The sequence below is a fragment of the Crinia signifera genome, chromosome 4 (genome assembly GCF_055691185.1).
Source record: "Crinia signifera chromosome 4, ASM5569118v1, whole genome shotgun sequence".
NCBI classification, from domain to species: Eukaryota; Metazoa; Chordata; class Amphibia; order Anura; family Myobatrachidae; genus Crinia; species Crinia signifera.
Window position 1 is genome coordinate 108137385 of NC_139220.1, and position 144179 is coordinate 108281563.

The 144179-nt window shown below is 45.0% G+C and overlaps 1 protein-coding gene across 1 annotated transcript; it reads right to left on the reverse strand.

Moving 5' to 3' along the window:
• Nucleotides 1-46097: 46097 nt before the first annotated feature.
• GFRA3 (GDNF family receptor alpha 3) lies at nucleotides 46098-87689 on the reverse strand. Its single transcript, XM_083182168.1, has 8 exons — nucleotides 86932-87689; nucleotides 71535-71807; nucleotides 67990-68082; nucleotides 58743-59085; nucleotides 57058-57164; nucleotides 51071-51205; nucleotides 47743-47828; nucleotides 46098-47298 (listed from the first exon to the last, which is right to left on the reverse strand). The coding sequence occupies exons 1-8, from the start codon at nucleotides 86984-86986 to the stop codon at nucleotides 47173-47175; spliced, it is 1218 nt and encodes a 405-aa protein (XP_083038294.1). The 5' UTR covers nucleotides 86987-87689; the 3' UTR covers nucleotides 46098-47172.
• Between the last annotated feature and the right edge of the window lie 56490 nt (nucleotides 87690-144179).

Below are 144179 nucleotides of genomic sequence, written 5' to 3' on the forward strand. Positions count from 1 at the left end.
TATTTATTTTAAAATTAAATATATATTCATGTGCTTATAGCACATGAATAAAAATAGCATGCCCCTCCTCAGAATAAAATTCCTGATTTTTTGACACCAAATGTAAAAAACAAAACACTTTATTTTAAAAGTTCACATTCCACTTCACCATAAAAAGATAGCGATTGCTACTCGGTGAATCATGGCGAAAAAAACCTTCAAATGTATTCGCCATGTGGTCATTGAATAGGGTGATTCACCGTTTTTGTCAAAAATTTGCCAAACAGTACAAATTCGCCATAAAAACATGGCGAATCAGGCTAATTGAATACCGCCCTATATCTGACCTATTATCTTTCGAACCTCCAATTCAAACACAGCACTGAACCTGGAACTAGAGCTGGATCCTCACCATTCTCCTAGCATGACATTTTTATAATTACATTAACATTAGGCTACTGAATGCACAACTCACAGAACTTTTGATACTGCATGTGTCCGTTACATTCCCATGACATGGCTATGACACTTCCACACGTCGAAATGGTTACTTACCATCGCTTTGCCACCATCCAGACTTTAAATCCTAGATTTCACAGACAATTACAGTGTTGTCTAATATGGACATACACAAAAGTTCATAAATTCACTGTTTAATCTCTTCTAAGAGCCCTACAACTCGATGGGGCATGGAGCTCTCTGAGATCCTGAGTATACTGTGTGCCCCATCAATAATGATTTCATTTCTAATAATTACCAGTGTCAGACACTTATTCTGATGGGCTCCAATAAAGTGAACATAAGACCAACTCATATTTCCAATTCCAGGGTAAATCTCCTCCATCCAAAATCATGAGGTTCCACACCTGTGCGTTGCAACATGATGAAAGAGCCCGTTCCTATCTGACTATTTTAATGAATGACATGAATAGGTGCAAATGATTCAATCACAAGTTAGTGTCCACTGATCAGGTATATCTGCAGCTGTATCAAGTTTTGATTTTGGGGAGGGTGTGACCCATATTTCTGGCACATACTGTCAGGTTCATAAATATTGGGACATCGACACAATTCTCAAATTTTGGGCTCTATACATTACCAATGGATTTGAAATGAACCAAACAAGATGTACTTTAACTGCAGACTTTCAGCTTTAATTTGGGGGTATGTCTATCTAAATCAGGTGAACGGTGTAGGAATTACAAAGGTTTCTATATGTGCCTCACACTTTTTAAGGACCAAAAGTAATGGGACAATCGACTCAAAAGCTATTTCATGGACAGGTTGGGCTATTCCCTCTTTATTTCAAAATCAATTAAGCAGGTAAAAGGTCTGGAGTTGATTTCAGGTGTGACGTTTGCATTTGAAATCTGTTGCTGTTGACTCTCAATATGAAATCGAAAGAGCTGTCAATATCAGTGAAGGGTAAAAAAAAGGGGCAGACTAGATGGGCCAAATGGTTCTTATCTGCCGTCAAATTCTATGCTTCTATGTTTCTATTAGGCTGAAACATCAAAACAAACCCATCAGAGAGATAGCAAAAACATTAGGTGTGGCCAAATCAACTGTTTGGAACCTGGAAGACTCGGAAGACAACTGTGGTGGATGACAAAATAATTACTTCCCTGGTGAAGAAAAACCCCTTCACAACAGTTGGCCAGATAAAGAACACTCTCCAGGAGGTAGGTGTATATGTGTCAAAGTCAACAATCAAGAGAATGCTTCACAAGAGTGAATATAGAGGGTCCACCACAAGATGTAGACCATTGGTGAGCCTCTATAACAGGAAAACCAGATTAGAGTTGAGACAAAGATCAACTTGTACCAGAGTGATGGGAAGCGAAGAGCATGGAGAAGCAAAGGAACTGCTCATGATCAAAAACATACCACCTCATCAGTGAAGTATGATGATGGTAGTGTCATGGTGTGGGCATGTATGGCTGCCAATAGAACTGGCTCCCTTGTATTTATTGATAATGTGACCGCTGACAAAAACAGCAGGATAAATTCTGAAGTGTTTCGGGCAATATTATCTGTTCATATTCAGTCAAATGCTTCAGAACTCATTGAATGTCAGTTTACAGTGCAGATGGATAATGACCCAAAGCATACTGTAAAAGCAACAAAAGAGTTTTTTAAGGCAAATAAGTGGAATATTATGCAATAGTCAAGTCAATCACTTGAATCCGATTGAGCATACATTTCAGTTGATGAAGAAAAAACTGAAGGGAAAATGCCCCAGAACAAGCAGAAACTGAAGATATATGAAGTAGAGGCCTGGCAGAGCATCACCAGGGATGAAACCCAGTGTCTGGTGATGTCTATGTGTAAATATTCGTGCCTATGTGTTCCAGAATTCAAGCTGTCATGGACTGCAAAGGATTTTCAACAAAGTTAAAAGTGAAAGTTTGATTTTGGGTTGTTTAGTTTGTCCTGTTACTTTGTGTCCCTTAAAAAGTGGGAGGCACATATAGAAACCAATGTAACTCCTACACCGTTCACCTGATTTGGATATAAATATCCTCAAATTACTGTAAATCTGAAAGTCTGCAGTTAAAGCACCTCTTGTTTGGATCATTTCAAATGCATTGTGGGGGTAAATAGAACCCAAAATATGAGAATTGTGTCGATGTCCCAATATTTACTGCCCTGGCTGCAGATACCAGGTTTGATTAATTGAAAATGAACATATTAATTTTATTAGTATATGATTTTGGAAAATAAATACTGTTACTTACAAAATGTACTATGGGTGTTTTTCCACTGCAATAGAATTTGGTTATTCATGATTTCCCTCTTAAAATACCTTAAACAACCAGCAAAATTAACCATGAGCCTGATTCAGACCTAATTGACAAAAGTCTGAAGACGGCCTGAACCCCTACAAATTCCAGTTTTTTTACCCTATCCTAGACCACTCCCCCCTCCCCCCCCCTCCCCCCACGGGCTAACCCTAACCTCCCCTATGCCCACAGTCTAATCCTAACCTCCTCCTCGCCAGCAGCCTAAGCCAAACAGGATCCTGATTGTCTGTATTTTGAAGCTTCAGTGAGTAGCAGGTGCATGGTGTCAGGTCTTAGGGGCGCTGTGTTCCCATCTGTGACCGAAGTGGGTCTGTAGACGCTGATGGATAACAGAACTGGGGAGACTTGATATACAGGCACACGGAGGGTACAGGCGAACAGGGAGTTGGCGAATACTCAGGCAGAGATGCGAGTCTACACCCGCCGGTGGTTTTCACAAGGGAGTCTCGCAAGGGACTATGGGCTTTGCTACACCCAATGGGCAGGTTGCGCCCCACTAGCGGAGTCCCCCTAATTCAGGCTCTGGATATTCTGGAAACTGGATATTTATCATACTGGTTACCGATTGTGCTGAGTGGTATTGGACTTGGTACTGATGGTACTAGAGTATCGGACTGGTTATCGATGCTCAATCTGGAAACTGATAGTGCAGGTAAGTATCAAACTGGTTAGGATGGTCAGTCTGGTACCAATGGTACAAGATAGTATCAAACTGGTTACCGATAGTCGGTCTGGAACTGATGGTACAGGAAAATATCAGATTGGTTACCGATGGTCGGTCTGGAACCGATGGTACAGGCTGGTCTCTGCTGAGGTATCCAGGAGTGTGCACAGAGACTTACAGATTGAAGCAGGAGTCAATCTGGCAACAGGAGAATTACCAGGAACAAGCAGCAGCAGAATCCGGTTAACTGGTAACACTGGAAAAGCCTGGTGCCTTGGTGATCAACCTCAAGAAGTAGACAATTGTTCAAAGCCCTGGAGGACTCTGGGAGGCCTGCTTATATCCCCCTGAGTGATTGATGATTGGCAGCTGGCTGCAGCAGCAATTAGAGCAGAACCAGGAAGAGAGATTACCTGGGTCTATCTGTATTATGTGATCACACCTGAGCTCACTGGGGTTGCTGGATAGGTGAGCATCACACAAGGACACTGTGTGATGGTCATGTTCTGCAACAACCATTGTTACTTTCCTTTTCACTAGTCAGTGGACTTGGGTGAAAAGCAGTCGTGTCCTTGTGTGCTACTTTTTGTTTCACCAGAACACGATCTCCTTGTAAGTCTGAAACAATAGCTCTCCTTTTCCGGTCTGCATATTGTTTAGCCTTTTGTTTATTGGCAGAGTCCTTCTTTGTTACCTGAAGATCTCTAGATGAAGGAGTCAAATTGATTTCTGGAAAAGTGGATCTGATTACTTTTCTTTGAAACATTAATGTCTGAGGAGGGACATTTGTTGTAGAATGAGGCACAGAGCGATATTGTCTAAGAAATTGATTTAGAGATTGTTGAATTGGAATTATGGATACTTTGCAAATTCTTATTTGCTTTCCCAGATTACGCATGAAATGTTAAACAAGACCATTAGCCTGTGGCCACAGAGGTGTAATCTTTTGATGTCGAATTCCAAAATGTTTCATGAATTTGCTGAAATCCTCACCTTGAAATGGCGGACCATTATCAGTCTTTATTGTTCCTGGAATTCCATAAGTAGTCAATATTCTATCCAACATTGGTAAAACAGATGTGGCAGACGTTGAAGATATTATTTCAAGAACATGATATCGCGAATATTCATTCGCAGCGACTAGTATGTATTTGCCATTGTACAATGGCCCATAAAAATCAACATCAACATTTTCCCAGACATTGGCCCTTATTCTGATTCGGTCGGTACGGCCCGCGTGCGGCCGTACCGCCGATGTTTGGACTCTGCACATGCGCAGAGGTCAATCTGCGCATGTGCAGCCCCCTTCGCCGCAGACGTATTTCGTCCGCCGCAAAGGGGGCGTATAGGGGCGTGAGAGGCTTCATGCCCTCATTTCCCTATGTGTACGCCCCGCGTTTCATGGGCGTTCCCATGCAAACGCGGGGCGTATGCATGGTAATGAGGGCATGACGCCCTCATTACCATGACATGGGGGCGGAAAGCTGACGTCGCCGGATGTCAGCTTTCAGCCCCCATACAAGCTACCACACGGACGATTGTCCGTGTGGTCTTAGCTTGCGGGAGCTGCCGCGGCGTGCGGGCCTGCCTTCGATGGTCGACGACCATCGAATGCAGGGGGCAGCTCCCACCATGGTGGAGGCGTAGCCTCCACCATTTTAATGCGGATCGCCAGCCGTCCGTGTACGGACGGCCGTGGCGATCCGTCTGGTGGGCGGCCCTTGGTTTGTGCGGTCGGAGCCCCGTGTGCGGCTCTGACCGCACCAACCAGAATAAGGGCCATTGTCAGGTAGATCAGTCATCCGCAATGGTTTACTGTTAGTGTATGTAGAAAGAAGGTTACATGTCATACAGTTACAAATTTCCAATTCAACATGTTGCTCCATGGAGGGAAACCATACCTTTTCACGTAGAAGTTGTTTGGTCTTTACAAGTCCTAAATTACTGGCATGAGCAATATCAATTACCCTCTTTTTCAAAACAGCTGCAATGATAATTTTGTCACCTCTGAGAATGATTGAATCATCATGTACAGTAAGTTCTTGACAATGTTTATGAAGTGTTCGGAAGTCTGGTTCCTCATCAGTTGAAAATAAAAACTGTCCCAGTCGCCAATCATTGGAAGTAATGCAATGTTTTACTGCTGACAAAACTTTATCTGAGGAAGAAGCCTCTTTGATGTCGGCACTAGTAAGTGAATCAGGAATTGAATTGTTACCCTAATTACTGTGATTCCTGACATGCATGTGCACAGCGTCTATTCCTGCAGCCTGAGGGGCTGGAGACACATACAGATAGTGGTAGATGCTCAATTAGTTCAGTAATATTACTCAGGTGCATGAGGGAGGGGTTAATACTGAGTAAGTAAAACAAGATATTCCCCCCCCCCCCCAGCTCACTGAATAGTATTAGTAACCAATTTTGAACACTACATGATAATAGAATTCAGAGCCGCTAACCATGCCCCCACAGCCTTGAAAATGGGGGGGTGGCCTCACAGGAATAGACCATACCCCTTTGCTGATAGGCCACATCCCTAAAAGTTCTGCGCACCTCCAGCATGCAGATCGCACAGGGTCTATTCATGGGTGACAGGGGGGGACGATCTCCCAACTGCCCTGTGTCCCACCCCCCCCCCCCCCAAGCTGTGGGACGGGACTCGAGAAACGTCCCAAAAAAACGGAACATTCTTGTGATAACTGGGACTTTCCCGTGATATGTGGGACAGTTGGGAGGTATGATAATGCATAGCAAATTAGTCATAGTATCTAGAAGGGAACTAGGAGCCTGGTTCAGGTCTGTTCACTAAGCAGCATATATTCGCTGCCTAGAAAACAGGTAAAAGCAGCACCATGTATGCTTACACATCCACTCGCATGTGGCCACACGAAGGCAAAATCATTTGGTGGTCGATCCGTGTCCACCATATTCACGACGGGCATCACCTACTGTTTTGTTGGGTGCAGGTGCAGCCATAAAACGCTGGGAGTTCTCCTAACTGCAGTGATACCAGGAAGCATGTGCATGTGCGGTGTAGCTGATATAAATGGTTGACTTGCATCTGATGTTAAACAAAGAGGTAAATGTCAGAGTGTAGATGGAACCAGCAGATGTAACACGTTAGTAGATCATTGTTCCAAATACTTCCATAATGTTTTCTGCTTTCACTTTTTTATTTTTTATTATTTCCCAAAAGAATTAGCCGGCAGATGTTTTTAGTCAGGGTGTGAATGGGAAAATCAGTCCAGTATAAACTGGGTGCAGTAATTACTTTGTTGTATTTAATCAGCTGCTGTGTACACATGGAGAAGTCTTGTTTATTCAGAAGCCAATGTTTAACCCTCTTCTTGTGCAATCAATATGCTTCTGGCTCAGTATCAATAATGGAGCTGAGACTTAGCTGTTTAACTCATGCTTAAATGTGTATGTACAGTACACAGGATGGTGCGCCCCAGCCAGGCCTCCACCCTGCCTACCTGCCTATGAGGGGTGAGTGATGCACCGGGGGGGGTTGTGGGGTGGGGGGGCTTGAAGCGGCTGCCGCCGAGTCCCAGTGGAGAAGGGGGGTGACCGCCAACGCCGAGTGTGGTTGGTGCTGAGGCCTCCGCCACCGCGGAACCCGTGGGGGGTTTGGGGAATGTGCCCGCCACTGCCGAGTCCCGAGAGGGTGATGCGGCCGCCGCCGAGTCCGGGGGGAGGAGAGAATGCGGCCGCCACTGACGAATACGGGGGTGGGAGACGACGCTTACCTGGATCAAAGGGAGCTGCTCCAGAATACTGCCCTCCAGTGGCACATGCCTAGTGCTGCCTAGTGGTGGCGCCGGCCCTGACAGTACAGTACACGTCCAGCAGTCTGTGAAACATCTACGTTGAAGAGAATACATGTAAGCATCCATCTTTTTCAAATCTAGCTTTTTTATTATTATTATTATTAAAAATAAACAGTTTGTTATATAGCACACACATATTCCGCAGCACTTTACAGATAATATTTACATCAGTCCCTGCCCCACTAGAGCTTACTTACAATCTATATTCCCTACCGCATGTACACACACACACACATTCATTCTAGGGTTATTTTTGTTGGGAGCCAATTATCCTACTAGTATATTTTTGGATTGTGGGAGGAAACTGGAGTACCCGGAGGAAACCCACGCAAATACGGGGAGAATATACAAACTCTGCAAAGTTAGGGCCATGGTGGGAATCGAACCCATGACCTCAGTGTTGAGAGGCAGTAATGCTAACCATTACACCATCCGTACTGCCCCAGACAATGTTTTAGACAAAGTTGCAAACAATATATGTTTTATGTCTTATGGGGCCTAAACACGGAGCGATTTAGAGGCATTTTCTAAGCGATCTCAGTAAATAACAATCACTTCACAAACTGAGTCCTCTATGATTTCAGATGCTTGTGTTTGAGTCAGATGCACATGAATGGGTGGAACTAGCCACTGCGCACCTGTCCTTTCCTTTTTTTGTTCCTTTTTTGTTCTTTTTTTTTAAGCAATCAGATCCTTTGTCAAGAAATGAGCAATAATCTCAGACAACAATGGGATCATAAGCATGCTCACAATTACAATATGTTTTTTTGTTTTATATATATAATTATACTATGCATATTATATCATTCTTTTGTAGGGTTGGAATCATTTCTTTAGCAGTGGAATTGTAACGCACAGACTGAAGACTCCAAGACATATCTTTATTGTGCGCTGAGGAGCTCATGTAAATGGAATTGGTTCTTCCCTGTCACATTGCATTATTTTTTTTACAGTGTATGTGCATGAAAAAGTTCTTAAGCTGGTACACACTAGTAGATATATTTGCAGATCAACCCATGCTGACCATAAAGTTATACATATGCCCCTCTTAGGAGGTCATTAACTGTTGCAAAATCCAAACTTACAGTATGATGGCAATCAGTGGATGCTTTTTATTGGCCCTACTTGATCTATTATTATTTAATGTGGCTGAAGTCCTGGTGGTATCTAAAAGCAGGGTCGGCATCACCACTAGCAGCTTCAGGCATTGGAGGGCGGCACTTTGTAGCAAGGCACCCTCCCCCCCCTCCCTATGGAGTCAGGTGAGCTTCACCACACATATTCCCCACCTCCACCTTTGGACCTTGTCAGAGGCAGCCGCATCCACGCCCCCTTCCCCCCGTGGAGTCAAGTGAGCGGCACCCACAGCGCATCCACCTTGCCATGGAGTGGGTGAGTGGTGGGGTGGCTGCACATCCCCCCCCCCCATGGAGCCAAGTGAGGGTGCCCGGGCGCTTCCAACTTGCCCCCCCCCCCCCCCCCGTGGAGTGCGTGAGCAGTGTGATGACGGCACATCTCTCTGCACAGAACAGGTCGGCGGCTGCATGATGTGGCGGCTGCATGAACGAATGATGTGGGTGTTCACCCACAGACTGCAAATGAATGTTTATGTTAAACATTCATTTGCAGGCCATGTATGCTGCGAGGGGGGCCGGCGTACTACCATTCGCAGGGCAGGTTCTGGTTCTCTCAGGGTGCATCTGAGAGAATCAACCAGAATAACCCCCTATGGGCGATTTCGCCATAGGAGGTTATTCTGCAGAATTGTCAAAATGACCTTGCCTAAACAGTCTACTTTGCAGGCCGATACATCGCTGTCGGCCGCAGATGAAACATGGTGCTATTTTGGCTAACAAGCTAGACAATCTTGACTATAAAGTTAAAATTGGATGCCAAATCGCAGCGTGTACGTGGCTTCAGGTACATAATTAGGTTTACTTGTAAAATGAACATTATGCTGCTGACATTCTGAATGTCAACAAAATATACAACTATGGCCAGGTACAATAATATGATCCATTGCTGGATTTGTCTCTACATCACCCCTAATATGTAATGCTTCCCAAAAAATTTTTACAATATAGGTTATTTTAGTTGAATTTAGATTTTTTTTTTTTTTTTTAATGTGTTTGTTATCGTTGCAGGAAACAGTATTTGCTTACCCTCTAAAGACCCTGGCTCCCCACTCTTCAGCATAATCCATTATCCCAACCACAAAAAAAACTACAATGTACAAGAACATGCCTTCCGCAGATTGGTCACAGAGAGGTCATATGGCTGAGAGCAAGATTTCTGTGTCTAGACTGGCCTGGTGGATCACTTATGTAGTCTTAAAAAATTGTGTCCTTCAGTTGTATTACATTAAAAAAATGAAATATAACTAAATGTAAATGAACCAGACGTCTCATTTAAAGTTAACGGACAAAAATACATTTTTGGAAATTATATCACAGTGCAAACTTTTAGATTTAATAAAACAATATATTCTGCATATTTCAGCCAACATGACCCCTTTTCATAGCTAACAATAAAATATTTGACGTTTACTGCTCCCCTTTGCCCTCCTAAATAAAAGTGGAATTATAAGCAGGTGAAATGATGGCAGCGCATATTGGTGCCATCACCTTAATTTCAACTGGTTACCATGACACCTTGTTAAGTGTACCTAATGTAGCAAATCAGAAGTTAAATACAATTTGGCGATTCTTCAATAAATGTAAATATGTTTCAGATAACAATTCTATTTGTAGGAAACATTATTAGTAGCAGTATATTATATTGTAAACAGAACTAAGATGAGCCACATCTATACATATATAAATTAGGTACTTATGTAGTATCTGGGCTGCCGATTTCTAAATCGGGTCGGATCGGGAGATCGCATCGCATCGCATGCGACCATGCGATTCGATGCGATGCGATGCGATGCGATGACCCGATTTTTCCATAGGAATCAATGTTAAAATGGACTGAGTCCATTTTAACATGGAATTCAATGGGAAAAATGGGTCCTTTTCATACCCCTACTATCCAAGTGGGCATGGAGTTGGATATAAACCTGTGGCGAGCGTAGCGAGCCACCGAGCCCGAAGCGTGGCGAGCGAAGCGAGCCCCGCGAGGGGACGAATACCGTCCCCTCGCGGGGCTCGCTTCGCTCGCCACGCTTCGGGCTCGGTGGCTCGCTACGCTCGCCACAGGTTTATATCCAACTCCATGCCCACTTGGATAGTAGGGGTATGAAAAGGACCCATTTTTCCATAGGAATCATTTTAACATTGATTCCTATTGAAAAATCGGGTCATCGCATCCGATATCGGATGCGATATCGGATGCGATGCGATGCGATATCGCATCGCATCGCATCTGATTGTATGCCTTAACTTAAGGCATACAATCAAAAAATCGGCAGCCCAGATACTACATAAGTACCATAAATTAGAGATGAGCGGGTTCGGATCCTAGAGATCCGAACCCCCACGAACTTACCTGATCCGAGGCCGGATCCATTGAGTTCGATGGTCGCCGCCATTTTTCTGAGTTCAAATCGAGGCCGGACGTCATCTTCCCGCTGTCGGATTCTCGCGAGACCTGGGGATATATAGTTCCCGGCGGTCGGCGCCATTTTCAAACAGGCTGGTGTTTTCAGACAGCACGTGCTGTCTGCTGAGCGTAGTGGGGGGGATGACATGCTGGGGGGGATGACATGCTGGGGGGGGGGATGATTTATGCATAGGGGGCTGCTGCTAGTGCTACAGAGGGGGCTACATTATTTTAATTCAGCAAAAAAAATAAAAAATTTTAAATGTCTGCTGCCAATGCACAGTATAAGTCCAGGGTGCCCGCATGTGTGCTGCATCAGTCCAGGGTACCCGCATGTGTGCTGCATCAGTCCAGGGTGCCCACATTTGTACTGTATCCATCCAGGGGTGCCCACATGTGTGCTGTATTTGTCCAGGGGTGCCCACATTTGTGCTGTATCAGTCCAGGGGTGCCCGCATGTGTATTGTATCCCTCCAGGGGTGCCCACATGTGTGCTGTATTTGTCCAGGGGTGCCCACATGTGTGCTGTATCAGTCCAGGGGTGCCCGCATGTGTGCCGTATAATTCTAAGGGTGCTCCCTTGTGTCCTGTATCAGTCCAGGGGTGCCCGCATGTGTGCCATATAATTCCATGGGTGCCCCCATGTGTCCTGTATCAGTCCTGGGGTGCCCGCATGTGTGCCGTATAATTCCAGGGGTGCCCCATGTAGTCCATATCAGACCAGGGGAGCTGCCCTTTTTTTTAATGAAAATAAAAATAAGGTGTTTTTTTTTTTTACTGCAAGGGCTGTTAAATGCGCTGTAGTCCAGGGGTGAGCCAAGAGTGCTGTATAATTCATGGGTTGTTGCTAAGTAAGGTGTGCTGCTCTTTTTTATAATTAAAAGAATACAAATTTTTATTTTTACTGCAGGAATTTGTCTGCCGTATAATTCCATTCCTGCCGCCATGTGTGCCGTATCAGTCCAGGGGTGCCGCCATCTGTGCCGTATAATTCCATGTGTGCTGTATCAGGTCAGGGGTGCCACCATCTGTGCCGTATAATTCCTGGGGTAAGCCAAGTCTGCCAATTCATGGGGTGCTGTCAAGTGTGCTGTATTAGTCCTGGTGATGCTAAGTGTGCCGTATCAGTCCAGGGGTGAGCCAAGTCTGCCAAATAATTCCTGGGGTGAGCCAAGTCTGCTGTATAATTCATGGGGTGCTGCCAAGTGTGCTGTATTAGTCCAGGGGTGATGCTAAGTGTGCCATATCAGTCCAGGGGTGATGCTAGGTGTGCCGTATCAGACTAGGGGGGATGCTAAGTGTGCCATATCAGTCCAGGGGTGATGCTAAATGTGCCGTATCAGTCCAGGGGTGATGCTACCTGTGCCATATCAGTCCAGGGGTAATTCTAGGTGTGCAGTATCAGCCTAGATGGGATGCTAAGTGTGCCATATAAGTCTAGTGTTTGTGCCGCACACTTGTGTGGCTTATCATAGTTATCCAGCTACCTCGGTGCAACCTTTTGCCCTAAAAACAATATTGTAAGGTGTGAGCTGTTCAGAATAGACTGGAAATGAGTGGAAATGAATGTTATTGAGGTTAATCTAGCGTAGGAGCAAAAAATAAAAACCAAAATTCTGCGATTTTAGCAGTTTTTATGCTTTTTTAACAAAAAATCAGAACCCAAAACCCCAAAAATCCAAACACAAAACACTTAGGAGGTGTTTTGCCAAAACCCATTAGAACCCAAAACCTCAAGGTACTCAGAACCCAAAACCCGAAAAGAGGCCGGTGCACATCCCTAATATAAATACTGAGGAATAGTGATTTTCTCCAGAATCTATTGTGCTAGCAGTGGCGTAACTATGGAGGGTGCAGGGGATGCAGCTGCTATAGGGCCCGGGCTCTTGGGGGGCAGCCCATAGGTAAAAACTGCCACTGCACAGAGACATCCACAATGAAAATAACACATGGGCTCCCATAGGAAAATAATAAAATGTATATAATAATAAAAATAAAATACAAGAGGCCCCACAGAAAAATAATAATACACATACAGTATGGGGGTATCCAGATACAAGCCATTGTGTATGAAAAATGTAATTTTTTTTTGATGTTTTATTCCTGACGTTTCCTGTATTTTTTTTTTTTACAAGCTACCCAATAAAAAAAAAAACTTTTTCTCACGAAAAACATGGGTTCAGTGAAACCTATTTGCTAAGGCAGACCCGTTTTTGAGCAAATATTGGGCAATTTTCAGAGATTTTGTTTTGCATGCCTGAGGCAACTGAAATAAAATGGCTGATAAGCCAAAGCCATCACTGGCTTATCAGGGCTAATTGGATATCCCTGCGCAAGACAATCACCTGCGGTAATTTACCATGGGTAATTGGATACCTCCCATAGGCTTTGATGAAAAAATAACAAAATATATCATCCCCCACTAGAATGCATGAAAAAAATCGAACACAGGAAAATAATACAACTCATAAGCTTTGCATTACAAATAAACACACTTGCATTACAAATAAACATGTTATTTGTTTATTGGAAGAGGGCCATCTTAATGTATGGACTTAATGAGCAGCTGCCCAAGGGCCCCCCAATTCTAGGGGTCTTAAAGCAGAGGAAGATTGGGCTGTGAGCATTTGCCTTCTATGCTTCTTGGGAGGTAGTAAAGAATATCAGAGCAGCCAGTCAGCATTCTCTCAGCATCCCCATGAAAACACTGGGCGGTCCCATGTAAATGCACATTGACGTGGGTGCGGGCGGCAGGCAACTGGCGTCAGAGGATGTCAGCTGACAGCAGAGGATGTCAGCTGCCCGCTCGCTTCCTGTACAGGGAGCCCGCAGATCTAAGACACCATGTAGGTCGGCGACCATCGAATGATTTTGTCCCCGGATGCAAGGCTGCAAATGAATATTTATGCTAAACATCCATTCACATGCGTGCGGGGATATTCGGTGTTCAAGCAGGGGCGCGTGTTCATGCTGCAGGCGGCACATATATGACGCACTGAATTTCGCAGCTTTGCATGTCAACCAGAATTAGGTCCTAAATGTGTATACTGCTTCTGCTGCCTGTGGAGGAAATTTACTTACAAGAATACGGAATAAAATAGGCGTATTCGTATAAAAAAATATTACTATGCTGAAAATACCACTATTTGTATTTATGGCACATTCATATTCTTATTTATGAATAGGAATGTATACAAATTCGAATAGGAATCACCATTCAAAAGAATGGTGATTCCTAATTTACTAAGCAGCCGTATATACAGCCCCTAATTAGTGGTATACGGCCGCTAATTGCCAGTAAAATATGCCTGGAAAATGCACTTAGTTTTCCAGGCGTATTTGGCAGAAGCCTGCACAAATCAGTCAGATCCGTGCAGGCTGCAGTGTAAAAAAAATTAAAATATATATAATTTGTTAAAATGGCATGTGGTTCCACCCATGGGCATAACCACCCCCAGGCTCAAAGAACCGGTCCTGGTTTTAAAAAATCAGGAAACTATTTTAATAGGGGTTCCCAGCACCAGGCCCAAGGGCCACCCCTGGTTTCCAAAACACGGGGGACAAAACATCTAGGGGTCCCCTGTATTTTGTGAACCAGCACCAGTTAGAACCAGCCAGCAGGGTAATGCTACAGCTGGGGTACACTTATTATATACGGTCCCGCGGCCAAAGCATTACCCCCTGACCGGTCAGTGTGGGCGGGGGTCCTGAAGAAGTGGGGACCCCCCATGAAGAGGTCCCCCCTCCAGATTTTACCTTCCCAGGCTGAAGCCTGGGGCTGTCCCAGGTGGCCCTGGGCGGTGGCCATCGGGCTGAATCACCCAGCACCAGAACAAACGTAAGGAGGAGCCGCAGGATATCTGTTTACATCCTGCGGCTCCTCCTCCTGAATAGTGCTACTGGATGCCTATCGGCCAATCAGGAATCGCTAGGCGGCCAATAGCGGTATCTGGAAAGAGGAGCAGCAGGATGTAGACTGGCCCTTGGGTCTGGTGCTGCTTTTAAAAAATACGGGGATCCCCAATTTGTTTTATTCCCTGATTTTTTAAAACCATGATCGGTTCTTTGAACCTGTGGCTGATTATGCTCATGCGGAGGGACCCCACGCCGTTTTTTTTTTAATTATTGATTTCTTTTTTTTACACTGATCCGTGCAGGCTGCCGATCCGTATTTGTATTTAGCAGCCGATAAATACTAATTCGTATCAGCAGAATATGACTGGCTACGCCATTGGCCGAATACAACTTAATAAATAGAGCAGCTTAGTAAATCTGTTAAAAATACAGCCATAGCCAGTAGTATTCATTTGTATTAAGTATACGAATACGACTGAGTTGTATTCGTATTCTCAGTAAATCCCCCCCCCTGTGTGTTTAGTATGCAGGACACAAAGTAGAGAACTACTAAATACAAATTGCATTATGCTTGCATAGCTCATATCTGGTAATTTCATAGTTCACTGTTTCCTCAGTTATATGATTCACCTATATTATATTCAAAGTTTAATATATAGTAATGATAAAATGTTCCTTTACTTTAATGAATCTGGATATTTGTTGTTTTGTGGTTCATCTTGTTCCATCAATAATGGTTTAAGAAGTTTGTTCCCTCCACCGTAAATACATTTTTGTGATCTTAATTGACTGTGTAAATGATTAACAGTAATGTCCTTGATAAAATGTATATGTCCTTAATGCAGCTGAACTGGACATTGAAGAAAATGTTTTACCCTTTTTGTGAACTTTGATTTATTTAGTTATTAATGGTATGTCAGAAAGACTTATGGCCTCCATTGTAGTGTTTTCTGGTTCTTTCATTTTTCCCCTGCATTGTTAATTAGGTTTATATGGATAGGGTATGGATCGTTAGTTGACAAATTTTAGGTCAACAGTCATTAGGTTGACCACTATTGCTTGACAGGCATAAGGTTGACACGTGAAAAGGGTCGACGTTTATTAGGTCCACCGGGTCAAAGGTCAACACAAGCAAAAGGTTAACATGCATAATGTCGACATGAAAAAGGCTGACGTTAGGTTTTTAAGTTCTTTTTTGCCTGTGCTGACGTAATGACCGCATAGCATTTGGGTATACATTTTTAGATAACGCACTAAAAGGAGATTTACTAAACAATGATATTGCGTATGGTTTGTTGCCGCTCCCTACAACCTCGGCCTAATTCAGCATGGATCACTAATGAGAGAATTTATAATCCGTTTGATTGCTTATGTGTAGCCGCTGTTAGCGGAAAAAAACTTGTAAACATAGCAGTCGCTTAGAAGTCGCACTTTACTTGAGAGGAATACAAGCGTTTAGGGATGGAGACATGGCATTTTCCGGGTGTGTTTGTCACACATTTTTGGGGTGGGTCTCTGACATCAGCGATGACGACTTCTAGCCTGATTCTTTAGCAGATATGTCGAAGTCCTAGACTGGCCCACATGGAAGTTTTTATTGATGGTTTGAGTTTTGCAAAGGGATCTGTGAATGAATGCAGCGCTATTTATTATCACAGGCAACTGATTTTTCTCTAGTGATCCATGCTGAATTAGGCCTCATATGCGATTATCAGTGCCAGAGTTTGCTGAAAACTGCTGTGTAAGGTGGAATTGCAGTCTCTTTTACACTCACTTACATACACCTAGGATTCCTTCTGCTGCGGGCACCTAGGACCTCTCCCAGTATGTCACAGCCCACAATTCACTGAGCCCCACAACCCCCTCCCGCTAATCGCAGATCCCCACACCCCCCCCCCCCCCTTCCGCAATTTGCAGACCCCTCTGACCCCTTTCCGGCAATTCCCCCCCCCAGCAGACCCCCAGCAGACCCCCGCGACCCCGCTCCTGCATTTCATATACCCCCCTGAGAATGGGGGATCCTGTACCGCCATAAGCAGGTGCCGCCCTTAGGTAGGAAATTCGGCCCTGGCTGCTGCGCTGCAGGTTCCCCCATTCCCCAACTTTTATCAATGTCTTGCCCACATACCAGTATTATACAGCCTCCTGCTCTCATACACCCCCTTACTGCCTGCCAGTGCGAGGAGACGCTCACCCACTGCCGGGAGCTGCATACTGTCCCCCACCCTCCTCCAGTTCTAGGGATGCCCATCGACCATCAATGATTTCAAATCATCGATAGTTTATGGCCGATGTTGAATACTTTTGCGTCTGCACCAATTCCCATCCCTACTCTGCAACAGCCAAAAACCTTTACTACCCCTCATGCCCACACACCTCTATCACTGCCCTGCCTCCTGTTCTCCTGCCCCAAAACTTCCGCCAGTGGGGAGCCGCTCACCCTGTGTTGCCCACATACCCCTATCATGCTTTACCACCCAACCTCCTGCTCTCATGCACCCTAACTCCCACCCAGTAGGAGGAGACACTGACTCAGGGGCACCGTCCTGTACTCCTGTGCTGCTACGCTGGACCCTCACTCACTGGCAGAAGCTGCACAGTGTCCCCCACCCTCCTCTTTAGTCCCCCTTATGCCCACACACCCCTATCACTACCCAGTCTCCTGTTTTCCTGTGTCGTGACCTCCGCCAGTACGGAGCCGCTGACTCAAAAACACCCTACTATACTATTGCACACACACACACACTTCAACAACACGCACCCCCCCACACACACCCACAAATGTCACTGTACCCTCCACACTATCAATGTACATCTTACTCTGTAACCGCTTTTTAATTAAACAAAACAAACCCCCTTCCAAATCATATGCTCTCTATTTAACACATTTCAACTACAGTATAACTCAAGTTGCAATACAGGCCATCTTTCATACAATTCTAACCATATTTCTCACAATACAAAAGTTCACAAATTAAGTGGGCGCAGCCCCTTACACCGGTGTGAAGAGCGCCCGTAGGGCGTGATGAATCACCTAGTATATGTATATATTATATACAAAGTATATGCCTGTGTAAAAAAAATATATATATTTTTTTAAATTAAATATATATTCATGTGCTTACAGCACATGAATAAAAATAGCATGCCCCTCCTCAGAATAAAATTCCTGATTTTTTGACACCAAATGTAAAAAACAAAACACTTTATTTTAAAAGTTCACTTTCCACTTCTCCATAAAAAGATAGCGATTGCAACTCGGTGAATCATGGCGAAAAAAATCTTCAACTGTATTCGCCATGTGGTCATTGAATAGGGTGATTCACCGTTTTAGTCAAAAATTCGCCAAACAGCACAAATTCGCCATAAAAACATGGCGAATCAGGCTCATTGCCCTATGTGTAATGGGCATTGTGGTGGGATCCACACCTCCTTTCCATTAGGCCAAACCCCCTTTTCAGCGCGTGGTTTCGCCGCGTAAGGGTCCCGTCTGCTACAGGTGGGCCTATGGGCTCAAAATGCCAGGGCCAATTTCTGGTCTCAGTCCGGCCCTGCAGCCCAGTGTTTCTGATACACTGTGAGTTGCTTTCCACTGAGTCTACGATGTAATATACTGTATGTAATACGTGTGTGAGTGTCTATATGTATGTATATTGTAAGTATATTGTCCTGAAGACGGGCCCCCGGCCCAAAACGCCGTTGACACACAGTAAAATTACTGTTCTTTACAAGTACCTGGAGTGACGTCTTTATTCTGCAGTTGTACCCATACCAGAGTGTTCCTCTGGACGGGCGGGCACCCAGGCCAAGCCATACAGAAGAGCTGGAGGTGGCAGGTAGTGCCACCTCCAGCTTCTGGTTGATAGATCTACCGTGTCTAGTTAGATAGTGAATACCCGCTGCTATTTCCGACGGGGGAAATAGCGGTGGGCGCCTATTCAATGCTGTCTTTTCCAACAGCACTGAAGAGGCAGATCAACAGAAAGGGCCCGATTTTAAAAGCTGTCAGGCCCATTTCCTGAAAATGTCAGTGAATTGTCGCCATCACAGCCTCGACAATCAATGGCCGTTTACGTGGACACACCCCCTTTTCGCCAATCGCCAGACAGGACATTGAATCACGCCTGCTGATTTGCGGTTGAGAAAAACAAAAACGGGCCAGGGTCATGACAGGCGTGACCCAGGATTGAATACTCTCCAATAGGTCTACCCCAAAATTTTGAAATGCAATAGATGAAAGGGTCAAAAGACACTGTCTATCTAATAATCCACACCCATTGGACCCAGTAAAAAAAAACAAAAAGCAAAAGACAAAACAGGAATACAGCGCACCAACAACAGATGCAAAAAGAATGAACACATTTACTCAAGCATTATAGGAAGCAGCATCAGTCAGAAGATATTCATCAGATTGGTGACAGACAGATAAACCCAATGGCCATTTCGATGCTGCAAGGACAGCCTTGTCAAAGGTGCATCGCATCACTGAAAATAAATGGCTGAGGGGTTTATCTATATAACTCCATGGCAGTGACGTGCGGTGAGGTTAATGGTTGGTGAGGCACTAGCTTGGAGGAGCCAGCACCGACAAGCTCTGTGGGGAGCCCTGGGTCCACAATACTTCTGCACTGACAGGCAAGTGCAAGAGATATCGCCTACATAAGCTGCAGAGACCAGCAGAGCAGCTCCTACATTGACCCAGCGCTCCCTGCAGACCCTGTCGGTGCTGGCTCTACCAAGCCGCCATGGGGTCTGCCCACTGTTCTACCACCCCTGCTGTAGTTTTTGTGAGGGATGTTTAGATGGGTGGCTCTGGGCTGGGGACAGGGATGGCTGGTTAGATAGGGGGGCACTGGGCTAGGGGATGGCTGATTAGATAGGGTGGTACTGGGCTGGGGATAGGGATAGCTGGTTAGATAGGGGGCACTGGTATAGGGGATGGCTAGTTAGATATGGGGGCACTGTGCTGGGGACAGGGATGGCTGGATAGATAGGGGCCACTGTGCTGGGGACAGTGATGGCTGGATAGATAGAGGGCACTGTGCTGGGGACAGTGATGGCTGGATAGATAGGGGGGCACTAGGTTGGGGACAAGGATGGTTGGATAGATGTGGGGGCACTAGGCTGGGGACAGAGATGGATTGGTGGATAGTTAGGGTTGGCTGGTTAGATAGGGTTGGCTGGTTAGGTAAGGGGCACTGGGCTAGGGAAGGGCTGGTTAGATAGGGCAGGCACTATTCTGGGGATGGCTGATTTGATAGTGTGGACACTGGGCTAGGGAAGGGGAATGGCTGCTTAGATAGGGGAGGACTCTGGGCTAGGGAATGATGTGGCTGGTTAGATACAGGGGATCTGTGCTGGGGGTTGGGGGATTGCAGCACTGACCTGAAGGATTGCAGTTCCTCAGATCTGGCATCAGGCGTGGGGGCAGCTGTCAAGTCCCTCTGATGAAACTTCCCTGCTGGTCTCACCTGGAGCCACTGGAGCTGGGGCCATCGCCAGGGGAGAGGGGGAGCCGCTGGTGTCTCCTGGAGCTGCGAGATGCGGCCAGCGCTGGGGGAGCTGGTCGCTGGGCCGCTGGTGTTACATTCTAAAATGGAGCATCTGGAGCTGAGGTCAGCGCTGGGGGAGAGGGGGAGCTGCTGTCACTCGGGCTGGCGCTGGGCGGTAGTTAACAATTTATTCCCCCAGCTGTTATTACGTTCAGCGCTGGAGCTGGGTCCAGCGCTGAGGTAGAGAGGGGGGCCACAAAGTCATTCCCCCGCTGGTGTCACATACTGGAGCGTCCGGAGCTGTGGTCACTGCTGGGGGAGAGGGGGAGCTGCTCTCACATTAGACGCTCGGGCTGGCGCCTAATGTGACTAACAATTTATTCCCCCTGCTGTTATTACGTTCAGCGCTGGAGCTGGGTCCAGCGCTGAGGTAGAGGGGGATCAACCAAATCATTCCCCCGCTGGTGTCTTGATTAGCGCCGGGGCTGGTCCGGCTTACGGCACCTATAGAAGCTTTCAGTGACTTGGTTCAGGGACGTGCTTTCTGTTTCTGGCTATATGAAAGCAAGCCCCTGTCACTGAGGCAGCGCAACTGTGCCCAATCACATCTGCCTCAGTGACAGGGGCGTGCTTTCATATAGCCAGAAACAGAAAGCATGTCCCTGACTGTCACTGAGGCACTGCTATAAGTGCCGCCTGTAATGTTTTTTGTAATGGGCATTCACAGCCTGCTACTTGGGCCCGCCCCCTACCCACCCCCTATTTCAGAAACGCTAACATTGACACACGGAGGCACCGCTCTTGGTGCCTCCGTAACCAATTATAAAACAATAAATGGGGTAAAAGTGATTATTATAATATAAAGCATATACTTATGACACATATGTGTCATAAGTATTTCTTTGTATTATTTCATTAATCATTAATGACAGGGGAGGCTCTGCCTCCCCTGCCTCCCCTGACTGCACGTCCCTGCTCCATGGGTATCTTTTGGATAATGCAACTTTCTTGAAAACATTTAGTTCAAGCTTTTTTAAGCATCTCTGGTTGGAATACACACACACACACACACACGTCCGCACGCGTTTGTGTAGGATATTTTATTTGTAAACCCTTCAGAAATTATATATATATAAGAGATAAAAGTAAATCATATCTTTGTGCATGCTACAGAGGCACAGACACACAAATTGTATTTAAGTAGTTGACTTTCTTGTTATGGAAAGTAAGGAGCTGAGCAGTGGTTTTCATTTTCTTGCAATGCATTAATAAGGACTAGTCACACTTCATCATTCCAGTAAAGTACTTTCTCATCTTCTGCGGCCTACAGCTAAGCCACATAAACCACTCATGCCAGTAAGTGGCAGTCACTCTGAGCCCACACACAAGCATTCAAAAGCTTGGAACCTGTTTAAGAGCATGCTGCGCTGTTGTTTTTGCCACTGTGCATGCAAAAAAAAGTCTTGGATACCCAGACTGTGCATACGCAAACCAATGTGTGCCATAACACACGGTTTTATGTACGCCATCTCTTTGACTTCAGATGTAGACTGTGAACCATGGCAGGGCACGGGCTGCTCGAGCACTAGATGTTGCGAATGATGGTTCTTTTATGATCAAGTGATCGCATCCATCAACACAGTTGAGCATGTCTCATGCTATGCAAAGTGCACATTGCAGGGTTTGCTCCATCTATTGCACAGAAGTTCACCAGAGGAATGCTTTAGCTGATATCTGCAAATGTTCATACTATTTTGTAAATCCATGAGTAATCACTAGAGACCGGATAATATGCATTTGCATATTTGCATATGCATTTGCATATTTGTGCGATTTTAAGTAGTAATTGCATATTTCACCTAAATGTCCTGATTGTGCATATTTTTACTGTATGCCGGAGGAACGCTGAGCGTCGGCGGCTGAGCGTGGCCAGTACAACAGTATCCATTCCCCTTTTTCTGCTATCTGTAAGCCAACTCCTCTGATAGGCTGACAGAAGCGCCCATCAGAGGAAAGGATTGAGCGAGCGGCATGTCAGCGCGGCAGGGGGTGGGCAGTGTGTAGCGTAAGCTCTTCCAGCTACATCCCACACCCGCCGCGCTGACAGGCTGCCCGCCTCTGCTGACACGCGGGAAATCATTGCACGCCGTGCGGGTGCTGGAAGCCGGAGTCAGTGGTGCTTCTGAGCTACAGTAAACAGTGTTCTCAACCACACAAGAGTGAGACTGGGCCAACTGTGAGTGTTACTGGCACTTACAGTGCAGTAGAGTATTTGTGTCACTGCTGGGGGCATTACTGTATATCAATTTATCTGCTGGGGGCATTATATCAATTTATCTGCTGGGGGTATTATATTAATTTATCTGCTGGGGGCATTATATCAATTTATCTGCTGGTGGCATTATATCAATTTATCTGCTGGGGCATTATATCAATTTATCTGCTGGGGGCATTATATCCATTTTACTGCTGGGGGCATTATATCCATTTTTATGCTGGGGGCATTATATCCATTTTTCTGCTGGGGGCATTATATCCATTTTACTGCTGGGGGCATTATATCCATTTTACTGCTGGGGGCATTATATCCATTTTACTGCTGGGGGTATTATATCCATTTTACTGCTGGGGGCATTATAAATATATATTTTACTGCTGGTCATATACTGCTTACTAATTGTATGCTGATTTAAATAAAAAAACTATAAATTACTATATATTTTGTATTTTGCATATTTTGAAGATTTTCATGCATATTTTAAGTATTTTTCATGCATATTTGCATGCATATTTCATATAATCACCTTTGAATCAAGCCCTTTGTCTCATCAGTCTTATAATTTGTGCTCAGGCACACTCAGCTTGATTGAGAGTTGAGGGTAAAGCAAAATAAGAACAAGTATCTGTGCACCTTGGCAAACCCATGCTGCACTGCAGGAGGGCAGATTTTAAATGTTCAGAGAGATTTAGATTTGAGAGCGACATGTATAATCAAATCTAAATTTTTGTATAAAAATAAATCTGTCCAGCATTTTTGGGCTACATGCAAAAATAAATGATAAATGTATATGGTATGTCCACTTGCACGCTAATACATTCACAGTGGATGTGCGAATATATGAAAAAGACTGTAGAAGCCAGCTTGTCTGGCTGAAAACAGCATAAACTCACCTGGCTATTGGCAGGAATCCTTAGCTCACACACTTGATCTGGGCCCGAGGGTTCGGCTTATCTTGATTGACGGGTTGGCTGATTTGAATGACGGTTCAGGATAGGCTGGTTGAGGTCAGAGGTGGAGATTGATGGGGTGATGTTCTTGCTTCCAGAAGATTCTGCCTCTTGCTTCAGGGAACGTTGGGACTGTTAAGTACAAACAAATATAGCCTGTTAGAGATCTATATCCTTTATATCCTTCACTCCCTATAATTTTCCTTTTCACTCTATTCCTTCCTACTCCTACTGCTCTATAACTCTATTTCATTAACAAATCTCCCTGCTTTCCCTATTTCTTCTTTTAAGTCTATGGCTGGCAGGCCTAAACGCACGGCGGGGGCTCCCGCTAGGTACGCTGCCATAGTGGAAGTTGCGGGGTCTGTGCGGCCCAGAGCTAGGCCTCCATGCAGGGGGGATGAGCGGGGGCTATCCCCCTCCCCTCGGCGGAAGGCAGCCAGTGCGCGGACGGGACCGCCCGCTCCGGCAGCCAGCAGTCGTCTGCCCGTCAAGTCAGGGCGGCGTGGCAGGGCTGCCGGAGGTTCAGAAAATCCTCCGGCAAGCACTGCGCGTCAGTCGCGCACACGGGGGCGAGCGGAGGGGACGAGGGCGTCGGAGCCGGCGCCTGTCCCCGCCGCGACACGCTGCAGCAAGATCACTCGGCGGTGCTCAGGCAGTAGGCCTGGAGCAGCCGCCGGAGTAGTAGTAATGAGGGATGCGGGTGCCGGGAGTCACTCCGGACCCGCATCCACACAAAATGATAAGAGTACAGTGAGGGCACGGCGCGACGGTCGGAGGACCGGAGCGCGCCCTAAAAGTAAAAAGGGGGGTGCAGTGCCTATGAGCACTGAGGGGGTGATATCGTCCAGGAGAATAAGTGGACGCAGGAGTGCAACTACAGATAGTGCAGAGGGTGTCGCAGGCATTTCTCTGCCTGGAGCGCCCTCTGCTGCAATAAGGGGGAATAGCAGGAGGTCCCACACTAGAGGGAAGCAAGGGAATAAAGAGAAGACAGTGCCATCTGGTGGAATGGGCCCTAATAGCAACCCCAGGGGACAATTTATTGAAGATATGCGTCATAAGCTCACTGAGGCCGAATTTGACATGCTCAAATCGGCCGTAGCTATGTGGCGGGATGATAGTGAGGATTCCGCGGAATCCGGGTCCTCAAGCAGCGAGTCAGGCGAAATGCATTCAGTAAGTAGCGAATCCGGTCATCAGGGACAAGGGCGCATGGGTGAGTCAAATGATGAAAGTGGGGATAGTGATAGGGACCAACAAGGTGATTCACACTTGAATCCGGTAGAAGAGTCCAGAAATCCTAACGCTAGATCTAGGCGGGCAGCACGGAGAAGGCTGGCCGCGGAAAAATGTAATGAGGCCCATAGGGTTCCACGAAGGTCTAGCCTGCAGCCAGGGCTCTCCTATGCCGATGCAGTTAGGGGAAGTAATACAGCTACCACCACGGTATCATTGGACGCATCAGCGCTCACATCCATATGCGCTGCAGTGGTGTCGGCTGTGGCTCCCCTGTTAACCTCCGGTACAGGTGGACAGGGGACCACAGCTCCTACGGCAACTTTGGAGTCAGTATCTGACATCATAGCTAAAGCAATAGCTCCGACTATTACTGCGGCTCGAGGGGGAAGCGCCGTTTCCTCAACAAAAAGGGCATCGCCGAATGTTTCAAATGTTATGGGGGTTGTTACTGAACCTCTATTGACAGGTCAAGAATCATCGCAGCAAGCTATGGAGGGAACTTCATCAAGTCGTGGAAGGGGCGAAGGTGGAAGAAGGAGAGCAGCATCATCTGACACTGGTGAGTCTACGAATGATCCTGATTGGACAAATGATGATAATGCTGGGGCTAGCAGTGGTGGGTCTGAGGACTCATCGGTAGAAGAAAAAACTAGGCGAAAAAGATCTGCAAAGTCTCGTAAAAGACGGCGCAGAAATGAAACTTCAGATTCCTCATTGGCATCGACGTCTTCCGAAGATAAGTCATCTTCGGACGGCGTCGTGAGGAGACGAAGGTGGAAGAGGCGTAGGGAATATAGGTCCCATAGCTCCGGGTCCTCTAATGTATCAGTTGAGTCTGATGCAGTACAGTGCGCGAACACCGCTGTTAAGCGGGGTTTGCGCCCTAGGGCTAGAGATAGGATCAGAAAAGGGCGCTATGTAGATATCTTTGCTTTAACAAGCAAAGATAGGCGGGCCCTCCTAGCCGCAAGGAAGAAAGGACCCCCTAGCGAGGATGCCTTTCGTACTTATAATAATTGGGTGAGAGGCATACTTATTTTTGCGGCCTGTTATTTAGAGACACATCCAGATGAGTATGTGAACCTGGTGAGATACCAGTTCCTTATTCATAAACTCTACACCTCTTACGTCGGACCCGGATGGCGGGTCTATGACGAAGAGTTTAGGAGGAAGCAGCATGGCCGGGAGGTGTACGATTTTGGTAAAAAAAAAAAAGACGTAGAGTTATACGGAGAGGTTGCCGAATCGGCTACACCTATTAGGGCTCCAGAAAACAAGGGGTGGGTAAGACAGTATGGGAGTAGGCCTTACAATAATATTAATAAGGGAAATAGTACGAAGCATGGCCATGGTAGGTGCTACTCATTTAATAATGGGCAATTCAGCCTGGGAAATCGGTGTCGTTTTCGGCACCTTTGTATCAGATGCGGAGGTCCACACGCAATCAAGGATTGCACTAAACCACCAACCGGAGGGGGAGGTGGGGCTCAGCCCACGACAAAACAAAGCCGCGGTCCAGCGGCACCTGTCGTTGGATAGAGCCCCAACTCCAATAATGTTGGTCAGGATGTTACCATGGCTGGAACGGTATCCGGACAAAGATGGAGCAATATTTTTTGCAATCCGGATTTTCAGAAGGTTTTCAATTACCTGTTTCCGCTCCAATTAGTACGGGAAGTAAGGGAAACTTACGCTCCGCCATGGAACATCCTGACATAGTATCACAAAAAGTTGAAGCCGAAGTAAAACTAGGTCGCATGGCAGGCCCGTTTTCAACACCACCAGTTGAGGGACTAATTTTGTCCCCTATTGGGGTGGTTCCCCAAAAAGTTAAAGGGAAGTTCAGGCTGATTCAGCATCTTTCTTGTCCTAGAGGGTCGTCTGTCAATGACGCCATCAATGACGAGTTATGCACAGTTAATTATTGTTTATTTGAGGATGCTATAGACATCATTCGGAAAATTGGTCCTGGTGCCCTCATGTGCAAATTGGATGTTGAATCAGCTTTTAGACTTTTACCTTTGCATAAGAACGCATTTCAGTACATGGGATTTAAATTGAATGGGGGTTTTTACATAGATAAATGTTTGCCCATGGGTTGCTCCATTTCATGTGCTTATTTTGAGCGCTTTAGCACATTTTTGCAGTGGTGCCTGCAGGAAGTGTCGGGAGTTGACAGCATTACTCATTATTTGGATGACTTTCTTTTGGTGGGTCCTCCTAGTTCTGACCTGTGCCTTAGGTTACTAGAAGCAGCGCTTGATTTATTTAGAGATTTCGGGGTTCCCGTGGCAGGGGAAAAAACCGAGGGACCCACTACTGATTTGGTGTACCCCGGAATTGAAATTGATTCCGAACTAGGTCTGTGTAAGCTTCCTCTAGATAAAGTACGCCGGTTACATGACGAAATACGTTATGCCATCGCGGCTGCTAAGTTAATACTTAGACAGGCTCAATCTTTATTGGGCCTGTTTAATTTCGCATATAGAGTTATACCCATGGGCAAAATATTTTGTAGAAAACTTCAGCGAGCGACCGTCGGGATTCGCAAACCCCACCATTTTCTACGTCTATCTTCAGAAATGAAGAGGGATCTGAAAGTGTGGGAAATGTTTCTGGATAATTTCAACGGCATTTGCATATGGCAAGCTCCAGTCGTTGCAAATGCGGAGTTGGAATTATATACAGATGCTGCAGGATCTTCCGGAGTCGGCGCATTTTATGCGGGACGTTGGTGCGCAGAGGCCTGGCCCGAATCTTGGGAACGAGACGGCATGACCAAGAATATGCTATTATTGGAAATATTTCCAATAATGGTCGCCTTGGAGCTCTGGGGCGCAGAACTGGGAAACAGGGATGTTGTCTTTTGGTGCGATAACCTAGGGGTGGTCCAATCCATGACACAACTAAGGTCAACCTCTCTCCCAGTTTTGCGTATTTTAGCACGGATGGTGATGATGTGCTTGGCGAACAACATTACGTTGCGAGCCAAGCACGTCCCAGGCGTTCTCAATGAAGTAGTAGATGCATTGTCCCGTTTCGAATGGGTAAGATTCAGGCAACTTGTGCCTTTAGCCCAGAAGTATGGTGAACAATGTCCATCTTTTTTATGGCAGGTGCCTCTGGAGGGGTAGAGGAGCTGGCCCTGCGGTCGCTAGCGCCAGCTACATTTAGAGCGTATCTGGCCTCATGGGAGCGCTAGAGCGAGTTCATGCTCGAGCAGGGTGGCACAGGTAAGAGCGCTAAGCGTCTTATTAATGCCTATGTATGGAACCTGTACACAGAGGGTAAGTCCAGAAGTTTTGTTGGACGCCCTCTGGCAGGCATATCATTCTTTTTGCGTCTTGGGGGGAAGAGAGACATCACCAAGTCTTTCATGCTTTCCAGGATGCTAAAGGGATGGGCCAGAGCCAGGCCGGTTTTGCCCGACAGGCGACGGCCGATTGATGCCGGCCTGTTGCATCGAATCTCGAGGTCTCTAAGAGTAATTTGCTCAAACGATTACGAGGTTCGACTTTCCAGGCTGGCCTTTGCCATGGCTTTCCATGGGGCGTTCAGAGTAGGCGAACTGGTGTCCGCGACCAGGGCATCTCCCTCGCCTATGCTGTTCGCCCATGTCGACGTACACCACGACGGTTTATGGTGTAAGATACAGCGCTCAAAGACTGATGTAGTGGGCAGGGGGCAGTGGGTCCATTTGGGTCAGAGTGGCGACCGACGGTTCTGTCCGGTGGCGGCGGCTCTGGCTTACGTGGAGTTGCGGCCCCAATTGCCCGGGGCCTGGCTGATGCACATCGACGGGTCCCCCCTTACTAACTTCCAGTTTAGGTCGGTTTTCAGGCGCTGTATATTGCATCAGGGTCTTTCTCCAGCCGACTTTGGGACACACTCTTTTCGTATCGGCGCCGCGTCGGCAGCCGCTGCGGCGGGTTGGTCTCAGGTCGACATACGAGCACTCGGAAGATGGCGGTCTGGTGAATTTAAGCGATACATCAGGCCGACATAATCCAGTGAGCCCATTTGAGGAGTAGCCGCTCGCCCAAACACGCTTTAGTGTTTGAGGGGCCTTGAGGAATTTTTTGTGTTATCACCAGTCTTAAATTAGGCTCTAGCCAACTGGTGGAAGATTTGTGTTTTTTGCCTCAAGTCAAATCGGGTGACCCACCCCCCCCCCCCCCCCCCCCCACCGTAGAATAAGGAACAACAGGTAGGGATTATACATAATTCAAGTGGGTCAATAATCAAATTAGTCTTAAATAGATCACCTAAATCACATTCGTGTTAGTTATCAACAATTTAATATAGAACTGCAAAATCACCTTTAAGGGAATCTCCCGGGCCCCCCTTTAAAATGTTGCCAGATGTTTGCCATTATTTCAAATTTTCTAACGGTATATATAATTTCAACTTACAGGTCAACGCTTGGACACCAATATGATTTGGATGGTGGGACATTCATTTATTTATTGGTTGTCCTTGTCCCAGGTCACCACGGATACGGAACGTTTCCCTGAGACGCGATTTATCCGTTGGCTGGGGCGTAGAGGTATGAGGTGGTCCGCGTTGAGGGGTCTCTTGGATGAGTCAGTTAGGGCGTTTGGATACCCAATTTTTGTCATCATCCACTTGGGGGGCAACGACCTCACGCATAATTCCGGTCTCAATATTCGATTTGAGATTAGGAATTTATTGCTGGACCTGATCAGAGAATGGAGATTTTGCAGTTTCTTCTGGTCAGAGATTATAACTAGGAGGGTTTGGAGAGATGCACTCAATCCGGGCGCCATTGATTTGGTACGTAGGCGGATCAATTCCGTAGTCGGCAGGGCTATAGTAACGGAGGGCGGAGTGGTCGTCAGGCACGAGGCCATATCCTTTAGAAACGAGACCCTGTACAGGCCGGATGGGGTGCACCTCTCTTTAGTCGGGATGGATTTGTTTTTTCAGAATTTAATAGACGCATTGAGAAGTTTAGAGGTTTAGTTCAGGGAGTATTGGGAATTAGGTTGGTGGCGGGTCAGTTCAAGATGAACTGATATGGCGGAAAGAACGGTAGTTAAATTAGAGCTGTATTTACACTTAGCTGGTGGTTGATGTCGAGATGTGGGCATCACCGATCCAGGTGGGCCCGCATCTGGACCTTAACGATCATCTACTTCGGATAGCGAAAATTCTTGCGGACATTTGTAGTTGAGGGCAGGTGGCCCAATTTTTGATGACTCGGGCAGAGTGGTGAGCTCTGCCTTAGTGATATTTGCGAGGTCAGGGGCAGAAGCAGAAGGTCAACCCCCTGACCTTAAGGGCAATTGGCCCCTTTTGAAAAGTCCGCTTCGTAATTGAGCCGTTGTCTTGGACGCCTGGCAGGTGGCCGGTCCTTGGCAATTGAGGGCAGGTGGCCCTTAGATCCGGAGTTTGTTATTTTTATTACTTTGTTATTTTCCAGCAATGTTATTTATCTTGCATGCCGTTCTTTGCCCGCCACCTTAGTTAGAGCAGGGACATAAATTTGAGTTAGATTCAAATAGGCCGCCCCTGCTCAAAATAAATAAGCCGTCCCTTTTAAGCCCATTCAGTTGTACGCGTCTTTATTTCTTAGATAAGTGGTGTGAGTGTGGATGAATGCCTATGTCTGTGTGGAGTTTAAGACTGTAGAAGCCAGCTTGTCTGGCTGAAAACAGCATAAACTCACCTGGCTATTGGCAGGAATCCTTAGCTCACACACTTGATCTGGGCCCGAGGGTTCGGCTTATCTTGATTGACGGGTTGGCTGATTTGAATGACGGTTCAGGATAGGCTGGTTGAGGTCAGAGGTGGAGATTGATGGGGTGATGTTCTTGCTTCCAGAAGATTCTGCCTCTTGCTTCAGGGAACGTTGCCCTCCCGCCCGCCCCAATTATTAGTTAGAATTAGTTTTTGAGAAGTCGTTTGCACTTATTCGTTTAGTTGTTGTCGGCTTATTTTGTCTTGGCGGAAAGAACGGTAGTTAAATTAGAGCTGTATTTACACTTAGCTGGTGGTTGATGTCGAGATGTGGGCATCACCGATCCAGGTGGGCCCGCATCTGGACCTTAACGATCATCTACTTCGGATAGCGAAAATTCTTGCGGACATTTGTAGTTGAGGGCAGGTGGCCCAATTTTTGATGACTCGGGCAGAGTGGTGAGCTCTGCCTTAGTGATATTTGCGAGGTCAGGGGCAGAAGCAGAAGGTCAACCCCCTGACCTTAAGGGCAATTGGCCCCTTTTGAAAAGTCCGCTTCGTAATTGAGCCGTTGTCTTGGACGCCTGGCAGGTGGCCGGTCCTTGGCAATTGAGGGCAGGTGGCCCTTAGATCCGGAGTTTGTTATTTTTATTACTTTGTTATTTTCCAGCAATGTTATTTATCTTGCATGCCGTTCTTTGCCCGCCACCTTAGTTAGAGCAGGGACATAAATTTGAGTTAGATTCAAATAGGCCGCCCCTGCTCAAAATAAATAAGCCGTCCCTTTTAAGCCCATTCAGTTGTACGCGTCTTTATTTCTTAGATAAGTGGTGTGAGTGTGGATGAATGCCTATGTCTGTGTGGAGTTTATGACACAGGCACTTGGATTCCTATTAAGATGCCAACTTCACAGATCTGAGCAACTATGTACAAATAAAAAGCAGTGATCGCATATCTGGCCTAATTCTGACCTCATCACAGGACAATTTTTTTCCCAAAAACAGAAAAACCATGCGCACTGCAGGAGGGGCAGATGTAACATGTGCAAAGAGAGTTAGATAAGAGAGTTAGATTTGGGTGAGTTATTTTGTTTCTGTGCAGGGTAAATACTGGCTGCTTTATTCTTACACTGCAATTTAGATATCAGTTTGAGCACACTCCACTCAAATCTAACTCTCTGCAGATATAAAATGTGTCCTGACTGCAGTGTGTACATGTTTATTCCCATTTTGAGAACGGAAAAAGAAGTTGCTTCAGGTCCCCTCCGCGCTTAAGCTTCATTTGTTTCATAGTAGATCCAGCCCTGAAGGCACTGTGTATTGCAGTGGTTCCCAAACTTTGTGTCTAGGCACCCATGGGTTCCGCAATGCTCTTGCAGGGGTGCCTCGAGTTGGTGGTCCAGGACCAAATCATACTGTTTATTATGGTTAAAGTGATAGGCAAAACCAGTGTTGATGGCTGCCATTCATAAAATGTAGACAATCAGTAGAACAACTGTCTACCACCACCTCACTGACTCTAAGGCCCATACACACACTAGATGAAATGGTAAAAGATATCGGTCAGAATGGCCCTTCTGAGTCATATCATTTACTATCTCATCTTGTGTGTACATGCAATATACCTCCCTGCCAGCATGAACAAATGTGTGTATGCACTTGCCAATGCCGGCACCCCACCCGTCCCCGCCACCACAAATATAGGCATCAACCGGGAATGACTAGCTGTGTGGATCTTAAGGATGAAAGGTAGGTACACGTTTCTTAATATAATATTTGCTTCCATATTTATCAATAAAAAAACTTTTGGCCTAGGGGTGCCATGAAAAAAATGCTAATAAACTAGGAAGCTACGATTCTAAAAAGTTTGGGAACCACTGGTGAATGGTATGGCTCCCTGCAGCCTGCATATCTGCTGGAGAGCCTACCTGTACTTTCTTTGGAAAACAACTTCCTGGTTCTGATGGTGTATTGGTCCCCTCTTCATAAGTGATACCACATGTGCGGAGCCCACACATGGTGTATATCACCCTGCTGTGGCTTTGTCTAGCATTAGTATGCAATAAATGCAGAGAACTGCTGCTTCCCAGATGCTGAAAGTCTTCACCTTTTCAAAGGACATGAAGATAATATATATAAATTATAGCTTCAGAAGGTCAACAAGTATGACATAAATCTAATCTGAGGACTGCCAGCTTTCTAATCCACTGTTGTACAATGGGAATATAGTAATAAGAAAACAGCAATAAACTTGGCCCCTGACAGCTGTAACCTCTGTTAGCAGTACGAGGTCACTGGGAAGATTTGTGTTGCAAATGACATTTCACTTAGTTACCATTTTTACCAATCAAACACTTGTAGAATGACTGATACCAAATAAAAAATAAAGATTAAAATGTGTAATATAAATAAATATATTTTGGTAATTTTTTACAGAAACGATGAAACGACAGATGAGTCAAAATTCAAGGTTAGAGATTAACAGTGATATCGTATTAGGTCATAATTTCATGCATCATTTTCAGTCAGAATAATACATACAGTAATTAGAGGTAACTGACCCACTGAAAGTACATTACTGAGGGATACTTCTAATTGGTGACTGATTAATTTGATAATATAATGTTAATTGTCATAATAGCAAATGCATGCCAAGATGGGTATATCTTATCCCTGTCTGTGCGCTTGTCCCCTGGAAAAGGGTCCTGCTTTCCTGCTTACATTTGTAAAATAATTATCTTTTATAATTTGAGACTCCGATGCATTATTAGAGCTGACAGGCCTCCATTCTTGTACGTGTGTTTGGTCCATACTGTCTGACTGAGTCCTAGGAGTCACATTAAACTTATTTAGCTTTCTAAAGTTAGAAGCTTATTAGCACTGAAAAAGAAGACAGTATTCCTGAACTGTATGTGGGGGGTTTCTAGTACATGTTTTTCTGCTTTACAAAAGTTCTTAAGTTGGCAGTTGGCATGCCAGCGCTCAGGATGTCGGCAGGTAAAATACTGGTGCTGGAAACCATGATGCTGGTAAGAAGACTGGCACTTTAATCTTGTAACTGCTCACAATGTCATTGCTGGAATCCCGACTGACTGCATCCCGAACATAAGTATGCTGAAGAGGGTGAGGGTAAAAGCTGCGGTGGATGGAGGGTTAGGTTTATGGCGGCTCTACCAGGTGAGTTAGTGTTGGCCAGCGGGGGAGGGGGGGTTGGAGGGGGGTGAGTGTTAAGTTTAGGCACTAAGGGGGTACAGTTATTGTTAGGCACTAAGGGGAGGATGTTAGGTGTAGGCTTCAGAGGGGGAGAGAGGGCTAGGTTTAAACTGCAGGTAGAGACAGGGGCACCGACAGTTTTGCCTGGTGCTGGTAAATTAAGAGACGTTTAGCCGACGAAAGGGGCATGGCAATGTAAGGGGAGTGTCCAGACTTTTTTTTTTAACAAAGAGCCGGACACGCCTGCTTGCGGCAGGGTGCCGGTTTGATCGCACACCTGTGTAGGGAGAGAGAGTACAGGCTTCTTCTGCAGCTGCCTCTCTGCCCAGCTCAGCACCCATCACTGATCAGCGGCTAACAACACTTAGTTCTCTGACTCTCTGGAACAGGGGAGAGTGTAGCAGGACCCGGGCCCCTCCATCAGTGTGTTTATTTAACTATTTATTCTACTGTGGAACTACAAGTGCCAGCGGGCCCTTTAATGCCCTGCATGCTGGGACTTGTGGTTCTCCAAGTCCCAACATGCGGGGGAGGCTTGCTGGGACTCATAGTTCCACGGTATAAGATAATAGTTTATCATCTATTTTTTTACACAAAATCAGCTCGATGCCCACCGCCCAGGGGCATCGAGGACAGCCCCAGGCTTCAGCATGGGCATGTAAGTCCTGGAGGGGGGTCCCCTTCTTTGGGGGGTCCCCACTCCCCCAGGACCCCTGCCCATGCTGACCGCTCAGGGGGATGAATGCTTTGGCTGGGGGGACTTGTATAAAAAGTCTCCCCCCGGCTGTGGCATTACCCTGCTGGCTGGTTGGGCCCGGTGCTGGTTCTTGAAATACGGGGGACCCCTAGTCATTTTTTGCCCTGTATTTTGGGAACCAGGACCGACCCTTGAGCCTGGAGCTGGTTTTATAAAATCCAGAGGAACCCTATTTGGTTTCCCCCCGTGATTTTATGAAACCAGGACCGGCTTTTTGAGCCCGGGGCTGGTTATGCTCAGGAGGGGGGACCTCACGTCATTTTTTTTTACGTTTTTTGTTTTTTAGTCAAAAATAGCAAGTTTTGAAATGTGAACATTTTCATGACTGAAAATGCGCACATTTCCATGACTTAAAATTGCCACAAATCGCACCATATCGCAATTTTTCCCCGCTAATTCGCATTTCATTAAATATGCAGACTACAAGGGAAAACTGCTGGGAAAAAAGTGTGATGTGCGGCGATATGGTGCGATTTAAAAAATTGCGAAAAACTCGCATTCTATTAAATGTCACACTTCGTTTCTTCACAATAAACTTTGTGGTAGTCACTGTTTGATACATTTGTTATTCATACCTTGTGGAAAACTGATTTGTTGTTACATTTGTTACATTCCTCTAGGCTGAACCAGACACCTATGAGAAAAAACTTTCTCTCTCTAGATAATAACTTAATATTAGCATAGAGATTGGAGGTAGAACCACTTCGAACTCTATATTTGCGGCATACCAACGTAACAAGTGTTTTTGATTTATATTTAACTTTTGTGTGTTTAATATATATGTCTGTCTAGTACCTATTTTAGATATAATAATAAAAGTTAATTCTTAATACACTTTACTTTTATCCTAACACAGGCCTGGCCAACCTGTGGCACTCCAGATGTTTTCAAACTACAAATCCCATCATGCCTTGCCACAGTTTTGCTATAAGGGAGTGTTAAAACTGTGACAAGGCATGCTGGGATTTGTAGTTTCACAACATCTGGAGAGCCACAGGTTGGCCTGTCCTGTCCTAACACATCACCATTCCCTTATGTTGTGATACTAGCATTGACTGCTGAGTCAGGGGCATTGACAGAATGAGTATTTCGCGTTGCCCTACCTACCTCCATTTATTTCTCATAAATTAGAAATTACGTTACATAATTTCCATATAAGAGTGCCCCAACAAAAAATGAGTATTTTTCTTCTTTCTTTGCAAGTATAATGGGGTCTAGTATTTTGTTGCATAATGTGTAGAAGTTGTATATGGTGTGGTACACTACACTCAAGGGCACGCACCCTTTGTAGTGGCCACCCCCCTTTTTCCGGAGCACACCTTCGCCGCGCACATAACTACGTCCTTCACTTTTGTCGCCAAGGTGGGCCTGTGTACTTTAAATGCCAGGGCCTATTTTTAATCCCATTCCCGCCCTCTCTCTGCTCTCCTCTCTCTCGCCGCTCTCTTAGCATGTACACTGGAACCACTAATACCCCCCCTTCCCCTCCCAAACCCTCTCCTATCATGGAGCCCCCCCTGTCATTTTCTCCTGGATCCGCCCCGTCTATCACTGATACTATAATACCATTCAAAAGGTTGTTATTTATGGGCCTAGTTACCTTGGGAAGGCTTGCATTGATAGATTGAATGGACATGTGGGAGAGTTACATAACAACACTGTCAACTCCAATAAAATGATAAATCCACGAGTCTTTTAGTAATTCCATATGGTATATGACTAGAACCCTCTTATTCAATTATAAACATATGTCCTGTATGTTCATCAGAATATATCTCTATTTAAGTTTAAATAATTTTATCTTACATTAAATCTACTATATATTTTTTGTAAAACTTACCTGTACTATTGGTATATTGAACCATATTGGTTTTGGTTGGGGGAGACTAGCACAACAGTTATACAACTGTAATTCATATTGTAACTTGTTTTGATTCATTTTTATCTTGAGCAAATTCTAAACATATGTCCTGTAGGTTCATCAGAATATTTAAATTAATTCATTAATTAAGTTGATCTTATGGGGATAATTTACTAAAGGAAATTTGTAAAAAATAGGTGTATTTGTATCCAGAAATACACTTATTTTTTACATTTACTATCTCGAAAATACGGCAATTCATATTCGTATTGATAGCACATCAATACGACTACGAATTGCCGTATTTTCGGGATAGTAAATGTCAAAAATAAGTGTATTTCTGGATACGAATACACCTATTTTTTTTTACAAATTTCCTTTAGTAAATTTCCCCCTATATCTCATATATATTTTTCATGAAGAATTAACTATACTATTGGTACTGTATATTGAATTGGGGGAGATGAGCGCAACAGTTATACAACTGTAATTCATATTGTAACTTGTTCTGATTCATTTCTAACTTGACCAAATTTCTAAAATGTCCACTGAATATTCTTAGGATTCCTTCAATAAAAAAAAAAAAATATAATAATAAAAAAATATAGGTACTTGTTTCCTAGCACGGCCACAACGATCATAATCGCGGTCATTGGGGGTAAAATCGGGGCCATCGCGGGCATCGCATGCGCAAAAAAATCGGGTGCGATGGGCCAGACGCGATGCCCGCGATTTCCCTATAAAGAACAATGTTAAATGCCTCAATTTACCCGCGATGACCACGATTTCCCATAGGAAACAATGTTAAATGGCTGAATGTACCCAAATTATCATAGGAACAATGGTAAATGGGCCAAAAACACCCCTGAACATTGAAATGTCCCCCCAAAAGTATTTTACGCCACGACGTGATCAACGTGAACCCGAAGCGTGGCGAGCGCAGCGAGCCCACGAGGGGCGGCGGTACGCGTCCTCCGACCTTTCATACCCCCACTATCCACTAGGGCGTGGAGTGAGAATAGAATAGTGTGGCGAGCGCAGCGAGCCACCGAGCCCGAAGCGTGGCGAGCGCAGCGAGCCCCGCGAGGGGACGCGGATACCTGTGAAGCCCGCGAAGGGACGCGTTTACCTGTGAAGGTATCCGCGTCCCCTCGCGGGGCTCGCTGCGCTCGCCATGCTTCGGGCTCGGTGGCTCGCAGCGCTCGCCACACTATTCTATTCTCACTCCACGCCCTAGTGGATAGTGGGGGTATGAAAAGGTCGGAGGACGCATACTGCCGCCGCTCGCCACGCTTCGGGTTCACGTTCATCGCGGGGTGGCGTTAACTACTTTTGGGGGGACATTTCACTGGTCAGGGGGGTTTTTTGGGCTTTCTGGCCCATTTACCATTGTTCACTATGATGATTTGGGTAAATTGACCCATTTAACATTGTTTCCTATGGGAAATCGGGGTCATCGCGGGTAAATTGAGGCATTTAACATTGTTCCCTATGGGGAAATCGCGGCCATCGCGGGTGGACCATTTAAGCATTTTTAGGCGCACACGACGTGACCGACCCGATTTTTCACTGTTTTCAATGCATTTCAATGGAAAAATCGGGGGCATCGCGTCGGTCGCGTCGCAGGCCACTAAAATTACCCCCGATGGCCAAGATTTGTGGCCGTGCTAGGAAACAAGTACCAAAATATATATATATAAGTGTTTGGGTATCATCCACATATAGATGATACTGAAATCTGAAAGAGTTTCCTAGGCGAGATGGCATAGATCAGCGTTTCTCAAACTGTGGGTCCTGACCACAAAGTGGGTCCCAACCATCTGCGCATGGGATTACGACGCCATATTGCTGACCGTCAGTCTTATGACTCATCTGATCTCTCAGCCAGTGATCCAAAGAGTCTGAGAAATGAATTGAATTGTTTGTTACTTCAGACTCCTTCATCACTGATTTAGAGATCTGAGGAGTTCTCAGGCAGCTACTCCCCCACTCCATTTAGATTCAAAGGTGTTATCTCTCCAAATCTGTGACAAACCTTTTGTAAGTGCAGCATGGCGGTGGTAATACACGGGCACCTGTCGGAGCAGTTCCGGGAGGCAGCAGGGAGCATAAGCAGGAAGGAGGGGAGCTCTGAGCACAGGCGTTATGGTATGTGTCTGTGAAGGGGGGCAGGGGGGGATATACTCTTTAAATAAACGGTACTTGTGTATTATCACGGCACCCACTATGGCATTTGCGTAGTGGGCTATTCAGGGTAGTGAAATCGCATCGCATGTCATTATTGTATGGCATGTGATGCGATGTGCTTTTCCTATGTAATGTATTCACTGCTCTCTGTCAGTGAATACATTACAAAAATCGTGTCCGATAAAAAAATCGCATCGCATCACTTCTGATGTGACATATAATAATGGCATTTAATGTGCTATATAATTAAATTACATAAATAATCATTTATTTAGGCCCCCCCCCCCAGTATCCATGTCATTCCGAAGCGTGGCGACCGCAGCGAGCCCCGCGAGGGGCGGCGGAACGCGTCCGCCCGATCTTTTCATACCCCCACTATCCACGTCGGCATGGAGTTGATTTCATATAGTGTGGCGAGCGCAGTGAGCCCCGCGAGGGGATGCATAATACATGCAACATAATAGGCGTCCCCTCGCGGGGCTCGCTACGCTCGCCACACTATGGGGAAGATTTATTAAGCTTGGAGAAGAGATAAACTGGAGATAAAGCGGAGAAAAGGTAAAAGGAGATAAAGCACCAGCCAATCAGCTGTGTTTGAAAAAGACAGTTGGGAGTTGATTGGCTGGTGCTTTATTTCCTTTTAGCTTTTCTCCGCTTTATCTCCAGTTTATCTCTTCTCCAAGCTTAATAAATCTGCCCCTATATAAGATCAACTCCACGCCGACGTGGATAGTGGGGTATGAAAAGGTCAGGCTGACTTGTTCCACTGCCCCTCGCGGGGCTTGCTGCGCTCGCCACACTTCGGGATCACGTGGATCACTATATCATGTCATTTATTGATATAGTACATTAAATGCCATTATAACAGGTACAATCGCATCTCATCGCATCGCATCGCATGCCATACAATAATGGCATGCGATGCGATTTCACTACGTTTGCGTACGTAGTAAAATCGGGCGCCGTGATAATACAAAGTACCAAATAAACACCCAATGCCTCCCTCTTCCATCCCCTGTCACCCTTTTTCTTCCCCCACTTTCCCCTGCCACGCTCTCGCACGGTCACTTCACTTGCTTTGTGCCACTGCATTGCTACAGTGCATGCGCCGTCTTCTGGCCACAAATTTGGTGGCCATTCTATGGAAACTTGCTGGGGTCCTGTAATAATTGTTATTGTCAAATGCGCAAGACCTGCTCTGAACATATGTAGAATAGGTCATGTGTGATTGTTCACTGTTTATCCTTAGCTGCAGCATGACTGACATGCTGCAGTGTTCGGGGGGCAGAGCAGGGGTGGTGACCAGTACCATTCAAAAAAAAATTGTGATAATTTTGTAGGCGTGCGGAGCCCAGGGTCTGGCCAACAGCCAATGAGTAAGCTATGGCTTATGGATTCTTTGGATGCAGCATGCATCACAGATGTTGGCAGGGAGCCTCTATTTACTACAGACACCTCCTGGGCATTAGACTATTTATATAGTATTTAATACAGAATTGCACAGCTGTTTCCATGAGGCTGCATAAAACCAACCACGTCAGAATCAGTCCTGATGTCCAGAAGACCTAGGAATTGTAGAGTTTGTATGTAAACTTCATGATGCGGGTCACACAAAATAAACAAGCCTGTGTTCAGATATATGCTACCAGCAGGGTGTACCACAGTCCAAGTTTGCCAAAGGTGCGGGACGCCAGCTGAACTTGGACTTTTTTTAAAAGCAGCAATCATTTTGAAGACATAACCATGCCTTGTAAATGATTGCCACTGTATTACAGCACAATGTACAGGTTAGACCAGGGGTGTCCAACTCAAATTCATCGGGGCCGCATCAGCAGTTTGGTCACCATCAAAGCGCCGGTTGTATCTGTAGGTCCCCCTGTATAATTATAATGCATGACACCACAGGCTGCTCCCCCTGTATAATATAAAATGAATGCCATGACACCACAGGCTGCTCCCCCTGTATAATAATAATGCCATGACACCACAGACTGCTGCCCCTGTATAATATAATAAAAGTAATGCCATGACACATAAATGATTATACAGGAGGAGCAGCCTGTGGTGTCATGGCATTATTATTATTATACACGGGGACACCTCAGGAAACAGCAGATATATATATTTTTTTTTATTGTGAGTGTGATCACTTACTGTTTCCCCGTCTGTCCTGCAGCGGCTTCCAGCTTTTCTTCACTGCTTGCTGTGGCCACACTGTCCCCGACTCCCGGTCCAGCTTCCCTGCCTGCTCCTACTTCTCTACAGACGCATGGGCGGGCGGCGACATCGTCATGACGTCCCCACCCAGTGTCTGTCACTGCCGGGCATCAGAGGGAACATGGCCGCTGACAGTGGAGGAACAGGTAAGGCGGCGGCGGACGTGGACGCGGCCCGCAGCACTCCTGTTTTAGACACACTGCCCCTGCGTGCTATCTCCTCGCGCGGGCCACATGACGAGGTCTCGCGGGCCGGATTTGGCCCGCGGGCCTTGTGTTTGACACCCGTGGGTTAGACGAAGCACTTCACGGGACCAACGAAGGGTTAAATAGAAACAAAAGGAACAACAAAGAATAAAGTGCAAATTAAATATTTATACTTGGGTTTAGCTGCCATGTAAACAACTAACCTAGTATTTTCCATTTCTTCGGGAATTATTTTTGGATTATTGGTTTGTTTTTCTCTTTCCATTCATCTATGTAATGGATTGAAAAGCTGATGCGGTTTGCAGAGATTCAGTTGCTAAATGTGTTGAAGTCATTTGTGGGAATACATTTTTGAAAATGAGCAAGTCTCCAATACATGGCCTCTTCCTGGCTGTATTAACAATGTGTGTGTGTGCGGGAAAAGTAACGGCCTGTCATAAGACATATATAGAAAGGGGAGAACTACTTAAGATATTAAGCACATAAAGAAACTAAGAGATGATTGCATTAAACCAGGTCATTGTGGTGAGTGCAGTAATCATTGTTCTTTCTTAAAGAACAATCATGTCATCCACTCAGACCTAGCTAACAATGGGACACAGACAGTCACAGGGAAGTCAAGATTTGTGCAAAAACTGTCCAGTATGTAACTTCATTGGATAGTATACAAACATTCCACATGGAGTCTTTAAACATCCTAGCATCTGATGTGTGACCTTATGCATGTATATATTTTCACATTTCACAACTTATATAAACCTGAAATAACGACTCGGAAACTTGGGTTTGGCAGAAATTGTTAGCTGAATTTATTTAAAGCACTTTAAGCTAATTGATTGTATTATAGTTCCTTAATTAATGGTGGCCCAGAAAGAACGGCTAGTGATCTAAGCTCCACCCCACGACTGACGTGGTAACGACATTTTCCCTCCTTCCCTGTCCCTATTATCCCAGCTAACTCTGCCCTCCCCTGCTTCCTTATTGGATCCGAGTCACATGCTTCCTTAGGTACACACAGCCTTGGATGTTTAATTCACTACATTCCTATGGCAGTCATTACGTTGTTCTTATAGAAAAAAAGGGAGGTTTTATACAGTAGTACATTTAGAAAACCAAATTAATCTAGCATGGACATGGTCATATATAGAATGTTTCCAAATTCTGTATGGTCTTTTAGGGTTGTAAGAGGAGCATTTCACAAGTAATACTTGATAGAGGTGCACACCCCATCATAATAATAGGTTCAATTAAAAATGGCCTGGGGAGAACTCTACAGAGCAGAGTGTTATAGTCAGGGTGCACTGCATTAACCTACTATTGCTAGGTCAATAAGGGGTATTCAGAGATGGACATTAATTGCATGGCTAACACATCGTTGGACGCAGTAGTGATTGTACAGCATACTATCATTTATAGCTCAACCCATGTCAGTCATTATTAACCACCATGCATTGCCATTAGCCTTGTGGTAGAGCATGCTGGCATATATAATTCGACAGCTGGTGGTGGCATGCCACACATTACTGTCCTTGATATATATGCTTATTAATCAATTAGAAATCCTGTAATATGTTACACTATGTAGACAAAAGTGATTGGTCACAGACAGCAAATAGAGCAACACAATTTGATTGATGTATATCCACCACGTGCAAAGATTACTGCAGACACATTTCGTGACAAACTGTCCATAAGTTCCTGGACAACAGCAAGCAGTACTGTATGTTTGCCATTCTACCTTAAGTACAGCGACCATGACAATGATGAAGGCTGAGTCGGCCTAGAATGCACCCATCGCTCCAATTAATGCCAGAGGTTCTCAGAGGGTTTAAAACCTGGACTCGGGGCTGGTCAGTCCATCCAGGTTACAGAATTTTCTGTAAAACCATCTAAAACAGGAGCAAACCATAATGCCACCACCTCCATACTTTGCTGTAGCTACTGTGCACTCTGGCATCGGACGTTCTCCTGGTAATCGCAGCTTTAGGTTATGTGTGGGCATGGCAAGCTGTGTTTTAATCTTACATAGCGCATGCCAAAGGGTATCATGTATGAGAATATAATAGACCCTGATGAAGAGTAAGCTGGCAGACTCACAAGTAGTTAAATAATTGTCCATTCTTGTCTTTTCTCCTTTAATTATCAAATATGCCATTAATTTAAAAGGCGCTCTCATCCTCTCATTATTTAGTGCACACTTTAATGTCATTAAAATCTTTCAAAGGACACAATTTCTCTAAGAGCCTTATCTCTGCATCACTAATGGCTAGCTTTTGGCTTGTCTCCCTGTAAGAGGAAAGCAAGCACTTGTTTACCGGGAATATAGGAGTACATTACAAAGGGAATTAGCTCGGAGCTGTTAGTCTGATTAATGCACTTAACTATTCCTGACCACCCCTCCTCCTGGTGGTAGATAATGCATGGGCACCAGCTGGAAATGGATAGGATGTGGGGTCAGATTGGGGAGGCAATGAATGGGAGGAGTGCTTAGGAGGACCGACCTGTGTGAATCTTGGTGTTTTGCAAGAAAATAAATGAGACACAGAAATGATTTCCTGGACCAGAGCTAACACTGACAATTAGGGCACATTCCATTAGCAGACTTGCTGGATTTCAGACATCTTCGTTTAACCAGAAAAAATGAAACCCTTAGGGACTGAAGATGTATCCAAGTATGGCGAATCAGAAATAACAGACATTTCCTGCAGTCACACGTCCTTGTCTTTAAGTGGCACTGAAACATATATATATATATATATAATTTTTTTTTTAAAGAGGACCCAATTTAATAGTGATATGATTGATATGAAGATCTTAAGCCTCAAATACACTAAGAGAAATTACAAAAAATATCGCTAATTTCTGCTCTTCTGAGTGATATCGTTTCTAATATCGTCCCGTGTGTATGCACTATATCGTTGACAATGCACCCTCCCATGGTTCGTTAACGATGTCCTTCGTTATCTGTACATGCAGATCAATTTTGCCAATATCATCAAAGAATGTATGTATGTATGGAGAAGGGACAATGTCATTCTCTTTAAATGTGTAAATATATGGAATGTCATTACACAGTTTATCAGTTAACTGATATCTTTTCTTAGGTAATGTCATTCTTAAGTAATTATAAATAAGCACTATGGAGGAGATTTACTAAGCCTTGTAAAAAGAGAAAGTGGAGTGAAGAAGTGTACAAGCCAATCAGCTCCTAATTGTCATGTTACAAACGTGTGTTTAAAAAATGACAGAAGTGGATTGGTTGATAGTTTATTGTATCTCCATCCACTTTATCATTTTACATTGTTTAGTGCATCTCTCCCTAAGGGGGTTATTCTAGTTTTCTAGTTCACTCTTTCTGACAAAATCCTTCTTAGATGGACAAAACCATGTGCACAAGGGGCAAACGCAGGATTTTCAGAAGGGGGTTTCCAGAGGGGCGGAGCAAAGCACGAAGATGGACACTTAGGTGACCCAGTATATGCCGTGTCAGTTAAAGTATTATAGATAGACCAAATGTATAAATAATAATAATATTATTTATACATTTGGTATACATTTTGCTGTTCATGATTTAAATACAAATTATTTTGCACCAAATCCGGAGAGTGCCGCCTCGTGATTCCACTGCTGTGGATCCAAAGCCAGCTCTATATATATACATATATATATATAGTTGTAGGAGACGATCGGCACTCGATGGGAACGGTACTCAGTGGAATAGTATGTTGCCCGGGTGCCTGCCGGGGGCATACGTATGCCAAATGTAGGAGAGGGGGAATGGAGGCACTCCAGGGTCTTGCAAAGAAATAGACAGACACGGCGGTCTGTGCGGGCAACGTTTCGATCTTTAATGATCTTTTTTATATATATATATACACACATACATACAGGGGCATCAACAGCAGTGTAGACTCCTGGGCATAGCAATGCATTGGGACCCCTACCGATCCTCCAGCAGTATGGGTGGGGGAAGCATTGATGTCCCGCGGGTGGGAGGGGGTATTATATCAAACGCTCTGCATGTAGGGCCTGGATCAGTAATTTCCACTAATTACCCCTTTACTGCACAGAAGGTGGGAGAAGGGGGCATTGGGCTGAATGAAGGGGCCCTGATACATAACTTCCAGGGTGGTAGAGGATGTTTAATATGCAGAGTAGGGTTGTATAGTGGAGTGGGCTTATTATTCATAATTTTCTGGTGGGAGGACAGCTTGCTTGACTGCAGATATCTCCAGTTTCCGGAAATAGATTTCTTAGATTTTAATGGAATTAAAAATGAGAGAATCCCATCTACCAAACGGTATTGGGGACAAGGGGATCAGAGTTCAGTAGGCAGAGCAATCTGCCAATGAGTATATAAAACTACATGCCAGGTGTGAGGAGCTGGAGCAGTAACCAGCTGCTGGAAGGCTGATATCTCTGGTTCTGGGAAAAGTAGAGACAAGCAACTAGTGTCCATCAAAGAGGGAGAGTCCCAGCTTTTGGAATATATCCTCAGAAAAACTCTAAGTCAGAAAGAACCTGAAATATCTGCCTGGGAATAGCAATTAACAGGCTTGGATGGTGACCACTGTTATGAAGTCAGATATCTCCGGTTCCCAAGGGACGATATTTAAAATTCTTGTACCCATGGAAAGAGGGGACTCTCAGCTTTCAGACTCCTGGGGGGGGGGGGGGGGGGTGGTGTTCTGGGTACTCTGCGTGCGCTACAGATGTTACTTGTGCAGAGAGAATTAGATTTGGTAGATTTGGGTGGGGTTTTACTTCAAAGTGAGATCTATATTGCAGTGTAAAAATAAAGCAGCCAGTATTTACCCTGCACAGAAACAAAATAACTCACCCAAATCTAATTCTTTCTGCACATTTTACATCTGTCCCCTGCAGTGCACATGATTTTATCCATCTAAGAAGGATTTTGTCAGAAAGCGTGAACTATAATAAGCCCTCAGTCCCTATCTGCTCCTACATCCAATCTCTGTCTTCACAGCTCCCTCTCTCCATATCAAACAAGTGCAATTGTTGCAGTGTCCCTGCAAAAATTGCTTTCACTTTCTGTTATGACCTCTTTTAGCACACAAAGGAGTAAAGTGGTCCGTCGAGTGGCCTCTAGTAGTCAGTGGAGGTACTTTCCCCTTATATGGGTGAGGAGTAATTAACCTTATGTATATAAATGGGATACAGTTTTTTGAGTCAAAACACCCTAGACAAGTTAAAATAAAATCAACATTTTCTACATTATTGCACTTTATCTAAATACATGGGCACTTATATATAACCTTACTTTCATGAACAAATTGCACAATACAGTTGTTTTCCTGTGGAATACTGACATATTTTTATTTTACACATATATAATATATTACATTTATGGTAGGTCAATGCACAGCTTATTCCCGATAGTGATGAGCTATTTTTTTCATATGTATCACGTCACAATCTACTGAATTTGGGGGATTTTATTGTCTGTGGTTAATGTGTTGGATTACCAGACAACACAACATATGGCATCTGTTATACATTTATACGTTTGAGATTGATGTCAGATGTCATTGGAAAAATCCTGATATTTGTGTGGTCTTCATCTGACTGTAATAGTGCCAAGTAGCACCCGCGTGTTTGTTCACCTGCTGAATGGCTGGATACAGATATGCTCACATACAGTCCATGTAGTTAGGTATTGTTAGGACAGCTGGAAAGAATTAGTGACTAGTAATAAATAGACTTTTGGTTTGCGTAATAACATCCACTTACTTTCCTCATCAGCACAGTTTTGTTTAGTTTTTTGTTTTGGGGGAGGGGCATCCAAACACCACCAGGAACTTACAGTTATACCATATGTGCTGAGAGAATCTGCAAGCATAGCTGATCAGTTAACATTCTCCTTATTTGTAAGAATGATTATAATGTACAAATATAACTTTATTAGCAACAGCACTTCACAATGAGGTTATTAATGACATTATTACTGGTACTGTAAAGCCTATAGTTAAGTTAACAAGAACACAGAACTCGGCTCATTGAACATATGAAGGAAATATGAGAAGTCCAAACCTTTATATTCCTTTTCTTTGTAATACTATACACGTAAGCGTAGATTTGGGGGTGAATGCCTTCTGGGAAGCTACTGTCCAACATCTACAGCTTCTATGTGAACACCAATAGGTGCTGCCCATAATGCTATACATGCACCCCCTTCCATCAATGTCTGCTGCATTCCAATAGTCTATGTGAGGGGGTGGGCCTGGTCTGGCAAGAAATCTTGAGTCTTTCAGTAAAAGGTAGATATACACATCTAACATACTGATGCATTTTCCAGGTGTCATTCCAATTCCAGATGAAGGGTCATGATGATCGTGCTGTTCGAAACCAAGCCCCCCCATTGTCTTCTTCCACATAAATTACAAGACTTTCAAGAACCACAAAAATAATGTTGGATGTATTAATGTCCAAACCAAAGATGGAGAGGAAACACCTGATGCTGTATTACCGCTCTCTTTAAGTACAGACGCATGTCTTTGTGATTCCTGAAAAAAACATTATAGAAATAAAAATATATATAAAGTAAACATTAATCTCTGAGAAATGTTATGTAATGAAGACCAGCATGTATTCTGCTATTTTACAGGACATCTGTGGGAATATATACTTTAGTACATAGCAGCTCTATGATGTATGGTGGAAAACACAGACTGTCCCCATAACAGAAGGAAAAGTATAATAAATGTCACATATTGCACCTGCAGATCATAGACGCACATTGGGGTAAATTTACTAAAGGTTCTAAAAATGAAGAGGTGATGTTGCCCATAGCAACCATACAGATTATGTTGATAATTTCTCTATAGAATCCAACAAAATGATGGACAGAATCTTATTGGTTGCTATGGGAAACATCACCATTTCTCTTTTTTAACCCCATTGTATGTTGCGGTCACTAAAATACACGCATAAGGTAAAGTATACCTCACCTGATTACTGTCAGGGAAAACAGATACACCAGTGCCTTCATTGTCATCGGTAGAGACTGTCAGTTCAGCACTGCCTATTGCATTGTCTAGAAAAAAAAATGATGATGCTGTTAAGTATTAATGTGTTCTTGAAGGTACCCGATATCTGTAAATATTCCCATATGCTTGTTTGACAAAAGAAATTTGTATGTTCTGTATATCATTAGACCTTTCCTCACTGCCATAAAAACATATATTTTCTCCAAAGCCTACCGCAACTCCTCCCAGGTCTCTAAATGTTACTTCCCACTACTGTGGGTGTACTGTGCACATGCAAACATTCTTTTGCATGTAGCGTAAACACTGACTGCTTTTGCATGTAGTCCACACATGCTGGACACCTGTATGTTTACATTGCAATTAAGATTTGAGTTTGGACACACCCCTGTCACATCTAAATATCTATGCACATTACATCTGCCCCACCTGCAATGCAACATGGTTTGCCGAGGTACAAAGTTACTTGTTCATTCTTACTTTATTCTCAAATCAGAATAAGGCTCTCAATGCCTGCGACCAACTTCTACCTCACTGTAGGTATTTAATGTTATTTAATGTTCAACCGTTTGATTGTGCACAAGTAATGCCTAACAACCTAAAAAAAAAAAATATATATATATATATATATATATATATATACTTGCTTCTGGCGGCCCGGCACTCTCCCCAAAGATTCAGCAGGCCCGGTGCCCTCCCGAATGGGTATGTGTAGATAGGCAGGAATGGGCGGCACTCGGAGGTAACTTTCAGTGATTTATTTAAGGTGCGGCAAAGACCAACGTTTCGGGGTGCGGTAACCCCTTTGTCAAGGTGCTCAAAGATAAACCCTTTGAGCACCTTGACAAAGGGGTTACCGCACCCCGAAATGTTGGTCTTTGCCGCACCTTAAATAAATCACTGAAAGTTACCTCCGAGTGCCGCCCATTCCTGCCTATCTCTCTCTCTCTCTCTATATATATATATATATATACCAAACAAAATCTCTGGAATTGCACTATAAATAGATTTTCGGTCGCCTGTAACACTAGGGCCCTTATTCTGGTTGGTGCGGTAATATCCGCGTGCGTTCGTGCCGCCGATGTTTTGTGTCTGCGCATGTGCAGAGGCGTCTCTGCGCATGTGCGAGCGGGGCGTACGGCAAAATACCGCATGAAATGTGAACACTCCGAACAGGGGGTAGAGAGGGGCGTGAAGGGCTATTTGGGCTCATTACCATATGCATACGCCCCACGTTTCATGGGCGTTCCCATGCAAACGCTGGGCGTACGTATGGTAATGCGGCCGTGACGCACGTGTAGGGGGCGGACATATGACATCGCCGGATGTCAGCTGCCCGCCCAGATCCCTGCTTTTGCATGTGTCCATGTGGTCTGAGGTTGCGGGAGCTGGTGGACCACTAGGTCCTGCATTCGATGGTCTGCGACCATCGAATGATGAGGGAGGTTCCCTAAGATGGAGGAGGCGTATTCCATGAAAAATACACGTGCGGCCGTTTGGCCAGCTTCTTACCGCGTACGGACGGAGTTGGCGATCCATATGGAAGGCAGGGTTTCGCACGCACGGTGCTGGCCGCATATTCGGATCCGGCCGCACCGATCAGAATAAGGCCCTAGGTCTTCTACTAGTAAGACCTCCACAATCCAAATAACCCCACAATAGTGTTATATGGCGCCCTTAACTACTTTAAACAATAGGGTTTATTCCTGTCTTTCCCTTGACCAATAGAAATTTTCCATTATACATAAAACATTTATTTTTACAAGCATAAAAAAACAATAAAACAAACTTTTCGCAGTTATTCTTGTCTTTGGTAATGTTATTCTTTAATTATAGATGTTATCTAGTACCCGACATGTTTCGTCTCATTAAGAGACTTCATCATGTGTATGCCGATAGTTTTGTTACAATCTTAGATTAACTTTATGGTGGCATAGATTGAATAAGCCTTCACACCAGAAGATTTTTTGATGGATTGATTAATTAGTGCCTGTGTGCTCCTCAAGGACCCAACTGTCTTGCAGTTGGGTCCTTGAGGAGCACACAGGCACAGGTCTAGCAAGGAGTGGTCTCCAACATATCTTGCTTTAGACACTATCCTGAAAAAGTGGGATTGTATACCAACTATCTAAGGAACCATTGAGGGTGGTATCCTTTATTCAAAGATATTGATTTCTCGGGAATATGATTGTTTAGAGGAGTGAATAACAACTACATATTGTGAATATAACCCTATATAATAGGTACATTCCTGATAGTAATCCATGAAAAATGGACACATAAGGATTTACGTCTAAAGACAGTGAGTCAAAGAGCTCCTAATAACAGACAAAACGAATTAATCAATCCATCAAAAAATCTTCTGGTGTGAAGGCTTATTCAATCTATACCACCATAAAGTTAATCTAAGATTGTAACAAAACTACCGGCATACCCCTGATGAAATCTCTTGATGAGACAAAACGCGTAGGGTACTAGATAACATCTATAATCAAAGAATAACATTACCAAAGACAAGAATAACTGCGAAAAGATTGTTTTATTGTTTTTTTATGCTTGTAAATGTTTTATGTATAATGGAAAATTTCTATTGTGTATAAATTGGTCAAGGGAAAGACAGGAATAAACCCTATTGTTTAAAGTAGTTAAGGGCGCCATATAACACTATTGTGGGGATATATATATATATATATATATATATATTCGGTCTGCGGTGGAGTGAGCATCTTCATTCCCCCATTGTGGACTTCATGCGTTTTCCTTTCTGCTAAGTGTGAGAGAGGAGGTTTCCCACGATTGTGGGTTAATATCCAGGCTATCTAAATTTTACCATTCCGGAAACATATCCTTATTATATTACATTAGCGTTATCTTCCATATTTACCCCTACTGGTTTTAACTGATTGTTCGACTCAAGGAATATTGTCTATTACCGCTATTGTCATTATCTGGATATTAGGCCTAGTTTGACCATGGCATGCACCTGATGAAGTCGTGTAGACGAAACGCGTCGGGATTCTAATAAAGAATTGTTTTTGCGATCGAGGTCTTCGTTGTCATTTCCAAGTCTATGATATCTCTTTGGAGTGAATACAAATGGTTGTTGGATCACATCTATTCGATACAACGAGCTTGCGGCTAGGTGGTACTACAAGAGCGCACTCTGGACACCCCCCCCCTTTCTATATATATATATATATATATATATATATATATGTATATATATATATATATATATATATTGCTACCAATGAGGCTTTTGTGATTGAGCACTGGAAGTATTTGTACTTACGGAGGCATTTGTTGGAAGTAAACATTGCCAGTTTCTTATTGCACTCCTCCTGCTGGTTACCGCTACCTTCACAAGTGCACCATATGGACATGTCCATGCTGGAGTTGTTGATAAAGTTTGGAGTCATTATAGTACCTGTGTGAAAAAAAAGAAGTTATAAATTAACATAAGTTCTAATGTTTTGTGGTATTCTTTCTAACGATGTTTTTAAGTTATGCATATTTAGGGACAGAGGGCGGGATGTTGTAACATCCGCAGCCCCCCCTTCGCCGGGCATCGCATTATTAATAACGGCATATGCTGTAACATATGCTGTTATTAACGCAAGGTACAGCTCTTGCGATAAGAGCTGTCCCTTGCGATGCGGTGCCGGCACTGGACTTCCGGGTCTGTGACCCGGGAGTCCATCTGCGCATGTGCAGAGTGACGCGCCGGCCGCAGGGCATGCTGGGAGGGATCCGTGACGGATCCCTCAAACAGCGCTGCGGTAACAAGCCCATAGGCTTCTGCAGGGAATCGCCAGCTTTTGCTTGCCATCAATGGTTACCATCAATGGCAATAATGCAACTGGCCAATGATAGTGCTAAACTATGCAATGGATGAACATCGATATTTTTACCTATCGATGGTCATCCATTGTGTTTGACTGATTGACCTGTGGGGGTGGGGCTTCGTGAGTGTCGCTATGGTCTGTGCCTCAGCACTTTGAAAAAAACCCAGCAAAACATATTTTGCTGTGGCATCGATGGAGGGAAACCATCTGGTTCCCCCCCATCGATGACAAGAGTATTCGACATCGGCCATAAACATCAATGATTTCAAAACATTGAAGGTCAATGGATATCCCTACACATTGCACCATATTTATAACAAACATTATTTTTTCTAGAAAGTATGAAATAAAGGGTGGAGGATTAACCTTTGGACATACAGAATATAATGAAGCCCTTATCAAATCAAAGTTATATCCCAGAACCTATCGATGGTCATCCATTGTGTTTGACTGATTGACCTGTGGGGGTGGGGCTTCGTGAGTGTCGCTATGGTCCGTGCCTCAGCACTTTAAAAAAAAACCCGCAAAACATATTTTGCTGTGGCATCGATGGAGGGAAACCATCTGGTTCTCCCCCATCGATGACAAGAGTATTAGACATCGGCCATAAACATCAATGATTTCAAAACATTGAAGGTCAATGGATATCCCTACACATTGCACCATATTTATAACAAACATTATTTTTTCTAGAAAGTATAAAATAAAGGGTGGAGGATTAACCTTTGGACATACAGAATATAATGAAGCCCTTATCAAATCAAAGTTATATCCCAGAACCTATAAAAACTAAAAGTATAAGCTTTTATATAGAGACAAGACCTGGGGTACTTATCCTAACAAAGGGCCTTATTTTGGTTCATTCTTTCTGACAAAATCCTTCTTAGATGGGCAAAACCATGTGCACTGCAGGTGGGGCAGATGTAACATGTGCAGAGAGAATTAGATTTGGGTGGGGTTTTACTTCAAAGTGAGATCTATATTGCAGTGTAAAAATAAAGCAGTCAGTATTTTCCCTGCACAGAAACAAAATTACTCACCCAAATCTAATTCTCTCTGCACATGTTACATCTGCCCCCCCCTGCAGTGCACATGGTTTTGTCCATCTAAGAAGGATTTTGTCAGAAAGAATGAACCAAAATAAGGCCCTTTAGTATGGAATCTATAAATAAATAAAAAGTGCATAATTGCAGAAACATAAGAACCACTCAGATTATAGCTATTAACTTTTAAAAGGTGCTAGACAAATGAGAAGTAGAATCTGATTGGTTGCTATTTTAATTGGGTGTACACGGATCGATTTTGACTACCGTAACTTTCTATTTGATTTTGCTTATATAGTCAAATTCCAATCGAAATCGAGAGGTTTCCAGCGGCGTTGGATCTCAAGTTGATGCCGATGCGCATTCCCGCTTTGTCTGTATCAAATAGAAAAATAGACTGTGCAGGCAGTGCAGACTACTGTATATCGAAAGGAAGCTGAATAGACCAAATCTAAAGGACATCTAAAGGAAATCTACTTTTGATTATTATTATTATTTTCTATAAATAAAATTATAACAACAATAATAATAATAATAATAATATAAATCTTATTAAGAAAAAGTTAATCGAACTGTGTGTACACCCCATAATGTCATCACTTCTGTATGCACTTTAGTAAAAATGTTCCCATTAATCAACATTTTCGTTCTATTACTATTTAGAAGTGTTTATTTGCATTTGGTTTGTTTACTTTGTAGAAAAATCGAATAAATACTATAATAAATGTATCAAAGGGATTGAAAAACATGGTGTCATGGTATTGTTCACTCTCACATGGGTAAAAAAGACTGTAGTTAGTGATGGGACAAATACTTGTGCACAAGGCATATGAGCAGCACTATACTAAAAAAGAATATCGTATCGCTGGTGTTTGAAAAAACGGTACTTATGTAGTATCTGGGCGTCCGATTTTGTGATTGTATGCCTAAAGGTACCCATAGACGGTCCGTTCCCGGACCGTCCGTTTTGTACTATGCGATGCGCGCTCCCGCGCATCACATAGTACGGTACAAAAAGTATGTGCTGCACATACTTTTTGTACTAGCTAAACATCGTATCGGATCGCATTGCATGCACTAGGCATGCACTAGGCATGCGATCCGATACGATGCATGCTAATTAAGACGGACCGTGTATGGGCACCATTACCTTAAGGCATACAATCAGATGCGATGCGATGCGATTCGATTTTGCATAGGATTCAATGTTAAGAAGGTCCTGTTCATTTCCCCACTATCCAAGTGGGCACAGAGTTGATTTTATATAGCGTGGCGAGCGCAGCGAGCCACCGAGCCCGAAGCGTGGCGAGCTCCCGCGCATCACATAGTACGGTACAAAAAGTATGTGCTGCACATACTTTTTGTACTAGCTAAACATCGTATCGGATCGCATTGCATGCACTAGGCATGCACTAGGCATGCGATCCGATACGATGCATGCTAATTAAGACGGACCGTGTATGGGCACCATTACCTTAAGGCATACAATCAGATGCAATGCGATGCGATGCGATTTTGCATAGGATTCAATGTTAAGAAGGTCCTGTTCATTTCCCCACTATCCAAGTGGGCACAGAGTTGATTTTATATAGCGTGGCGAGCGCAGCGAGCCACCGAGCCCGAAGCGTGGCGAGCGGACGCATATTTCTTAAAAAGTATTCTGTGTCCCCTCGCGGGGCTCGCCACGCTTCGGGCTCGGTGGCTCGCTACGCTCGCCACAGGTTTATATCCAACTCCATGCCCACTTGGATAGTGGGGAAAGGAAAAGGACCCCTCAAATTCTAATTGAATTCTATGTTAAAATGGACTCAGACCATTTTAACATTGAATCCTATGGAAAAATCTTGACCATCGCATCGCATACGATTTGGTTGCATGCGATGCGATGCGATCCGATCCTATTTCTAAATCGGACGCCCAGATACTACATAAGTACCGAAAAAACAATATCTTTACTGGAATTAATGAGCTTTGATAAAGCTGCAGTTGGCAGTGAAACGCGTTAGTGCTCCTTCTACGCTCAGGACTTACTATTGTGGACCCCCATCTCAGTGTGGACAATTGGACCTTGGCTCCCTAATATCCATCATTGCCTCCACCTTGCTCCAACCTATTGGCGGACACTGCTCCTTGGACCCCTCCGGTGGCTTATTACTCCAACTGGCCACCTGTGTGAGAGGACGCTGGTCCCTGTGTGCGGAAGCCTTTACATCGACCTCCAGCGGTAGCCCACAGCTCCGTATTTCTGCTGAGGATTACCACCACATGAGGAGAGGAGCCCCCCACATTGTCATTGACACGTAAGAATGGGGAAAGTGCACACACCTGTGACCCAGTTCCAACCAGGCCCAATACACATCCCCTTTTGTCCTGAGAAGTACAACCATCCAATTTTATCCTTCAATATATGTTTTTCATGTAATAGATATATGTTTTTTTATTTTGGTACTTGTTTTCTAGCACGGCGCCTGCGATTTTGATTGTATCCATCGGGTCCTAAAAAATCGCGCCGATCGATGCAATTTTTACATCGGAACCAATGTAAAATGGTCCCTGAGACACGATTTTACATTGGGCCCAATGTTAAATGCCCCCCAGACCCCAATTTTCATTGTATACCCACCCTGATGGGTCAAATGCCCCCCCATTGTTAACGCCACCCCACGGTGAACGCCAACCCGAAGCGTGGCGAGCGCAGCGAGCCCGCGAGGGGCGGCAGCATGCGTCCTCAGACCTTCTCATACCCCCACTATCCATGTCGGCGTGGAGTTGATTTTATATAGTGTGGCGAACGCAGCGAGCCCGAAGCATCGCTTCGGGCTCGGTGGCTCACTGCACTCGCCACACTATATAAAATCAACTCCACGCCGACGTAGATAGTGGGGGTATGAAAAGGTCGGAGGACGCGTACCGCCGCCCCTCGCGGGCTTGCTGCGCTCGCCACGCTTCGGGTTGGCGTTCATCGTGGGGTGGCGTTAACAATGGGGGGGGGGGGGGGGGGAATTTCACATGTAAAATACCCATAAGGGTGGGTATACAATGAAAAATCGGGTCCATTGGCCCATTTAACATTGTTCCCTATGTAAAATCGCGTCCATCGCATCGGTCGCATCGCATGCCTTAACTTAAGGCATGCGATGGACGCAATTTTTTAATTGCTGGGGAAAAGGCTAAAAATAGCCCTGAAATCACGTCGGTCGTGTCCATCGCATACCTTAAGTTAAGGTATGCGATCACCTGCGACGGGCGCCGTGCTAGGAAACAAGTACCTTTATTTTAATTGTTCTTTTTATATGGCCTATAAATTCCAGGAAAGATATTGTTTTTTCAAACACCAGCGATACAATATTATTTTTTACTATTAGCGCTGCTCATCAGCCTTGTGCATAAGTGTTTGTGTCTTTTGTCTAGGTGGGGACTGACTATCCCCCCTCCTGAGCAGCTGCTTCCCTAGAAACCCAGCTCTAGCTAAAAGCGCCTGATTATTCTTTGTGAATTTTTCCTGTAGTTAGTAATGGGAGATGTTTAGGGCTTTATCCACCGTCCTATCAAAACTGTTATCTTAGGGGGTAATTCTCCCCTGATTGCAGCCCTGCAATTTCGCAATGCGGGCAATTATAGATAGACTGAGCATGCATACGGATCGTACTGCGCATGTATGAGTCTATTCTGCTAAAAAATCCAGTGTATTTTCTGATCGCGAGCCGTTTGCAAGTTAATTGACAGGAAGCCGGGGTTTGTGGGTGAACACCTGTCGTTTTCTGGAAGTGTCAGGAGAAAACGCAGGAGCGCCCAGATGTTTTCAGGGAGGGTGTGTGACAGCATAGGCCCCGATCAGCCTGTTTCTATCACAGAGGTAGAGTAGGTTCTGTTTTATGCACACACTGGAAAAATCATTAGTTGGTCAGCGAGTTGGGAATGGATTTGCAGCTATTCACCAATCGGCGTGACTTTCACAAGCCATTTGCAGCTTACACAGGGAGGGTTTTAACTCTGGTGGGGCGGCCACTATCTGATCGCAGCGATCAGGTCTGAATAACCCCCTTAATGCAGATGTGTAGTAATAGGTCTAGCACAGTGGTCAGGGAATTCAGTCCTCATTAGCCCACACAGTGCATGTTTTGCAGGTCTCGTCACAGAATCACAAGTGAAATAATTAACCCCACCTGCGGACTTTATAAAATGTGTCTGTGAGTAATTAGTACACCTGTGCACCTGCTGGGTTACCAGCAATACATGCAATGTGTGGGGTAATGAGGACCGAGTTCCCTGACCACTGGTCTAGTATTATAATACCCTAGTGGCAGATTTTGGAATCAAACAAACACACAATTTAGTTCTGTTATCTATGGCTTGTATGTATTATATAATCCATCAGTAGTATATCTCACCAATCATGCCCATATAGGAAAGTATGCATCGATCGTGCTGTTCTGGAGGGCAGCTTCCACTCTTTTCAAACAGATGGCATTGTGTCCGATAATCTAAAAGTCGAGATCTGGAAAAAAAGAAAGTGGAAACCATTCCAGAAAACCTATTATTCCCGACTGCTACTTACTGTATTGTACATTAGGTACAGGCTCTCGTTAAAGGTACCATATTGGCAGTCTATAAGTAAATGTTAATAAATAATAGCCTCCCAGCAGCCTATCAATAAATCTAAGGATGGTTCATAGTCACTGGCATAGCTCAGCAGAGTCAGTGCATCCTAAATGTTAGTGCTCTAGTATTACTTCATGTGAGAATACAGCAGCTGATAGTATTAAAACTTTAATAAAAAATGGGGAAAAAAAACAGAAGGCTGGAAGCTGGAATTTTCTAAAATATCCATGGCATCGGGTATCTGTAGGCATTGCCAGACCATAACTGGGCCAGCACGGATGGTGTAATGGTTAGCATCACAGCGCTGAGGTCATGGGTTCTATTCCCTCCATGGCCCCAACTGTGCGGAATTTGGTGCTTGCGTAGGATTACTCTGGGTACTCTGGTTTCCTCACACAATACAAAAATATACTGGCAGGCTAATTGGCTTCCACCAAAATTAACCCAAGAGTGAATGCGTGTGTGTATGTGTGGTAGGGAATATAAATTGTAAGCTCCGCTGGGGCAGGGACTGATGTGAATTTTCTCTTTAATACCCATGCGGTATATGGGTGCTCTATATAAGAAACTGTAAATAAATAAATAACGGACAAAAGTCCCTCATTTGCAAGAACTGTCAGGTTTTGCTCCTGTATATAAACTATTTGTTAATATTGCTTTTATCTCTCTGTTATTTCATTACTAATAACATATATAATCCAGTCTTTTTTAGTTTTAAATATCTGTGTTCTAGATAGGACTATTAAATATAACATCGTTCCTACTAGAAAATGATGCCTTCCTGTCACAACATTCCATACCATATTTTTATTCCAACCATCCAACTAGTTCCTTGATGGCTAACCTTGACACTCCGCCTGTTGTTGATCTACACATTCCAGCATGCTCTGCATCAGATTTAGCATGGCCAAATAGCAAAACTGAAGCAGAGCATGCTGGGATGTGTAGTTCAACGACAGCTGGAGTGTCAAGGTTAGCCATCAAGTAACTAGTTGGATGGTTCGAGGAAAGTTGGTCTGATGTATGGTCAGCAATAGTTTGAACACTGCAGGCTGATTGCAGCGCCTGGGTAAGTCCATGCACAGTTCTCCTTGATTAGAAAACCTGTGAGGTAATAGCCCAGTGCCTGACAGCTGTAGCTCATCAGCTTTCAGCTTTCCAAAAAATTTGCGGCGGGGGGGCCACATAAAAGGTAGTTACGCCACTGCCCTCGGCCATATACGAGGGGATGTGTTCTCGCATACAACTCCTTGCATGTTAATGAAGGGATGCAGGTGGTGCTGGCTGCGGGGGAGGCAGCGGCTTACCCGCTTATAGATAGCAAAAGAGCACTGCTTAGCGAGCTGGTTTCAATCAGTCTTTTTGTGGCATTTCCCTAGATTCCAGAGTTTTTCTTTTAAATAAAATGTTTTGCTTATTGTGTTCATTGCAAGTAGTTGGTTCTAAATATTAAAAATACTTCCTCATTACTTACTTGCATATGTTATTGTTCATGCAGGAATCATAGAGCTGCAGGCAATTTTTCTTGTACTTTTCTTCATAAGAACACTTTGGCACAATATTCTGGCGTCTGCGTTCTGAACAGTCACTTTCATGATGGCATGGGCAGAAGAGGAATCTCTTTGTAAACGCCATGGGTACTCTTTTAAAAAATATTCGTAGGTATTCTTGACACCTGTTTCTGTCACAGGAGCCATCAGCATTCGTGATACAGTGCATAACATAGTTATTCTTGTGCTGGCTGCACTTGCTGCTTTGGCTGCAAATATTAGCTTCTTTCAAGCACTGATTACTATTATCATCCCCCTGGAGCGACTCTGAAAAGATAAAACCATCCTGCATCACTAAAACAAGAAAGTCATACACAAATGTCCTGAAAACAGCTCTCTAAAGGTCCCCTACATACACTACAGCACTTTGGGCCGATTTTACCCGTTTCTGATGGATGGGGCCAAGAAATGGGACACGGTCATTGGGTCCCCAGCATGGTGGTCGATACCAATCAAAACAAGTGCCAGCACTGGCTGAAAGTTGATCAAAAATACATTTTTTAATAACTAGACATGTACCACACTAAACATATACATAAAATATATAAAATGCTACAGTGTGCATGTAGATTTAAAAATATGTCCAACTGAGTAAATTATAGATTTATTTGTAGTTGTTATAGATGATAGTAGAGGAGATGGGGGATGTTGCGCTATCTTCACGTGTCCCTTGTGTCCTCATAAAGTGCTTTGAAGTTACCAGGTTTTGCTGGAGTTCTTGTATAGCTGTACTCTGTATACTGGATAATTAGGAACTGATGCAATTGTCCCACATGCAAAGTCCAGTTGGAGTAGAACATTTTCCGGTACTTGTGTATTATCACAGCGTCCATCGCATGCCACTAATTAAGGTATGGGATGGCATGCGATGGGACCCGATTTCAGGCTTTTCCCGGGCGTGACCATACAATTTTCATATTGCATCGCATTGCATGCCATTATAATGGCATGCGATGTGACTCGATCATGCCCGATTTGGGCTTATTCCCATGTTAAATGCCCCCCCCCCCCCGACCCGATTTTTAATTTTATACCCACCCTGATGGGTAATGACAATGTTAAATGCCACCCCATTGTTAACGCCACCCCACTATCAACGCCAACCCGAAGCGTGGCGAGCGCAGTGAGCCCGCGCGGGGCGGCGGTATGCGTCCTCCGACCTTTTCATACCCCCACTATCCACGTGGGCGTGGAGTGGATTTTATATAGTGTGGCGAGCGCAGCGAGCCACCGAGCCCGAAGCGTGGCGAGCGGACGCGGAATGTATGTGAAGTCATCTGCGTCCCCTCGCCACGATTCGGGCTCGGTGGCTCGCTGCGCTCGCCACACTATATAAAATCAACTCCACACCGACGTGGATAGTGGGGGTATGAAAAGGTTGGAGGACGCGTACCGCCGCCCCTCGCGTGACATGCTATCGCCCTGTGATTAATATCCACCATGCTGGATAAATCTAGTTAATCGCCGGTCAGGGCCAGTGTTCTCACAGGAAAACACTGGCCCTGACAGATTGCTCAGCACACATCGCTGTGTTCTGAGCGATCTTGCTGAAGCGTTCTGAATGATCTAGCATTGCTCGGAATGCTTCAGCATGTCCCCGTGTGTAAGCCTCTTAACAGTGTTACTCCAGCACAATTTCTTATAAAAGTTATTTTGAATGAATGGTAAAAAGTACAGGCGTTGTGTTATTCCAGCTTGGGAATGTTTTCTCTTTTTCCCCAAAGCCCAGAAGGGATGAGGTAAGACAGACATATGGCTCCCTTGTGAGCTTTGTCCCACTCTGCAATACATGTGTCCATGCATGGAGCATAAGCATATTGACCCTGATCAAGAAAATAGGAAAGACTGACCCCTGTAGAATATTTGCATGTGTAAAAACAGATCACTCAAGCACAGCACATGATTCAATGAGCACATGGGACGGGCCAGGCATGTGAAAACAATGACAGAAGAAAGTAGAATTTATACTACATATAATAATTAGTAAGCAAGGATTTGGGGATATTTTTACTGTTTACAGTAACCATTATACACAGGGTATAACAGAACTATGTCCTCCCTATTATAGTGAAAACTAGCTAAGGCTTAAGGCCCCCATACACTACGCGATTTGGGCCCGATTTCATCAGATTCTGGAGGATCGGGGCGAGAAATCGGGTGAAATTGCTGAAATTGCATAGTGTATGACATCTGATCAGATCCGATGCGCGGTCCCGTGCGCATCGGATCAGATTCAGAGGTCGGACGGTCTGCACATAAGATAAATCTTATGTGCAGCCATCAGTGCGGCAGGGAGTGGGGACCGGAGAGCAGGGTCTGGTCCAGGGGAGCTGCAAGCGGGGTAGCGACAGGAGATGTAGCGGCAGGCGGGGAGTGGAGACCGCAGAGCAGTGTCCGGCGGAACGGCGAGCGGTGGGAGAATAGAAAAAAATCCTATTCAAAAGACTGGGCGGCCACTGATTGACTGAGAGTTCAGCCAATATGCAGCCGCCCAGTCTTTTGAATAGGATTTTTTTTCTATTCACCCGCCATTCACCGTGGGGACCGGACTCTGCTCTAAGTGTGTGTGTATTGTGTGTTGTACTGTTTTTGGGTGAGTGTTCTGTATGTTTGTGTGTATCTGTCCAATGTGTGCGTATGTGTTATACTCTGTGTGTGTACAATGGAGTTTATTCTGGTTGACACGTTTGCATGCAAAATCACATGCAAGGCGTAATTTAGCTAATTACGCATGCGCAACTGCTGCAGTGCACACGTGCAGCTTTCATAGTCTGTGCACGCTCGCACCCTTGTGCACATAATTACACTTGCGAACGAGCACACCAAATGTAGGAGTGACATGGGAGTTTCTCTGGGCGCGGCCTCGCAAGAGGGCAGAGATGGGCGGAAACTGGGGTGTATACAAGGGAGTTGACCACATATGCTGGGTGGTGGCTTCGCAACCTTGCGTGACTCTCAGGTCTCGCAGGGCAGCAGCTTAGCGGACCAGCTTAGCGGACCAACGTTTGCAACACCAATCAGCACGCACAATATCTAAAATACATGCACCTGTACACAATACTCACCAATGCACCATACACATTTCTCTCATTAAACAATTAACTTACTTCATCTATCCAATACAGGCACACGGTAAGCACACTATTGCTTTAAACATTTCTACCTTTCATGCTTCATATGTTTATTTAAAAAAACTTCTACAAAATACAATGCCACACTACCGCTCGATCACTCTGTTATCTAGTGATTTTGTCTTTACTCTGTGTACTAAGTTCTAGCTTTTTTTCTCAGAATCAGCTTTATTATTTTTAAAAGTATTCCTGGTTCCGTTCTTATTAAATGCAAAGACACATGTAGTCCACATAGAATTTTATTCTATGGTGTTGAGTGACACACCATAACAGTGGCGGATCTAGACTTCTCTTCTAGGGGGGCAGTTTACTATTTAAACTTGACCCTCCCCCTCCAGTCCTGACTCCTCCCCCTTCCCATTCCTGACTCCTCCCATTGTAACACTGCAAATAACACCCCCCCAATAATAATAATAATAATAATAATAATAAAAACCAATAATAAATGTTAAAGAAAAAAAACCTGCATTGCACATATAGATAGCACACCACAAACACGCATGTACATTTCACATCACACACAGCTCACCCGAAATACATACATAGTATATCACACATACAAGCACACTGTATGTGCACACCAGCAGCCGGACAGTGCACACACAGGGGAGCTCCAGGCTGTGGCTGCTCCCGCTCATCAGGTGACTTCATCCTGAAACCGGGCACACAATGGGCACACACCCACCGTGCTGCAGGCACAGTCCACCCCACACTGTCTGTGAGCAATCACGGTGGCAAACCACCTAATTTACAGCCCACCAGCCAATAGGACAGCAGGATGGGGAGAGAAAGCCCAGCTATATCAGCTACTGGGTGAGAGAGGCGGCGTCATCACCTCCCCATCATCACTACAATCATTACTTAGTAGGTGCGGGTGCAGATGCGGTCAGACATACAACAAAGATTATTCATCTATGTAATAAGGCTTCTTTGGTAATGGGCAGCCAATTAGTAAATTTGCGCCAATAAACACAATGAAATGAGAAACATCATGTCATTAAATAAATGGTTGAGAATAGTTTGGCTGTGGGCATATGGTTGGATTTGTGAACCCACAGAGGATGTCCGTATGCATGCACGCACAGTGCCTGATCTTACGAACAGGGCAATGTGCTTGCGAGCATGCAAATGTGCGTGTAGTTTGTGGACACTCCCATTTGAATAGCATTGCGAACACTCACGTTCACATGTGGTGTGGGCGTTGCTTTGCAGACTGCGTGCATGCGATCGCATACCTCCCAACAGTCCCGATTACCGTGGGAATATTACAGGTTTCGGGGACATTCCCGCACCCCTCCCGCGGCCGGCAGTGTCCCGCAGCAGGGGGGAAGCTGTTGGGAGTCCCCCCTGTTGGCTGCTGCATGTGCACAGCATCTATTCCCGCAGCCAGGGGGCTGGGGGTATGGCTAGAGGCTCACAGAGCCTCTGGGTCATGCCCCCATAGCGGCAAAACGGGGGCGTGGCGTCGTGGGAGAGCCGTGAGTATAGGCCACCCCCCCCCGAAATTAGGCCACACCCCCGAAATTTTTGACGCAACACGCTGTCCCTCCTCCGTCTCCCTGAAAGTTGGGAGGTATGCAATTGCCATTCGCGAGGGGCGTGCGAATGTGCATGCGAACGAATCAACCAGAATAAGGTCCAATATGTACGTGCGCCTGATGTGTGTTGTATGTATATCTCAAATTATTCCTAATTGTTGAAAGCCTGCACCATCATAAGGTTAGAATGTGTTTTCATTCATACTCAATGACAGCAATGGAATCAGAAGTGGTGTTGTTCCTTGTCATTTGTTTCCCAGATCGTCAATCTTTTTTCCAGATCATTAATCAAGGCGAACCTTGGTGTTTTTCAAATTTTTAAGTCAAATTTCCCAAAAATGGCTTAGAGGTGCACACCATCTGATCAAGAGGTACCCTGTTGCCGAATTTGGCAGCTCTGAGTGTCACGGTATCTCCGCAATGAGACAGAGATGCACACACGCTCTTCAATTTAATATATAGATGTATTTTACATGTTTTAGTGCATGATACCGGTGAGTTCACAATCCAATTCCCCCCCACCCCCCCCTTTGTCTTATGGTTTTAAAATCAATAAAGCTTAAAAAAAATCCGTCAAACATGTTTTAATAAAAGTGTAGGTAATGTTTTTATTTCTCTCTCTTTCTCTCTGTATGTATATTTACAGGTGAAACTCAGAAAAATAGAATATTGTGCAAAAGTTCATTGATTTCAATAATTAAACATAAAATATTAAACTGATATATTATATAGATTCATTACATGCAAAGGGAGATATTTCAAGCCTTTGTTATAATTTTGATGATTATGGTTTACAGTTTATGAAAATCCCAAATCCAAAATCTCAGAAAATTTAAATAATACAGGAAATCAATAAAAAAAAAAGGATTATAAAACATATGTGGTGTTACGGACATCCTGTTTCTTCGGAACTTCTAAGACCCTCAGTGATTGCATTAGCCACTACAATGGATTATTGAAAATGGTAAATACAGTCATTGTACCTCAATTCCTTCTTCTGACTACATTATAGAGGTATATTTACTAAAGTGAAGGGTTTCAGAAGTGATAATACCCATAGCAACCATTAACATTCTACTTATCATTTATCTAGCGCCTTCTAGGAAAAAAAAAGCTGGAAACTGATTGATCACAATGGGCAACATCTCCACTTCTGAAAACCCGAATTTAGTAAATATACCCCATACAGTCTGCAGTCATTCTGATACAGAGCGACAAACTGAATATTAGGAGTTGCAGATAAAATTTCAGCAAAAGTGGCAGATGGGGCCGGCTTAACAGCAGTGCAGGCCCCATGGCAAAAAAATTAACTGGGGTCCCTATTACCCAATCCTTGGACAGTTGTTTGCTCCAGCAGGGGTGGGGTGGTGCTTGGAGTGGTGCTTCTCTCACACATAACACTCTACACTTCCCCTTACCTTTATTAGGCATCCTTCACACACTACCCTCCTTACATATAGGGGTATATTCAATGCCAAACAGGTGAGCAATGACAGCAAGCAGTGCTAGTGCTCCCCACCATAGCTCGCCCTCAGTATTCAACCCGACCCCCTGCACTCACCGTTTTCACCTCGCTGTTTCTAAAAAGCGAGATGGAAACAGCGAGTACGGACGTCAAAATGGCGAGGGTCGCAGCTATATGCAGCGGGCTCGCTGCATTGTCGCCGAACCTCACCGTTTGGGGTAATCCTTGCCGTCCTCTGACAGTGAGGATTTCCACAGAACATAGAATAGGGCGAGCGGCCGTCAAGGGTATTACACAGCGAGGGTGGCTTGTGTTCGGCGACCTCGCTGAAAATAAGCCATCCTTTCCATAAAAACCCCCTTCCATAAATATACCCCAGAGAGTATAGAGAACACTGAACACTGTTCCCACTCCCCTCCACACTGTTTCCACTCACCCAGCGCACAGTGTTCTCCTCACTCTTGACAGCAGCTGTAGGAGCCAGTGCGTAAGTGAAAGCTCAAGTTCACTGTGCATCACTGGAGACAGTGAGTTACAGCCCTGTTGGGAAGAGGGGCATACAGGACAGCACTTCGCAAAAGTTGGTGCTCTCTAATCATTGGGCCAATCTTAGGCAGCGGTCAGACAGCAGGAACCCAGTGCTAGGAGGAGACATCGATCTTAGAAAGGAACAAAGCTGCTGACAGCCACGGACTGTGACTAAGGAGTCTTAAAGTAAGGACGTATTCTGCACAAAGGGCTGTGATGCTACTGTTTGTGCAGACTCCCTACCTTTGGATTCAGTCTTGGCAGGGATGGCCCACAGCAGCAGCGCTAACAGGAAGTGGCTCTCTGGACCGGCAGCAAGTCCCCTGAAGTCAGAGGCGGCTTTTTGTGTGAGATGGCCAGGGTGGAGCAGGAATAACCCACTAGCCAGTAAGATTTAAGAGGGGTGTGGCTACCATGACATGGGGCAGTTCAGAAGGTTGACCTGGCAGCCGTTGTCACTGAGGAAAGGCAAATTCTCCTTTCCAGTGAATGATATATCTGTCTGCTGTGGGTCCTTATTTTATTTATTTATTAACAGTTTCTTATATAGCGCAGCATATTCCGTTGCGCTTTACAAAGGGGACAGTGATACAACAAAACTATTTACAGACAGTCAAAATGTAGGAGGGCCCTGCTCGCAAGCTTACAATCTATAGGGAAATAGGCATTGATACATAAGGATAGATACTGTATTATTTATTGCATCGATTCCACCAGAATGCAAGGTTCTATGACTGGTTCTGGAATTTGATAAGCTTGCCTGAAGAGATGAGTTTTTAGGGAACGCTTATAGGTTTGGAGACTGGAGGAGAGTCTTATTGTGCTTGGGAGGGCATTCCACAGAGTGGGTGCAGCCCGTAGAAAGTCCTGCAGTCGGGAATGGGAGCGAGTAATGAGTGTGGATGAGAGACGCAGATCTTGGGAGGAGCGTAGAGGTCGTGTTGGATGATATTTTGAGATAAGAGAAGATATGTATGTTGGTGTAGTTTGGTTTATGGCTTTGTGTGTAAGTAAAATAATTTTGTATTGAATACGGTAGAATACAGGTAACCAATGAAGTGACTGACAGAGTAGCTTTGCAGACGATAAACGTCTGGCTAGGAAGATTAGCCTTGCAGCTGCATTCATAACGGACTGTAGTGGTGAGAGTCTGTATTGGGGAAGGCCAATAAGGAGCAATAATCAATGCGTGAGATGATGAGAGCATGGATTAGAGTTTTTGCAGTGTCTTGTGTAAGGTAAGGGCGAATTTTAAATATGTTTTTTAGGTGCATGTGGCATGATTTTGAGACAGATTGAATGTGGGGTACAAAGGAAAGTTCTGAGTCAAGGATAACACCTAGGCAGCGAGCTTGAGAGGTAGGAGTGATTGTCATCTTCTCAACAGCGATAGAGATATCAGGTTGGTAACTACTATTTATTGGCAGAAATATACTTAATTCTGTTTTTGAGATATTAAGTTTGAGGTGGCGAGAGGACATCCAGGATTAAACAGCAGAAAGGCATTCAGAGACACGGCTCAATACAGATGGGGACAGGTCCGGGGAGGATAGGTTGAGCTGAGTATCATCCGCATACAGATGATACTGAAATCCAAAGGAGCTGATTAGTTTGCCAAGAGATGAGGTATAGATTGAGAAAAGCAGGGGACCTAAAACTGAACTCTGAGGTACTCCAACTGAAAGAGGTAGCGAAGAGGAGGTAGAATCAGACAAACGAACATTAAAGGAGCGTTAGATAGGTAGGATGAGAACCAAGAGAGGGCTGTGTCTTTAAGACCTATGGATTGTAGTGTTTGTATGAGAAGTGTGTGGTCAACAATGTCAAAAGCAGCAGAGAGATCTAGAAGAATTAGAAGTGAGTAGTGGCCTTTAGACTTAGCAGTGACCAGATCATTCACAACTTTAGTCAGTGCTGTCTCTTTGGAGTGTTGGGCACGAAAGCCTGACTGATGCGGGTCCATTAAGTTGTGCGAGTTAAGAAAGTGTGTGAGGCGGGTATAGGCAAGTCTTTCAAGTAGTTTGGAGGTGCATGGAATCCCAATGGAACAAACGGCCCTGGCAGTCATGAATTTCTTTTGTCAATACAAACTGACAGCAACTACATAATTGAACTGTCTAGCTACTAAGCAGCATTTTTCCAATCTACTGAATGTGTGACACATCTGTTTATATTATTGTAGTCTCTGAAAGTTAACAAGTGTTTTAATCAATAGAAATACCAATAGTAACGCAGACTTAATCCATTTGTATCATTGACCTGCATTTTGGCATAGCTAAATCATGCTTTTGTTGGCTACAGTGACATGGATGTTGCTGTGCTGAGAGCCACATGTTGGGAATGGATGCGCCCTGCACGGTGATGTAGCTGATCTCACCCAGCACAGTAATATATAACTAAACACTCTGACAATGTGACATGCATTACATCAATCTATATACCACTTGCACATACACATCCTCTGTTATTATGACAAAATGCAGTTGAAGGAAGATTTCATTAAACATACCAGATGGCAGCAGGTCCCTGTGAATGCTATCTAATTCTTTCATGGTGTCTTGTTCAATATCTTTGTATGGAGAAGTATTTAATTCCAGGTAGTCTGTGTGCAGGAAACAGAACATTCCAGGTCATTAGTACAGTAGCTTCAGATTAGCAGCTTGCCATTTCTACTTTGTATCCTTAAGTTAATACACTTTATAATATCTTCTACTGACAATAAGTCCCTCAGACAATTGACATTTTCTATGTCATCCGCGCATGTTTGGCCCTGAGGAAAGGATGCTATGTCGTCCTGAAATGTTGACACCCGATTAAGCTAATTAGCTTAATGAGCAACATGGACCATTTTCACATGCACGTAACAACAGACAAATTATATTTATAAATACACAATTTTATTGGAAAATGTCGGTTGTTTAGGTGGCCACCTTATTTATATAAAAAAATAATAATTAATAAAGCATAAAATAAATAGAACAAATAGATAAAACTTGCTGGTAATAAAGCTTCTAATTACTCTTTTAGTAATACTCCTATCATTTGTATTGAAGTATATGTGTCCATTATCCAGATTGATCTCAAGGGGCAAATCAAGGAGTTTTCAATTCTTTAGTTGATGTATTTTTCTACCTGATCCTGAACTCACGTATGTGGGCTTAGTTTAATGTAACTATTTGATGTATTACACTGACACATCTAAAAAGACCTGTAGCTCAGCATAAATTAGATTTATTTGATATATATAACCCTACTTTATACGGTCATTAGGTCTACAACAACTATGTTGACAAGCATTGGGTTGACACCACTAGGTCGACAGGCAGCAAGGTCAACATGGGTTTAGGTCAACATGTGTCTAGGTCGACATGGGTCTAGGTCGACAGGTCATTAGGTCGACACAAGCATTAGGTCAACATGGACTAGGTCAACAGTCAAAAGATCGACATAGGGGTTTTCACTGTTTTTTGAGCCGACATGTACCGACAGACGGTATTTCATGCCCTACCATCCACTAGGGCGTGGCGGGAGAATAAAATAGTGTGCCAAGCGTAGCGAGGTACAGTGCCTGAAGAATTGCGAGCAATGCGAGGGGATGCAGTGCACTTCAAACTGTGTCAATGTCAACTGTGTCAACATTCGGGTAAAAAAACTGTGAAAAACCCCATTTCAACCTTTGACTGTCAACCTAGCCCATGTCGACTTAATGCTTGTGTCGACCTAATGCCCGGTCGACCTATACCCATGTCGACATAAACACATGTCGACCTTGACCCATGTCGACCTAGTGGTGTCGACCCATTGCTTGTCAACCTAGTTGGTGTAGACCTAACAACCCACACCCTTATACCCATTTATATGCAAATCAGCACCTGATTGTCTAGTACGGGTGGTGTAATGGTTAGCATTACCGCCTCACAGCACTGAGGTCATGGGTTCAATACCCACCATGGCCCTAACTGTGCGGAGTTTGTATATTCTCCCCGTACTTGCGTGGGTTTCCTCCGGGTACTCCGGTTTCCTCCCACAATCCAAAAAAAATATACTGGTAGGTTAATTGGCTCCCAACAAAATTAACCCTAGAATGTCTGTGTGTGCGTGTACATGTGGTAGGGAATACAGATTGTAAGCTCCACTGGGGCAGGGACTGATGTGAATGGTCAAATATTCTCTGTAAAGCGCTGCGGAATCTGTGTGCGCTATATAAGAAACTGCTAATAAATAAATAAATAAATAATAGTTTTATCTAGTCAAGTTGTTCTCACATATGTGCAGATACAATTAGTACATCATTTTGATTTACTTTAGCGCAAATAAATTACATTTCCTGTATTTCCAGAAGGGGGAGGGGGTTATAGTTAGGCACAAAAGGGTGGAGAGTTAGGGTTCGGCTTAGGGACGGCTAGGAAGAAGGAGGTGAAGTAGATTTAACGAGCCCATGTCTGGATTCTGACCATCAGGATGGTGCCGTTGGGCTTCCAACCGCCAGCAATCCATATGTATTCCCAAAGGCTGTGCAGGGATTTCAGATCTGTCTATGCAGGGGATCTGAACAGTGCATGTGCTTATCTGTGCCTGCAATGATGGTTGCAGTGCCCCCAAACCGCAGCATGACTGATATGCTGCAGCTGTTTGTGAGGGAAGGAATGGCGATGGCCAGCTTTCCAGGAATTGGGGTGTGCTAGCCTCATGTATGAAGCAGTGATAAGGGAGGAGAAGTAATAAAGTGCCTGGTACTTTATCAACAGCTAATCAGCTCCTGACTGTTAAGTTACAGGCTGGGTTTAAAAAGGGACAGTTAGGAGCTGAATGACCAGTGATAAAGTACCAGGTACTTTATCACTTCTCCTCCCTTATCACTGCTTCACACATCTACCCCTGAGTTCCATCACCTCTCCAGGACCACTGTAATCCCTGAGTAATACAGTATAGTCTAAAAATGTACAGGTTGAGTATCCCTTATCCTAATATCCGATATCCAAATTATTCTGAAAACCAAACATTCCAAAAGTGAAAAGAAAATGTTCTTGCTAGAAACTTACTGGGGACATCTGTAACAGACACCCTACTGAGGACATAATATGTAACTGGCACTAAAGATGTGCAAGACAATGATTGCTTGGCATTCAAAGTCAAAATGTGAAAGAGTACACAAACTTTGTTTCATGCTTTGGAACCCTGTTTTATGCACAATAAAATATACTTGTGTGTATTTCGTGTGTTTGATGTGTTTGTACAACATAAATGCAAGATACCTCAAGATACATCACTGAAATATAAAAATATTCTGAAATACAGAATAATCCGTTATCCAAAATTCTCCTGGTCCCAAGCATTTTGGATAATGGATACTCAACCTGTAATAGATGGAAAGAGAGAAATCAAATAAGGTTACCTGTGGGAAGATTGCCTATTTAAACAATGTAATGTTATTATAAGACATTCATCTCCCCTCCTTGCTACACAGATATGTGGTCTGTATTTAGGATGGCTCATTGCAGTTGTTTCCCAAAGCATGTTACTTTTACAGTGTCCACATCGTCAACCTAGATCGACATAGCCTCAAAAAACTCACAACAACCAAATGAACGACGACCAGGATCTAACGCCTGCGTCTAACTTTCGTTACTGTAGATATAGGTGCGGTCGACTATCTTTAAGTGTCTGAGTAGACGGCTTCGACTAAAGGTGCCCATACACCTATCCGATTTGGGCTGATTTCGCCCAATTCCGATGGATCGGGGCTAGAAATCAGCCCAAATTGGATGTGTCTGACATCCCATCCAACCCGATGTGTGGTCCCGTGTGCATCGGGTCGGACCCGACAGATTGAACCTGCTGCAGGTTCAATCTGTCGGGTCAGACCCATCAGCTGCACATCACGGGTGCTTTTTAGCACCCACAATGTGTTGGTCCGATTTCATGTGTGCAGTAGACAGGTTCAAAGCCAAAGTGAAGAAAATTATGGGAGGAGATGACAGTGGGGAGAGGAAGAGTACATAAGGAAAGAGGGCACTGCTCATGAGCGTTATATAATGAACAAATGGAACTCACCATGTGTATAGTCTGGATGTACAGTCCAAAAAATACTCAAACAAAGCTCTTCCTTCTTCATACGTCGTTGGCATTTGCAATGCAGTAAGGGTGACTGAGAAATCACCCGAGCTGCTTCCTGACACACTGGTGCATTTATGGATGCCATTGCATCTGCCTGGGAGCAATTCTTGATCACACTGTAGCTGGAATGGCACTGCGGAATGTTCACACATTGCTGCTCTGCAGAAATGCAGTCCCAGGAATCCAGAGAGTTGGCAGACAAGAAGTAAGCTTTAAAAAAAAAAAAAAAAAGGACATGTGTCATGTGACATGCTGCTGGAATTTATCAGATGTTATAATTCGATGCAGGCCCTTAGAGGTTAGTCATTTGGAGCCATAATTATCAAAGCATATTGGTGGGACATCCACTCTAGAACACTTCTTTATTAGTAGGTACTGTACCAGTAAATATTAAGGATCCTCTGAAGGCATCTAAGAGGGACCACAGCCAGTAACCATACAGTAGGGGCAGTTTCCAGTTTGCGTTCTGCAGCAGAATGAAATATGACAGACTAATCTGCCCCTGACCTCTGAGATCAGCACTCATACATCACACAACATGGTAGGAAGCAATAACATTTACGCAAAGCACATCTTAATCCCCAGACAAAATTTATGTTACCCACCAAAACTAAGGGCCCAATTCAGACCTGATCACTGTGCTGCTAATTTTTGGAGCCTTTGATCAGGTATACCCCCAGAATGAAATCCAACCCCCTGCAAGCCTGGGATTTGCTTAGCGGGGCTTAAGAAAATTAGCTGGATAAGCGATTAGCTGCAAATCCATTTGCACGCTGCTCACCATCGAATGGTTTTTCCAGTGTCTGCAGTCTGTGCGTAGCCCAGGACTTATTTAGCAGCTGCAATAGAGACAGTCTGACCACGGCGGGAGCGGACCTCACGCGCTTTCCCCCCAAAATAGTGTACATTGCAGGTGACAATCTCCAACTACATACCACTGCTCAGAGACTTTACATCACCACCCATGTGACCGGACCAGCCTCTCTAATCAAGTACGTCTCTCCCGGGTGACAAATCGGGAAGAGGCCTATACACCCCAAAGCAGAGTGCGATCACCAACAAACTTTGCGAGCTACAACAAGAACAGGAGGATGCCATCTCCATAAAGCCGCAGGAATAGCACACCATTAAACATCCTAGCAACTGATGTGTGACCTTGTGTTTGTATGAAAGTTAACACTTAACTTAACTTACTTAACTAAACCTGAAATAATGACTCAGAGACTTAGGTTTGGCAGAAAGTGTTATCTGTATTTATTAGAGCACTTTAAACTAATTAATTTGATTGTAATTAATTAATTAATTAAACGTGGCCAAGAAAGAACGGCTAATTATTTAAGCTCTACCCACAACTATCCTACCTAATCAACAAATATCCTAACAACAAGCGGTATCCGCTCAGCCTTCTGCATTGACTGCCCACCTGTCCGGGTGGTGTCGCTGTACCCGACCGGGTGATCCAGAGAAGGCCTATAGTCAACGAAGGTGAGCGCATCGAAAAACAACTATATACACTGAATCATCGTTTAACGAAGACTTTAAATCAATTAACCTGCTATTCTTTTTCAACCAAACAGCCAACGCAAAGAAACACCCACCCACAACCAAGTAAAGGGGAGGGAGTGCGGAAAACTCAGGAAAAAGAGGAAGACTCCTCCTCTTCCTGCAGCTAATATGCCCAGCTTACTTTGCCATCCCTGCATCCTTATTGGATGCCGAGTCACATGGTTCCCTAAGGTCAACACAGGCTGGGATGTTTAACCCACTACATGCCTACTGCAGTCATTCCGTTATTCTATTGCTTCCAGGGGACCGCCTTATTTACCAGGCACCACCAGGAACGGATACAATCTTCAACAGGTCCACTGATCTATGGGTGATTATACAAATATATAAAAAGATTGAGCGACACAGTCACCTATCTTAATATTGTTTTTATTCATTAATTTATGTTTATTCATTCATTTAAAAGTTGTCACATATAGTCTTAGCGCAGTCATCCAAACCCCTTTTTCCCCTTCCGCAAAAAAGCCTGAGCATGCCTGCATTTTCCCTGACACTCCAAGAAAAGGGACAGTTACCACTCCCAAACACAGGCTTTCTGTCAACCAGCTTGCATGCGGCCAGCGATAAAAAAATTTTTTTTTCAAGTAGCAGGATTTTATTGCAGGAAGGCTTCACACACACGTACTACAGACCATGCAATCAGGTCTGAATCAGAACCTAAAGGCCCCCATACACTATACGATTTTGGGACGATTTCATCCGATTTCGGCACTTTGGGCCGATAACCGGATGAAATCGCCCCAAAATCGCAGGTGTGTGATGTATGATCCGATCCGATGCGCGGTCCCGTGCGCATCGGACCGGATCAGGGAGGTCGGACGGTCAGCACATAAAATCATCCGACCTCCCTGTATGCTATGCATATGCCTGCCCACCTGTCAGGCATATGCATGCAGACACCGGGGGGCGGGGGAGCACGGCGGGCAGACACACTGACCTGGCTGGGCAGCTGTGATCAGATATAGCAGCGCTGCTGCTGCGGGACGCGACGGGACGCACAGTGGCGGCTATTAGATTTTTAAAATCCCTGTCAAATGACCGGCCGTTCTGTGATTGGCTGAGAGCTCTCTCAGCCAAACACAGAACGGCCGGTCATTTGACAGGAATTTTGAAAATCTAATAGCCGCCACTGTGCGTCCCGTCCCGCAGCGGCAGCGCTGCTATTTCTGATCCCAGCTGCCCGGCCAGGTCAGCATCACTCGCCGCACCCGGCACCCGCCGGGAACTCATTTGTTTGCCGCCGCCCGCCCCCACTACCGCCGCCGCCCGCCCCCACTACTGCCGCCGCCCGCCCCCACTGCTCCTCACCGCCCTGCAGCTCCCCATTTGTTTTACATGTGATAAATCGCAAGCGATTTATCACATGTAAAAACTGGCTCATCAAGTGCCAAATTGTATGTGAGCCTCCCGGGGAGCTGCCGGGCGGCTCACAGGAGAATTGGGTCCGACTTGTCCTAAGGACAAGTCGGCCTAATGTATGGGGGCCTTAAGTTATAGAAAACTAGCTCTGTTGTTTCAGATAAGTAGGGATATAACAAATATCAATAAAGGTCTCCTTTTCCCTAAATATAAACTCATTTCGTAACCAGCTTTTTACAAGCACAAAAAATATAGAGGTAGATTTAAGTATTGTGCATTAATCACATTCATTAGTCAATTAAAAACAATATTAAAAGTAGCAGTAACACAGTTATATGAAATAGTATGAAACGAAAACAAGAGTTTTCAGTCTTTAAATCAAGGATACCATAAAGTGAGGCATATAGAGAATCTACCTTCTGATCTGTTCATGACCTATAGATTGTAAGCTTGCGAGCAGGGCCCTCATAGGGCTATTTCACACGCTCCGGCTCCTGCCGGCCGGCGAAACACCGCACGGCCAGGAAGCCGTGCCGCACACAGCAGTTTACAATGGTAGGATGGCCACAGCCCGGCAGCCGTCCCTTCCAGTGGTGGGATCCGGCTGCAACCGGGTGGCCGGGCCGTGGCCGTCCCGTGTGAATGGACACAATCATGTCCATAACAACTACTGTGTGCGGCATGGCATTTGGCCGTGTGGGGTTTCGCCGCCCGGCAGGAGTCGGAGCGTGTGAAATAGCCCATACCCGTCACTGTCTGTAATTACCCAGTTTGTTGTATCACTGTCTCCTATTGTAAAGCGCATCAGAATATGCTGTGCTATATAAGAAACTGTTAATAAATAAAATCAATATACACCTGTCCTAGTCTGTTATACTGTGACTTGTACTTCACTCTTTCCATCTCCCACCCACCTCTTGCACATTAGACCAGATGGAAGGACGTTCACCACATCCCTCCAGATGGAAAAGCTTTTCGTTTACTTAGCCACGAATCACCTGTTATGCTAGAATATATTGGTTAAACTGTTCTTATCAGAAAAACAATAGGGTTAATTTATAACCTGTGATCAGTGTGTTGTGCATATTTGTACTGTACTCTGGGAAAAGTGACCTTTGCTGATATGAAGCTTGGCCTGTATTTTAGGATCCTAATGTCTACTGTTTGGGTTAGGTTCGTTTTTCATTTACCTGACAGGCAGAAAGGACTGCTTATTGTACAACATGTCTCCTATTTGCACATATTTTACTGCAGCTGTTCGTAAAACAGTAAAAGCTTCAAAAACAAATTACCAGGTGGTTGTTATCAATTGAAATGATTTTTATTAGTTGTTAAGCTGGGTAAATGTATACATCTGTTTCTTTCCATATTCTAATGTTATGCTTATCTATCCCTGTTTGTGCTATTGCATTGAAGGATGCTGGAGGACTCACTCAATGGGGCAGATGTATCAGGCCTTAACAAGATATAAAAGCAAGGGTGATAGAGTTCCAGCCAATCACATCCTAACTGACTTTTTTCAAACACAGCCTGTAACATAGCAGTTAGCAGGTGATTGGCTGGACGTTTATCTCTCTTTATCACCCTTGCATTTATCTCTTGTTAAGGCTTAATATATCTGCCCCATAACTCATTGTAATTATGGCTCAGTGCACAGTTCTCTATGATATGTTTTATTCGCAATATTATTTTCAGGTGCATTGTATACAACGGCAGCTCTGCATGCCTTAATTAATCCATTATTTGTTTTAAACCTTCATGAAAAAATGCAGATTTTGTGAGGATTTAATATAGGAGAGGCATATAAAGTCATTCATTTTTTGGTGTAAAAACCCCCAAAAACAAACACAGTCCCCATAGTATTCTATGGGCACTGCAGAAATTGCCAATTTACTAAGTCGGTAACCAGCAGTTTATGCCATCTTTACATTCTATCTACTATTCTGAATCTGCTTTGAATGGCAAAGGATCTGCAGTCCCTCAATAGCAGCATATAGAGTACTTAAACGTGATTGGTCCATTGCCTGCACAGTAGGTAAACTCCCTGAGGTATGTTGCTATAATAACAATTATAGTAGTGTCCTTTTAATACAAACATCCAAAACAGAAATAGAATGGAATTCTGGGAAAGTGATAAACATAATGCTAAAACTAAACTTGTGTGTTCATAAAAATACTATAATAATTTAATAACTTGCAAGATATTTTTAAGATTGGGACGTTAGGCTTCCAATCTGCAAAATCGACACCATGGTATGCCCATTGCACACCCGCTAACTACTGTAGAACAAAGTTGGGCAGTAACTCATGGGTCCCCCTTTGGGCATAGGAAGCCTACAAAAGTATGCCTTTTGTCGAAGGGTGGATATGACCAGATTACCCATCGATGAATGTTTGGAGATATGCCTAAGCATATCTTCTTATCATCAGCAACTTAGAAATGACATAAAAATACAGATAATATTGAAAGTAGTTTTCCCAATTTAAAAAAAAAACTTTTAAAATCTGCACAGGATCCCATTAGAATTCTGACTCCGGGGCGGTTTTAACACAATCCACATTTGAGAATGCTGATGTGATAACATCGCCTTAATCTGCAGTGCTATAACTGATTACATCACATGGATATATCAATTATCACATGCAGAGACAGGGCTTGCAAAAAAGCAAGACATTTCTGTAATGGTGCCCATACATGGTGTGTTTTCACCGTGCGATGCGCTGTGCTCTCCTGCGGGCATCTCATCGCACAGAACAAAAAGTATGTGCTGCACATACTTATTATACTGCCTTCTGATCACATTGCATGCAAACCACATACAAAACGCATGCGTTGCGATGCAATCCAGCCCATATGGGCACCATTAGATGAAGCGCTATCAAATATTTAAATTTTAAATACTTCTGTACTTATTCAAGCCAATATTTTCATAACATATTTTATTGTTCACATACACATACTGCCTGTTTTGAATGTGTGTTTTATTTTGAAAAAACTCCAAATATATTTAATAAAATATATTTGTGTGTATTTCATGTAGTTGATGTGTTTATACAGCATAAATGCAAGATACCTCAATATTCATCATTAAAAAACAAAAATATTCTGAAATACGGAATAATGCGTTATCCAAAATTCTCCTGGTCCCGAGCATTTTGGATAAGGGATACTCAACCTGTATATGTAATTAATGATTAAATAACTGGGTTGGTGGTGCTCCCAGATCATAGTTTAGAAAACTATATTACAACCAACTTGTTGCTAAAGGCACAAAGCAGGCTATGGGGTCAATCCAATGAGGTGCAAGATGCAAGTAACCATTTTCTCCGTAAATTGGCATTGCAGATTCATTTTGCAATCCAGTGAGAGAGTTGCACCAGTCAGAGTAAACCTGCATTTTTCCATTCACACCTCACTGAGGTTGAGAGTGTTCCAGATTAAAGGGTCGAAAGTGTCTAGCCAGTCAGTCAGGAGGCCGCCACCAAACAGTCCACATGCACATAGTCAACAGTGACAAAAGGGGGACACAAGCAAAAGGTTGACGTATGAAAAGGTTGACATCAGTTTTTGAGGGTATTTTTTGTTTCATCGTCGACACCTTTGCACGTGGACTCCCAATTAGTGTAGCGAGTACCCTCACAGGCCAGGCAGTTTTACAGTTCCCATCAGAATCCACATGAATGCACTTCCCCTACATCGCATATTGTAGATAATGTGCATCCTGTGGTATTCCCACAGTGCATGACATTGTACAGGGCTGAAGCTAGGATATTCGTCACCCGGCATAAGGCAGTAATTTGGCTTGATTCAGTGTCCCCCCCCACACACACATACCTGCATGCATGTATGGGTATCACATCCAGCACCAGAGCATGCGCCCCCACTAGCTCCCTCCCCCCCTAGTTGCGGCCTTGCATTGCACCACCCCTCCTTTCTCTATCATTATATATATAGGAGGGCTCTAACTTAGGTAACACTGTATGTGGGATTGCTCTTTATGTTTTACATTCATAACTTAGGAGTCTATGGAGTCTATTCATGGAGCAGTGAAAAGAGTGGAGAAGCAAGCCAGCGGTGAAGCTGTTCTGCCATTCGGCACTATCACCGATGGCACAGGCATTCAAAAAGTGTCCTGTTTGGGAACCGAATAGGACTTTTTGCAGCTAAACGCCATCTGTTTGAGCACTTAAAAAGTAATGGGATCATTATTGTGGCGGGATTCAAAAGAACCTGCCTTTCATAAGTAGGAAAAAATGCCCCACAAAGTGCAGTCTGTTATCATACATAGCTACAACCAGTGGTACTTCTGAAATAATTTCACTGATTCTTTTTATATTTCTGTAACCAGTTTGCGTCAGAATTTTGACAGGTGTCGAGATTCTGGCGTCATTCTTCTGAACGCCATATTCTAAGCGTCGAGATGCTATAACCCATTATAAGATATCAAAATTAGACATAAAACAAAGATGCATTTGCACTGCGTTTGACCATAAAAAAGCACTGGCTGCAATACGTCATTCATTTAAGTCTTTCTGTTATTTTATATTCTTGAATGTAATAGAGCATAGTTTCCGATTATTTATGGTCTTTTGTGATTAATATTCAAATATATAATTATAATTATGTACATTGTTGCTTATTGGTAGCTTTTTATGCCTGGGCCCTGGTGCACATAGAGCATCTGGAGGTTGCGTGTAACCTTCCTGGACATCGACTGCAGCCCAGAGCGTGAGGACTGGCAGCAGCAGCTGTCACTGCGTCTATAGATGTAGAGCACCCAGTGCAGATACGTGGCACAGCTGATGCTGTCAGATGGATCACGACTATAATAAAAAATCTTTCAATAACCGTATTTTACCATTTCATTTTCCTTCAAATAGGGTTCCTCTTCAGTCCACGATAATATAGTAATAACTAGAGACAGGATTATATGCATTTGCATATTTGCATATGCATTCGCATATTTTGCCCATTCTCATTTGTTATTGCATATTTTACCTAAAATCTAGTGATGGCGCATATTTTAGGACCCACCACCTTTCCACCCACAAAGCACAGCACTGATTTGCCCTCCTGCTGGCCAGGTAGTGGTAGAGTGTGCAGGCCGGGCCAATATGTGCGCAGTGTGGGGGACATTGCTCTAGACTGCCAATCTATTTTAATAAAAGTAAGTCGGGGAGGGTTATGCCACAAAACTCCTGAACCTTTGTCTGCCCCTGGCCTGGAACTTTGCGCCAAGAGAGAGACTTCTGCAGCAGAGGAGGTGGGCGGAAGGATTTTGACATCACGCGGCGCAGAGGAAACTCCGGGTCACAGTGAGTATGCGGCGCAGGGAGAAAGCCTTCCACTGCGCCCCTTTCACATGCTATGCTGACATTTGATCCATCTGCGCTGGAGATGAGGGTCTGTGTAGTTGATAACAGAAGAGCCTAGGACGCTGCAGTCTGCTGTAGCAGCCAGGAAGGAAAAAAATCCTGTGTACAGCACTAAACATCTGCAGGTGCTGTGGGAGTATTTTTTAGGTTTATTTGCAACTAATAGGATGCTGATTTTTAAATAAATAAGTTAAAAATTACTTTTTTTGTTTATTATTTAATGTAGCATATTTTGACACTTTTCATGTATATTTTAAGTATTTTTTATGCATATTTGCATGCATATTTCAAGCTTTTTATATTGCATATAATCCTGTCTCTAGTAATAACCTTTGTTTTTCAATTGTTTATCTTTATTTAAGCAAAATTTTGTCCCTCTAAAATGTAGTAGATTACCCAATCACTGGCCTATATGATAGCACTGTCCTAAGCAAATAGGCAAATACAATTCTGGGACGTCACAATATGTAATATGCACAATATGCAAGTGAGTTAGCAAATGTCTCGCTAAGATCTAACAGCACGCCAATGGAAATGCAGAGATATGCTGGCCACACAACAGACCAACTTTCCTCCAATCATCCAACTAGTTGCTTAGATGAAATAAAAATATGGTACTGGATGAGAGCAAATGTAATATTTAATTCAGAGATTTGCTCCCAAAATCTGGAAAAGGACAAAAACTGTCGCTCAGACAAAGTAATGTAGCTGAACCGTTTTGATTTAAACAATTTGACTGAATGTTTTTGTCCATTTTCCTGGGTTTGTGAGCACATTTCTGATTGTCCTTTTTTCCCATACAGTACCATATTTTTATTCCATCCAAGCAACTAGTTGGATGGTTGGAGGAAAGTCTAATGTGTGGCCAGCATAAGACAAGAAATGTAGTAACAAAAATACAAAAATATAAATCGCGTCATTATTGAATTTGAATTAGCTTTCTCTATTAATTGTAAAATCTACAACAAACCACAAAACAGAACTTTGGGTATTTGTGTATTATCCGGGCGCCCAATTTTTTCATCGCACGTTAAAAAATCGCGTTGCATCGCATACAATCATATCGCATGCGATGCGATGCAATTGGACCCGATTTTTAATCGCACAGGCACCCAGATGCCTGATTCTTATGTTAAATGCCCCCCCCCCCGACCCGATTTTTGATTGTACACCCACCCTGATGGGTGATTACTATGTTAAATGGCCCCCCATTGTTAACGCCACCCCAGTATCAAAGCGAACTCGAAGGGTGGCGAGCGCAGCGGGCCTGTAAGGGGTGGCGGTACGCTTCCTCCGACCTTTTCATACCCTCACTATCCATGTCGGTGTGGTATTGATCTTACATAGTGTGGCAAGCGCAGCGAGCCACCGTGCCCGAAGCGTGGCGAGCGGATGCGGAATACATGTGAAGTAATACGCGTCCCCTCGCGGGGCTCACTGCGCTCGCCACACTTCGGGCTCGGTGGCACTAGTTAAAGCATGCGATGCGACGCGATATTAAAATTGTACACTCCTCCCGGGAAAGGCTCAAAATCGGGTACAATCTCATCGCATCGCATGCCATAAGTAGTGGCATGCGATGCGATGTATCGGTTGCCCGGATAATACACAAGTACCGAACTATGGGTGAAATGTAATAGGGTGAGAGAATCAGAAAGTAAGAGATTTGGTAAGAAATCAAACTGGTTTTGCTGTGTACATGATTGCCGCTTTAAAAAAAAAAAAAAAACTTGGAGATTTCTTACCAAATCTCTCACTTTCTGATTCTCTCACCTATTATATTCCACCCATAATTTCATATTTGCTGGATTTTGTTGTTATTTGGCCTCGCAAATATATGCATAAAAGTATGCGCAGTTGTTCGATAATTAGCGGTCTTGCGAATTCACACAGCGCCAATCAGAACCAAATAATCCCCATAGGCTCCTCACGATGCCCACACAGTTTGATGGTTGGATGCGTTTTGAACTTTTCAGTTGATATGTAGTTCACATGTCACCACTTCTCTTTTGGCGCGCATCACAAAAGTATGTGCATGCAGTACTTTTTAAACTAGATCGCATTGCACGCTGTTTTAGCGTATCACATGAGATTTGAACTATATGAGATCTAGTACAAAACGCATGAAGCACAAAACGTCCCTCTTGTGGGCACCTTTCTTGATAAATAAGGGGTCAAGAGGAGCAACAAGAGTGTAGTCTGTTTTTATTTATTTATTTACCTGGTATTTTGTTAGGCATACTGGGGGAAATTTACTAAGATGTGTCTTATTTATATACCACCCTCTAGAAGATAGTAGAAAGGATCTGATTGGTTGCCCATAGCAACATCACATGTAAAGTAGAATACACATCTTAGTAAATTTCCCCCACTAGTGATCACATTTAGTGCCTGATTCACATTGAGTCAGTCAGCAGTGAAAATCGGTGTCGTGAAGGATTGGCTAGTGTCGGTGTCGTGAAGGATTAGACTTAAGCCATGCAGTATACTTAGGGTTCAGGAGCCTCCAGGAAGTTTATCTATTCTCCCGGATTCCGGGATGCCGCCCAATGCTCTCTCCAGCCTGGCCACATAGCCCACGGTCCAGCAGCCAATCAGGAGTCGCTCACAATTATCTGTTGAACCACGAAATTTTAAATAGGCGTCAGGTCGGCGGACATCTCACCTCTCCCGTGTCACGACTCCCGGCGGCGGCGCATCTTCTCTCCCCTCACCCTAGTGGCAGCGCTGTTCCCGGACATTGTATAGTCTGGAAACGCCACCTGGTTTAATTACAGGACTGTCTGGAGTAATCCTGGAAGGGTGGTAACCCTATATGGGACTGTGACTATATTGTGGTAAATCTAAAATATAGGGCCAGATTCCGTTAAGCAAAAATGCAAGTAATTTTTATGTCAAACCATGCTGCTATGCAAGGGTAACAAATACATTTATATTGTTTCTTTGCTGGGTGAATACTGCCTGGTTGCTTTTGCATGTAGTTCACAGATGTCAGACAGCTTTATAATTTATTTTTACACTACAATTTATATTTCAGTTTGAACCATACTTGCCTACCTGACTCTCCCCATGAGGGAGAAAATGCTCTGTTTCTGGACTTCCCTGGTAATGTATGATTGCCAGCACCTGTGGGGAGCTAGTTAATGGATAAGAAAGGTGTTTCACCACAGGTGATGGCAATCATACATTACCAGGGAAGTCCAGGAACAGAGCATTTTCTCCCTCATGGAGAGGGTCAGGTAGGCAAGTATGGTTTGAACACACCCATTTCAAACCTTTCTGCACGTTGCATCTGTCCCTCCTTGAATTGCCACCAAAGCTATATCAGGTCCATGGTACTGAAATATGCAATCAGGCCAGAGGAGATTGAGGTACTTGCATTGTACTCACAATACATGAATCCAAGCAATTGCATCCTATATGTAGCAGCCATGATGACAACTGTCCTTCTACTCTATAAGATGAAAATGTTAATGTGTGTGAAGCCATAAAATAGTTCTTGACAAATAATCTGATCAGGAACAATTGTCTTGCAAAAATATGTAGTGCTTCAATTATCAATGTGATTCTTTGGAAAGGTTTTGTCCTCGGTACACTGATGGTGCGTGAGTGTGTGGCTTTATACGAAAGATGACCGTCTCAGCTGTTCCAAAACAAGCTTGTTATTCCCGCCACAAGAAGGGGACTGTGATGTCATAGATAACAATACTGGTCTTTCTATGTTACACCCCCCCTCCCCCACACACACACACACATGTAATTGCTCCAATCTCAATGTCGTTATATATTTTATTCATGATTCAGCTCAGACTCACAATCATAATATACTGTGGGCCTGATTCAGACCGGCTGCATATATTCACGGCCTAGCAAGCAGGTAAATGCTGCCTCGCTGTACGTGCTCCCCCCTCAACCGAATCCCTTCAATACCATGCAAACTGACGTGCACACATACACATACACATACACAGAAATCATTAGATGGTTGCTCACCACATAATGATTTTTCCTCCCTTTGCAGATAAAAGTAATGCTATACTTACTTTTATCCTGCACGGTGGTGGCTGAAATGGGGGCGTGTGCTCACATCATGTGACATCAGCCGCTCATGCTGAGCAGACATGGGCGCGGCTGCATTCGCAGGTGTCCACCTTTTATAGGCGCTCCACCATTTTTGAGGGCATGCCCATAAAACGCTGGGCAGACCACGACGACCACACCATTCCTGCCCATAATTTAGCGAACACCCCGTGAGCAAAGGTGTTCACTTTTGGGGGTCTGCGCATACTGAGCGACTAAGCCTCTGAATCGGCCCCTATGTTTCCAGGAGAATATTATGCCGGATCTGTATGTTCAGCTGCTCACATTGCTATATATATGTATTACTAAGCCCATCAATAATACACGCTACAGCATTATGACAGCTGTGTGCTAAACAGAGATCACTTTCCCCACCATATAGTACTGGTGGTGATGTCATTTACTACAGAAAATATTTTTTTCCCCATAATGTAGCATACACAAAAGTCTGGTACAGCCACCCACTACATATCTGTTTAGTAATCATACATATGGTCACATTTACTAAGATGGGAGTTCTATTTCATATGGGATGTTGCTATGGGAAACTACTGATATCTGCTAAACCAATAAAAAGTAGATTCTGATTGGTTGCCCATAGCAACATCCCATGTGAAATAGAATTGCCATCTTAGTAAATTTCCTCCGACGACATATGAGGTGCAGTGTAGTACTGTGTAGATGAAGGCTTTGATCAGATGCAAGCAGACGTAAATATAGGTCCAAGCAATAGAACTACATTAGCACCTGCTATACTGGTTACAAAGAAAATATATTCAAATTGTACTGAAATATAACAGGCTGTAATAAATGCTTGCCAATGAACCTCTGCACACAATGTACATATTATTTATTTATAGTTTCTGCAGCGCTTTACAGAGAATATTTGAACATTCACATCAGTCCCTGCCCAAGTGGAGCTTACAATCCCTACCACATATTCCCTATCAAATTTACACGCACACACATAGATATTCTAGGGTTAATTTTGTTGGGAGCCAATTAGCCTACCAGTATATTTTTGGATTGTGGGAGGAAACCGGAGTACCCAGAGGAAACCCACGCAAGTACGGAGAGAATACAAACTCTATCTTATATCAAACTCTATCTTATATCAATTTAAAGGCATTATTTCTAAATGTACTACAAACTAAAGCCTCATCTAAAATAGACATAGTCTCACAGGTTTAGTATCCTTTTTCTGTGTGCAAAAGTCAAAAATACAAACATTTTGGTAATTCTGTTTAATATCATCCACTTACTGACTACAGGGGTGAGATTTAATGGCGTGCAAATTCTTTTTTTTTTTTTGCGATTTTAGTCAAAAATGTCGGAATTCGCACGTCTTTTCAAAATCAACAACTTAATGAGATGCAAATTGCGCTAAAAATTGCACTTTTTTATGACTAAAAAATTCCACCATATCGGTTTTTTTTTTGGCGCTAATTCGCATCTCATTAAATAGTCGAATTCTTCCAAAAAAATTGCGATCTTGAAAAATGCGATAATGTGTGATTTCGGAACCTTACTAAAAATCGCATCCCATTAAATCTCACCCCAGGACGCCATCATTGCATTGTAATCGTTCTCTAAAAATCCCTAATTGATTTCTTTATCTAATGGAAGAGCTTGTGCATTAATGTCAGTGGTGGGGTGTGGGTAAAAACCGGACCAGGACAAGCCACCCGGACCGCCGATCAAAATCTGGAGTCCGGAGCTTGTAGCGTCCGGTCCGGGGGGTGTCCTGTCTGGGGGGCTGCCTGTGACACCTGTGACCAGGGAGAGGAGGAGGGAGAGAATAAAGCCTCCCTGTATGGTCCGGGCATGTAGCTAAAACCAGACGGGCCGGACCACACGGGGAGGCTGTAATCTCCCCTTCCCTGTGTGCCTGATGATAGCTATCACAGGGAAGCCCCCGGACAAGAAACCCCCCGGACGGGACACCCCCCAGCGTTTAGTCCGGGTCCGGTTTTTACATAGTCCCTCAGTGGTGTCATGTACAGTATAAAGAATGGATGTACGAGAAATTATAACAGATTTGCCTATACCAGCATCTGGATTTATACTTCACATAGAAAGAAACACCCAGCATATTCTGCTAGTCACATGCTTTCAGGAAATGGTGAGACTTGTAGTTCCACAACATTCAGAGAGTCACTGGTGCCTACCCGTAGCCCATCAGTAAGAACATTTTCAATACAGAATTAATACAAGTGGTATCAGCAACAGTTATTATATGGCAGTTCCACCGGAAATACTATGTTACATCAGGCAACAGGACTCCATACATCTTACCATTCTGCATGGTGACAGTAGTAACTGATGGGAGTTCTATTGAAGATGGGCTGTTTCCCATAGCAACCAGATTCTATTTATTATCTTCTAGAAGGAAAATAAATAAGAATAAATCTAGAATAGAAATAAATAAGAAGTAGAATCTGATTGGTTGCTATGGGCAACATCTCATCTTCAATAGAAATCCCAGCATAGTAAATGTACCCCTAAGTGTGTGATTGCAGAGAGCTTATAGAGAGTGTGGGTATAAAGACTATTATACTGTATGCCTTCCCTGCAGCCATCTATGTAGGAGATATAGGATAATTTGCCCATAAACCATGGCAATAGTCAGACAGGTGATACAGCCTGCCTGATGGGCAGATAGGAAGCATCTTACCTGGATGTGTCAGTACTGTCATCTGTCATACATACACCTGCCTGGGTGCTTAGAAATGACAGTCTATACAATAGGAGACTGCATGCCGGATATAATTAGGGGAAATGGTAATTAGGGAATGGGTACAGAGGTTAGTTCACGTGTACAATTCGTTTTAAATATATTACTAGATCAGTAATACAGGCTAAATACACCGGACTTCTGGGCGGACACATACAAAATGATTCTTGTTTAGCTCTCATGTATTGGCAAGTGAGAAGTAACAAACTAGATATTTACCAGAGTGAGAGAGAAGTAGTAGGTTTGCCAAGAACCTCATTGTGAAAAGTACCATCCAAGTCTTCTACAGCCCAAAGTATCCTCCACACATCGCCTCCAGCTACTCAGGTACAGGAGAGAGGTAAACGCAGTATCACTCCCAGCAGCTTACTGTGACCATCACCTGCATCACCTGCCGCTATAGGAAGAAGCGCAGTATCACTCCCAGCCGATCTGTGTGATCAACACCTGCAGCTATAGGAGGAAGCGCAGTATCACTCCCAGCAGCACACTGTGTGACCACCACCTGCAGCTATAGGAGAAAGCACAGCATCACTCCCAGGATCTCACTGTGACCACCACCTGCAGCTATAGGGGTAAGCACAGTATCACTCCCAGCAGCTATGTGTCCGTCGTATGCAGAGTACTATCCAACAGGTAAAAGTCAGATGGGAAAGAAGCAGAGTTCCGGTAGCAGGATCGGCAGGAGATCAGGGTGAGCTACACACACTCGCAGGGCTTGTAGGGGAACAGCCTCGGAATGATGGGCTCCATCAGTGAAGTTACAAGTGAAGTGTATAGATTGTTCTCCTCAGTTCTGGAGGCTTCTTCTCATAGGTAAGTCTCTGGACTGGTTAGAGGACTCATCTGCGTCCTGCCTGAGCAGTGATTGCCTGATCTCTGTGCTACTCTGCAGCGCAGCTAGTAGCATTGGGAAGTATTGAAGTGAAGCTGGGCTGTAGTCTGTTACACTCTGTGCCTCGCCCCTCCCTCTCATCACGGACTTGGCTGCCATCATTCCATCCCTTGTCAGTTATTTCTCACAATGCTTTTTCTAGTCCTTTTGTTCAGAACACCCACTCATACCCTGGGTCGTATATTTTGCAAGTAGATTTTTTTTTTTGTTGTTGTTGTATTTTTGAGAGAATAAAAGTATGTTGTGGTAACTGGTAAGAGATCCAACAATATACCATTGTTCTCATATTGGGGAACGGCAAGATTGTGACTAGTACTAGATGAGTATCTTGAAATTCTGTTCCTGATTAGATAAGCCAAGTTCTATTACTGAGACATTAATATTCCTTTTTTTTATTATTTTTTTTATAAATAAACAGCAAAAACTGGTATATTGTTTATATTATACAGTAATAGATAAATGGGTACTTGTGTATTTTCATGGCGCCCGATACATTGGATGTGGCGAGCCCGAAGCATGGCGAGCGGACGCGGACTACTGCGCTCGCCACACTATATAAAATCATTATGAACAGGTCAAAAATCGGTTCGGATCGCATCGATATATCGCATCCGATATATCGGCGCCGTGAAAATACACAAGTACCGGTAAATGTATTATAAAGGCTACTAAAGCCAAGAGGTCCAAAAATAAATAATTGTTCTCAGTGTGGGGAACGTCAAGATTGTATACGAGAAAGAAAGAGGAATAGACTGCTCTAGTAACCAATATTTTAGCCAGATTAGTAATTAGACATTTCAAGTACCACTAAAAATCATTTTTAATGTTAAAATTTAAAATTGTAAACAATATAAACTCCACAATAATAGAGGTCAAAATTTGACGATTGAAGTAACCTTAAAAATAAGGGGAGGGGGGAGGGAAAAAAAGGGGGGGATCTTCCCAGCGCCCCTCTCTGACCCCCCCCCCCCCCCCACGCTGTCCCACCCAGCAAACAGACTGCGTCTGTGCATTCACAGAAATGCATCTGCACACCATCGGTCCCCGGTGCGAACGCACAGGGGATCCAAATGGATTACAATAACCCCCTAAATGTATGGCAAAGAAAGGCTACAAAAGCCAACTAATGGAGTGCCTTCTATTTTCTACTAGATAAATAGTATATGGTTGGTAGAATATTACGCACATTGAATAAAGGCAGTTTAGTAGATACATTGTACCTGTTTGGTTCCAGTTGATGTGTCTAGGTCGACCCCAAAAGGTTGACATGCAACAGATCGACATAGACAAAAGGTAAATATAGAAAAAGGTTTTCGCGGTCTTTAGTGTCAGTGTCGACACGTAAAAGTTCACTTTTTTGTAAGTGTCAACCTAGTGCAGAGGTTCTCAAACTATTTTGCTCTGGGACCCCCTCAAACAATAAAAATGATGACAGGACCACAGCAAAAGTTACCGCAGAATGGTCGCCACAAACTTGTGGTCGGCAGTCCGCACATGCATGACAGCATTGTGGAGGCACAAAATGATGCGAGGAGTCTGAAGTAAAAGACAATTCCAACTGATTTTTCAGACTCGTTAGATCACTGGATGAGAGATCAGAGAAGTCATCAGCCAGACAGTCAGCAACATGGAGTAGTGACCCACTTTGGGGTCAGGACCCATAATTTGAGAACCACTAACTTAGTGCATGTCAACCTTTTGTCTATGTCGACCTTTTGCATGTAAATATTTTGGGTGTATACCTAGAGAGTGTACTTATTCTGTTTTTATGTGTGAGTTGTTATCCTGACTGTCCAGCACTGCAAGGGCTGTACATAGTGGATGTGGAGAGAAATTACAGTAAATTGGAGATGTAAGGGGAGATTAGTGCAAATAACTTTGTAGGGGGTTTTAAACTGAATCCTGTTGGAGATGTGTGCCGGACGGCTCCCCGACAGTCGGGATTCCGACAGTCATTACTCTGATGTCGGAATCCTGACTGTTCCCTCGTGTGCTGGCATCGGTGCTGGCTGTGCAGAGAACACGTACGTTCGTTCATTTGTTCCATTAGTTTTTTTACCACTTTCATCATGAGCTATATCCTCTCAAGCTCTGGGACTAATAATACCTGAGACCTGTGATGCCTTCATCCAAGTTCTACAGGAGCAATACATGAAGGTAAATAAATGCCAAATAATATACATGCACCCCGTATCTGACCATAGTCACCCTGCCGGCTGACTAAAATAAACGCTTACCACCCGTATGTCTGTCCCTAGACACCCTGCCGGCTGACTAAAATAGACGCTTACCACCCGTATCTGACCATAGTCACCCTGCCGGCTGACTAAAATAGACGCTTACCACCGGTATGTCTGTCCCTAGACACCCTGCCGGCTGACTAAAATAAATGCTTACCACCCGTATCTGACCATAGTCACCCTACCTGCTGACTTAAATAGACGCTTACCACCTGTATGTCTGTCCCTAGACACCCTGCCGGATTTTAGACATGAACACCAAATAATATTTTTAAAGTAACATCTTTTATTATACACTTGACAAACTTTGAAACATAACTATAAAATCTTTATAATAAATATAGAAAAACAACTATAAACCAAATCAAATTTACTTAAAGTGTCTGGTAATGGAGGGGAGTATCTGTATCCATCACTGTTTGGGAGGGAGATGGTGTTTCCATGGTTCCATGTTGCTGCCATGGTTGCCCTGAAGTGTGGTACTGGGGATAGTGGGGATAATGACCTGGCTGGTACATTTGGTGGTGTGGTACTGGGGCAGGGTTGATGGGTTGGAATGGCATAGGGGGGTCATCTGTGAGCCGAGTTTGTCAGGTAAGGGTCCCGACACTGGCCCGGTACAGGGTGTCATTGATGATCCGTTCAGCCTCTGCCCTTGTTGCAGGATCTAGTTTCCACAGTTTTTTTGCAACGTTGTTCCCCACGTGGTCCTGCTCATCTTCATCCAATGCCATGCGTCGATTGGCAGACTCCAGAATCTGGCGAATCATCACTTCAGATGTATCTGGTGTCTGCCTTGTCCTTTTACGGCCTCTACTTGGTGGACCTTCAGGCTGCTGCATGGCTTGCTGAGTGCTGGTTGTGGGTGTAGGCGTAGAGCAGAGGAGGGGTGAAGGCAGCTGTGAGGGCACATCCAGTGTCGGTGAACACTTCACAAATAGAGAAGGCTGTAAAACAACAAAATCACTTTGTTTTGTAAAACCTCTTTACTTCTATATTTCAGTTCCCTACGACTACTGAGGAGTGGCAAGCTATTGCCCGATCTTTGGAATTTCCCCAATTGTGGTGGTGCCATCGATGGAAAGCATATCCGAATCATTCCCCCCGCTAATAGTGGCTCTTTTTTCTATAATTATAAGGGCTTCTTTAGCATTGTTTTAATGGCTATTGCCAATGCCAAATATGAATTTATCTTTGTGGACATTGGCAAAAATGGCAGGGTGTCTGATGGTGGGGCTTTGGAAAAGACCATGTTCCATGACAAACTTAAAAACAATGGACTTTATTTACCAGAGCGGACACAGATTGTGCATGGTTTGAACTTTGTTTTTGTGGCTGACGAGGCCTTTGCCTTGCACGCCAATGTTGTGAAACCCTACCCCCAAAGGTCCCTTAACAGAGAACGTAGAATTTTCAACTACCGCCTGTCACGAGCTAGGCGAGTGGTTGAAAATACATTTGGTATACTTAGCAATAAATTTAGGATTTTTCATAGTGCCATAAATCTGCGACTAGATAAAATAGACAAGGTAGTTGTGGCCTGTTGTGTGCTGCACAACTATCTACGCAGAAAAACACAGTCTGCACACCCCAATGTTTCAACCATGGATGACAGTGAAACAGTTGAGGAGCCAGTAGGATTAACATGCTTGGAGACCAATCTAAACACAAGAAATGCTACTACATTATGCGTGCAAAATTGACCAGGGAAGAGTACTTGCAGTACTTTAATGGTGTAGGTGCAGTGGATTGGCAGGATGACATGATTTGCTAAAAATTGCTATGACATGCTACCTTTGTACTGTACTTTCTTTGTACTTTTTATCTTCATTTTCAATAAAATTTCAAATATGTGTAATCTGTGTACTTACTGTGCCAGAGAGGGTTTCCTCAGGAACTTCAGGGGTGCATGGTGTGGCGCATGGGGCAGCCTGGGCCACAGCAAAATTGCAGACAGAGTCCCTCGGCAGATCTTGGTCCACCGTGAATGCCAGCAGATCGTAGTACCAGAGCCTGGGCAAATAAACTTGGTCCGTACCAGCCCCTGATTTTTTGGATCCCTCGACCTTGTTCAGCTCCTTTTTGAACACGGTCCTCATGTTGGCAATCCTTGCCCACACCCATTCTAGATTTGCCGTGGGGTAATAAGGGAGGCTGAACTTCACCAACTCCTCCAGTGCGACAGCTCTCTTTTGCCTATTAGAATAATCTCTGGATTTACTATTCCAGAGACAATTCTGGTCTCTGTAGGCCTCAATATACTCCTTCATGAACTCAACATTCTTCTCTGCCATTGTCGAAATGTCTGTTCAAAAATAAAACATAATGGACATTACTTTCATGATACACACAATACATCAATAAAGCATTTGTCATAACTGTGGTTGAGTACTCACCAAAGGAAAGCGTGAAAGGAAGAGTGTGTATTCTGCTGTTTATGTCCATGTATTCCACCAGAATGAAGATTCTTTTGTGTCGCAAGCATAGAAAACCTGTCGCACGCGTGCAGAGAAAACTGTGATGTGTTAATAGCGTTCGAATGTCCTGCCCATGCACGTGTTCAGTGGCACAAACAACGTGCCTACAAGGAGCCATGTACTGCTCTCTGATTACAAAACTGGCTTTTGACCCTGTATTACCACTATAAAGATGGGGTACGCATCAGCCGGCAGGGTGACTATGGACAGATATGGCAAACTGACTATAGTCGCGTACCCCATCTTTATAGCAGTTTGCCGTATCTGTCCATACACCCTGCCGGCTGACTGAAGACGCTTTTCTCCCGTCTTTATAGCAGCCGGCAGGGTGACTAGGGACAGATACGGCGACCTGCTATAAAGATGGGGTGCATGTATATTATGATTATTTATTTAATTATACATGGGGAGAGGTGAACGCTTCTTGTGCTGTAGGAGAGATGATGCAGCTATGGAACGTCCACATGGGCGTTCCAGCTTTGGCAGTATAGTCGCAAGAACGGCCAGCATATCGATCGAACGTGCGTACACACTGCACTTTTGTTCCGATATGGGCCCTTCATGTCGGATGAAAATTAAACAGCACTGAACCTTCGACCGACCGAGTATGGACGGACAAGACCGTTTTTGTCCGTTTATCGCTCGTACAATTGAACGGCCGGACGATTGTATGTATGTGTACCTAGCTTTAGTTACTGTATTTTGTTTTGTTTTTCCTGTTTGATTATGGGTAAATAACTACTGATGATAATAATAATAATAATAATAATAATAATACTCCATATTTTGCCTGGTTGCCTATTGCAACATTCCATGTGAAATATTAATAAAATTATCAACTCTTTCTGCCTAACAAATGTATTATTTTGAATATGTAAACCTTCATTAGTGTAATTAGTCAATATTTGTGTCCTTAAATTTGCCATGGGAAATTACACACTCCAACCACAATTATGACACCCCTTCACAGCACCACTATAACGTTGCACACATTGCCAACCGCAATGTTGTGGAATGCACCATTGACGTGCTGAAATGTCATTTTAGGTGTTTTGACCGATCGTCAGGTACACTACTTTATTAACCACCAAAGTGGTGATGATCATCCAGGCTTGCTGCATGCTGCATAACATAACATTGCCCTGGCCCAAGGCAATTATGCTGAGGAAGGCATAGCAGCAGTCATGGATGGGGGATGGGATTCGAGATGAGCTTATACGGCAGAATTTCTCAGGTATTTGAATTTATGAAAATAAAAAGCAAAAAATGACTCTGCAAACATTAATGTCCATTAACAAAATACTTTTCTCTTTCGTCCATCCTGGTGACACAGCTAACCTTGGGATATAGGAGGGTCAGCAGGAGCCAAGGCACCTATGCTGAAGTCTTTGGACATAGGTTCCTCCCTTCTGCATCCCATCATGCTTCAGTTCATTTTAGGTGCCCATAGGAGTGGGTGCTATGCTTGGGTGCTATGTTTTGTCTTTGGATTTTTCTCGGCTCCTGATTGGCCGCTAGGCGGCCAATAGAATCATTCGGAGGAAAGGCGCGGAAGATGAACATCTCTGCTCCTCTCCAGTCCGTGAGCGGGTACCAGCCGGGAGCAGCGCGTCTGCCGGAGAGGATGCCGAGGTCGTTGCCGGGGACCAGGTGAGTAGGATTTCCTTCCTTAGGAACCCCTTTTGGACTACTTCGGATCCTGGACCCCGGAGACATCAGCCCTGGAGCCCAGGACCCCGGACCAGCCCCGGAATCAGGACCAAGGCCCCGGAACCGGACTCTTCTGTCCAGGAGCCCCGGACCCCGGACCCAGGGACCGACCTATGGGCTCAAGGTAGGTAAGTATCAGTGTGTGTGTTATGTGTGTATTAAACTTTTATTTTTCAGGGTGTCAGTGTGTTTTATTTAACAATTTTTTGTACTGTAGAACTACAAGTGCCAGCGGGCCCTTTAATGCCCCGCATGCTGGGACTTGTGGTTCTCCAAGTCCCAGCATGCGGGGTAGGCTTGCTGGGACACATAGTTCTACAGTAGAAAACAATAATTTTGATTCTATTTTTTACACTTTCCATCAGCCCGATGCCCACCGCCCAGGGGCATCGGGGACAGTCCCGGACTTTCAGCATGGGCTGGTAAGTCCTGGAGGGGGGGGACCCCTTCATTGGGGGGGTCCCCACTTCCCCAGGACCCCTGCCCATGCTGACCAGCCACGGGGATAATGCTTTGGCCGCGGGACCTTATATAATAAGTGTCCCCCGGCTGTGGCATTACCCTGCTGGCTGGTTGGGTCTGGTGCTGGTTCTTAAAATACAGGGGACCCCTAGTCATTTTGTCCCCGGTATTTTGGGAACCAGCGCCGGACCTTGAGCCTGATGCTGGTTTCATTAAATCAAGGGGACCCTTATTTGTCGGGGACCCTGATTTTATGTCACCAGCACCGGCTCAATGTGCCCGGGGCTGGTTATGCTCTGGCGGGGGACCCCGCGCTGTTTTTTTTTTTATTTTAACTGTTTAAACTTTTTTTTACACCAGAACCCTGCACAGATCATTGCGATCTGTGCAGGGTTCTGGATAATTCGCCCATCAGAACCTGGTCTGATTTTTGGGCGAATTATAGACACACTTTATACAAATCGCATACCATTAAATATGCGATTTGTATACTTTTTCATGTGAAAACACCTGGATGCGATGTGCTGCGAAAAGCAGCCATCGCATTTCCAGTGTGTCCAACTTGTTGGCCAAAATCGCACTTTTTTCAAATTTTCGCAGCTCATTAAATATGCGAAAATGGAAAAAAATGCGATTTCGGATGTTTTTGCGAAAAAACTCGCAAAAGTCTGATGATCTCAATCCATAGAATGTCACCCTTGGTCTCTTCCTGCTCTGTGTCAGCTGGTTCTTCCTTCACAGTACAGAGGTGAAGTTTCTCCTGAAAAGCGCTATCCCCACTGACGCTGAGGTCACTGGCAGCAAGAAGCAGACAGATAAGTACACTGCTACATTACTCTATGCTTTGCCTGACATTGTGCACCGTGGGTTAATTATGACTGACGGGTGTGATGCTGCTGTGGGGGGGAAAGCGTGGGACATGTTATTGGACTGCAGATTTTTTTAATTAACATATGAACAGATGGATCAAGGGGAGTTGTGCCCTGCTTGTGAGTCTGTGCCCAGTGGAGCGCAAGCCCAGAGGCCTGAGCAACAGGAACCTGCGTGGGCTGCTGCGTTGGGGAGGTCTATGAATGCTTTGGTTGAGGCTTTAAATAGGCAAAGGGATAACTTAGTGAAGTCTCCTGCCCATATTTCTTCCTCTCAAACATCTATGGGCTCTATTGCCCCCTCACAGGGGACCCAGTGTTGCAGGTCATGCAGGATACTGTTCATAGGATCAACTCCCTTATGGAGCAATTTGCAAAACCTTCTGAGAGTCCTTCCTTCAGCTACACCTCCTCTATTAAATTTGGATTCAGATGATGATGGTGTGTGTGAAGAGGATTTAAGTTGGGATCAGAGGGAAGAGGGAAGAGGCTGATGCTTCTGTCCCAGGTATTGCGGACTTAATCCTTGCTGTAAAACAGGCATTAGACTTGTCGGAGGAGGACAAGGGCAGGCACATTGTGTCTTTAAAAGAATGCGTAGAGATTATGTGACGTTCCCTTCGGATGAAAGCATGGTTTCCTTGTTGGGGGAAGCTTGGAAAGTTCCAGATAGGAATGTCAAAGAGGTTTGAAAACATGTACCCCATGCCGAACGAGCATGTGAAATTGTGGGAAAAGGTTCCTTTAGCTAGATTTTCTAAGGCCACTGCTTTGCCGGTGCAGGGTGGGGCGGCCTTTAAGGACCCCATCGACAAAAAAGTGGAAGGATGCCTTAAAGCAGTATTTGCAGGAGTGGGTTACACACTCCGCCCCATTATTGCTTCAGCATGGGTAGCCAAAGCAATGATAAAGTGGACTGAGGCTTTGGGAAATCAGCTACAGCCTGATTCGGAGGCCTTTATCTTAGCTGAAAAGCTCAGATGTGCAGCAGAGTATGTATCTGGGGAAGAAGAAGGCGCAAAGATGGCGTCTAAGGTATCCACCACTTCAGTGTCTGTGAGATGAGCCCTCTGGCTTAAAGCTTGGGAAGCAGACAGTGAATCTAAGAAATCCCTAGAGCTGGGGTAGCCAACCCTAGTCCTCGAGAGCTACCAACAGTGCATGTTTTGCAGGTCTCCTCACAGAATCACAAGTAAGCTAATTAGCTCCATCTGTGTATCTTTTAAAATGTGTCAGTAATTAATGAGTGCAGCTGTGCAGCAGCTAGGTTGTCTGGAAAATGTGAACTGTTGGTAGCTCTCGAGGGCTAGGGTTGGCTACCACTGCCCTAGAGTCTCTGGCTTTTAAAGGTGAGTTGCTTTTTGGTTCTGAGCTAGAATCCATCATAAAGCAGGCCACAGGGAGTAAGAGTACCTTCCTCTCTACCACAGCTAAAGCTTCAGGGTCGAAGTTTGGAGTTTTTAAGCCTTCCTTTCGCTCATCCTTTCGGGGTGGAGCATCCAGCAGAGGACAGACAGGAAAAGGTAGATTCCCAGCCAATAAAGGAAAAGCTTCCAAATCTAGATTTGGAGCCTTCAGCAAGAAGCAGGTGTCAAAAGGAGAGGATAAGTCCTCTGCATGAGGGTTCTGGCCTCAGAATGGGGGGTCGCCTCCTGCAGTTTCGGGACAAATGGAATATTCCAACTTCGGACCTTTGGGTTTTCTCCATTGTCTGAAAGGGTTACCAGATAAATCTCCAGGAGTGGTCCCCCATGGAGATTTCTCCCCACTCCTTTGCAGAGGGAAGCCAGCTCACGTACTGCCTTAATGGGGGCAGCATTGGCTCTCAGAGAAGGGGGTGGTGGTCCCGGTTCCTCAGGAGGAACGAAGGAAAGGATTTTATTGAATTCTCTTCTTGGTCCCCAAACCAGACAGGTCTGTCAGACCCATTCTAAATTTATAGTCTTTAAATCAGCATCTTTGGGTGGATCATATCCGCATAGAGTCTCTGTGTTCGGTTCTTTGCAGCATAGAACCAGGGGAATATCTAGCGTCAGTGGATATTCAGGATGCGTATCTTCATATACTCATATGCAAGGAACATCAGTCCTTACTTCGCTTTGCGATAGGAGATGCATTTACAGTTCCAGGCCCTACCCTTTGGTCTGGCGACGGCTCCAAGGGTCTTCACAAAGGTGATGGCTGTCATGGCAGCTGCTCTCAGACTGAGAGGGATAGTGATTATTCCCTACTTAGACGATCTGCTATTCAAAGCAGAATCAGAGGAAAGACTTCAAGAACACCTGACAGTGGTGACACGGTTCTTACAGGACATGGGATGGGTGCTAAATCTTCCCAAGTCTCATTTGATTCCCACACAGAGATTGCTGTTTCTGGGGGTAATTTTAGACACCCATTTACATCGGGTATTCCTACCAGAGTCCAAAGCAAGAGACATTCGTCAACTGGTATTGATGATCTTGCAGGCAACAAGTCCTACAGTCTGGCAGGGGGTGAAACTTCTCGGCAAGATGGTGGCGACGTTCGAGATGCTCCAGTTTGCCAGGTTTCATTCAAGGACATTTCAATGGAACATATTTTCCTGTTGGTCAGGGAATGCGAAACCCATGAAACAAGATAGATTATTCCTATCTCAGGAGACAAAGGATTCCTTAGTCTGGTGGATGGACATAGAGACATTGCAGCTGGGGCGTTCCCTTCGCTCTTAGGACTGGGTGGTGATCACGACCAACGCCAGTCTCAGGAGTTGGGGGGCAGTGGCCCTTCACCTATGATTGCAGGATCTGTGGTCCAGGCACAAATCCAAACTGCCAATAAATATACTGGAACTTCGAGTGGTTTGGAAAACTCTTCAGCAGGCAGAAGATTCTCTGAAGGCCCTCCCGATACGGGTGCACTCAGACAACACCATGGCAGTGGCTTACCTGAATCATCAGGGCGGGACTCGCAACAGGATGGCGATGCAGGAAGTCTCAAGGATTTTCAGTTGGGCAGAAATCAACATTCCTATTCTGTCAGCTGTGTTCATTCCGGGGATCCGGAATGTAGAGGCGGATTTCCTCAGCAGAGAGGACCTGTTGGAGGGGGAATGGTCATTACATCAGGAGGTATTCCAGGGGATTGTAAGTCGCTGGGAGCTCCCAGAAGTGGATTTAATGGCATCCAAGAACAACTGTCAGGTTCCGAGATTTTGTTCACGGACCAGGAACCCAGCTGCTTGTGCGGTGGATGCCCTGATGGTTCCGTGGCACTTTCACCTTGTTTACATTTTTCCCCCGTTCCCGATGATACCACGGGTGCTGAGAAGAGTGAAGTCTCAACAAGTGCAAGCCATTCTGATTGCACCAGACTGGCCCAAGAGGTCGTGGTATTCAGAGATTCTGAGATTGTCATCGGATTCTTGGCCTCTTCCTCTTCAACAGGATCTTCCAAGGCAAGGGCCATTTCTACACCTGGACCTAGCTCGGCTCAATTTGACGGCCTGGCTTATGAAACCTCCTTATTGAAGAAAAAAGGATTGTCTGATGCAGTTATCCAGACTATGCTAAGGGCTCGTAAGCCGGTGTCTGCTGCAAATTATCATCGAGTCTGTAAAATTTACATCAGGTGGTGTGAGCGTCAAAAAGTACACACCTCTAGGTTCAAGGTGTCTAGATTGCTAGATTTCCTGCAGGATGGTTTCTCAACAGGTTTGGGATTACAGTCTTTAAAGGTACAGCTTTCTGCTCTGTCCATTTTCCTCCAGAAAAGGATAGCTTTTTTGCCGGAGGTTCAAACTTTTTTGCAAACTTAGGCCTGACTGATTTCAGATAGGCGACTATCTATAGCTGCAGCCATGCATATTCGCAGGTGGTGTTTGATACTTTGCGCATTTGCTGGCACATATTTGTTAGTTATCCTTGAATGTTTTGCATTTGGTTTGTTTGGCTGGCCATGAACTCAACCTGTTTTGTTTTAAAGCTGTCTAAAGACCTAGCCAGATGATCAGCACTAGGGACTGCTTGGACAATTATGGTGAAATATTACAATATGCATCTTCATAACCCTACTTATTTTATAAACTTTGACATCACCATATGGCTTAACATTATGTGATTTTGAATTACTAACAAGTAATGTTTGTAGTATTAAAAGTGAAACAGCGCTGCTCAGAATAAATAAAAATTATTTAAATAATACACAGTTATGGCCAATAACAGACAAAACATTAAAATACAATTCCAATTACATATAAACACTCTTGTGTTGTCAAGTCTCCTTAATTAGAACCTACACGTCTCCTTAAACCTGAATTATTAGTTGTTAGTATTGTATACAATAACTCATGGATTATCCTCTGTTAATTAGGTTAGTATGCTAGCCATCCATGGTGTATTTTCAATCTCAGTCCCCAAATTATAAGAACATATATATGATGGTATACTTATATGAATCCAGCAGTTAAGGATAGGAGTCCGGCTACCAGTCCCCAGTGGGTATTTCCGGCTGCTGGTGCAGTCCTATAGTGCAGCCTTTTCAGAGATTCCTCACTGGTCCCGATCTGTAAACAGCCAACATGTGCTCCCTCCCACTCACTCTACATACAGCCGGCCGCAGCTGCGCTGGAGCGAGTGTGGCTAAGGCGCTTTCTTTTTTACCCATTCTCCCACCCCGCTGGCAGGTGCTGCAGAGGGGTGGGGCTCCCAATGCCACTTGGTCACCTGAAACAGTTTTAATAGCGGGTCCCGCCGTGGGGAGAAGGTTGGTGCTGCTGTATAATGCCAGCAAGCCAATCAGCAGTTTCAGAGTCCCTTAGTCCCTCCCCCTTTGAATCTCCATAATAAGGGTAAGTACATTTACAGGCAATTTTACTTCTTATCTAATTTAGACATTAATTTTTTTAGGAGAGAGTTCCCTGGCTGTTTCTCCTTGCAGGCACTAGGACCCTCAGAAAGATGTACCCCTGAGAAGCTCCAGCATACTCACAGTGACATGGCAAGAGAGTGGCCCCATTGATATTACATTGCACCACCACTGTCATGCCAATGCATGTACGGTACACAGCCAGTATGTATTCTAAATGATCTCCACTGTACGTAGAGACACGTGTGTGCTACTACTTATAGCACACCACCTGTGTTCTACTCAGAGTTGCCTACTTTCTGGCTGCCCTCTCTCCAGTGAGGGGGGGCGCCACTGATGGGGAGAGAAAGGGGCTGCCGCAGATCATCCGGACTGGGGATGTGACCAGTGCAATTGCATCTACGTGGGCACACGCCATGCAATGCTGATGAGGGGGGTTACGGGAGACTTCCTGTATTACAAGAGGTCTCTGGCTAGATCTAGTACATCCATTGAGTGCTGTGTACCTGTTATACTGTACATAGCTGCTGCATTAACCCAGTCTCATTTTATAAACCTGTTCTGTCTGATTCATTAAAATAATAAGTGGACTAGACACTGGAGATAGAAAATACAGCAATAGGATTACATACAATGAAGAAAAGGGCCATCTTAATGTATGAGCTCAATGAGCAGCTGCTCAAGGGCCCCCCAACTCTAGGTGCCTTCGATCTGGAGCAGATTGGGCATCTGCCTCCGGAGATTCTTGGGAGGCAGTTGAGAATGCTACCTGGTCGCCATGATTGTGAATCACATTCCTGTGCATTTGTGTGTGTGTGTGGGGGGGGGGGGGGGGGGTCAAAGTGTATTGCCTGGCCTACAATGTTGTTAAGATGGGCCTGTTGAAGAACCTCCTTTTTTAAATTACTGTAAAATTCTGGGGGTGCAGCCTCAGACAAGTAAAACTAGAAGAATGTGAAGAAGAAAAAAGTCTGATGATATCACACTTTATTCACTAAAGATAATAATTAAAATATAACTTTTAATAATCACATATCAAAATATGACTTGTTGGCAAAATATATTAAAATGAAAGAGAAGTATAAGTGTTTAATATAAACACTGTTCCCGTGTGTGAGATTATTTATTTTCTTTGTCACAGACAATTAGATATTAACTGTAGCACTGTATTACAGTTGGGAACGCCAATGCAAATTCACTAAGGGCGGGATGTATTAATATACATCGCCGCCCTTCGCCATGCCCCCACCGCGATGCCAGTGCATATGTACTAACATATGCGGTTGGCATCGCGGTGCGATGACGGAGGTCCCCCACGATACCTGTACTGTGGTCTGCGGGGGGGGGGGTCTCCACCGTCACCTCCCAGCCACCTGCTTCTCCCCTGCAGCTGGGACAGCTCAGCGTAGCTGTCCCCAGCACCTTCTCCCCACGTCCGGCTGTGTTGCTAGGGGGAGGAAAAGCTTACCTTCCAGGGTCCAGGAGGACCTGTAAGAAGGTAAGCCCAAGGGAGGGGAGGGGGGGGGGGTCGTCGAGGCGGCAGCGAAAATAAGCCCATAGGCGATATCGGTGCGGCTGGGTAATAGTACATAGGAAAATGCGGTAAAACAGGTTTTACCGCATTTTCCCCTTAGTACATCCCGCCGTGATACTGCACAGAGAACCAATATAAAACAGTAGCGACTATTCAAACAACTGCTGCAATATAATAAGCTGACACCTTTTTACATACTTGTATCCAATGATGTCTGGGTACTAAAAGCCTGGACTCATCTAACATTTACAATACATTTGGAATTTAAATCTCTTTGGTGAAGATTAGTACATCCTCTTATACTTAACTGCAGTTATAAAGTATCTAATGGATTCTATGATATAAATTCCCTTTATTAAGAACAAATGGCTCATAAAGCACAATGTAATAAAGTGCTACAGTATATATCTACTTGTCTGTGACAGAAAGAAAATAAATAAAAACTTCTTATTAGAGGCTTTCTGCTGGAGAATACTGCTTTACATAGGTAATATATTCCTTCTTACAGCCTGAAATGCTACACTTCTCTGTAACATACAGTACTTAATTGAGGGGGAGATGTATTATAGTGGTGCTTATCACTCCGTTATAACACTTCCTGTTTCACCTCATTCCTGAACCGAAGCAAAAACGGACATAGACAAGATGTGGGGGGAATGAAAACGTTCCCATCTGGCAATGTCCCCTTCAGCACACAGCGCATCAGCTTAACCCTGACGCACTGTCTCTGCCTGTCCGGTCGGATCTACTGGGCATGCACAAGATCTCACTGCTCACGAGCGAACTCCTGCACAGCCGGGAGCCGTCAGCAGGGACAGCGCTGCCCATGCTGTGGGCAGGGCTCTTTCCGAGAGGGGGGGGGAGCGAGAACTAATTACCCAGGTGCGGGCTTGCTGGAGAGGCCCAGCAGGGGCCCTGGTCCACCCCACCTTCCCCCGCCATCCCTCCCAGGCAGCAGTAGCAACACACCTACAGCATGTGCTGTGCTGACAGCAGGCTCAACATGAGCGTCTCACTGACAGTGTGAAGGCTCATGCTGAGCCTACTGTCAGCACCGCACATGCTGTAGGTATGTGCTGCTGAGGGGAAGGGGGACAATAACACTCCCCCCTTGACTTTACAGTGTTTTTTCACCTCCCTAAACATTTGGGGGCGTGACCTAATCATCACGCCTCCCACAATTAGGCCACTCCCCCAATATTTTACCGGAGCCCGGCATACCTCTTGGCAGTCCTGGCTGTGGGGATAGGGTAATCATCACCCTGCAGCTGTCGAATTTGATAGCTGGAAGGTCAGTCCCCATTACATTGGCCTTCTATCTTTTACATAGCAGTGCCGATATGGACAGGGGCACCCCTGTCGTTTACTACTCACCAGCCCCTTCATGCATGGGGAGAAGCGGTATAAGCGCACATAACGTGTGCCAATACCACTTTTCCCCCATAATGCTGCTTCACACACCCCATCAAATCTCTTAACATGTACTCAGAATTATGCCCTTATTGTCAGAGCTGTCTTTTGTGGTTGTAATTCAGGTTCTGCTACTTTAAGTTCTAAAAGTATTTGCAACCACTGTCAGTCTTTTACGTCCTGCCAAACACACTTTACTTCATGTTTTAAGGAGTTGCCAGGAAGAAAATCTAAATGAAGAAACTGGAGGGAATTAGTTGCTTGCTGGCACTTCAGCCTGCGTTCGTTGAAAATTCAGATCTATTGGAACAGACTTGTAGCTGTGGGAAATGCCAGTGGCATCCACTGATCCTTGCAAAGTTTTCTGTATGTCAGTCTGAGTGTTGTCCAGTGCTTCAGTGTGAACCCATACTGTCACCAATGGGAATGCCATTTACAGAAATATTTGTGGATGACACTGCTATGGCCTCTTTATATTAACCCTTTGAGTGCCAACGTTGCTGTGGGATGTGCAACATTTCCTCTAAAAATGCCAGCGTCGCTCACAGCGACTGTTCTTTTTTTGACACAATGTTTAACAAAACTTCAATTAATTGACTTCAGATCATTTGCCGGCAACAGCTAAAGTGATTTATATTTATCGTATATTTAGTGGCATTTTTAGGGGATATTTTACACTTCTCTTACAGCAACTTTGGCACTCATAGGGTTAAAGTAATAATGCAGAAGCAATAATTTGGGAGATGGATGCATGTTACACGCACTTACCTGTATACCGCTTTTCCACGAAAATACCGGTTATACAGTTTCCACTGAGGGAAAACCTAGGAAAGCAGGTGGGTAGCTGGCATTGGTGGGCCGGCAGTGGGCATCTGCATCTAACCCCTCTGGCAACGAGCCAGAAACCAATGGGACTGAGTATGAAACCACTGGCACTGAGCACATAGATAAGAACAATTATAATTAAAATTAAGAAAATGAATATGAGCAAGATGATTAAAATCTACCAAAGTAAAGCACCAGTGTCTGGACAGAATGCTGGACTAGCTCCTGACAAGTGTGCTCTGGACATTAATAAGAGTCCTTGGGCAGGAAGCACAATAATAATATATTTCAGGTAGGACTTGTTTTGGGGTATTCTTTTGAATGGATTAAAACAAAGTTTCCATTAGTCTCAGGTTGGAGTGGTCATGACATTAAGGGTCATTGTACAAGAAGCATAATGGAGCATTTCAGGTAGGACCTGTTGTGGAGCATTCAGTTCACTGGAATAAAAGAAAGTGTTCATTAGTCCCAGAGAGGAGTGATCATGGTTGGCTGATACCTTGTGAATACACTAGAAGTACAGCTGAGCATGGTGCGCTTGTTATAAGTGAATGCCCATATTACTCTTCCTGTCCCACCTTACAGGCTGTATGGAAACTAGACCTATAAACTGCCTGGAGTTACCATGTTTGCCAGTGAATTGATTATGTAAATGCTTCTTTGACAAATGGTCATCACTTGCTGGGGACTACTAAAACCTTTGTACCACAGTGCATTCATAGTAGTGTCAAAGTGCTCTCATCCGGCGCAGGCCGGGAAGAGAAACAGGATTAGACTCTTATAGAGTGTCTTCAATTTGGCACTTGCAACAAGACATTTCATGGCCTCATTCTGCAAGTTTTGGTACAGACATCAGAACAGCCAGAGACAGGAGCTGGACACAGTTGCAGTCGTCCTTGTGTTTTTTTCCCCTGCAGCTGTGTCTGCAACTTTAAGTGTATTCAACTTTTCAATGCCCATCCCTTATGTTATGGGCAGATTGGTAATTTAAAGTTGGATTTTTTTTAAAAAAGTGGTCTCCTTACACGTCCACATTGCCAGCCTGACACCTTCTATCCCCTAACAAACAGACCCCAGCATGCTCCTTGCCACACATACTGCTATTCCACTGCTACGAGGTACATGAAAAATTGAAGTTTTAAAGCTGTTTTAAAATAGTGAATGATTGTATATTGCTGTGAAGAAGAATTTCCAATTATTCCTGCAAACTGCACTTGCTGAGGGGCAAAGCGGAGTAGGATGTGCTATGCTGGACTGCAGATGGTCTGCCGCCTGCGGGAGCAGCAGCTGCTAAAATGTTTGTTGTGGTACACTGCACTTAGTAATAAGGTTGGAGCCTCACTGCTTAAATCAGGGCCTCTCTGCCTTTTTCACAAATGAAAATATTGATTTTCACTTTCTCTACTTAGCACATTTCTGTTTTTCTTTTCTAGAAAAATAGTGTGGGTGATGGTTTAATGTGTTATAGGCAGGGTTGTTTTAATAAATGGGTAAATAGGTAATTGTTTAGGATCTCTTGACCCTACAGTTGTCATCATTAGGCTAAGGCTGGCCACACAGACTGTGATAATAATAGTGATAAGTAACAGGTCACCTAATACTTCAGCAGATGCCGACCCAGGACATGAGCAATAATGATGGTGGCAAAGGGCAAGATGCAGAAAAGGGTAAAATGCTGCCAAACCACTTACCGCATGTGCCCCAAGCGCTGAGTGATACTAGCATGTAACCCCCGGGTAACGAGCATGTAAACCCCCTGGCAAAGAGCATGTAACCCTCCTGGGCAATAAGCATGTAACCACCTGGCCACCCAGAAAAGTTGTGACTCCCACCTCCATCTGCTGATTGTCTGACAACGACCACACCTCCGCTCACCGCACTCACTTGTGGAATAAAAGTAGGCAAATATGACTTAAGATTTACAAGGTTAAAACTTTAACTACTTTTTCTCTCCTTCTGTACGTACAGTTCCAGGAGCGCCACCAAGATCCTCTCCAGTGCTGCAAAGTAAATGCCACTATGCACAAGGGGGTCACGTAGCACCGTAGGAGGGACCCGATGAAAGGTCCCTGGCTGTAAGTGTCAGGAACCAGTCTGTTTTGTTTTCTGTCAGTTTCTGTTTGGCATTTTGACTCACTGGTGACCTCCAGTGGCAGGTCTGTTGCCATTACAGCTTTGTGTTCTGGGAGCTTAGTTTATTCACTAGGCTGTGAGATATTAAGCTAATCAAGCACTAGCCTGGGAGCTCCCTGAATCTTCAGGTGTAATTAATCACCTGAGCCCTTTATAGGGCAGGCTCACCTGCAGTATTCTGCCAGTGATAGCTTTCTGTTTAAGTTCCTGCTGCATTTGCAGGGAACTTCTGTTTGCTCCTAGCCACGCTTCCTGGTCCCTTGTTCCAGTCTCCTGGATATATCCTCTGCAGCTCAGCTCCTTGCTAGTAATAGCATAAGCCTGATTACCTGGTCCCCGGAGCATTGTTGCTCCAGTCTTTGAAGTGTCCTGGTGTATACTCCTGCTCTCTTGTCTCCCAGCCTGCTTGGATCATCATCCTGTCCTGGGCCAGAGCCTGCACCTGTCCCCGTTACCTATCTGCCTGTGGGTCACGTAAGTGCTCCGTTGGAGCCTACTGGTTACTCCTTATACCATCTTTGGCCCGCCGTGGCTGTACCTCTCCGTGGGTCCGCTGTTACTTTGCGGTATCATTTCTGTTGTCCTTCCTCTTTGGTTATTGTCTGTCACCTTAGCGTTGGGTATGCAGGGGTATTTCCCTTCTAGCTACTCCTTGTTTTGGGGAATCGCAGTCTCGGGGTGTCCCTGTTCCGAGATTCCCTATTTCCTTGTTTGTGTCTGCGACTGGGTCGCCGTTCCCCGTTCTTGGCCAGGTGCCGGTAGTTAGGGGTCTCTTCCCAGCTAGGCCCTGTAGTTAGACGGTCCTTTTGAGATACCCCCTGGCGATCGCTCACCCCTTGTCTTTACCTAACACCTGGCTGCATCGGGGTCAGAGCCGGCCTAACTGGCTCTGTCGAACGCGGCGGCTACAGGCGAAGCCTAGCACTTGCAGGGGTATTCCATCTGCCCGGGGGACTCAACAGTCAGTGTAGGTTTCGCTGTGGCCGTTCTAAACAGCGGTCCCAGCTGCGGGCTCACGCCTGACCTTTTTCCTCCTGCCAGCTGTCGTATCGCCCAGGCGAAAACCATAACAGTAAGTGAGTATTATTGTTATCATTATTTTATTTTTTTACATTTTTATTTTTTCTCAGTTATCAGCTTGTGTGTCCATTGGGTCACACTGGCCGGTCCGTGCATAGCTTTCTCTGCTTACAGCTACAGAAAGCTGTGCAGGGATATCGCAGTAAGCCCTGTCATAATGCTCAATCTCAGGCACAATTATCACAGGGCTCACTGCTGGGTTTTTGGTTGTTGTTTTTTTATTTTTTTTTGGGGAGGGGGGGGGGATGCGATATGTTGACTAGAAAAAAATGGGAATTAAAAGATCTCCTAAAGCACTTTTAATACATTTAAATGATACTAATATGATGTGAAAACACACTTTTTCTAATTATTTTTTCTAATTATTTTATCAAAAAAATGTAAATAAATCTGCCCCTATGTATTTAATACATACAAAAATCCTAAATGCTGACCTCACAAGCCCAGTACGTAAGCTGAGGAGAACAAACCATCACACTCACACAGCAAATTACTGACACAATCCCCTTTATGTAGAAGGTCAGTAGCTTCACATCATAACGCAGGAAAACTACGTTGATTATCAGCTTGTGGATCTGGCTATCAGCATCTGCATAAAGGTCACATTTAGGAAGGATATGTAACACTGTATGGATCTATTTGTCGCCAATACACTTTGTAATATCCAAAACATGTTTTTCCTGAATGCCAAGAACAGAGCTGAATGCTGAACCAAAGAATAGATCTACTGTCTTGAAGACACAGTAACACAATGTAGGTTCTGTCATAAAGATTTTTCATCCCGTTCCATCATCTTATAGCCCAAAGCAACTTCCAGTGTTTCTTGGAAATTCTGCCTATCCCCAAACTTTTCAATGTTCTCAACCATTCCCCACACACAGCTTCAGAAGCTGGTTCTTGGGGACATTCGCACGTGGACCGATTGCGTATGGTCATTTGTGTGCATACGCCGGGTGCGAACAGACTGTTAGCCGGGAGCACGCTCCCAAAGCTGTGCCCGGGGGCAAGGGGCTGCAGCGTATAGTCGCGCCCATGGGAACACCCAGTGTTTCATGTGCGTTCCCATGTAAACGCTGGACATTCCCATGGTAATCGGGACGTGACGTCAGTGCTGGGGGTGGGCAGCTGACATAACCAGATGTCAGCCACCCACTTCCTCCCGAGGGTGCACACAAATGTAAGCAACCTGAGAGTCACTTAGATATGCGTGCACGTTCCACATCATTTGATGGTTGGCGACCATCAAATGATGTGGGTGTTCACCCACAGGCTGCGAGTGGATGTTTATGTTCAACCTCCATTCACAGGCCCTGCGTGCAAACACATGCTGCAAGGGCAGGCGGCCCGGAACTCGCTGGGTGGGGTTTGGTGGACTCACAAGGCTGCAAATTGCAGCCTTATGAATCATTCAGAATACCCCCCCCCCCCCCCTGTGTGTCTGAACGTGTGCACCTCTTACCTTGTATATTACATCAAGTATTACATGACCCCTTAACATATATGCAGTGCCAGATTAAGCCTTCGGGGGGGCCCGGGACACTTTAGACAGGGGGGCCCCTTGCACTTGTCATTACTGGCCGCAAACTGCATGGGGGAATATTACACTGTCAAATCACAGAGTAACACAAAGGATAATTTGCACTATATTTTGCCTTATTCCACATACTCACATGAACTGTGAGATTGGGTGGATATCATTTAAGGTCATCAAACCTGCCTGTTGAATTCTTCCACCTGATCGTTGCCCTGATAGGCCTTATCCACCTGATCGTTAGCAGCTTTGCCTTGGGGTTGATATCGCATGATGTTTTAAAAGTCTATTCTTTGTAAGTGCGGATTTATATTAAATACTGTCTTTACTAAAGGATAATCTACACTATTTTGTGTCTTATTCCACCTATTCACTTGAATTGTGAGATTGGGTGGATATCATTTCAGGTCACCAAGCCTGCCTGTTGAATTCTTCAATTAAGAGATCAGTTGGAAACAAATGGTGATATCTGCTTTGATTTATTTCACTGCTTCATGAGGTTATACATTGAGCGCTGTGTGTGAAACACCTCCTTTTTGTATCTACTGTATTTCTATTTTGGGTATATTCTGGATGTTATACCTTTTTGGTGCAATCACATTAGCTGCACTTTGTTTTAATTGCGCACCACTGTTGTATACTAGGGTTACCACCTTTGTGTTGAGCGATTCCCGGACAGTGACCCGCCCCTTGACACACCCACAGCCCACCCATTGACCCGCCCCCAGCACCGCCCCTTGACTCCCCTTATGGTTGTTGTTTATTTACATTTGCTTCAAATCTATTCTTGATTTTGCACATGGTAATGCCACATACACGTTACGTCACGTCATGTCACACACTGTAATGCCCATTATACGCTATGCCACACACTGATGCCCATTATACATTATGGCACACACCGTGATGCCCATTACACGTTATGCCATGAGTGTACAATTTCAAAAAGAAAAATAGGGGCAAAATGGACAGCGCGCGCCGGAGGCGCGCCCAAAAATTTACACCATAATGCCTATTACACGTCAAACATCCATATTATACCACATGCCATAGTGCCTATTACACGTTTTGCCAGGGCTCAACAATTTTCTTAAAAGAAGGATAAAAGTGACAGTGCGCACCAGAGGCCATAATGCTCATTACGAGTTATGCCAGGGCTCAACAATTTTTTTAAACTAAGGACAACAGGGACAGTGCTCAAGCCAAAAACACACCAGAATACCTATCATACGTCCCACACAACCATTACATAAGTATACTACATGCCCATTACACATTATGCCACACACTCTAATGCCCATTACACGTTATCCCAAACACAACCTAATGCCCTTTACATACAGGTATACCATACACTGTAATGGCTATTACATATTATGCCATATAAATACCGCCTACCTCCATGTTAATTGCTTGGGGTTTCTTGCTCGATGCCAGAGCCTTCATGCTCGATGCCAGGACCTTCATGCTTGATGCCACGGGGGAGTGCAAATGCCTGTTGCCAAGGTGGAGGGCAAATGCTCGTTGACAAGGGTGAGGGCAAATGCCTGTTGCCACAGTGGAGGGCAAATGCTCGTTGCCAAGGGGGACGGCAAATGCCAAATGCCGGTGGTCACAGTAGTACATTTAGAGTAGCTGCTGTGCTGGGGCTGGCTGGGCCTGGGAGGTTGGCTGGGGGCCTGGGGCCATAGTGATGATCAACATAATATTGTATTGGGCCAGCGTGGCAAGTGGCCACAGTAGTAAATTTAGTGTAGCTGCTGCTGTGCTGGCTGGGCCTGGGAGGTTGGCTGGGGGCCTGAGGCCAGCGGGCACATCGCCCAGCAGGTGGTGACTGGCATAGTGCGCAGAAGAGGACTGCCCGTCTGGGGACAGTGTGACAGTCTGTGCAGGAGGGGACACACACAGCAGGCAGGCAGCCACGGTGCAACTGCTGAAGTTGAACTTTGACAGGGACATGACAGAAATGACAGTCTGCGCCACACAACTCACTGCGTCATTTGATCCCCACAGACCCACCGTGGAGGAGGGGTAGACCAGCGGCAATGTGGGGGACATGACAGTATGCACCACACAACTCACCGCGCCGTCCGTGACCCGACACAGGCACGCCGCACTCAAGTGTCAGGTCAGGTGTGTCAGTCATGTCACGTAGCGGCGTAGCGCCGCGCAGCCCGCAGGAGGAGCTGGAGGACATACGAGGAGGAGGACATGACACTCAGACTGTGTCCCGCCTCCCTCCTCCTCCCAGCAAGTGCCGCGGCGACTTACATCACAGACACTGTCTGAAGGAGGAGTAATGGGATGGTCCGACGTGTGTCACCACCCCGCGGCCCTCCCACCCCCCCCGGCGCCGGCTTCCAGGGTATGTGCAGTGTCTGTCATCCTGTTGTGTGGGGATCAGATGGCCGCCCGCCTGCATCAGTAATATCGGCGGTGCCGGCCGGCCGTGGATCAATTCCCGGACAATATATAGTCCGGGGCAGCCACCCTTCCGGACTCCGGACGCCGGTTTCAATTACCGGACTGTCCGGAGTAATCCCGGACGGGTGGTAACCCTATTGTATACATACATACATACTGTACATACATACCACATGAAAAGCCTGTGTTTGTCCCTCTGCACCTTACTCTGTAGGAGACCTCACAGTCCCAGTGCTGCCTCTGATTAAAAACCCTCCCATGACTAGGCTGCTGCTACGGTTATCCATGGGCCTGAGAAGCATGTAATGAGCTCCACCAATCAGAGCTCAGCACAAACGTCTCAGTCTCTGCCCTCTGGTGCAAAGTGTCATGGGACTTAGTCAACTCCCAGTAATGCACTGCACACTTGGCTCCCAATGCTCAGGACCAATAATCATTGTCACATTGGCAGATAGGTGAAGCTGCAGAACTACCTCACTCCCATGCACAAAACCTTTAGCTAAAAAAAAATAATATATATTTTTTTAAACACATGCCAACCACGGGGGGGGGGGCCCTAGCTAGAGGGGGGCCCAGGGGCACTGACCCCTTGTGCCCCCATTATAATCCGGCCCTGCATATATGTTTCCTTAATCATGAAAGCTTTCTTCTAACATTCCGAAATTATATACACAGACCTTCAAAGATTTCACAGGGCAAACCACATTTACTAAGATGCCCTCTAGTGTTCTTATCGCTTCTATGGGATTACTATGAACTATCGCCATTGTTCTCATATGAATACACTGTAAAACTAGGCCAATTGCCTAGTGTATTGCAGTCAGGGCCGGATTAAGGTCTGTGGGGACCCTGGACAACAAACCTGTGGGGCCACTATCAATAAAAGTGATATAATGGTGGTTATAAAAATAAAGTATACATATATGTGTATATATTTTGTGAAAAGATCGCACTCACATGTAAAATCAATCTATCTGCTGGGGTGTCATCCAGAACCAGCTAGTATAGAGAAAATTTGGGAAGCACTCACCAGACTTTAAAATGCAGTTAAAACATTGCTGTGTGTTTAATCATTTTTAAGACACCAGAATGAACATGGCATGACTCAACGTTTCTGTCCTCTTAGAGACCATCATCAGGGACCATCATCAGGAGGCAGCATCAATATTCAACAGGGTAAACTGTCACAGCATAAACCAGGCAGCAAGGTTATTGCTGCTGTAGGTTCTTGCTGCCTAGTTTATGCTGTGACAGTTTACCATGTTAAATATTGATGCTGCCTCCTGACGATGGTCCCTAAGAGGAAAGAAACATTGAGTCGTGCTATATTCATTCTTATGTCTTCAAAATATATACCTGTCTGCAGAAAAGAGTGCCGGACCTACATGATGTATATATTTACATATATATATATATATATATATATATATATATATATATATATATATATATATATATATATATATATATATTCACACATGTAATGGCAAGGCGGCACTCAAATGATTATAAGGATTATTGAGGTGCAAGGACCATAAGAGCAGTAAGGGTTCTTCCGCACATCGACTTTGGACATTTTCGCATGGGTGCGAATGGATGTGTAGCCGTACACATACATTTGCACCGCATCCACGGTGATTCGCAAGGAGGGATTGCACTCTAGCAGGGCGGCATCTTAACTGTGCACAAAATAATGTAAGGAATTTATGCAGTAGCTGCATTATTTTTTGCAATTACCTTTACGTCACCTTTCCCACTGCTGTCCATATCATGTAGGGGAACGGGCAGAGGTTTACAGGTATACCCATGAAAATGCTGGGTGTTCTCCTGGAGATGTAGGCTTGTGCTCCCTGCTTGGTGCGGGCAGCTGACGTCACATGACATCAGCGTCTGCCCCCTCTTCAGCGGACTCCGACTGAAATAAAAGTCAGTTAAGACGGACTTTTATTTCCAATGAGGAGAGAAATAATTTGATGGTTGGCGACCATCAAATTATTTCTTTCCCCTTCGCCACATGCGATGGGATGTGTTTGGGTACATCCCCAATCCAAGGCACCACAACAAGTACTCTTCGGCACCCCACGGTGCCACGGCACACAGTTTGCGAACCCCATGTCTGAAATATGGTCAGTTGGTCAACCTAAAGATGGTCGACAGTCATTAGGTCAACACCACTAGGTCAACATACTGCAAGGTCGACAGGGGTCTAGGTCGACATAGGACAAGGTCGACAGGTCATTAGGTCAACACAAGCATAAGGTCGAGGTCGACATGGGGTTTTTCACAGTTTTTTTAGCTGACGTGCCGACAGGCGGTATTTCATGCCCTACCATCCATTAGAGCGTGGTGGGAGAATAAAATAGTGTGCTGAGCGTAGCGAGGCACCGAGCCCAAAGCATGGCGACCTGAGCGATCCATGCAAGGGGTAGCGGTGCACTTAAAACTGTGTCCATGTCGATTGTGTGGACATTCGGGTAAAAAAACTGTGATAGACCCCATGTCGACCTTTTCACTGTCGACCTAGACCATGTCGAACTAATGACCTGTTGACCTTGTCCCATGTCGACCTAAACCCCTGTCGACCTTGCAGTATGTCGACCTAGTGGTGTCGACCTAGTGACTGTCGACCATCTTTAGGTCGACCATACAATCCATACCAGTCTAGCCAGATGTGTCTACATGGAACATGAACTGCTTTGTTGGTGTCTGCAAGTTATTGATGTTTCTAATTAGCCATTTATGGGACATAATAAAATGCTGAGATAATTATACTTTAATATTTTTATAAACATGAAGCCTTCAGTGCAGTTCCCCCACAATCACCACTTTATTGCCAATAGCTTTAGTTCTGATAGGCTCCTGTCTTTATATTGATGCTTATTAATGTATCATAATTTATTTTCTAAATAAATATTTCAATATATATATATATATTTATATGGTACTCTTTACCTAGAACGGCCACAGCGATTTAGATCGCGTGCATCGCGAGTAAAAAAAAATCTCGTCGGTCGCATCGCATGCGGCTAAAAACGCATGCGATGCGACCGACGTGATGCCTGCGATTTTACATAGGGAATAATGTTAAATGGATAATTGAACTCAATTTAAATAGGGAACAATGTTAAATGGCCAATTGAACCCAATTTACATAGGGAACAATGTTAAAGGCACCCTGAAGTGTGAAATGCCCCCCCCCCCAATTGTTAACGCCACCCCACGATCAACGTGAACCCGAAGCGTGGCGAGCGCAGCGAGCCCGCGTGGGGCGGCGGTACGCGTCCTCCGACCTTTTCATACCCCCACTATCCACGTCGGCGTGGAGTTGAGAATAGAAAGTGTGGCGATGTCCAATATGGGTTACCCCCACTAGATTAAAGACTGTTGAGGCCCAGAATGATTCTTAAATAACATCAAGACACACTATGGGTATACCCAGGATATATAGCAGTAGAAGGCTAAGAACTGGAGTGAAATGTGGTGGTCTAGAGAGGTTGTGGCAATAAATAGGAGGCATAGGAATATAAGAGGCAGAAAGTAAACATATATGTTATGTACTTTATCATAATACTAAATTGGCATGATGTATAGGCAATTTTTTTTTTTTTTTTTCTTGTATCTTTTCTATGTATGTATGTATTGATTTGTTTATGTCTTAAGGGAAAAAAATGTCAAATAAAAACTATTTAAAAAAAAAAAAAAATTAGACGTGATGCCCGCGATATATATATATATATATATATATATATATATATATATATATATATATATATATATATATATATATATATATATATATATATATATATATATATATATATATATATATATATAAGAGTTTTTTTGAAAGGAGGGCACTCACCAATTCGCAGATAAAATTTTCTTTTTATTCAGTTCATTTAAAATATTGAACTCAGGTAGTCGTCATCAACGTTTCGGTCCGCATCTCAGACCTTCATCAGGACAGACATTAAAGCAGCAAGAGATCTTAAGGCCCCCATACACTATGCGATTCTCGGCCGATTTCATCCGATTTCGGCCCTTTGGGCCGATAAATCGGATAAAATCGGCCGAAAATCGCATGTGTTTGACATCTGATCTGATCTGATGCGCGGTCCCGTGCGCATCAGATCGGATCAGGGCGTCGGACCTGCTGAAGATAAGATATATCGGAATCTGGGCACATCTTGGGTGCTTTTTAGCACCCACGATGTTTCAGATCCGATATATCTCCGGGTACCTCCCTCGGGCGCTGTGGACCTCCTCCAGCCCCCAGTGTAGAAGCAGCAGCAGCTGTAAAATGTCACAGGAAGTGACAGGCACCACGGGAAAGAAGAGGTCAGAGGGCGGCAGGGAGAATCTTCCGTGCTGCTGCTGCTGCTGCTGCTAGATGTCAACTCAGCATGAGCACACGCAGCAGAGCCCTCAGCCCGGACTTCCCCCCCTGCTCTGCTGATATATGCCAGCACTCCCCCCTCTCCTCTGCTGCTGGATGAAGGCTCGGTTAGCAGAGCCCGGACTCCCACTAGAGTGTGAGGGTCTAGTGATGAGCAGGTTAGACGTTTATGTTTTTTATCTGTGACTCATTTACTTGTTTGCTCTGTGTATGTGTGTTAGCCAGCCGTGGAATAATATATATATATATATATATATATATATATATATATATATATATATATATATATATATATATATATATATATATATATATATATATATATATATACACAGAGCAAACAAGTAAATGAGTTACAGATAAAAAAAAAAAGTCTCATCACTACTAGACCCTCACCACACTCTGTACCCTATAACTGTGCCCATACATGAATGGGGGGGGGGGGGGGGGGAGATAGTGTAGTGTTCCCTATAACCCGTCACTGGGCCCTAATTCCCATGTACCAAGCCGTATGCCCCCTATACTACATCGCTGGGCTTTTACCCCATGTAGCACACTCTATGCCCCCTATACCCTGTCACTGGGTCCTTACCCCCATGTCCTACACTCTATGCCCCCCATACCCGGTCACAAGGTCCTTAACCCCATATCAGGGCCGGCGCTACCCGCTCAGCACAGCCTGCAAAGCAGGTAGGCGCCGGCCCTTAAAGGCGCTTCCTCCCCTCCTCCAAGTCTGTACACTCAGTAGTGTAACTGCGGGCTGTGGGCTGCTGGCTGCCGCAGCCTGCGCCTGTCAAAATATATGACAGGCAGCGGCAGGGCAGACACGGAGCACTGCACAGGGGGAGTGGGGGCATTTAATTAAATTTCGGCACCGACCACGGCACTCTTTGCCGTTTTCAGCCTGCCGCTTAACTCACGCTGTCCCGCGGCTCCCGCCCTGTTGTGTGCTGCTGCCCGGCTCTAGTCCTGCCCGACATCATTATGCTGTGACGGCACGCACGGAACTGGCCCCTCCCACCTCCAACATGGCGGCGCTGGGGAAGGTAGGTAGAGCGATGGAAGCGATTAGGGTTGCAGCTTTCTGATTGGTTATTTCTTCTTTCACTGTGGACACAGTGGTCTGAAAGCTACGTTTCGGTCTATTTAATGACTGTTTTCAAGCTCATATAAACAGTAAATGGTACATACCTAAATAATCTCCACCAATGCCGAGCCCAGGTCGTCAGCTCCCCGCTGCGTGTTCGAGTCCAATGATGTCACCGTCCAGCGATGTATACCGGCCAGTTTGAACAGTGACGTCATTGGACTCGGACACGCAGCGGGGAGCTGACGACCTGTGCTGGTGGAGATTATTTAGGTATGTACCATTTACAGTTTGTATGAGCTTGAAAACGGTAATTAAATAGACCAAAATTTAGCTTTCAAACCCCTGTGTCTTTTGTGTGATAATGAGCAGAACAGTAATACCTGCAAGGTATAGCACCGTTTAGGCCACTCCCTAGAGCCATCCCATCAGATAAATCTCATGGCACATCCAATTTGCATCAGATAAATCATGTGATTTATCTGACGCAAATTGGATGAAAAAAATGGCACATCAAGTGGCAAAAATTGTATGTAGGCCTCCTGGGAAGCTGCTGGGGAAGTTCAGGGGAAATCAGATGCAATTTTACAGGTCAGATAAATCTCATAGTGTATGGGGGCCTTTACTCCAATAGAAACCTAATTGGAAATGGTCCCATGGTGAACCTATATACCCATGGAGTAAGATCTCTTGCTGCTTTAATGTCTGTCCTGATGAAGGTCTGAGATGCGGACCGAAACGTTGATGACGACTACCTGAGTTCAATATTTTAAATGAACTGAATAAAAAGAAAATTTTATCTGCGAATTGGTGAGTGCCCTCCTTTCAAAAAACCTCTATTTGATGGTGAGCACCACTGTGATGACCCAGTGAAATGTGTGTGGATTCCAATATATATATATATATATATATATATATATATATATATATATATATATATATATATATATATATATATATATATATAATGTTCTCTTATATTACTTCCAATAAATTACTGGATTGATGAAATGAGCGGTGATTTGTCTATAATTAACTTTTACTTTTCTCATGACAGTCTATAAGGCATTGAGCTAAATGAAACAAGCACCTGTGCCCTAAGGATTACATCTAATTTAATCACAAGAGCAGCCCTATCAATTTTTGACATAATTAAATTAGGTAAATAAGAGATAGAGACAGACACGTGCAGGGAGATAACAGGAGCTGTGGCCTGTACACAGCTTCATATTTCACTTCTCTTATCAGTAGTATTTATAGTACAACCCAGTATAAGCTGTGTGTATACACAGGCACATCTCCGAGTACAGCCCATCTGCCGCAGCCTGTACACCTGACATTCAGCAGTCACTTTGCTCTAGCTCAGAGGACAAAACAAAGTGCTATTGGTCAAATAAGTATTTGGAAGACAAAATACACCCTTTTGTCCTTGCACCCTGGCAGAGCCGAATTTCCCATTAGGCACGTGAGGCACCGGCCTAGGGGCGGCACATGTTTGGGGGCGGCACTTGGATGCCTGTGATAGTACTGTCAGCCCAAAATGTACCAATAACTGCAAATTATCCACTGTACTGTACTATATTCCATCTTAAATAGAGTGTAAATGGATAGGACATGCAGATACTGCCCCTATAAACTGTCCTATTTGTAAACATTATTGTTGTGCCTAGGGGCGCCCTCCTCCCTAAATCCACCCCTGCACCCTGGGTGGCGGCAACAGTTGCACATCCTTAGTTATGTCCCTGTGTATTTAAATACATAAGCACAGAAATGAGATGCCATATTTAATAGGGTGTGGTATGGCGGGCCCGACAGTCAGGATTCCGACGGTCAGTGTACCAACATAGGAATCCTAACCACCCATACTCCGACAGGGGCGTGATCGCAAGGAAGCCCAACATCCACTTGCTCTAAGCAGGGACAGAGTGGAAGGGAGAGTGACAACAGGGAAAGAGATAGGGACAGCTGGGACAAAAAGGGTGCAGTAGGGACAGAGAGAAGATTACCTAAGGAGGAGGCAGCTCTGGTCAGTGGCGGTGCAGATGAGGCTCTGGTCAGCGGCAGCATCAATCTGGCAGAGGCTCTGGTCGGTGGCAGTCCAGAGGAGGGTTTGGTCAGCAGCAGCAGTGGTGGCTCTGGTCGGCGGCAGCAGTTGTGGCTCTGGCCGGGAGCAGTGCGGAGGATGCTCTGTCTTTGAGGCCCCCCTGCATATTGTTCACCTTTGGCCACCATCATTTCATACCTACTGCAAACCGGTAGACAAGCAGGAGGGGAGTGGGTACAGAACAGCTGCTCACCGCAGGTGGAAAGTGTGAGCAATGCTGCGGTTGAGATGTGCCTCCATTACATGCATTTCCGCACCATTCTGACGACACCAGCCAAGCATCACTGAATTGAATTCCTCCCCTTGGAGCAAATGGAAGCTGAAAAACATTATTTTATTCATACATTTATACTCTTGCTTCATTCATTACATAGTCCTTCCCCGACGGAGGGGCTTAAGAGCATGAGAAAATGCGGTAAAAACCCTGATAACAGGATTTTTACTGCATTTTTTTGGATTACAGCATCCCACCCCATGGGCAGGCAGGAGAGGCTGGAGTGGCTTGCTAATACAGGTGAAACTCAAAAAATTAGAATATCATGCAAGTTCTTTTATTTCAGCAATTCAACTTAAAATGTGAAACTAATATATTTTATAAACTCATTACATGCAAAGTGAGATATTTCAAGCCTTTATTTGTTATCATTTTGATGATTACAGTTTAGATCTTAAGAAAACGGCAAATCCAAAATCTCAGAAAATTTGAATATTGTGAAAAGATTCAATATTGTAGGCTCAAAGTGTCACAATATAATCAGAAAATTATTCCAAAGGCTCAAAGTGTCACAATATAATCAGAAAATTATTCCAAACACCGGTAAAGGGTTGCTGAGCCTTTAACTCAGGCCTTCCCAACCACGGTCCTCAAGGCACACCAACAGAGCAGGTTTTAGTGATATCCAGGCTTCAGCACAGATGGTTTAATCAGAATCTGTCAGATACTAATTAAGTCACCTGTGCTCAAGCCTAGATATCTAGAAATCCTGCACGGTGTGCCTTGAGGACCGTGGTTGGGAATGCCTGCTTTAACCCCTTCACGACATATGACGTATATATACGTCATATGTCCGTTGCGGGGGAATCAAGCCAGCTCACGGAGTGAGCTGGCTTGAAAGAGAGCAGGTAATGGCTGTATATTACAGCCAGGTCCCTGCTCTCACGGCCACGAGCGGCGAGTTCGCCGATCGTGGCCATTTAACCCTTTAAGCACCGCGGGCAAAGCGCCCGCAGTGCTTAAATAGCTGATCGGAGGGGGGGCGCCCCCCTCCGGCGCCGATCGGGGCCCCCCGCAGCGAGATCGGAGGGTGCCGATCGGTTGCCATGGTAGCCAGGGGTCTAATGTAGACCCCTGTGCTGGCCGTGTATGCATACCTATTACATCCTGCCTCAGGCAGGATGTAATAGGAAGTGCATAAAATCACTACGTTCAGCCATAGAGCTCTATGGCTGAACCTAGTACAGGCGATCGCGCCCCCTAGTGGTCAAGTACACTAGGGGGCCTTGTAGTAAAAGTAAAAAAAATAAATAAATAAAGTTTAAAAAAAAAAAAAAAAAAAAAAAAATATTAAAAGTTCAAATCACCCCCCTTTCCCCATTTCCCAAATAAAAATAAATAAAAAATAAAAAAAATAAACATATTTGGTATCGCCGCGTTCCTAAAAGTCCGATCTATTAAAATATAACATTAGTTATCCCGCACGGTTAAAGGCGTAAATGGAAAATAATCCCCAACGCCAAAACTACGTTTTTTGGTCGCATCGCGTACCCAAAAAAAAATAACTAAAAGAGATCAGAAAGTCGCCCATATCCCATAATGGTATTAATTAAAAAGTACACTTCAGCCCGCAAAAAATGAGCCCTCACCCAGGTCCGTAGGTGGAAAAATAAAAAAGTTATAAGCCGCAGAACATGGCGACGCAACGCAAATTAGAAAAACCGTAAAAGATGCGATTTTTTTTTTAGTGGTAAAACATAACGAAAACTATATAAGTTTGGTATCGCCAGAATTGTAACGACCCATAGAATAAAGATAACCCATCATTTTAAACGAACTATGAACTCCAAAAAAACCGTAACCAGCGCAAAATTGTGCAATGGCGTTTTTTTTTTTTTTACCCCACATTGAATTAATTTCCTGATTCCCCAGAATATTATACGGTATAGTAAATGGTACCATTACAAAGTACAACTTGTCCCGCAAAAAAAAAGCCCTCATGTGTCTATATAGCCGGAAAATTAAAAAAGTTACGCTTATTTGAACGCAAGGAGGAAAAAAAAAAAAAAAATTACCTTAAAAGGCAATGTCGTGAAGGGGTTAAATGGTCTCTGTCTGGTTCAGTAAAATTCACAATCATGGGGAAGACTGCTGACCTGACAGTTATGCAGAAAACCATAACACTGACACCCTCCACATGGAGGGAAAACCATACACAAGGAGTGGAAGGAAAAAGTGTGGAAGAAAAAGGAGCACAAGCAGCAGGGATGACCACAGCCTGGAGAGGATTGTCAGGAAAAAGCCATTCAAAAGTGTGAGGAGTTTCACAAAGAGTGGACTGAGGCTGTAATTAGTGCATCAAGAGCCACCACACAGACAGATCCCGGACATGGGCATCAAATGTCATTTTAATCTGGTCAAGCTGCTCCTGAACAACAAACAATGGGGCAGATGTATTAAGCCTTAACAAGAGATAAATGGAGGGTGATAAAGAGAGATAAAAGTAAATGGAGGGTGATAAAGAGAGATAAAAGTCCAGCCAATCAGCTCTTTTTTTTTTTCACAATCAGTGTTTATTATGATACAATAACATGCATACACTGTAATATAGACATTTTCATCAGGACTTCAGAAAGTGCGCCGAGTATCAAGTCAAAATAGCATACAGTCCGTATTTCAATTATTGGTAAACGTATGCATTAACATTTTAAACTGTGGAAAATAACACATTTTAATGTATAAGCATTAAAGTAGAGAATAAAAAGTAATGATAGAAGAATGTAAAGAGAAAGACGGGAGAGGAGAAGGGAAGGAGAGGGACAGGTAGAGTCCAACCAAAATCATGTCAAGGATGTGGGGCAGGCGTCGGTGAGGGAGTATTTGCATATGATGCATATTCTTGGCTTTCTTTAAAGTTCAGCCAAGGGGACCAGGTGGTGGTAAATGCATTAGAGGGCAGTTTGGCGGAAGAGATGGAAGTAAGGTCTTCCATGAGCATGTAGCGGTCTATTCTCAGGAACCAGTGGGAGATTGGGGGCCGTGTTTGGGTTCTCCAGAAACAGGGTATAGTTGCTCTTGCGGCATTCATTAAGTGCCGGAGGAGGGACTTTTTAAACATTGAAATAGGGATCTCCATGTAGTTAAGCAACCAGAATTCTGGAGTGTGTGGTAAGGGAATATCTGTAATCAGCATGGATAGTCTCCTAATTGTCGTCCAAAAATCAGTCAGCTCGGGGCACTGCCACCAGATGTGCAGAGGGGAGCCCTGGGAGCGTTGACATCGCCAACATGTATCAGGAATAGTGGGAAACATCCGGTGTACCTGTACCGGGCATCTGTACCACCTTGCAAGGATTTTGTATTGGGTCTCAAGAATTTGAATCGAGGATGAACTGGCAAACGTATATTGGAATATAGTAGGCCACTGATCATCCGGTATAGTGGTTGTCAAATCAGATTGCCATGCCTTAACAAAGGGGGGTAGTTCAGGCAACAGGGCTTCTGAGCACATCTGGTAGAGTGTAGATACGAGGTGTTTAGGTGGGGTGTCATCTAAGCATATTTGTTCGAATCTGGTTGGGGTCCCTCTAAGTGATGAGGTATTGGAAGATTGGATGTGATGTCGAAATTGTAGGTATGCCCAGAATGAGTTTGTAGGTAAGGAATACTGCTGTTGGAGGTCAGTAAAGGAACGTAGGCCGGAGTTGGAGAGTAGGTGGGAGATGCGGGAGATTCCAGCTGTGGACCAGGTAGTCAGGGAGGGGGAGGCAAGGCCAGTAGGGAAGTCTGGGTTACCAAAAAGGGGTGTGGGAAGGGAGAGCCCAGGACTAAATATATTATTGTGTTTAAGCTTTTGCCAGCACTTCAAAGTGGGACTTAATGTGGGGTGTGGGGGTCGAGGCATGGTATTGGTCCAGGGGAGGATATGTGACGGCACAGGAGTCGCGAAATTTAAGATGTGGGTCCACTGTTTAGTAAGGGGGGTTCTAGACATTTCCACTATTCTTGCTCCGTGTACCGCATAGTAGTAATTTATAAACTGGGGGAGTTGCAGTCCTCCCCTAGTTCTGCTATTTACTAGAGTCGCTTGGGAGAGGCGGGCTTTACTGGCTCCCCAGATAAATTTTCCTATTAGGCTCTGTAGAGATGTGAAGTAGGAGGTAGGGATTGAGATCGGTAGAGTCTGTAAAAGATATAACACTTTGGGAAGGATGTTCATTTTCACGGTATTAATTCTACCAAACCAGGAGAGTCTCAGAAGCGACCATCTCTGGAGGTCAGCTTTCAGTTTAGTCATAAGGGGGAGAAAATTAAGTTTGAAGAGATTATTAATGTTAGGAGATAGTAGGACCCCTAGATATTTAATATGGGAGGGATGCCACAGAAATTGGTAGGAACCCCTGAGACCCTCTACACTGTCGGCCGGAGTGGATATGTTAAGGGCAATCGATTTGGAGTAGTTTATCTTGAAATTGGGACAGCTGGCTGAATCTTTGAAATTCCTTCATAAGGGCCGGAAGGGTAGTCATGGGCTCAGTGAGTGTGGCGAGGAGGTCATCGGCGAATAGTGCCAATTTGTATTCGCGGTCCCCCACCCGAACTCCCTTTATGTCCCTATTGGCTCGGATCGCCCGTGCTAAGGCTTCCATACATAGGACAAAGATAGTCGGTGAGAGGGGGCAGCCCTGGCGTGTGCCATTACTTATTATAAAGGGGGAGGAGAGTGCTCCATTGATCCGAACCCTTGCTGAAGGAGAGCGGTACAGGGCAAGTATACGGTGTAGACAATAGGATCCCAATCCCAAACTTCGGAGAAGGCCCTCCATAAACCGCCAGTCTACCCTATCGAAGGCCTTCTCCGCGTCCGTGGACAGGAAAAATGCATGTTGTTTACCCTCCTTGATGTGATGTATCAGGTCTATGAGTTTGGAAGTGTTGTCTTTGGCTTCCCGTCCCCTAACAAAACCAACCTGATCATCGTGTATCAGGTCAGGGAGGAGGGAACCCAGTCGGTTGGATAATAATTTAGCATATAATTTCACATCGTTATTAAGGAGGGAGATAGGCCTATAGCTGGCACATTGGGTGGGGTCTTTCCCCTCTTTAGGGATTATTGTGATATGAGCCTCAAGAGATTGAGGGGAGAAGCCTACGGTGTCTGAGACTGCATTGCAAGCCTTCAGGAAAAGGGGGAGAAGGGATGCACTATAAACCTTATAATAGCTCACAGGGAATCCGTCCGGGCCCGGGCTCTTGCCAGAAGGAGTACCCGAAAGCGCTCCCTCTAGTTCTTCTTGTGTAAATGGGAGTTCGAGTGATCTCAGGTCATCCTCCCCAAGCCTCGGAAAGCCTATGGAGGATAGGTAATCCCCCACAGTCTCCCCAAGAGCCGGAGGCGAGTCCATAGACTGGTCCGCTCGTAAATTGTATAGGTTTGTATAGAATTCCTGAAAGGCTGCAGCAATCTGAGGAAAGGTGGAAGCCATATTCCCTTTTGTGTCACGTATAGAGTGTATATAGGTTTGAGCTCTTTGGGCCCGAAGCGCCCTAGCTAGCATAGAACCTGGCTTATTTCCCCACAGATAGTACTTGTGCCTACATTTGTTCATGTCTATTTTGATTCTATTCTGGAGGAATTTTTTAAAATCTAATCTGGCTGCTGTGAGTTCTAGTAGTATATTCGGGTCTGATGTAGATTTATGGGCCAACTCTAGTGTTTTCGGGTCTGATGTAGATTTATGGGCCAACTCTAGTGTTTGGATACGGGTGAGCAGGTTTTGTCGTTGTGCCAGTCTCTCTTTTTTCAATTGTGATCCCAATTGAATACACTTTCCCCTAATAACACATTTATGTGCTTCCCATATCGTCATAGCTGAAATATTGGGCGTTTCGTTGAGGGAGATGAATTCCGTAATGGCGTTTTGTATATCTTGTTTAAACCGGGGGTCATGTATTAGGAGTTCGTTGAGCCTCCATGACCATGGTTTTGGACATGAGCTAGGAGGGCTGATAGAGGCAAATATTGGGGCATGATCGGACCATGTGATATTACCTACAGAGCTATGGGGGAAATATTGCAAAAATCTATGATCTACCAGGAAGTAATCTATACGAGTATATACATCATGAGGGGGCGAAAAAAAGGTATAGTCTTTGACAGTCGGGTGGTGAATCCTCCAAAGGTCTATTAATTGATATTCGTGTAGTATTTGTCGGATCTTCCTATGATCTCTTGACAAAGAACGAGAGGATCTAGTGGAAGAGTCCAGAGAGGGATCTAAAGGCCAGTTGAGGTCACCTCCGACCACTAAGAAGCCTTCTTTCAGGGGTTCCATAAGACGAAGGACTCTACTTAAAAATTGTCTCTGACCACTGTTTGGAGAGTAGACATTGACGAAAGTATATTTTTGATTATAGATCTTGCATGTCAAGACCTGGCACCTTCCCTCTATCAAGGAATGGTGAGCAAGTTCTGTCACAGGTAGTTTACGGGATAGGATAATTGCGACACCAAGGGACTTACTCAAGGGGTTATTACTACAAAATACATGTGGGAAGTAATAGTTACCAAGTTTAGGAGATTTTAATTGTTTAAAATGCGTCTCTTGCACAAAAGCCACGTCTACTTTGTCTGAGCGAAGTTCACGTAACAGTGTGGATCGCTTCTCAGGTATGTTCAGGCCCTTAACATTAAATGAGCATATTTTAATGTCCTCTGAGGTCATGGGGGCCATAAGTAGTGTGGTGTTGCGAAGGAGGCATCAAATAGAAGTCTCGAGTAGGGGGGTGTGAGGCCAGACAATCTATACCGGGAAAGAAGCCAGAAATCGTCGAGTTTATAACACAGGTTGGACATTTTAGGGGGAGATAAGGGGAAGGACGAAGGGGTGATAGAAAACATGGAAAGGAAGCAGAAGAAAAAGGAAATGAGTATGGTAATAAACATTAGAGCATAAGTAGTAAGGTATAGGACAAGAAACTGTCCGCTGTTGGGTGGCATGGGGACATACCATGAACCCATGCCCCAAGTCGGAGCGCGGAACGACCCAACTGGGGTCAGGTGGCGCGGGCCACCCCCAAGAGAGTAAAATAAGTACAGAAATACAACATAGGAAACCTATTGGAGTAACAAAGCTTAATATTGTCAATAACCAAGTAAACGAAATTATGTCTCTCAATTTAAAAGTGAGTAACTGCAACGGAAGGCTTAAGTTAGAAATATAGCAGAAATACTATACTGTGGTGTGATAAGCAGGAAACTGACTGCCCAGTATAGCAGAGTCTGGGCAGAACTCCGGACAGTCTCCTACTCAGACATCAATAACATATTAACGTTATCCAAAAACAACACAGCACCTCAAGTAGCCGAGAGTGTCCCTCCGGAATTCTGGGGGGAGACAGCAGTCTTTCGATGCCGAACAGGGACCCACTGTGTTCCTGAGGCCTGTAATGGTGGAGGGTCAAAGCGAGAGTGCAGTTGAGACCATTCTGTAAGTGTCGGTACGGGTATGTCAAGCGTTGAGCAGAATTTATCCAGGTCCTCAGGTAGCTGAAGGGTAGCTTGGCGACCTTCATGGGAAGCTTGAACACTTAGAGGAAATCCCCACCTAAATCTAATATTTCTTTGTTTAAGTGAGTCTGTGAGTGGGGCGAGTAGACGCCGTTGTTGAAGAGTGTTCCAGGAGAGGTCAGGGAATATCTGAATCTTGGCGCCATTAAACTCGATACCATCCAATTTGCGAGCCTTACTAAGAATTTCTTCTTTTTCGTGATGGTAATGAAGACGACATATAATGTCCCTGGGCGCCTCTGATCTGAGCCCTTTGGGGCGTAGTGCCCTATGCGCCCTGTCAAAGAGGATTGTATTATCTGAAGGGGCGGCAGTAATCTCATTGAAGACTTTGGTGAGGGCATCCATTATACCTGGGCCTTGTACATCTTCTGGTACTCCTCGTATCCGCAAGTTGTTCCGACGCCCCCTGTTGTCCAAATCTTCCAGGCGACGCTGCATCGTCCTCATCTCCTGTGCATGGATGGCAACCACTTCTTGTAGTTTGCGCTGTGTGGAGTCAATGGCTCCTATGTGATCCTCTATGTCTGACACTCGATGGGTGATTTGGCCAATATCTGCTTGGAGAGTGGCGATCTCTGCTTTGACCGTGGCCCCTATTTTCTTCTCCAAGTCAATGAAGTCTTGTTTGGTAGGGAGGTCGTTTTTGGTAGGAAGAGAGCGTAGGTGTGTCAGAACATCCGCCATTGTAACCTCTCCTATCACGTCAGGATTGGAAGGCGCTGAGAGGGCCATGGTGCTGGAGTTATCTGAGGACGGGGATGGAGGTACAGAAGAGCGGGAGTCGTCTCCTTGCGTAGTTTGGTCAGGAGCAAGATAACGGTACAGATTTGACTGGGAAGCTGTGTCGCCAGATTTCTTGGTGCCTGGGGTCTGCCCCGTTCTCTTGGTTCTTCCCATAAGAAGTTTAGTAACACAGAAAAGTCATATGCTTAGGGCGGAGGGATTTAGGTGATACAATGGTTGAGAGTAATTTTGCCTATGTTGTAGGAAGAGGTGACTCTCCAGGGGGTGGTCACATCGCCCCGTTCCCCATAGTGTGTGGGTGGGGTGGTCAGGGGGTCATGGCCGGCATGCAGTGAGCGGACCGCATAAGGTCACATATGGCTGGTCAGGTGTATTAAGGGTAGTGGGTAGGAGTATCGCCCACCCTAGGCTCCCCTCTTGTATATGTCGGACGACACTTGCGGGTAAGTCGACTTCGTGGCGGACTGTGCAGCGACTACCTTGGGAGCATTTCGTGTGTCATTTTAATCCCGTTTACAGTATATATTTCAGAGGCAGTGGGTGTTGTTAGGTATAGTAAGCACTATCAGGCAGACTAATATAATGAATGAGAACACCTTATGCACAGAGGGGGTCTTCACCCAGGGGAGGGCTTTGTCTTATTAGGGTTGCAAGCTGCAAATGGTGAGAGAGTGTGGTTGAGGGATCCCCCACAAGGTGGCACTACAGGCTCAGCAAAGGGGAAATGTAGCACAGTGTAATGGAGGGTGATGCTGGAACAAGAATATCTCACTCTCCAGATAGTATCTTCTTCAGTGCAGTCTGTATGGTCAGACCAAAAGTATGCTCAGGTACAGTTCTATAAGTGGGGGAGAGGGGAAGTGTATTTAGAATCCCCTTAGACTGTAGTCCTGTCTGATTCTGGTGCACCAGCACTGATCTCAATGGGTGTTTCTTTCACCTTGCATGGTATGTAACATGCATCATGTGTAATTGTTGGCTGTCACAGGGGTGCTAGGGGTTCTGGCTGCTACTCGCAGGGCAGCAAACTTCTGCTGGGCTCTGGGGGATAGTTTCAAGATGGCCGCCGCTTCTTTGCAGTGAGCAGGGCTTCTTCCTGCACAGCTCCTGTCCTGGGGCTCTGTGGGGCAGGTGAGGTCAGGGATGTAGTGGGGAGAGTCAGGGGGCGACACCGCTCACCTGTCCTTCTGTTTCTCTAGGTCTGGCAGCTTCTGCGGGTTCCCAGCACCCGCGATTTCGGCCTGGAGCTCCGCCGCCGGGTGTCTCCTTAAATTGAGGCCGCGGCTTCCGCGTAATGGTAGGCCGCAATCCGCAGGACGCCGGTGGAGGCGTCCCCGACTCCGCAGCCCCCACCACACGTTACCGGGGGGTCCCCACAGGGAGGGGATGGATATGCGGAGGCTGGGTGGCTATGTTGTGGGCTTAGAGGGTGCACTTTTAAAGGAGTAGTGCGGGAGCTCCCTCAGATAGCGTGCGGTCCCTTCCGTCGCCAGGCCACGCCCCCCGCCAATCAGCTCTTTAATGACTTTTTTCAAACACAGCCTGTAACATGGCAGTTAGGATGTGATTGGATGAACGTTTATCTCTCTTTATCACCCTTGCATTTATCTCTTGTTAAGGCTTAATACATCTGCCCCAAAGTCAGAAGCATCTTACCTGGGCTAAAGAAAAAAATTACTGGTCTGTTGCTCAGTAGTCCAAAGTCCTCTTTTCTGATGAGAGCAAATTTTGCATCTCATTTGTAAACCAAGGTCCCAGAGTCTGAAGCAGCCCCCCCCCCCCCCCGATTTGTAGTAGGAAAGGCTTTTGCGCAGTGAAAAGGGGGCAAGGCCTAACATTATACCACACACCATAATGCCCATTGCACATTTTAGCGAACTTGTAATACCAATTACACATAAAGCCACATGCCGTAATGCCCATTACATACTATATAACAAACCATAATGCCCATTACACATTTGACACATAAGTGCCACTTACCTACATGCTCGATGCCAAGGGGCTTCATGCTCGATGCCATGGGGGACTGAAATTGCTTGTTGCCAAGGGGGACTAAAATTGCTCATTGCCAAGGGGGACTAAAATAGCTTGTTTGGAGAACTGGGAGTTATCGCCTATTTATTATTATTTCTGACTCTTTTCTTTCTTATCTGTCTCCTTCTATTCTCCTGGTTCCTATCCCGGTTCCTATTGTGTTGAGTAATATGGCCTCTCGCCCCCGCAGACAGGTGCCCCCCTGCACGCTATGCACTGGAGGCGGTGGTGATTCCCAGACCACGGCACCGCTCATCCTCCTGCACTGCAGCGATAGCTCCCGCCAGGGGGACCGTGCTGTGGGCTGGGCAGGACAACACTCTGCAGCAGCCCGCTCCCGGATTCCCGCTGCTATTCTTCAATTCAAGTCTCTTGCTGGACCACCAATTGATTGGCTGCTGGACCGCAAGCACCTATTTGCTAGCGGACTAGCCGGAGACATAATTGAAAATAGCAGCACGTCTCCCGGACACAGCGGGGAGCCGGGAGCGGGCGAGCTAGCTGTGTAGGCACAGCTCCGGCGTCCTGTTATCTTCCGGTGCCTGGAGCTCATGCTCTGCCCCTGGTTTGAAGGAAGAATGGTGAGGCACCCAATCCAAGATGCTTGAAGTCCAGTGTGAAGTTTCCACAGTCTGTGTTGATTTGGGGAGCCATGTCATCTGCTTGTGTTAGTCCACTGTGCTTTATTAAGTCCAGCATCAACGCAGCTGTCTACAAGGACATTTTAGAGCACTACATGCTTCCTTCAGCAGAATAGCTTTATGGAGATGCTGACATCATTTTCCAGCAGGACTTGGCAACTGCTCACACTGCCACAAGTATCAAAACCTGGTACTATGACCATTGCATAACTGCTGGATTGGCCCTCAAACTCGCCTGACCTGAATCCCATAGAGAATATATGGGGCATTGCCAAGAGAAAGATGAGAGACATGAGGCCAAACAATGGCCGCTATTGAAGCATCCTGGTCTTCCATAACACCTAAGCAGTGCCACGGGCTGATAGCATCCATGCCACATCGCATTGTGGCAGTAATTCATACAAAAGGGGCCCGAACCAAGGACTGAGTACATATGCATGATTATACCTTTCAGAGGGCCAATATTACTGTATTTAAAATCCTTATTCTTATTGATTTCATGTAATATTCTACTTTTCTGAGATCTTGCATTTGGGGTTTTCTTAAGCTGTAAACCATAATCAACACAATTATAACTAAATAAATAAAGGTTTGAAATATCTCACTTTGCATGTAATGAGTCTATATATTAGTTTCACCTTTTAAGTTGAATTACTGAAATACATTTTTCGAGTTTCACGGTGAAGATTTGCTAGGCAATCTGCACTTAGCGAGCTGTACAAACTTACAGGTGAAACTTTCACCTGTAAGTTTGTACAGCTCGCTAAGTGCAGATTGCCTAGCAAATATTGGCGTCTAGCAGTGTACATGCAATTGTGACTGGACAGTCAGCAATCTAGTCAATATAACCTTGCCTGCAAATACTATTTTGCTAGGCGATTCTGACTCAAACGGGGCCGTGCATGGCTGTCGCTTAAAGGGGGCTGCATGTGTAACACTGAGCATTTTAGGCAATGTTGACTAGTCAAAATCGTCTGTCCAAATCACTCTGTGTGTGCACAATATAAGTTACAACACACTAGCAAAGCAGCAGCAGTAGTAGCACACTATGGATGAATGCACACAGATAAGTGTTATGGTGCTGGGTGTCCTCGCCAGCCCTAACTCCGTTGCCACTGAATGGGATTGGCGGACGCGTGCTGAGCTAGGCTTCACCTCTTATAGCCACGTTCGAAGGAGCCCGTTAGTCAGGCTCCAACCCTGATGCCACCAGGTCATATGGGTGACAACGCGACCGCCAAGGCCAAGGGTGAGCAAGGGGAAAGCTAACTGACCAACCAGAGGCGAGGACCTCCCAGCCCACCACAGGGGCGACTGAATACAGTGGCGTAGGAGTAACAATACTCAGGGATGGAACAAAAAACTATGTGTAACAAGATGGAAGAATACAGGTGTAACAATACACAATGAAGATGACACAATACCAGAAAATGAACCTGAACCCCAAGGGGCATTGCAATGGCAAACGGGTGTAACAATACACAATAGATGGGACAATAAGTAAAATGAATGGAAAAGGCAAAAGGTGGGGAGTTGCCCAACTTATCTGAAAGATGTTAGTGCTGCAGACAAGGGGAAGTTCCACCAAACAGGTAGCTAGCAGAAGGATGCAGAGAACGCTGGAAGCAGAGACTGGAACCCCACAAACAGGATGAATACCAAGGAATGCGGCACCAGGAACCGGGAACACTCAGAACGCAAGGTCAGAACTATAACCGGCGTCTGAGTGATCAGCCCAGCAAGTTTAAATAGGAAGCAAAGCCAATCAGCTGTGGCCGCCGCTAATTAGCAACTGGTGCGGCAGTGCGTGACCCCTCTTTCTCCCTACGGCTACCAAGCGTCCCCCGTCGCCTAGGCAACCGCTGTGGCTGGGGAGGAAGAGGTGGCGCCTGCCGTCCAGCACGTGCGGTAACGTCCGTCGGGAGTCTCGGGCTGGTGACGCGGTGGCGTCCCCTGGTGACGCGGCGGCGTCCTGTGGTGACGCGGCTGCATCCCGGTTGCCTGGCAACAGCCGGGACGTGGCGCTTCGAGGCTGCCGGGCTAGCACCGGAGCTACCCGAGCGGCCTCTGACAATAAGGAAATCATGTTTTGCCATCTCTCTCTCTCTCTCTCCTGTCAGGGGGTTCCTACAAGAGGGGATAAGGAGAGTCATCAGCAGGGACTTCTGAGCAGCTTACAAAGAAACTCCATAGTTGCACCCATTGCAGAATTTGGAGTGTGGGATATTAGGGGGACATTCGTAATGGGGACCGATGTTGACGGCATGCACATAATCGCTTATGCACATGTGCAGGTCTTCACAGCGGCCGCTTTCGGAGACTAGTATAATCTCCAAAGCTCTCGGAGTGATGGGCTTGCAGGAGGCGTACCCACGAAAAACACTGGGTGTCCCTTTGTGAACGGGGGAAGCCACCTGCCTTCCGGGGACAGGCAGCTTACATCACTGGATCAGCTGCCCACCCTGTTCTTGGAGCAGGGCATTGCTAATCTAAGTCACCAGATAATGACTTAGGTTAGCGTGCATTACAGAAATCATCCGATGGTCGGTGACTATCAAATGATTTCAGGTACCCACGCAAGGCTGCAAATGGATGTTTATGAAAAACATCCATTCGCAGCACTGCATAGAAAATCATTGAGAAGCGGGGGTGGGCGGCGTTACAAGGCTCGCAAAGAAGCAAACTAATGCTGCATTGTGAGTTAACCAGAATGAGGGCCTAGGAGTGTAATGCCGGACAGCATGACATTTATAGCAAAAATGGGAGCCTCCTGCAGCATGTTGGAGGGTAAGCAGCTCTGCCCATCAAATCAGTGACCCATTCTGTCTGGTTTGCTGCTTGTGCTGCACTTGAGGCACAATTACTGGTATGGCATCCGTTGATGATGATTGTACCGACGGCCATCCTCAAAGCAGTTCCTCTATTGGCTAGTTACAATGAAGTCTGGGTTACAGGGGAAGAAGAAGATGAGAGCTGCGTCCTGGCTGGTGCAGTGGTGGTATCTACAGATGTGGCCTTATACATTGTTACTGCGAGTGGCTGCATTCTGTGGCATTGTACACATCAGAAGTGACCATCATGAATAATTTATCGCATGGCCATGTACATGAATGACTGATGTATACTTACATAGTTTTGATGTATATCTGGCTTTAGACTCTATGGACAATCAAGTCTTGGTGATATACAGCCAGTGGTGTAACTCCCGGAGGCAAGAGACATTTATAGCCGGGTGTTAGTTGTCAGGGGGACACAGAGAGCAGGCACCAGGACCACCATTGCAGAGCCCCTCCGCTGAAAGGTTCTGCAGTGCAGTGTACTGACAGCCACTAGTCTGGACAGGTGAGCAATGGCTCAGCAGCTGTCCAATGATGTTTGGAACTGCAGCCTGTGGCACCTTGATTGGCTGGTGCACTGGCTACAGAGAGGAAGGAGGTGGGATCCCTTCCAAGCAGCCACAGACTAGAGGACGGCATGTAGCCTGTTCTGCAGCCAGGAGTGAGTAATGTGGAGGTGAGCAGTCCAGGCTGTGAGTCCCCAGAACCAGCATCCCCCACAGGTGTTATCAGGGGTGGCCATTACACTACATCCCCCACCGAGCAGCCTGTTGCCCAGCACTATAGTTCCAGCCTATAGATAGATAGGACGGCACAGTGGACTGGACTGTCGGGGGTTGTCCCTTTTCCCCCTAGCCCCATATCCGGATAGATGGTGCAGCAGCCTGTAGTTAACCCTATAGAGGAGAGGGAGAAAGACTGAACGGTACTCTTTACCTAGCACGGCGCCCACGATTTTGATCGTGATTTCCCATAGGGAACAATGTTAAATGTCTCAATTGACCCGATTTTCCTGTTCAATGCTTCAATTGACCCGATTTTCCATAGGAAACAATGTTAAATGGCCCACAGAGGCCAAATAGCCACCCTGAAGTGTGAAATGGCCCCCAAAATTGTTAACGCCACCCCACGATCAACGTCAACCCAAAGCGTGGCGAGCGCAGCGAGCCCGCGAGGGGCGGCGGTACGCGTCCTACGACCTTTTCATACCCCCACTACCCACGTCGGCGTGGAGTTGAGAATAGAATAGTGTGGCGAGCGCAGTGAGCCACTGAGCCCGAAGCGTGGCGAGGGGACGCGGATACCTTCACAGGTAAACGCGTCCCTTCGCGGGCTTCACAGGTATCCGCGTCCGCTCGCCATGCTTCGGGCTCGGTGGCTCGCTGCGCTCGCCACAGTATTCTATTCTCGACTCCACGCCGACGTGGATAGTGGGGGTATGAAAAGGTCGTAGGAGGCGTACCGCCGCCCCTCGCGGGCTCGCTGCGCTCGCCACGCTTCGGGTTGACGTTGATCGTGGGGTGGCGTTAACAATTGTGGGGGCCATTTCACACTTCAGGGTGCCTATTTGGCCTCTGTGGGCCATTTAACATTGTTTCCTATGGGAAAATCGGGTCAATTGAGGCATTGAACAGGAAAATCGGGTCAATTGAGACATTTAACATTGTTCCCTATGGCAAATCGCGGGCATCGCGTCGGTCGCGTCGCACACGATTTTTTAGTGCATTCAATGCCCGCGATGGCCGCCGTGCTAAGTAAAGAGTACCGACTGAATTTAAGTAACCCCTTGCTACTCCCGTCCCCTGCATAGCTGAGAGGACTGGAAAACCCCTTTGTTGAATTGATTGGTGAGCAACATCCTGCTTGATAGTGAATTACTGAACTCTGGGATAAAATGGGGGACAGAGAAGAATGTCTTTTTTGTTGGCGCACAAAAGTTGAAAGAGATGTATTGTTTTAAAATGTCAAAACTTTAATAGGTAATATTTAAAATAAATGCTGTCCAATGGGTGAAATATCTCAAAAATGTGAAAAAATATATATATTTTTAGTTCTATTTTTGTTTATTTTTATTTTTGTTGTCAGTGTCCTTTGGATTAACCAGGGAAATTTATTTAGGATTCTTGACTGAACTCTGGGATGCCTAAAGGGGCCCATACACGGTCCGTTAAACGGATCCGTTTGGGTCTTAATTAGCATGCTTCGCATTGGATCGCATGCCTAGTGCATGCGGTGTGCATGCAATGCGATCCGATGCGAAGTTTAGCTAGTACAAAAAGTATGTGCAGCACATACTTTTTGTACCGTACTATGTGATGCACGGGAGCGCGCATCGCATAGTACAAAACGGACGGTACGGGAACGGACCGTCTGTGGGCACCTTTACACAGTTGAGGAACTCTCAGGGAGGGCATTTGTACCCGCATTTGACTATCCAGATTATCATATTTAACCCCGTAGATTACAAATACCCCTCAGGACCTCCAGTTTGAAGCAATTGGGACAGCTGAACTTTACCCTTTAAGGTTCTGTTTGGAGTTACAAGAGAAAGGACACATTGGGTTTAGAACTAACAGTGATATCACATACATATGAGATACATTCGACATAAACATCCACCACAACGGGAGAACTTCCGGTAGCGGAAGACGTATTTCCGGCAAGCGCGGCATTAGGATTTTCGGTATCGGCAAAACTACTTCCGGCCAGCACGGAAGACCGGACAGCAAAAATACCACTATAACATCAACGCAGGTATAGTAGAAGAGGGGAGGATGCCTGCCATGTGGAGCCAGGGACCGGGAAGATCTACAAAAACGTTATAGAGACCACAGCATTGTGAATCAATCAACTTCCGGGTTGCGTCACCCGGAACCGGAAATAGACCAAGGGATAAAAGGGCAATGCGCCTCACACTAGCCTGGTATCCTGAGGAAGGGAGTACAACTCCTGAAACATGTTGATCCAGGCTTAGTGTGATCAGTACGGAGAGAGATAGGTAAGGTGATACAGTTATCCTGTGCTCTTTATTGTGGGCGATATCCGGATTTGACCCCGCTTTTAGGACCATAGTGAGCTCTGTTTCACTTACCATTCCTCATCCGTTTTTTAAATTGTTGTATCCACATTTTATTGAAAATAAATTGTACAAAGGAAAAGAAACCCAGATGTGTGTCATTATCAGGCTCGGACTGGCCTGGCGGGGAACCGGGGAATCCCCCGGTGGGCCCCGATGACTTCTGACCCCGCCCACTTGTTTAGGGGGGCGGGGCCTTTCATAGGTTTGTGGCATACCCTCCAAGTGTACCGAATTTGCCGGTACAGTACCGTTTTTTAACGGTCTGTACCGGCAAATTTAGACTCCGGGTTTCAGTCACTAGTGCGCCGCTCTCCTCTGGTCCAGCACCCGTTCCCAAGAGTGCAATGCGGGTTCCGTGTCAGCGTGCGACGCGTCATGACGTCACACGCCGGCACCGCGGACCCGACGCACTCAGAGGAAAGCACCGCTAGCCCCTCTCCGCAAGGCACATGAGCAGCGGCATCCTTCTGGGCACAGCGCAGCCTGAGCAGCTTTGAGCTGGGGTGCGTGCGACACTGACTGCGGTGGCCAGCATAACAGTGACGGGGGGGATCAGATTTGCAGCCTGAAACACATGAACTGAGGCACTGCAGCAAGTGAGGCACTGCAGCAAGTAAGGCACTGAGGCACTGCAGCAAGTAAGGCACTGAGGCACTGCAGCAAGTAAGGCACTGAGGCACTGCAGCAAGTAAGGCACTGAGGCACTGCAGCAAGTAAGGCACTGAGGCACTGCAGCAAGTAAGGCACTGAGGCACTATTGCACTTATATTAGAGATATTAAATAAATCATTTATTTTCAATTTATTTTCAATTTTCGGTCTGCAATATTATGAACCTACGTGCTGTACTATTATCTGTGTGTAAGTGACCTATGCAAAGTATTATATGTGGGGGTACATATGTGTGGTATTATGAGTGGGGGGCGGTGTGCAACAATGTGTAATTGTCATCACGGTGTGCGACAATGTGTAATTGTCATCACGGTGTGCGATATAATGTGTAATTGTCATCACGGTGTGCGATATAATGTGTAATTGTCATCACGGTGGGCGATATAATGTGTAGTTGTCATCACGGTGTGTGACAATGTGTAATTGTCATCACGGTGTGCGATATAATGTGTAATTGTCATCACGGTGTGCGATATAATGTGTAATTGTCATCACGGTGTACGACAATGTGTAATTGTCATCACGGTGTGCGATATAATGTAAAATTGTCATCACGGTATGCGACAATGTGTAATTGTCATCACGGTGTGCGATATAATGTGTAATTGTCATCACGGTGTGCGATATAATGTGAAATTGTCATCACGGTATGCGACAATGTGTAATTGTCATCACGGTGTGTGGCGACATGTGTAATTGTCATCACGGATAAATAGTGTATAATGATTCAAGTAGCCTGTCATTGTTTGGCCTTGATCCGTGAGGCGTACTAGGTCACTGTGTGGGCGTTTATATTTTTATGTCACCGTGTGGCCTTCAGCCCGCCAACTAAAGTGCGGGAGTACAATGACAATTCCTGCGGTAACCAATGTCTGCTCATGCAGGCTGCAAACGTAAGATGTAAGGTAATTGTTTTCCTGCTAGACCACGCCCTTATATTAAGCCACACCCCTTTTAACAAATAAACCACGCCCCATTTTTCGGTGCGCGCCTTCGGCGCGCGCAATTTCTTCAATGGTGTATTAACTTTTTTTTAGGGGGGGGAGGCGCATTTTTATTCATTTGCCCTGGGAGCTAAATTGTTTAGAAACGGCCCTGTTTCTGTATTATTATCTGTGGGACCTATGTGCATTATTATCAGGGTGGGGATTTAGGGATCAAATGTCATACAACTGCGATTTTGTGTCAATTTTGCCCGATTATCGGCCCAAAGTGCCGAAATCAGATGAAAATGCCCCAAAATCGCATAGTGTATAGCCACTCCTCTCTGGTCAGGTGGCCACACCCCCCTTGGTGGGCCCCTGTGAGTGATTTCCCTGGTGGGCCCTTCATGCCCCAGTCCGACACTGGTCATTATCCACAAATCAACGTGAGTACTGGTACGCCACCATATTCAGCATTATAAAGATACCTTGATGTGTTTATCTCAATTGATACTTTTGTGAGTTTGGTATGCCACCTAATACATTTGCATTCCAAATAAGTGCAATTTGGAATATATGTCCAAAGACACAAACGTTACTTCACATTGCTGCATATTCTCTTTTTCATTTCATCCGACATCCTGAGAACGGTAAACCAGTGGAAAAGGAGAAAAATGAACAGGGCACATCAGGCAAACCACCAGGAAAGTGATCATTTCACACATTTTTTTATTTTTTATTATTTTTATATTTTTTCATTTATTTGTTCATCACTCCAGCTATATAAAAACATGTATTATTGCGCAATAATAATTCTCTGTTTATCTTTATCCATTCAATCACATTTCTTGGTTTATCTTTGCCTATGCAATAATATGCAATAATAATTATCTGTGTTGTTCTGGTTTATGTGAATATGATGCCCAAGGTTATATTCAATTGAAAGTACCTCCTTGCAGAGGCATAGCTAGGGCGGAGCACCCGCTCCAGGCGCCGAAATGTCACCGGGCGCCGGTGCCGTGCACTCTGCCACCGGCTCCCTCGCCCTGCTTGCCCGCTCCCCGCTCTGCCCAGCATCAGTACCCCGTACCGCCATAAACTGTGCATGTGCCGGTTTGCAACACCAGTGCCGGGGATGCGGCGCCATAATGTCACAACGTCATTGCGCCGCATCCCTAGCACCAGCATCCCTAGCCGGCGCATGCGCAGTGAAAGACCAGAGGGGAGTTCCTGGGACAACGAAGAGCATCTGTGCGAGGCTGCATGTTCCCAGGGACAGCCTCTGTCTCGGGACCCGTGAGACTGGCTGCAGCTTTGTCCCCATCTTCTGTCTCTGCTGGTGCAGGGAGAACAATGGAGCCCACCCATGTGTGCCAAACTGGTGCTGGGGATGTCCCAGCTTTGCACCTTTCCTCACTACAAGAAGTGAGTGTGCACTCTATGCTGTGCATCATTCAGCAGCTGTCTGACCTGTCCCGGCACCCTGAGGGCATCTTCTCCAGCATCTATGGGCAAGCAGGGGCCCTGGGGGAGCGCAGTGCCCGCCTGCAATGCCGCCTGGCTTCCCTGCATCACACAGTTTCCAACCTGGACCACAGAAAAGTGCTAGTTCGTAAGTGCCCTCTCCCTATGTACATGGCAGGTGTTAGATGCCTTTGTTAGTCATGGCATGTTCTGGCCGCTCTGTAATCTCTGCTACTCGCTGTCTGCTAGTGTTACCTATTGTGTCCCAGCACCACAATAGGGTGACCAACTCATCCCTTTAATCTGGGACACATATTAATTACACAGGTTCTGTGGCTGGCTTTCACCTGGTTTTAAACTGCCACACCTTAACCAATGTGCCCTCAAATTTTACGAAGGCTGTGTGCGGCAAAGGATTTTGGCTGTGCAACTTTGGAAAGAAATTAACATTTTTGTGCGGCACTTATATATAACTGGAAAATGACATTCAGCATTTGTGTTAACTTTACTTCAAAATTATATTAAACATTTAAACATTCAAAACACAGCACAGAATGTAGTTAATAGGTGAAACACACATTAATTGAGTCCACAACTGCAAAAAAGGGACCACTGCTGCTTTGTGCGCTCTGTTGTAATGTCTGTGCGCATGCTCGGTGAGTTGTGTGCACGCGCACGTGCGCACAGCTTAGAGGGAACACTGCTTAAGACTCCATTTCACCTGGTTTTAAACTGCCACAGAACCTGTGTAATTAATATGTGTCCCGGATTAAAGGGATGAGTTGGTCACCCTACCCACACAGGACATGCTTTGAGGTTCTGCACCCTGGGAAGTCTTCTTCCATACAGACATGTGTGAGGTTTGGGGGTAAAGTTACTATAGGTGTGAATTTTAAGAAGTGCGAGATGTTGCCCCTAGCAACCAATCAGATTCTGCTTGTCATTTATCTAGTATCTTTTCTAGGGGATTATAGCCAGAGGGCGGGATGTATTAAAATGCATCACCACCCCTCGCAGCACAGCTGCAGCAATGCTAGCGCATATGTACTAACATATGTGGTTAGCATCACAGTGCGGTGACAGAGGCCTCCCGCGATACCTGTGATGTGGTGTGCGGGAGGTCTCCGTCATATCCCCGGCTCAGCATGGCTGTGTAATTGGCATTACGGCATGTGGCTTTATGCATAATGGGTATTACAAAGTGCGCCAAAATGTGCAATGGGCATTACGGTGTGTGGTATAATGTTAGGCCATGCCCCCTTTTCGCCGCGCAAGAGCCTACTACAAATCGGGGTGGGGGGGGGGCGCGAAACATGCCCTTGCTCCGGGCACTGTGGCACCTAGCTACACCACTGCCTCCTTGACAGTATTACAGTTACCGATAGCAAGAAGTGAACTGCATTGATTATTTGCTTAAACCTTTAGTTTGCAGCGACCCCTGTGGTCATAGTTAGATATTGTACATGGTACATCATTCAACCGTCATTGGGGGGTATTCAATGCTGCAGCGAGCGGCTGGCGAGGGGGTTAAACAGCGAGGATTGCAGAAAACCCGCAATCCTCACTGTTTAACCCCCGCGCCGGCTGCTCGCTCTATTCAACGTTCTGGGGAAATCCTCGCCGTCACAGGACGGCGAGAATTCCCCAAAACAGCGAGACCCGCGGCTTCTGCAGAAAACTCGCAGTTTTTAGCCGCGGGTCTCGCTGCTTCTGGAGCCGCATCCGCCAATTCCCCCTCGCTCAAAAAACGGAGCGAGGGGGAATTGGCGTATGCGGAGGCAGTGTTGAATGCTGTCAGGGTGAGTGGTGACAGCGAGCAGGAAGACCTGCTCACTGTCACCACTCGCAAACAGCATTGAATACTTGCCATTGTGTTGAGTAACGTTATTGAAGGCAACATGTTGTTCGTAGTATGGTGCAAATAAAGTGTTAACCCTTTGTGCAATACTTGGTCTCCTGCCTTCAATTCCCTTCCCCAAGAAGAAGAAGCAGCACTATCCAAGCGGCAACACCGGTAAGAGAACAGAACCAACCTACACGTGTGGTTATCACACATCATATGAAATAACGCCCCTGTGTACATCTATGAACATCACCAAGAATAATGTTACCCCTACATTGTATAATGACCTGTGCACTTTTATGGGTACTTTTAAGATAAATGTGTAAGAATGCAAAGTGCCAGCGTTCCAGCAAGTGCCCTGGCACCTTGCAGACATTGCTTCTAATTGAGATGTCCCAAATAATTGGAAAACTATACATGTGAATAGACCTGGAGGAATACAGTCAATACAATGAGAATGCTTTTTAAATACGTAAGACACAGTTCTGCAGGGAAGCATTGGAAAAAATGAATTCTATTGTGGTGTTAAAGTGAGGACTAGATGTTGTCTGTGCTTTTAACACAACCAGTGGTTTTCTGCATACATGAGTACAGGCACTTAGGTATGTTATAAATCAATCATGGTAGACATAGTGGTTTTTGCTCAAGTGAATGCAGTGAGATCCCTGGCTCGCTGGGACAGTTTCATGGTCAGGAGTCCTTCATCCATAGGTAGAACTGATGAGTTTCACTAAAGCCCTATGCTTCTGATATTTATCAGGCATAGGACCAGGTGTATCAAGCTTCAAAAGTGATAACTTGGAGAGTGATAAATAACCAGCCATTCAACTTGTCATTTTTCAAACCCAGCATGTGACATGACAGACAGGAGCTGATTGGCTAGTTGTTTATCACTCTCCATTTTATCACTTTTTGAAGCTTGAAACATTTGGCCCATAATGTGAAATACGTATATAATAGCTGTTGCGTACATATGGTGGGGGAAATTTACTCAGATGCATATTTTACTTTACATGTGATGTTGCTATGGGCAACCCATCAAAATCTACTTCTTATTTATTTAGCACCCTCTAGAAGAGGCATGTCCAAACTGTGGCCCTCCAGCTGCTGTGAAACTACACATACCAGCATGCCTTGCCATAGTTTTAGCATGGGAAAGAAGGTGGGACTGGCCTGAACACCATATTTATAAACATAATTTGAGTTGCTACCAAGTTAAGGCTTCTAGTACCATAAAGGAAAAAAAGAACAACACTGATGCACACTCTAGGTGCTGAGAACACTGATAGTAAAAATAATTTTGATAAACTCTTACAATTGACATGGTGTATAATTGAAGTTCTTAGCACACATTTGCACAAATATGTGGGCCCATCCACCGCGTATAGGTAAACTTCATTAGATGGGTCCCTAACACTTCTAATACTAACACATTATATAAATTTATCCAGGTCTTACCATCAAATAGAGCCCATATTAACATGTAGTCAGCAATGATAGTTTTAGCATTCCCTAATAGCAAAACTGTCACAAGGCATGATGGGACAACACCTGGAGGGCCATAGTTTGGACATGTTTGCTGTAGAAGATAGTAGACAGGATCTGATTGGTTGCCCATAGCAATATCACATGTGAAGTAGAATACACATCTTAGTAAATTTCCCCCGGTATGTGCTAGTGACGGGAATACATGTTAAGAGCTGAACAGCTCCATATGGAACAGCAATGTCTATTCATTGTAACTGTTCCAAATATACTTTGTTGTTAGCAAGGTAAATGCCAAACAAAAATGCTAGATTTGAATTCCGAGAAACATAAAATAACGTTAATTTGGGGGAGGGGGGGGAGGCGCCCCCCCAATAACGGCGGGGGGGGCGCCCCAAACCTAGCTTCGCCACTGATTACATTGACACCAAAATCAATAAACAAAATACAAATCAAACATAAACAATAATATAACAGCAAATTGAGCAAATTGTAGCACACTGATTCTATAATACCCCTTTCACATCGCACTTTTAAAACGGTAAATTGCCGTTTTTTTCCCTTTTTAAAACGTTTAAGCCTGCACTGTGAATGCACCACAGCCGATTTACCGTTTAAAGTTAACTGGCATTTCGAACCGTGTAAAAAGCAGAGTCCTACACGGTTCCTTGCCGTTTTTTGTGCAATGTGAATGTGTACAATGCTATGCATTCACAGTGCAGGCTTAAACGTTTTAAAAAGGGAAAAAAAAAACGGCAATTTACCGTTTTAAAAGTGCGATGTGAAAGGGGTATAAACCGGTATTTAAAACGGTAATCTGCGGCAATGTTAAGGCTCTGACCCGTTTTAATTACCGTTTTAAATACCGGTTTTTAAAACGTGTCGGCGATGTGAAAGTGGTATAATACAATGAAGTCACGTTATTATGCATACTGACTTGTACTGAGAATATTCAACATGCTTCATTTAACTGGCAACTATGTAATAACATATACAGGGCCAGCGCCACCACTAGGAAAGGTTAGGCATTTGCCTAGGGCGCCGGCCACTGGAGGGCGGTAGTGAGCTGCAGCCTGCAGGAGGAAGAAGCAGCAGCAGGAAGCTACACTACCGCAGAGGAGAACCCGGCTGGAGGAACTTTGAAAAAGAAGCTGCAGCCAGCGTAGCAGCTATTAGGTGAGTTGATTCGGATCCTCCTCTCCTCCTCCTCCCTCCTCCCCCCCCCCCCCCCAACCTCCGCTCCAGGCAGTGTGATATTGCGCTCTGCTCTGGGACGCTGGGTTCCTTAATGATGGACAGCCTGGGCCTCCCCCGCGCCTAGGATAGGACAGCTGAGGCGAAGGTCCTGGTCCCCTCCTCCTCCTCCCTCCCGGGCAGCAGCATGAGCTCTCACACTGTCAGTGTGTTACAGCGTGAGAGCTCATGCTCTGCCTGTCAGCGGCACAGCACAATTATTCTAGAGTGTGCTGTCACTCACCCCTGAGCTGTTTTAAAAGATTTTTAAATTGTTCCCGGTAAGGGGGCATGGCCACGTTGCCCGCAATTTAGCCACGCCCCCAACACTTCAACAGTGTGCCTGTCCATGTCCAGTGTCCGCCTGATAGCTCCTCCTGCCCTCTGATCAGGTACTGTTTAATCACCTTAGCCCCTGCCCTGCTCCCTTACTATGCACCGTATAGGCATCCCCATTTTTCTCCTTGTCCTCAGTGTGACTGTTTCCACAGTACTGGGCACACAGCTAGTCCCCCAGGTGGGTGTATGATTATACTGTATAATCATGCACCCACCTGGGGGACTAGCTGTGTGCCCACTGCCCAGTACAGTATAATCATGCACCCACTTGGGGGACTAGCTGTGTGCCCACTGCCCAGTACAGTATAATCATGCACCCACCTGGGGGACTAGCTGTGTGCCCACTGCGCAGTACAGTATAATCA

Excerpts from the sequence above, each read along its gene's own strand:
- GFRA3 (XM_083182168.1), bottom strand. The coding sequence starts at position 86,986 with ATGGTACTTTTCACAATGAGGTTCTTGGCAAACCTACTACTTCTCTCT. Across the intron at positions 57,165-58,742 it reads ATGAACAATAACATATGCAA|ATCTCGACTTTTAGATTATC; the intron begins GTAAGTAATGAG and ends CTTTTTTTCCAG. Across the intron at positions 47,299-47,742 it reads TTTTCCCTGACAGTAATCAG|GAATCACAAAGACATGCGTC; the intron begins GTGAGGTATACT and ends TGTTTTTTTCAG.